Here is a 139,707-nt window from a genome sequence, read left to right as displayed (position 1 = left end):
AACCAGATGGTCCTGGAGCTTGCAGTAAAATAATGTGAAAGAGAAAAGTTGATCCTTAAAGTACATTCTGCTGATCACAACCAACCTGCTTTCAGATGACAGTTAGAGCAGCGTGTGGGCGGGCATCTGTATAGCTCTACATTCTTTAAACTTGCAACATTCTATTTCTGCTGCTGCAGCAGCAGCATGTAGCACCTTTGGGGAATGAAAAACTTAACAGCCATGGACAACTTCATGCATGCTAAGGAAAAAAAGAGAGAAAGCTTTGACCACTTCAGACTAATTGCAGCAGATTAGAGAAGGGAATTCCTCGTGGTCCTTTATGGCCCTCCACCATATTCCTGGAAGCACTTCAGTCTGGGGAGTGATACACTTAACAGCATTAATTGACAGTGAAGAAATTATCCAAACCAACACGAACATCTTTGCAGTGTAAGGAATTTAATTCAGTGTTTGCCTGTCCATATAATCAGCATGCTTTGATTTTTGGCTTCAGATCCTGATGATTTTCACAGACGACTGTGTGTGTTTCATTCACGGAAAACAAGAGAAGAAATGCAGAAATTACCTCTAATAGAAACAACTTTCCACTGAATATATTGTTATGTGTTTCTGGGTGCCAGACTCCACTGGGTTACAAGTTTCTGGGTGCCAGATACTGAACCCCTGGATTCAGCAAATGTTAACATATAAGCCAGGCCATTTTCCTGGTGAGGGCTATCAGGAGAACAGAAAGAGGGTGATGAGCCATTAAGGAAGCCAAGGAGAGGGGTGTCTGAGCCAGATGGCATATGGGTGGGGCCCCTTCTCTAGCTTGGAGAAAGTGAGAAGAACAAAAGCGAGAGTTGAGGGTTTGCTGTGATGTGACCTAGAGGAAGAAGCTGTAGGCTGGAAAGGAAAAGAAAAAGGCATGGCTAATTCCTACTTGAATCCAAGACTGTGACTATGGGAGAAACAAGATCCCCTGGGGGTGTTGATGCTAATAATAATAATTTATTATTTATACCCCGCCCATCTGGCTGGGCCTCCCCAGCCACTCTGGGCGGCTCCCAACAAAATATTAAAATACAATAGTCTGTTAAACATTAAAAGCTTCTCTAAACAGTGCTGCCTTCAGATGTCTTCTAAAACTCTGGTAGTTGTTTTTCTCTTTGAAATCTGGGGGAGGGTGTTCCACAGGGCAGGTGCCACTACTGAGAAGGCCCTCTGCCTGGTTCCCTGTAACTTGACTTCTCACAGCAAGGGAACCGCCAGAAGGCCCTCCACACTGGACCTCAGTTTCCGGGCAGAACGATGGGGGTGGAGATGCTCCTTCAGGTATACTGGACAGAGGCCATTTAGGGCTTTAAAGATCAGCACCAACATTTTGAATTGTGCTCTGAAACGTACTGGGAGCCAGTGTAGGTCTTTCAAGACCAGTGTTATATGGTCTCGGCGGCCGCTCCCAGTCACCAGTCTAGCTGCTGCATTCTGGATTAGTTGTAGTTTCCGGGTCACCTTCAAAGGTAGCCCCATATAGAGCGCATTGCAGTAGTCCAAGTGAGAGATAACTAGAGCATGCACCACTCTGACGAGACAGTCTGCAGGCAGATCGTAATAGGCTCAGTTTGTACATATGTGTAAATAAACCAGAAATCTTAAAGGTATCAGTCTCCACTGTTTCTCATTCCTAAAAGCTGAAGACAAGGGGGAAGGTGATGCCTCAGAGAAGGGTACACAGGTTGGAGTGGAAGCTGCTTCTCATTGAGTTCTCTACTCCCTGGGAGCCTGCTGTGAAAAGGGGGTACAGGAGGGAAGTACTGCAAAGAAGGGCCAGCTGCCTGGAGCTGAGGAGCTACTGCTGATTTGTTTCCTCCACCTGTCTTTGCTGTGTCTCCTTTCCAGAAAGAAACACGAACCCTAGGTGAGCACCTGGAACACCTGGAATCTCACACTGCTCTGAAACTGGGGTGGTGGTGGTTTTGAAAAACAACTTTTAGTGAACCTTCTCCATTTGTCAAACCATATAACAGCCTTTCTTTGTTGGTGGACTTACAACAAACAATTGTGCTGCTACCTACAGATGTATTGCAATGGGGGCATTTAAGTGGAAGGATTAGTATTTCCTCTACTCTGCTTTCAGATTAATATGCAATAAAATACGCAAAAAGAAAACACTTGCCTGTATACTATTATTGAATCTGCCAGTAACATGTTGACTGACAGCCAAAGGAAAAGCATTCTTAGTAAGAATTCTTCTTACTAAAGGATCCTATTCTTAAGGGTTGTGTTCATGTTAAATTACAAAACAAGAAGAGCATCTGGTTTGCAAATCATCCTTCAAACTTCCCTGGTTTGTTTTAGATTTTGAATTACTAATCAACAGCGGGCACTGTTCCTAGAACAATCACTTTTCAAACATACTGGTTATACTGAACAATGCACAAATCATGCTCGGAATGATTTTCAAGGTTCTAGTCTTTTCGTTTAATAGTCTTTAATTTTCTTTTATTGCAATTCATCTCCTCCTTTGTATTTCTCTTAACCCATTTTTTTTCTCCCTCTGTTAAGTACGTGTGTTGATGTGACCCATGGGAAATGCCCAATGGGGTAAATATCAGCTTTAGATGGGGCAATTTCAATTGGGCAAATGGTGGTGAGGAAAGTCTTAAATCCCCTTTCCCCTCATACCATGATCCTACTCTGAATCAGGTGCCTGCCTGCCCCTACAACTTATTGTAAATTGCTACTATTTTAAAACAAACCCACTAGAAATCCTACTCACAGGTCTCCCTTGTCATGTTCAGTTTGGCCCTCAGTGATCTATAAGGTAATTGTCTTCATGTGCTTTCATTCCTTGATGGCAGAGATGTAACCATGAAATCAAATTGCAGAAATTACAGCAGCAGAATTACATTTCCCCCTTTTAACAGGTAGAAACAAGAACTTAACTGACCAAAACCAAACTCATATATGATAGGAAAAAGCCGTGTTCAACAATAACATTCTTTTGCTTCTGCTAAATTTAAGAAACCAAGTATTGGCTGGCTGCAAAGTAACGGAAGCATTTAGAAGCAAACCCAAGGGATGGTTTTGGTGGCTCATTTAATGTAATTATGGTAAAAGCAAATGATTCTCTGGCAGCCTTAGAAAGCATGCCCTCCTGCACGTTCGCAAAGGCACCAAACTGACATTTGGAATACGGAAAGCCCCAGCAATTGCCTGTGGCTTGCTTTATTTTTAAAATGTCTAAACGTTACCATGTGGCCAGACATGTCTCTGAGAGGTCAGAACCCACGGTGCATGTAAGGAGAAGATGGATTGATTTGTCTTTTTATGTGCAACAAATATAGCTTAAACGGTTATCACAAATGTTAGCATTTATTGTTATTCCACACCGGCAAAACTTTAGCAACGTTGTTCATATCCTGTTTTGTACAAGGTCATAAATCTGCATTTTAAAACTGAGACATGATCTGATTCTCTCTTCTGCAGGAGAACCCCAAGCTGGGCTCCACAATTTTTGAAGGTATATATCAAATGGAATTTTCCCATTGTCTTCAAAGCGATGTAAATTACAGCTGCTGCTTAAAAATAGGCATGACTACATTTCTCAGTTTATAGTTACACGCTACTCTGTGTTGAAAAGAGATTTTGGAATATCTGAAGGTCATAGTCTATTCTTTGCTGCCAGCCATATAATATTTTAACAGTATTTCATAAACACGCCAGAAATACACACCTCATATTGTGCACGAGTGATGCCATTTTGGCCACATAAGGATGGCACTTGGAGACTGAGTTCACTGTTAGTTTGGGGGGGGGGCTGATCCCCCTAAATTCCTGGGTCTAATAAAAATTAGAATGAATCAAGGTTTGATTAAACTGTGCCAAACTCTGCTGGATTCAGTTCATGCTAACAATCCAGCCCAGCCTGGCATAGTTTGCTGAGTGTGGGTCATTGGAGGAACAAAGCTAATAATGGCTGAGCCATTAACCCATCAAGAAAGCCATTAGGAGAGCAAAGACTGTGCCAGACAAGGAGGGGTGGTACCCCTCCTCCAACTGTGTGTATTAGTGGTCAGAGACAAAAGGGTTTAAAGGGGGTAGGGTTTCAGTTTGGATGATGGAAACAAGTGTCAGTTTGAGAAGCTGGAGGGGGGCAGAGAGAAGGTGGGCTCAGTGGCAGAGCTTCATGCTTTGGCACAGAGGGGGGGTGGAGAGCAGGTGGGGCTGGGGCTGGTGCGCGTCCTGTGGGCCTGGCACACGTCCTAGAGGCGTGGCTCCCAGCGGGGGCGGGGGAGGCAGCTGCAATGACACCCCACCGGGATTGCGCTGCTGGGAGCAGTGCGCTCCCCCCACACTCCTCTTCCTCTGCCAGTGGGTGGGCTGTCTGTTTTATTCTGCAGAGAGGGTCAGACATGATTGGGGGGGGGGTGGAATCGGAGGCTGCAGCAATGGAAGGAACAGGGCCCTATTAGCATGTGAATGCTCTGTACTTTCTCCATCTAGACGCAGATTGTATATATGTGCAAATAAACCGTATGTCATAAAGACACCACAGAGTCCACTGTGCCTCATTGTCCAAAAGGAAACACAGACTCTGCTAAGCGAGTCTAGTACCCTTGGAATCTCACACCGCTCAGAGATTGGGGGTGACATGTAACACTACTATTATAAATGGCTATATGTAGTCCATATAGTCAGAAGCGGTGACTTATCACTCCCCACCTTAAATTAGCTCAAAATCTGATACAACGGTGTAACATGGAGAACCGTACGGGATTTGGCTTTCCCTTCTCCTGACCACACAGTATTACTTATTTCCATGAGTCATGCTGAAATATTGTCATGCACTAAAGCTGTTCTCTGTGGAACACTGTAGTCTGGAGGTGTAGTTGATTCTGGGATGGGGGAGCAGTTGGTGGTTTTGGCTTTGGAAAGGGAGTTCAGTGGTCTAGTACAACTGTGATTCTGTTTTAAAAGCACTTTTCTCTCTCCACACACGAGCAGAATCCCATACGTGTGCTACCCAAAAATCACAAAAAAATGATACTGTACTTTCAATATCCTTGTCCTCAGATCTGTAACATTTTCAGTAGTTTGATTATAGAAAATAAATTATTGCTGAGAGGTTAAAGCAGTAGGTTTTCTTCATTGCCTTGTCAGTCATTAGCAGAGGAAGGGAATGAGGTAGATTTCTCGAGAAATGGTTAAGTGATGGAGTTTGAAGAGTTCTTGCTGAAGTGTTTTTTGATTTTAAGCAAACTTCCTGGAGTTAAACTATAACGCCTTATTCCTTGTTGGCAATTCCTTGGGCCCTGTTTGCACAGCAGAAGCAAATCGTTGGATGACTGAGCATGTAGACTCTTCAGAGGGCTGATTTATTAAATAAATTAGCCAGCACACTTCACAGGGGCTCTTAGAATAAGAGAAAGGGATTTTCCCCCTCTAGTGTTCATACATCAATACACGTACAGTTTCTGGATTATTATTTTAAAAGGGATTTATTGTTATGTTAATCATAGGACTTATGAGTAGAAATGCATACTTTGTAAAAAATAAATAAATCTGAGTTTGAATTCTTTCATAGTTATGTACAGTGGTACCTCGGACTATAGACGCTTCAGGTTGCAGACGCTTCAGGTTACAGACTCCACTAACCCAGAAATAGTACCTCGGGTTAAGAACTTTGCTTCAGGATGAGAGCACAGAAATCGTGCTCCGGTGGTGTGGCGGCGGCAGGAGGCCCCATTAGCTAAAGTTTTGCTTCAGGTTAAGAACAGTTTCAGGTTAAGAACGGACCTCCTGAATGAATTAAGTTCTTAACCCGAGGTACCACTGTACTTAAGAGTACATTCTAGAAAATTAGTTTATAACTTTCCAGACCAATTTAAAAACTTTTAAAAATGGAATAATTCCTTCGTCTTCCTTGGGACTGTACACACACCATACATTTAAAGCATACTTGGAGCACATACTGCCCCCCAAGAATTCTGGACACTGTAGTTTGTTAAGGGTTGCTGGGAGTTGCATCTCTGTGAGGGGTAAACTACAGTGCCCAGAATTCTTGGGGGGAAAGCACGTGCTTTGAATGTGTTTTAAAGGTATAGTGCAGGGGTCTGCAACCTGTGGCTCTTTTACACCTTTGCTGCGGCTCCGGGACGGATACTAGCGAGGGGAGGAGGCGCATTGTGCGCCCTGACACTCCTCACTGTGGCGAGCGCTGTACTGGCTGTGATGCCGCATGGGGGCGGTGCGTGCGTTAGTCACCTTCCCGCCTGCCCGCCCGCTACATTGTAAGGGGCATGTACGCTGGTCACTGCATTGAAAGGGGGCATGTACGCTGGTCACTGTTTTGAAGGGGAGTGAAGAACACACACACAATGAGGAGGAGTAATTCTGAGGGGTCAAACAAAGAAATAATAAATAATAAAATAATAAAAAAGTGACAAAAAAGTTATTTTTATAATGATGAGTTTTGCGGCTCCCAGTTTTTTTTTTCCTTCGGAAACGGGTCCAAGTGGCTCTTTTTGTCTTAAAGGTTGCAGACCCCTGGTATAGTGCATACACAACCAGGGACTGAAGGTTTCTTTCCCCCAAAAACAATTATCCTCAGCCCCTTTGGGGTTCCTTTTAAGAGAGTCTGTGTACTGGTCCAGTAAACGCTTCCACTGCGCAACCAGCAACAGTTCTCTTTGCAGAGCATTAATTAAGTCCAGTGCAGAGATTCTTGTTGCAGTACAAGCTTCAGAGTCTCAGCAGCAAAGAAATAACGACACAGGGAAGCCTGTCTTTCCAAAGACAGGTTTATTGCAGAAAGATAACAGAAACACCTCCGGAGCTTTCAGACATTTTTGCTTCACGCCCCACAGGCAGAGGAAACAAACACTCTTTATATACTGAGCAACTTAAAAACTTAACGAGCTTGACTACTTAAAGTCACATGACATTGCTAACTTGCCAGCGTCTTAGGTTTCACACCCTAACACCTTTTCCCTGTACTACACTACAGTCACACATGCAGGGGTAATACAGATTTTCTTTACCACAGAAGCAAGCTCATCCTGCCTGTACCATAGATGTCAGCTCCTGAGGGTCGAGGCACTTTCACACCCACACACCCCGTGTTTGTTTTTTTAGGGGGCCAGGCCCTTCAGTGGTTCAGAGGACATTTGGCTCTGCCCCTGGCTTCACGCACTAACACTAGCATGACTTCAAGAATCACATTAGGTCCCCTCAATCATCTTGCTTTCAGAATGTACCAAAAGTGGCCTGTGTGTAGGGGTGGAGCTCTGTGGAGCCACTTTCCTGACACCAAGATTGTTGCACAGCTACACCCATGGTAGAGCTGGATTGGCTCCCTCAAAGCACCCACACAATCCCATCTACGCACCACCCTGTCCTACCTCAACCTCCATCCAGGTGAGCTGCAGCAGTGCTGGTGTCAGAAGAGTGGCTCTTTCCCCCCCCCCCCCCCATGGGCCACCATATGTACGCGGCTAAATATATAACATGGGAATACAACACACGTGTCTTTGCAAACACCAGCGTTATGCAAATGCACTAGACAGAGGAGTAGGATAGGATATGGCTTCCTGTCAAGGGTCCATGTGGTGGCAAACCCAGGCATGCCCTCAGTGTCATGTGAGAGACAAGCCCATGGTGAAATGAAGCCACTGGGATGATGCTTATTGCACGATGCCATTTTAGCCAAACATTCATACAAAACTAAAGGTTCTACAACGCAATCACAGTACAAAATTAGAGTGGAAAATGATAATAAGTTTTTCACTGAATGTGCATGCTGTTGCCATACAGCAAGAGGCTCTCAATCTCGTGGTCATGGGTTCAAGCCCCGTGCTGGGTGAAAGAGCCCTGCATTGCAGAGAATTGGACAAGGTAACCCTCGTGGTCCCTTCCAACTCCACAGTTTATGATTCTGTGATTCTATGAAATGTAGTTAGTAAATAAATAAATATTCCTGAACTAAAACAAAGTAGGACAGCTCGGCATCCCTGTGGGTATCACTCTATCATGGGCATAGCCAGGGTTTTTTTTAATTAGGTGGGGGGCAGGACTTTTGTTGGGGGGGGCAGAACCGAAGTGATTGGTCAGTTAGTTAAGTATTCTACAGTGGTACCTCTGGTTACGTACTTAATTCGTTCCGGAGGTCTGTTCTTAACCTGAAACTGTTCTTAACCTGAAGCACCACTTTAGCTAATGGGGCCTCCTGCTGCTGCTGCTGCTGTACCACCGCTGCACGATTTCTGTTCTCATCCTGAAGCAAAGTTCTTAACCTGAGGTACTATTTCTGGGTTAGCAGAGTCTGTAACCTGAAGCGCCTGTAACCTGAAGCGTATGTAACCCGAGGTATCATTGTATTGTTTTACTTGATCTGGGGGGCACAATTGCTCCCCTGCCCCCCTTGGCTACACCCAGGCACTCTATGCTATTTATGTATTGCCTATATACAAACAAAACAAGTTCTCATACTTTTAGAAACTCCCATCTGATCATGATACTTGACTGAACCTCAGCTTGAAACTGACTGCTGCTCTAAACCGGTGGTTAGCTGGCCCAAAGCATCTTCCCAAGGAATGAACTATGTGTAAATATAGCATGATTTTTCCACAAGGGGGCACCAAAACATATGGCACTATACTGTACAGTGGTACCTCAGGTTAAGTACTTAATTCATTCCAGAGGTCTGTTCTTAACCGGAAACTGTTCTTAACCTGAAGCACCACTTCAGCTAATGGGGCCTCCTGCTGCTGCCGCGCCGCTGCAGCCACGCAATTTCTGTTCTCATCCTGAAGCAAAGTTCTTAACCCGAGGTACTATTTCTGGGTTAGCGGAGTTTGTAACCTGAAGCATATGTAACCTGAAGCATCTGTAACCTGAGGTACCACTGATATAGCTAAAATAGGGAAACAACTAAATATGAACTCTTTCTTGCTTGGGAAATAGTTGCTATTCTCTCTTCAGATTATAGGCAAAATACATTCATTCTATTCAGTATTTTGTTTAAGAATAGGACCAGAATACAGAACACTGCTGCAGTTTCCTGGGCTCTGATTTATATTTTCTATGTCACTACAGGACTTTGATGGATGTGTATTCTTTCCTTGCAGACCTTGATGATGGGGAGAGCATCCATCCGGGGGGGGGGGGGGGGACAAGGGAAAGGGTGTAGATTCTGACAGTGAGTTTTCCAATCCAGTGCTCTGAGTAACAATATTGCAAGGTACTGAACAAACAGAAACGATGGATGGCAGTCACAAATTACAATCACATGCTCAGTTTAAAAAACAGGTGATTTCAGTGTCATATGTTGTGAATAACAATGGTTGCGCATTCCACAAGTGGAATTTAAAATATTATCATAGTAAGGTTTTATGTATCAGAGCAGCATAGCACAACATGCAGCTGAGTAATCAAGAATATATAGGAATGTTCTGGCAATATTGGGCTACATGAAGGACACAGAATAAGAATGAGTCAGAGGAGGCCAGGAAGAGAACAAAAACCAGCAGAGATAGGTAGGTATCTGTATCCTTATCTGAAACAGCTGAATTAAAACCCCATCTTTAGCTTCATGCTGTCTGGGTAGCCTTGGAAAAAAGTTGTTCTCTGTCCAATTTTCTTTCCCCATCTATAAAAGAGGAATAAAGTTAACTTAATTCAAGTCATAGGCAGTAGTGGCTGGGACTTGTGGGGCTGAAGGCAGGGAATCTGACAGTGGGTGGAACCAGTTTTAGTTTTGTCCCCATCTTTCTCCGTACTGTGTTCTACAAGGGCAAAACTGAGCCTAAGGAGGAAGATGCCAGCAGTCAGGTCCACCAGCCCCTACCGTGGATGTAAGTAAGAAGGCAGGGAGGTAGAGGCTGACTGAGGGCCAATGGAGGTTGGTGGGTGAGAGCCCTGTTTACCTTAGTGGATGGGTGATAAATGTGACCCCTGCTGGTCATGGGGATGTAAGTAGAATGAACAAACTACCGGATCTTAACAGTGCCATACTATGCCTAAGGCTGCAATTGTACAATTGTTCTGCTGAACTCCGCGGCGTGTACCTCTGAGCAGGTAGGCAAAGGATCACACCAGAAACCAGTCAAGCATTTTAATTATTATATGTATTAATAATGTAAAGGTAAAGGTAAAGGTACCCCTGCCCGTACGGGCCAGTCTTGACAGACTCTGGGGTTGTGCGCCCATCTCACTTAAGAGGCCAGGGGCCAGCGCTGTCCGGAGACACTTCCGGGTCACGTGGCCAGCGTGACATCGCTGCTCTGGCCAGAGCCGCACACGGAAACGCCGTTTACCTTCCCGCTGGTAAGCGGTCCCTATTTATCTACTTGCACCCGGTGCTTTCGAACTGTTAGGTTGGCAGGCGCTGGGACCGAGCAGCGGGAGCGCACCCCGCCGCAGGGATTCGAACCGCCGACCTTTCGATCGGCAAGCCCTAGGCGCTGAGGCTTTAACCCACAGCGCCACCTGCGTCCCTGTATTAATCATGACTGATAGTCAAATAATGACTCGTCATTCTACTGCAACAAGTTTGACATGTGACTTTAAAATGCTAGGTTCTCTTGCATTCCAATATTAAGCCACATAGGACTTGCTTATTTTTTATATTAAAAAACAACAGCCAGTGTTTCTGTTGCATCTTCTACAATGTACACAAGGAGATGTTAACAGTATGACCATGAGGGGGAGCCTTGGCATTACTGATTCTCATCTGCAAACATTTCACTATGAAATGGTAAAGGAACAAAGAGCTAAGAGCAAGGCTTTACTAAAAATGCCTACCAACAATAATACTAAAATATTACTTCGGGTAACCCCCTCAAGGCTCTTTAATGTGCTCTCAGTTTTGTCCAGTGAATGCAGCTGGAGACATGGGACACATGCCTGGGAAATGCAGGTACTTTTTCCTCTCTGAGAGTTCTACCTTCCAAACAGGAAGATGGGCAGACACTGTTTAGATCTGCAGCAGTTCCTGGCAATAGTGAGATCTGCAGTTTCTGTCCTGAGCTCCTTTGGGAGGAAGGGCGGGATATAAATTCAGTGAATACAAACAAACACTGTGGACCAAAAGGGGAGCAATGTAGGCAGCACTGCCCTTTTGGCATCACTGTAGCATGCCAGTTGCTGGGGAGCACAAGAGAGGAGACTATTGTTGTATGTGGGTCCTGATTTTGATCGTCCCAAAGACATCTGGTTGGCCACGATGGTGCTTTGGCAGGCTCTTACTAATGTTGCTACTGCAGTGTGTGTATATTATTATTATTATTATTATTATTATTATTATTATTATTTGAATTTATATACCACCCTATACCCAAAGGTCTCAGGGTGGCTCACATAAAAAGATCACAGTATATAAAATTAAAATAAAACAATAACTCAATAATACCGTCCCCCCAAAAAGAGCCACATTTTAAAAGGGTATGGGTATGGGATGTTGAAACAGTGCAGCAGCTCCCTGCACCTGGGATTTGTGTTTGCATTTCTGATACAGAGTGAGGAGGGCACTAGGGAAAGCATATAGCTGATTCCCACCAACACAATCCATCTACACAGTTTTGCATTTTGCTCCTGTTGCAGAACAGCTATGCAAGGGAATATAGGAAGCTGCCATGTACCAGATTATTTGTTCATCAAGCCCGGTATTGCCAACTGTGAGTTCTGAATTTCGGAAAAACATCTTCCTACCCTGGGAGAGGCCAGAGACTCTTCTGCATGCGGAGTGTGTGTTCTACCAGAAAGCTATGCTCTCCACAGAATGGGTTCTTGTGTAGTATTAGAGGAGATGGGCCTGCACCCATCAACTGTCCTGCCAGCAAGGCAGGGAAGCCAAAACATTTCCAAGTATAACTGCCCTGAACATAAATGACCAGATATTGGGTTATTCTGGCAGGTAGCAGAGCCAGGTGTCCCTGCCCAGCATGTCAGGTTTAGGATGCTGCTTTAGCAGTACAAAGCCTGCCTAATATGTGCTTGTTTGGACCTCCCAGTTTCTAAAATGTCAAGAATTACAATAAAAATATGAGAACAAAACAAAGAATGCCAATACATTATCCAGGAGCTATCTCTCCCAATCTCTTAGGAACCAACACAGACTTGTATTCTGTGCGCAAAGGGGCTGAATGGGGTTGACACCCAGCTGAAGAACTGTTGGTTAGTAGTGCGTATATCAACACGTTAATCAATTCATCCGTCTGCAGATGTATATATGAATATCAATAGCTGTAAAGAAAAACTGCATTTTGTTCTTCCACATGTAAAGCAGGAGGCGCCATCTTCGGAAGCATTCTCTCCTGGGAAAGCCACAAATGGCTATCTACATATTAGCACGTGGGTGAATGGTAGTCATTTGCAGCACTTTTAAAAAGATGTGTGTCTCTTTCAATGAAACCTTGCGGGTGGAATTCAATGATGCATGCTTCCGCTTGTTCCATCTGCACAAGCATCCCAGTTTGCAGGGTCTGCTGCCCTACCCCTGTACAGTCCTGGAGTTGTTCACACCCTTCTGAAACAATTTTGGGGTATGTTGGTGCAGGGTCCATGGGGGGGGGGAGAGAAAGATGGGGGAAAGCCCCACTGGGCAAGCAGAAGTCCTTGCGCAGGGATTCCACTGACAGGGCTTGTCGGGTGAATCCTGCCCAGTGGCTTTTCCAGAATATTGAGAACTTAACTCATTTCATAAAGAATTCCAAGGCATCATGTGGATTTACCACCACTGGTATGAATGAAGCTTAAAGATTTACAGCCACTGCATTTAAACTGGTTCTCTCATATGCCATAGAGAATTACACCAATGCAGACACATAAGCTGTTCTGACATACTCCCCTGATGCTGATCAGTGCCTTTGATGCACTCTCATAAGTGCACTCTCATAAAACCTCTCTTTGTGGAACTAAGCCAGGGAGTTGTGGCATGAGTACACAAACAAAGCCAGGTCATTGAGATGTGGCTGACAGCTCATTTATAAACCTTGGCATTGCGTCTTACTTGTTATTTGCATGCCACCGTCAGGTTTGTTTATGAAATATTTCCTGAGATTCAAGTCATGGGACTCTCTTTGAAAGTTGTGGGAGTCCTGAAACAAACACCACACCCAGCTTTTTGAAAATGGCTACATTCCATCCTACCTCACAAACATTAAGCTTTTGTCTCTTAATGTTTACTATTGGATAAATCCTATGGGCCTCAATCAATATTTTCTTCACCTTGGAAACAACACTTAACTCTATCAAAATGGCTGCCAAGCCCAACTATCAGTGCCTCCTTGAAGGCCAGCTGCGTGTCGAGACCCAGAGACCACCCCCTTGTTGATGAATAAGACACAAGGACACAGATATTAGGTTAATGTTATTGAGCAAATTTAGGTGACAACTTTATTGGTTACAGAATGTGAGCGGTATTGGCTTAGGCACTGGAATTGACCCAACTATATCTGACTCCTGCCCGTCATGCAGGGAGTCCAGTAAGGGTCAACCACCGGTAGGGGGAGCCCCATCAATGCAAACCAACTCGGGTTCCCGTGGCATGGCCCTAGCCCAGCCCTAGACTTCGGACAAGATCCACACCCCTGGATTCCTTTAATGGAATACCCTTAAGCTTGGAGGGGCAGGTGATGGCCACACTTCCCCTCCCCCATCATAAGATCAACCAATGCCTAACCACCAAACCTGACAAAGCTGTGACGATTGCTACAAGGTAGGCGAAAACCAAATGGCCCATCCCAATTTGCCAAGTGGAAAAATTCCTACCAGATAATATCCAGGGGCAGAGAACATCCCAACTGAAAATACTAAGGTGGAAGCCAGTACAGTGCAACCTGAACAGCAGGAAAAGCTGGATGGAGGGAAATACATATTGAAAGCAAATCCCCTATTAGAATTGTTAAAAACTAGCTGCACACACAGTGCTGGACCCCTTCAGGTAGCTATGACTTTAGGCATGATAGTAGAGGTCCAAGAGCATTTTGCCATGCATGGCTTTCTGAATGTTCCCCTTGGTTAGCCTTCGCTGTTGTTTTGAAAGCACCTGTATGCTGTTATTGCATTTTATTTTCCCACAAGGGGTACAGGGTACATTTAATACCAAAGTCTGTACAAAGTACAAAGAGCACTCACAAAGTAGATGGCATAAGGTTTCACATGAAGATGCTTTTATCTTCCTTTCTATCACGAACAGGAAAAAGGTGTCATTTGGCTTAATAAATCAAATGCAAGAGCTATCGAGGAAAATAAACAGAAGCTGTATTCTAGATAATATCAACCATTGTGTATTGTGGATGACTTGACTTTGTTCTCTCTTGGAAAACCAGTACAACAGGTAACAGGATAGACCTTTTGAGTTATTGTTGAGGAATGGGATAGAATATTCAAAAAACATTTTGAAAACAGGCAGGAAATACTAAGCACACATCTGCAAGAAGGCACAGAATGAGTTAATAAATTTGTGTGGCCAAATTTTGAGGGAGACTCTCAGTTTTAGCAAATGAAGCAGCATACATTTCTAGCATAGGACTGTCTCTTGGTATGAGGTCTGTGGTTGACAGTGATGGGAATGCATATGTACATGCTGAATTCCTTGGGTTCATTTCAATCTCAGAACAAACTATGGTAGGCATATAGGCAATGCAATTTGATATACTTTCTGATTTTGGACTAGTGGAGGCGGGGTGGTCCCTTGTAAGGGACCGTAAATACAATAAACACCAATACATCCATCTTAATTCACACATACGGATTGATTGTATGCCACCCAGAGGTGCCTTTTATGCCTTTTTTCCAACTCTGCAACAACCTTAGTGAGAAGCAGTGAACAGAAACTTGTTGGTGTTGAAATACCTTTTTGTATGGAGGAGCATATAATTGTGTGAGCCCCCAGCACAAATAGAACAGCCCAGACATATTTTTACTATTTTGGTGCCCAGCTCTAATTGTTGACACAAGGCTCCAGGGTGCAAGCCAAACTAACAGTTAAAGGATTTGTTTGTTTTTTGCTCCGTTGCCTCCTGCTGTACACTGTAAATTATTCAAAAAAGGCTCCCTGCCAGCTTTTTTTTTAAAAAAAGTCTCTTCATTTAAGCATTATTTATTATCAAGGTTTATAAGCACAGCTGGGCCTACTGGTATCTCCAGTGGCACCCACAAAAGGTTTCAGTAACTGTTTCCTCAGAAATCCGCAGCACACAAGAGACTGTTTGCTTTTCCTGCTCAGTTCTTGTCTGTACTGCCTCAGTTGCTCTTACGTTGAACGCGTCTGATTAACATGCCTATGTTTCATTGGATGCCAGGATTGAATGCTCACCCTCCCATCTGTTCTGAACAAAGAGCTTATCTCTGTGGGCCTGCACAGTGGTGGTTGATGCAGGTACCTCCCCACCCCCACCCCACCGCCGACATTGATGGGGTGGCTGATGTGGGGTTAAGGGTTGGTGAGGTATCCTTTTCTGCTCTTGTAGACCCATTATCCCATGGCAACCATTTTCTCTCATGCCACATGCTCCACATCAGCCATTTTGTGCTATGCAGTTCCCCCATGGCAGCCATTTTGTGATCTATCTGGCCTGGTGCCCATGGCAGTCATTTGTAACTAAAACTAGAACTTTTTCAATATTCCTCTGGCTCAAAAAGGTTGGCAACTCCTGGCACATATGATGCCCTTACCATCACTTTTATGTATTGGGTTTAACACTTTTTATGTTACAAGGTGCGTTCTAACCAATCGTATAAGTATTGGTAGACGAACCTTCTAATGGCAAGTAAGCGCATGCACTTTCAACTGTCAACTGTCAACAGTCAGTTCATGTTGGGGCTTTTATTGTGTAGTCCTGTGAGTTCGGGTTTTGTTTTCCTATGAATGAGCCATTGTCACTGGCAATGTTGAATAAACGTAGTTGAGGAACTTATACTGCCTTGGGCTTCTGACTTTTCCAAACATTTAACATTGGCAATGAGGATGGGATGTATGAGCTCCCACCGACTGCCAGAGGCCCAACACTGCACCGCAGCACCGCTGCCTGCCACCTCGCAGTAAGCGCGACTTCACCGCCCCGCTGGACTCACCAAATAGTCCCGGAAACAAGACTGCACCTGCCGCGTCTTCGAAACCACCCACAATCGCACAAGTGACTGTTCCAGGTCTGAGGATGGCCACCAGTCATAGTCGGCCACCACCGGACTTCGATATGAGCCATCCTGCAGAATGGCCACAGTGGCTCCACTGAATAAGGAGCTATATCCGACTACAAGGCTTCACTAGGGTGGCAGACAAGGTGGAAGTGCTACTGACAGTGCTGGGAAGTTCCACCATCACTCTACTGGAAGGTCTGATGGCACCTAGGGACATAGAGGCATGCACTTTCAATGAGCTGACACAGGCTATGACAAGACACCTCGCACCCCAGCCAACTAAGAACCACCGCCACTATGACTTTGCTCACAGAGAACAACAAGCGCAAGAGTCAGTGAGTGAATACATCACAGCGCTCCAGGCGATTGTGATGTATTCAAGAGAGCAAATTCAGAAGGATCCCTCCCTGCCAAAATCCTGTTGTTGTTTTTTATTTGATGGGGGAATCTTCAACAGCAGCAACCCTATTGTAAATAAACCATTGACTCTGTGCTATGTGTATATCAGATATCACTTGTGCAGGAAAATTGAAGGGCTGGATGTATAGTAATTAAATATATTCTTAAAAGTGGCATTTTTTTATTTTAAAAAATCAGCCGTGCCAAGGAATTCCACATTTTCTAATGTCATTGCAAGCTAAAATGACACAATGCTCTTAAGTGTGCCTGTGTTTATCAGGTTCCTGTTCCAAGTTTCCAACTTTATTTTCTGGGAAAGGGCACTATTTCATAGAAGACACACCAGAGAAAGACAAAATAAAAGTGAAGGCAGCATAGTGTACGTTGTCTTGCTTATAAACAGAGGGGTAACTGTAAATATGCAGACTGCAGGTCAAACGTCTGCCAGAAGTTGATGAGAGCAGCAATTTATATGGAAAAGGTCAGAGTGAATTAAGAGACTAGCAAGTGAATGAAAGTGGTAATTAGTCATTCATATTTAGCTTCTTAGTTACTTTGTTTTCCAAGACCAGAGCTCACTATGTGGCCGGCTCAAGATGTCAGCCTTCTTCACTGTAACCCTTTGATATTTTTGGTGTTCCCACAGCAACAGACCTTGGGCCATTATTGTTTTTTTCCATCTGCTCACACAGTTTCCACTAAGCTTTGGAATGGAAACCTATGTCACCATGTCTGTGAGAGAAGAAGTATGCCTGCATACAGGATCTGAAATGCTTGCACAAAGAAAGGAGCTCAGGAGGAAGCTGAGTCAGACCCTCACCAGGTATAAACTGCTGGAACTCATTTGAATACTCAGATGCTAAATTTGATTTCTAGCACCATGGTTTGGTTCCTATTCAATGTGACGGCAATGAAATATGGAAGCTAAAGACAATACTAAATGGAACAAGTTTTTCCAGAGCTTGCTTAGGTATTGGCCAGATCATGAAGGGATGCAGATCAGTGCATGCAAAGGTCTGGGAGACACTTATCCAGAATCATGGATAGCCGCTGCAAGTCAGCATGGACCAGCTTCACCCATATGTTGTTAAACCCCAGATCCAGATCATGAGGAATGATGGGAGCTGTAATCCAAGAACATTTGGAGGATACCAGAGTGCTGTAGACAACACTGAGCTTGTGGTCCTTCAGTACCATTTCCCCTGATTGTGGGATTGGCATCTTTAGAGCTTGTTTTGTTCCGGAGTCATATACTTGCTTACATCTTGACAACTTACATCTTGATCAGTCAGTAGAGCATGAGATTCTTAATCTTAGGGCATATTGGGCAAAAGATTCCTGCATTGAAGGTAGTTGGGCTTGATAACCCTCACGATTTCTTCAGATTCTACAGTTCTGTGATTTTATTATTCCCTCTCTTCACTGCAACATGCAAGAAATAAAGACCAGGAAGCTGATGCCCAGAAGTCCATGGCTGAAACAATAGCTCCAAGGTAGTTGCTCATTTCTTCAGGATTCTGAAGGGGAAAAGTACACCCAGTGCAGGCCAGCTAATTGGGTATGCCCACATTATGAATAGCTTAGAAGTAGACAACTTGCCAACTGAGAAGAGTTAGAACCAATCAGCAACTCTCCCCTCTTCTACTTCCCCACTGAGCTCAGACTGCTCCAGAGACAGCTAATGTGTGCTTCACACAGTCCCAGGAAGATAGTTTCCTAACACCAGAGGCATTTTCAGGGAATAATGTTGAAATATGAGATGAGCCAAAGGCAATTTATTGTGGTCCGAGGCCGTTGCAATCCTTTCGTTGAGCATGCTTATTCTACACAAAGGCGGTTAATATGGAAACTGGCCCATGGCCAAAAAGGAACAAGAATCAGAAATAGACTTTCTGGTCCAACAACATGTTTATGTTTGGGGATTTGGGGAGTTTTTTGGCAGGGTGGTTTCAGATGCTGTGAATCCCTTGACACTACATATCATTGTCTGCTGAGTTAAAGCTGAAGTCATTCTAAGGTAAGAGGATGTCAAAGACTGTTGTGAAGATGACTATTAGAGTTAGGAGCTAACAGTCATTCACAATGCATTCAGTGATTTTTCAATTAGGGCATTTGTTATGGGGGGGAGGCAGAAGGTGAGAAGGCAGAAGAGTTGGGTTTATTTGAGGGCAAGGGGGTTGGAAGGAAGGCTATTGACAGCGTTTATTTGTTTTTACACTACCCTTTCTACACAATTGTAGCATAGAATTCTCAGGCCGAATTGTCTCCTGAAAACTAATGACACCATGCCAAATAGTTCAGAGCAGCTGAAACCATATTTTGTGTGATCAACCTTCTGCAGGAACAGACTGCCAAAACAGCTAGCAGCAGGCATGCAAGCAATGCTGTGGTTGTTTCACACAATAATCAGATCTGATCCACTCAAACATGCTTTAATTTCAGAGAGCAACTGTTGTAGCACTGTGGCAAGTCAGATGGTTCACATCAGCACAAAATCAGCATTGCCATTGCTAACTTCATTCCCATGGTTTAGATTTGGACCTGGTCCTGCCATCGCTGCCAATATCTTTAATACCTGCCAGAACCACCACTGATGCATTGACATCCAGGCTGGTGGAACCTCTGTGATGTGGTTACAGAAAGTGCTATATGCTGCTGAGTCCTTTAATTGGGATGGGAATGAGATTCTAGAGAAAGTCACTCAAATATATGCAATATCTTTTGAAAGAGACACATATGCACCAGGAGAGTATATGGACAAAGTGATGGGGGAAGTGCATATGTCTACTGGAACACAGAAAACTGCCTTATACGGAATCAAAACACTGGTCCATCTCACTTAGCATTATAAACAGTGGCTCTACAGAATCTGAGACAGGAATATTTTACATCCCTCTACTGAAGATACTAATGAGTAGGAAGGTACATACAGGCAGCAATACAAGTATCTTGGTCCAGAGCCATAAAGGGTTTTGCATTGGGCTCAGAAATGAACTCAAAACCAGTGCAACTGGTATAATATGATAGCACCCGGGCAGTAATCTAGCTATCATGTTCTGAACTACAATTTATTGTACCAGCTTCAAAGACGGCCACACATAGAGTGAATTATAGCAATCTGTCATGGACTGGTTGGGTGCAGAGTAATGGTGGGAGGAACCATCTGGGGAACCCCCAAGGGAAGAAGGCTCAGAGCCAGGGCATGGTGGTGGGACAACGATGAGTGGTCAGAAGGAGAAGAGGGAGCAGACTATCAGAGGCAGAAGCTGAAGCAGAAGAGGAGGGAGGCCAATAGGCAGAGATGAGTCCAGCTGTTGAAGAGGCACAGGTGTCGCCTCTTCCTGCTGTGACAAGCTCCCCTCCCTGCTGGTCTCCCAGAACCAGAAGAGACATGAAGCTGGAGGAGCAAAGACTGACAGGCAGGTGTAGTCTCAGATTGCTTGGGGGCAAACCCTGAAGAGGAGGGGACAGCTGTGAGGAGGTGAGGTCAGTCTCCACAACTGCTTCACAGGGGCAAGACCTACTGAAGAAGAGTTGCTGTGTTTGTTAGGCATGACACTCCTGTGCAGATCATGTTTTCTTTTTTTTTTTTTTCCCCTAATGAAGAGTTAACTCCACTTACTTTGTGTGATTCACTGCTGGCTGGCTCGCTCCTGGCACAATCTAACCTGGAGGTTATTAGAGCATGGATCACTGAGGGATGGAAGTCTCTGCCCAGGGAGTATTGCAGATGGTACACCAGCATAGACTGTTAAAGGGTATTCCATATCACAAAAGCAAAATGTGCCTCCGGTGTCAAAGATGGATCATGGAGCACCCTCAAGGGCCAACCTGTTGCTTTAGGGAAACTGTGGCACCTTCTGACAGAGGATGAACACACTCCTTGGGGAAAACGAACCAATATCCTGTAGTACCGCCTTCTTTCTTTTTTAAAAATTGAGGTTCAGTTTATTTGCCTCCAGCCCACCAGTTACTGCAGTTAGGCACTGATTTAGTACTTTCAATATTTCATCAGAATATGATTTTTGGGGTTGTGTTTCTAGGTCTTTTTTCCCTTTTATTGCATTTTGATATTTTCATTGTAATTCACCATGCTGCTAATTTATGAAAGGTGGTATAAAATAAAGGATGCCCATATAAACATACACACAAGTAAATGTGGGCTTTTCCTAAAGTTGGGCCTCAGTTTCCTGCTGTGAGAAGGCTAAATTAGTATCTGTCCCTGCTTTTTCTGCTTTTGTATATGTAACATGAGGTCCTGGAAGTCTTTACGTTGTCTCTGTTTTCCAATTGGAACATTCCTGTCATTTTGCATCATTCCTGGATCATGTTTTCCATTAATATAAATTAACATAGCAACACACTGGCTTCAAAACTGGCTTTCCCCGGCTGAACATCTGTTTCCTTATGCACAAATCATTTTTGTCTTCAGGAACCTGGTAAGAGAAATGCCACAAGATTTCTAATCTTAAACAAATCCAGGCAACAGATTTTTATGCCCACTAAAAGCTTGCCTCTCAACCCTCTCAGTATGCAGAAATGGATTCAAGTGTTTATTTGAGAATGTATGCCTATATTGTCTCAGGGCTATCTAAATGTGTGAAGTTGGAAAGACTTCTCCTTCCCAACAAGCCTGAAGTTCTTGTAGTTTAGAAAGCAGCTTTGCTTGGAAGAGATGCACATTTTTTATTTTCTCTGCTCAGAGGCGGTTTTATGGGAGTGTGACCGATTATAATAAATAATAATAATTTAGTATTTATACCCTGCCTATCTGGCTGGGTTTCCCCAGCCACTCTGGGCAGCTTCCAACAGAATATTAAAACTTGATAAAACACTGAACATTAAAAACTTCCCTAAACAGGGCTGCCTTCAGATGTCTTCTAAAGGTCATATGATGGGAGGGTGTTCCACAGGGCGAGTGCCACTACTGAGACGGCCCTCTGCATGGTTCTGCTTCTCACAGTGAGGGAACCACCAGAAGGCCCTTGGTACTGGACCTCAGTGGCTGAATGATGGCATTGGACACACTCCTTCAAGTGTACTGGGCTGAGGCCGTTTAAGGCTTTAAAGGTCAGCACAACACTTTGAATTGTGCTCGGAAACGTACTGGGAGTCAATCAGGACCAGTGTTATATGGTCTCGGCGGCCACTCCCAGTCACCAGTCTAGCTGCCGCATTCTGGATTAATTGTAGTTTCCAGGTCACCTTCAAAGGTAGCCCCACGCACAGTGCATTGCAGTAGTGCAATTCCCTCACACTAGGCACTGAGTCGGTGTCCGGTAAGCGCTTTCCTGGCTACGGGAAGGAGGCGTGAGGGCTCTGACAGGGTCCTAGAGTCCCTCTTCCCCCTTCCCAAAGCTTCCTCAACCTCGCCCTTCCAGATGTTTTTGGCCTACAACTCCCATGATCCCTAGCTAGCAGGACGAGTGGTCAGGGATGATGTGAATTGTAGTCTCAAAACATCTGGAGGGCCAAGGTTGAGGAAGTCTGGCCTAGTTAATGCTTGTCCAACTTTGGGAAGGAGATGGGAAGGCTCTAGGACCCTGCCAGAGCTGTCAGACCTCCTTCCCAACGCCTGACATGGTGTAAGGGGCTGGGCAGGTTGGGAAGCAAATATTGGCCTAGCTCAAGGAGCCATAGTATCAAAGTCCACCCCTGCTCTGCTATTGTTCAGTATCTGTCCAGTTGCATGCCTTCCTGGCTACTACTCATGATGGCTGTACCCTACTAACCCAATACGTGTGAGCCAAGACCTTGAGATAATCGGATCACTGGATCATCACACTTTTCCACACAACTTGTTACAAATTGAAAGGCAGTGTCCTAAAGTGGGGAGCTTTATCTACTTCTGAAGGCTCCCTGCATTATTTCTTTAAAAAGTTAGAAGAGGAATCCATTGGATTTGAACTAATGTGCTGGGTAGGGTTTTATAATCCACTCCCTGCTGTTATTTTTGCAGTAAAAAAAACCCCCATCAGAAGCTATTTTCTCCATAAGGGAAAGGTTCCAAATAGTATAGGAGTAGAAAAAACCTTTGCTTTGAACAACACTATATGGATTCCTTAACAAAAAAACCCAGTATAGGTAAATAAGCACCTTTTAAAGGTGATTTCGTTTGGGGAAATAGCATAGGCTGAAGAGGCTGGGAAACCAAAGGAAAGTGTGGCTATATGGAGGTTAAGTTGTAATTAAGCAATCACAATATGACGTGAGAAGAAGTATCCTACTTATACTGCAGGAAGGAAATTAAATCCGGCATTTTAACTTGCTATTTCTATGTTTTTGGGTGCAGGAGTGAATTTGCAAGCACCTTAATTGTTAGAGAATTTTAGAATTGTATTACATCTGTTTCTTTAGCTGTAAGGTAAAGGGACCCCTGACCATTAGGTCCAGTCACGGACAACTCTGGGATTGCAGCACTCATCTCACTTTATTGGCCAAGGGAGCCGGTGTACAGCTTCCGGGTCATGTGGCCAGCATGACTAAGCCACTTCTGGCGAACCAGAGCAGCACACAAAAACGCCATTTACCTTCCCGCCGGAGCAGTACCTGTTTATCTACTTGCACTTTGACGTGCTTTCGAACTGCTAGGTTGGCAGGAGCAGGGACCGAGCAACGGGAGCTCACCCCATCCCAGGGATTCGAACTGCTGACCTTCTGATCAGCAAGCCCTAGGCTCAGTGGCTTAACCCACAGCGTCACCCGCGTCTTTAGCTGTAGAGTTACCTATAATTGCTAGGCCCAGGTGCTAATATCTGTAACTTGGCACTTAGCAATGGAATAGCATGGAAAGCCCCAGTTTAAGCTGGGGAGGGAAACCAACGGACTCTAGCCTTTGTTTCGGGTCCAGATACTTGTGTTTAGTTTCCTGTTTAGTTGCTTGGTTATAGATATGTGGTACAAAGGCAGCACTTCTCCTTATAATTAAAAAGAGAGCTCATATAAATAATACGTTGGGAGAGAAGCCTAAGAAGGTGTTACAAGTGATTTACTATGGAAGAGAGTTGTAATGATCCATCCCAAGCTAAATCCTTGTCCTCTGAGTGCACGTAACTCCCATTAGCATTCCTGGGAACTTTGCCAATGCACCAGGAAAAAATGGAATAAACAGTGCTGTTTGCACTTGAAAATAGTGTTGCTTAGAGAGTGCGGCATAATCCTTTAAAACAGCTGGAGCACGTGTGCAATCGATCTCCCTACCACCCTACTCTTTGTTTATGCTGAACATCAGGCTTTCCTTGTCAGCCCGCCAGGGTTGGACCAGACCTCTTTGAGCAGATACTCAGAGCTAAAGTAGTCAAATATGCATGTGAAGCACAGCAGATCTCAACTTATTGTTAGCTATACAGATATTTGACTGCTGCCATTTGCCACAATTGTGCTTCAAGGAATGTCAGAACTCAAATTCTGCATGACTTTCATTTGTTTCATGGAACAAAGTCCAATGGCCTTTCCATCGAGAAATCGCCAGCCTTGGCAGCTTGAATTAGGGCGCACAATCCAAACGATATAAGAAACACTGGTTGGGCAGATCTATCTTTACCAGATAGGCAAAGAGGTAAAGCAGTGCCTTCCAGATGTTGTGAATTACAACCCCAGCCAGCAGGGTCCACAACATCTGGAGGGCAGCAAATTGCAGGCTCTGGTATAGAATCATCTCAAGGCACATTCATGAGTATTTAACCAATAAGGTTTATTAAATCAGAGCATTATGCAACCACCTTTCTATATCTCGCAGGTTTTTATTTCAGGGACAAATTTGCAGAGAATATCTTCTAAGAAAGAGCTGTCAGCCTGACACTAGACTCACTTCTGCTCCTAGATGCTTCTTGCAGAAGCAATATGCTTTCGTATTGACAGCACAACATTTTTCATGCAAATATTCCTCTCTGCTGGGAGAAACAAAATTTACATCAGAATCAACATATTTTAATTTTCTTTAAAAGGGGGTTTCCCCTGAGGTAATTCAAAACGACGGTGCACTATGTTATCCAGAAGTCCGTAAGATTCTTCTGCCTGATTTATGTTGGGAGGGCCAAATTCCTCTTAATGCCACGGGATGTTTCTGTGCTTTGCACCTCCAGAATTGACATGGGAAGCTTTTCACCTTATTACAACACTGATACGGCAAAGATAGCGCAGCTGCCTGTGATGGGAGAGGCAAAGCAGGCGAGGCGGTACCTTTTCCTGGAGCAAGAATGTGGAAGTTTCAAGGAGGTCATCTTCAAACAGAAAAAGAAGTTGGGTGCAGGGAGAGTAAGCAGGTTTAGACTGCAACGAGGAGTAAGCTTTGTTGAACACAATGGGCCTCACTTTGGAATATGCATGCCTAGGACTGAGTGGTCAGGAAGCAATGAAGTGTTCGAACAAATGGCTGAAATTCTGGACCACCATTGCAGTCCCAAAGAAGTCATAGGCTGTGCACACATGATAATGGCATCTTTCCTCCAGAGAGGTCAAGGTGGCATACATGGTTCTCTCCCCACCCCCATTTTATCATCACAACAACCCTGTGAGGTAGGTTGGGCTGGTCACCCAGTGAACCTCATGACTGCGTGGGGACTCAGTGCACTCATTCAACGCTTCCAGCAACTCATCCAAGCTAAATTCACACACTCCACATGGTGTGCTGACTTACACCAGATGAGACTTTATGCCACAGAAAAAGACCACTTGACAGTTTATAGTCAATGAGGCAGAAACTGATTTAGGGGATAGCTTCCAAATGCCTTAAGAAAAACCTATTAAAAATGCTGTGTCTCCTAATCCATGTCTACTCATTTTTTGGGAAAGAGTTGAGAAGATCCAAAGCCAAACCTCCCAGCTGCAGTCATTGTAAAAAGACAGGCCGGAGCTCATGGTCTTCCATCTGAGAGAAGTATGGACATGTTTTCTTTAATTCTAGGGTGCAGCATCAGCAGGCCTGAAAAAAAGAACAGCTGGAAAGACACATCATGCTAGCAGCTGAAAATAAAATGCCATTTCAGATGTCTGAATGTAGCCCAATAGCAGTGGAGTTGTGTTATAACTGTCTTCATCAGCTAACCCCATTCGTAACCCACACCATCCCTACCTGGGCAAACGGGCGCAGTATTCTGCTCCAACAGCAAGCACTGACTCATAAAAAGTTGCTGTCCAAGATCTGAAATGGGTTTTTCTACCAAGTGGGCAAAGGCAATGGTTAGGAAACTGCAGGCTACATCTGGATAATTTGGCTTCTTTTCTTTCAAGAAACAGAACCCCGGAAGCCATTTGCTATGGCAGCACTACAGTTTTTCTGTTGGTATCTTGTAAATAATATTTGGCAAAACAAGTGGAACCATTCTTTACTGCTACATGCATGTTATTATTTCCTCCCTCCGGGATGGAAAAATTATGGCATAACATGCGATCAACTTCTTGCTTTCCTTAATTGCACAAGTAGATATAGTATGAACTTGGAGACCAGAATTATTGATCAGTGTCACCTCAACTGGAAACTTCATAGCATTCTGATTGCATACTTCACAAATTCCTTATTGTTTTACACACACCTACAATGGTCATTCAGCACACCTACAATGGTCATTCAGCACACCACTCAGCAAAGGCAGAGGACAGCCATCTTCTGTCTAGCAGAATCTAGCAAGCAGCATCTAATTAGTCATTTCTTTGGGAACACACAATGCTAGTTATGATGAAAGTATCACAAAACATGGTCTTAAACTATTTTATGTAATTGTTTTTTTTGTTTTTTGTTTAGATTTTGCTTGCAGTCTCAACCAAAATTTCTTTGCCCCCCCCCCCCCCAGCCTGAAATGGCACCTCAGATTAGAGCATGAAATCTGATGAAGTCTAGCCAAGACGGCAAGCTCTGTAGGGGGAGAACTACAAAACAGACCCCAAGAAGCTGATGACACAGCCATGAAGTGGTAATGACAGAGAGACATGATACTCTGTTATAATTGCTGCAAAATATTTAGGAAGCCTGAGCAGCATTTACACGGAGTTGAAAGGTCAAAGGTCAACACGCGTGAGAGTGCACATAGATCCCACTGGACTAACACATTGCTGTAGCATAAACCATTCCAGATGTCCAGAAGAACCTCCGGCGGATATTCATTTGTGTCTGGGATCTGTACAGCTGAATTCCTTGATAACATCTGCCCATTGGTGGTCCAGGAAGACTATTTCCTATAAAAACAAAGAAATAAGAGGCAAGACCTAGACTTTTACAGGTCATTTCATGGCTATCTTTGACAGTCTGCGCAACTAGAAAAACAAAGGCATGACTCGGCATGCTTAAAAGCACAAAGGGGGCGGAAGATTATGATCTAATTATGATCTAAAACACCACTATGTTTGTTTACTTTCTTTCCAGTAAAGAAGTTCATGAAGCAAACCATGCACAGTCTAATATGAAACTGAGAAAAATCTGAAATGATTATAGATAATAGCTGTGTTCAGGATTACCTTTCAGTGTTCAGCAGACAAGTGAGGGGCAAGAAGTGGGAATGGATGTGCTCCCTCCCTCCCACTCATCATCATTTCTTCATCCTCCCTCTCAGCAAAGGCAACTTTCTGAAGCCAGGAGCCTCCTAGACCTTGGGAAAACAGGGTTCAACTAAAAGGTGTGGGGTACCTTCATTAGTTAAGAGTGCTTCCATTTCTGCAATGGTTTCCCTCCATTAGTTGGAGAGAAACAGAAAGCATAATTGAAGGGGTCGAAGGAGACTGGGAATGGAGGATGAGAGGGCAAGGGGTCAAGGCCTGACATTTCTTATTCAACATTCAGCTCTCAGCGGGAATGAAGAGCTGAGACAGTACTGCCTCCAAACCCCCAGCTTTCTTAATGCACTGTGCCAAGCTAATCTAAGTGAGGATAGCTTTTGCATATCCGATAAGTTGAAGGTGATTTCATGCAGTGATATTTATTACAAGGGCATGCAAAATGGGTGTTCTAGCTATGGATATCCTTTTTCAAGCAAAGGGTTGGATTTAGATGAGCTACAAGGCCTTCTCCAACTCTGTGAGACGATAAAAGATTCATGGTTGTGTCCAAAAGCTTCACCCCACACCTCCTGTCCTTCTCTTTCATTGCAAAGATGTGGTAGAACAAAATACGTCAGATCTGATGTCATATTACATCCTTTGTTTGAATGCATATTATGAGGAGATAAGAAGAGGAGACACAAGAATGTGACTTTTGGTGGCAGCCACACAGTTCCAGCAAAACCAGGTCTTTGCACCCAGAAATCATCACTAATCTTCAGTTAGAAAGTGATTTGATTGCATCACTCTGTTCAATGAGTAGGATAGCATATGAGGCAGATTCTTGTTCATTTAACTTTTTTTTTTTTTAAAAAAAAGTTTTTTTTAGCAGCTAATAGTGGAGAAGTTAGAGGTTAGCCCTTTTGAAATAACAGTGTATAAGGATAGAAGGTCAAGCAGTACAAAATATAGCTTCAGTGAATCTAACAAAGTCATTGCTGAGAATCTGATATTTTTAAGTAGTCTCCCAGCTGGAAAACTGCATATAAACCTAGCACTTAAGGAGTTATTTGGGGGGTACAAAATGAGACTCCTAACTTGACTGGATTATCATAAAAAATTTCTCTCATCTCTAACAGCCACAAAGTAATGCAATATCCATGCTGAAGTAAACGAACTCCATAAATGGAAATATTAGCAAGAGTTCAAATTCAGACCAAAATCAGCTCTGTGGTTTTGCATAGGCTTTGTGCCCTGAATATTTCATACCGTGATTAAGTAGCAGAGAGCTGCTCTCCTGCTCCAGAAAGTTCTAACCCTCAGAATTCTTGCTGAGATACTATGTTCTGTGTCTTTCATACACATTTATAGAAAATAATTAACAGAGTAGCAGCATAAACAAAAAGGAAATAGCTTATGACAGACAGGCAAATAGGCAGTCACCAAGTAAAAGAAATATCACTTTGATCCATCTTGGTATATCTTAGAAAGTAATGTTTCCTAGTAGGAAATTCCTACCTTTATTTCAACTACTTGCAGCTAATACATAAGTGTATGTCGTTTCAAGATATCTGTGAAGCCTGAAACAGTGCACTTATGGAAGCATTGAATTAGGCTAATGTATGGAGTGGAGGGACGCGGGTGGCACTGTGGGTTAAACCACAGAGCCTAGGACTTGCTGATCAGAAGGTTGGCAGTTCGAATCCCTGTGACGGGGTGAGCTCCCGTTGCTCAGTCCCTGTTCCTGCCAACCTAGCAGTTTGAAAGCACGTCAAAGTGCAAGTAGATAAATAGGTACCACTCCAGTGGGAAGGTAAATGGCATTTCCGTGTGCTGCTCTGGTTTGCCAGAAGCGGCTTAGTCATGCTGGCCACATGACCCGGAAGCTGTACGCTGGCTCCCTCGACCAATAAAGCAAGATGAGCACCGCAACCCCAGAATCGGTCACGGGGTCCCTTTACCTTCACCTTTTATGGAACAGTGGCCAGTGCAGGAGTGGACAAATTTCAGGCTTGCAGGATCTGCTTTGTTTTTCACTAGAACCTGTAGATCCACCAGCTGGAGCCCAATGCAAAAGACATAGACTTAGAATTAAAGAATTCTGAGCCAAAGATTTTATTATTATTATTCAAGTGCCAGAACTAAACAAGAGTCAACAGGCCTTCCACACAATAATCTACTTATTGTTACCATCTTCCAGCTTTCTTTATTTCAGGAAGGTATATAATTTAGGGGAAGAAAATCATTCTGCTGCTACCATTGTTAAACACTGGTAATGATAAATCCTTAATGATTTCAAATCACCCAGAGATCTGATTTACTTCCTGCCCAGCCTTGCTTTAGGACGCAGGGCTTTGCATCCCCAAGAAAACTCATTTAAAAAATTGACTCGCAGCATCCAGTGAACTTTTACAAGTGCCAACTATCCAAAATATCCAGCACAGAGGATGATTTTAACCCAAGCCAGAACCAAACCTATATTTAAGACTGGACATGGACTGCACCAAAGCAAAAGTTTGGTTGAAGTACTGAGCCACAGAGACATCTGTCTATCCCATAAGGCCAGAGGGCATTTTATTCAAACTGACGAAAGCAAGGAGTCCTTTTTCTGGTTCCCATACAAGAGAAAAGTGCAGGCAATGAAGAAACAACAGAGGACTAAATGAGTTGTAGAACATGAGGGAAGAGGGCGATAAAGAACAGGACCAGAGAAATAAGGAGCTTTTGAAGAAGTTCAGAGGATGAGGTATTTCCTAAATTTAGAGTAGTCAGATCCCAGAAACAGTTGGACCTAGAAGGGTAAGTATTGACTAGAAACTTTCACACCAGGTAATATTTAAAGAGTGCTGAGTGTGTTTGGTGTTTCCTCTATGTGCCTAATAAAAAGTTACATCTTATTTGCAAAACTGGCCAAAATCAAATATTGTCATTGGAAGTACACATGATTATCACCTGGCCTGTTCCTGCATTTTGCCATTTGATTTAACCCAACCAACAAGTCCCACTTAACAGGAGGAGCTAAACATTGCCACCCACTAATTGTTGTTCTTAATGAAGCTGTGAAACGTTGTGTTAAATCTGCACTTGTTTAAGCATGTATGACGGCCGTCTCAAATGTTCACTCTGTTCCAAAGTATGAAGCGAATGTGGCTTCAGTTTTCTAGCTGGACTGAGGCTGGTTTGAGAGGGGTGCAACAAATAGCAGTATTTGCCAAGAAGCTACAGGATCACTATGGATTGTGGCCAACATTGTGTGAACGTGGCTTCAAAAACTAGCAATTGGAACACAATGGATGCAGAGTAAGCAGTAATTTATTTGTTTTTAAAGGCCTATATAAAGGCCCTAACCCTAATTTAAAGGCCCTAACCCTAACCCTAACCCTAACCCTATATATATATATATATATATATATGGAACAATAAGCTGGAAAACATCCTCCTACATATGTCTGAAAGGCTTACTCTTTTTCCTGAGATGTTCAGAGCATGCATACTTTCATAACAAAAGCAAATGACAACATTATCTGCCCATCTCTCCCTCTCTCTCTCTCTCGCTCTCTCTCTCTGTCAATGTGTAGCAAAATTGATACCTATCAAAGTAGTTGTGAAATGAAGCCTCATTGAAAAATTTGGGGTGTCTCTTTAGAATTCCAGATAGAATACCAGGCCACTGGTAAAATGGGAAATTGCCAAGTTCTTTGATGTTGCAGCATTCATAGCACATGCAATGACAAAATATGGTAGTTTACAAGCATTTTACTCTCAAGAAACATTCAAGCCAGTGGTACACTGACATAAACCTTCTGGAAAGTGGGGGGGAGGGAGGTAACCTGATCGTTAAAAGAACATTAAAGCCATGCTGAAACTTTAATCTTCAAAGCTTCCGAGATGAATTAAATACCTAACTTATTCGAGCTTGCCATTTTATGAGACACAAAATTACTAGCTTTTGCTTGATCTTTGTAACACCCCCCTCGCCTTACCATTCATAAGCACCATAAAAAGCAATATTCCTTAGCAATCTTCTCCTATGTTCCATATCTTAATGATATAATACAATATTTATTTTGATGAATTAAGATCCCTTCAAGTACTGCAAATTAGTGGCTTTCTGTGTAGGTCATGTCAGGAAAAAAATACTTGGCATATAACCTTTGATGTGCATTACACTCTGCTTCAACGAAAGATGAAAGCTAATAGAGATGTGTTCCTTAGCCTTAGACGTTATAAAGAAAGCTTTTACTTGGTTTTGTACAACACTGGAGTTCTTTTAAAGACCTTTAAAGTGAGTTTGGATTAATTCATTTTGTGGGGCATGTTTTGATTAATTCCCAGAGAAGTGAAACACTGTGGAGGTAACTGTCTGGCCCTTGACCATATCTGGTCCCAGTTCTCTTCTCTGCTGCAGATATTCCTCCTGGAACTTACACAGGGTGACCAGGGGAAGAACTAGCGCACTCACCCACACTCCTCCCCTCATATGTTCATTTAAGCCCCTATATCACGTGCACAAAACCTCAGGACTGAGGCAAAACATGACCCTCCAAGGCCTTTCTGTCTGGCCATTGGAACTTCCTTCATGACACACCTTTCCTTCTCATGCCACACTCCTCAGAGCCCTACACCCCTTTTAAGTGCTTCTGCCCAGCAAAAACATGGCTTTGCCTCTTGCTTGCCTGGATGGAAGAAGGAGAAGTGTGTGTGTGTGTGTGTGAGTGAGAGAGAGAGAGAGAGAGAGAGAGAGAACATGTCTACTCTTTCCCTGTTTGGAATCCACCCTACTATACAAGGGTAAGAATCATAGAATTGTAGGATGGGAACAGATTATGACAGTCATCTAGTCCAACCCCCTGCCCAACATGGGGCTTGAACCCACAACCTTGAGATTAAGAGTCTTGTACTCCTGTCTGTAACAGGTTATAGCGAGTAATTGGAAAAATGCAGAAGAGCTAGGGATGAACCAATGGAGAAAAAACTGAATAATATTATAATTTTAGAATACCTAACTGTGAAGATACATAAAATGAAAGGGTTTAAGGTCAGTGAGAAAGAGGAGGATTGGTTTGAGATGATAGTGAATTATTTGAGTAGGTTTGAACAATTTGGGGTAATTAAAATGTTAAAAGTTAAATAAACCTTGTGGAAGGAGGTGTAAAGGTATAAAGTGTAAATATGGTTGATTTGAATATGTTATTATTGAATATGTATGTTATTGAATATTGTATACCTAATGTATCAGCCACCTGAGGGTTTCACTGTTTGTGTTTTGGTGGTTGGTAAAAAATAAAATATTAAATATTAAAAAAAGGAAAGAAAGAAAGAAAGAAAGAAAGAAAGAAAGAAAGAAAGAAAAAGAGTCTTGTACTCTACTGACTGAGTCTCCTCTGTTGCTGCTTTACTTACTTTTTGCTTCAGGCCACTGACATGGGGTATTAATTACCAGGCTCCGTAGTCAGCACGGCCCATATTCACAATTTAAAAACAAGGTACATCTCTATCCCTTCTACAAAAACAGTTAAGAAACAAAATGTGCAGGTACAATGGAAAAGGGCTTCCATGAAGTGCTCGCTTTTTATGTATAGGATTGTAGAGGAGGAAGAGCAGCAGCAGCAGCATTCAGTTATGGAAACCAGGGGTGGGGCACCTGCAACCTTTCAGAGGTCAACGGACTCCAGCACTGGAGCCCCAGCCAGCATGGCCAAGAGACAAGGAGGATGGGGTTTGTAGTCCAGCAACATCTAAAGGTCCCCCAGCCTGATGTAATTTCTGAAGACTGAAGTGGTACTTGTGGGACTCAGGATTGCCAACTTAGTGTGCTACGTGAGACCTATGCCCGAGTATAAGTTATTTTATGTAAACTCTTTAAAAATACTGCTTATATTCTACAGTCCCTGGATATACAGTGCAATGTTAAAACATTTCATTTTCACAGTTCAATTTTTAGAAAATCTATATACACAAAAGCCAAATATAAAATGCTTAAAATATTAGGATTTATATGAGGCATGAGGGACTGGAGTTACAGCTGGATAAACCTAAGTCTTTCCTCTGTTGCCTCGAGTGAGAAATAATATAAACATTTAGACAATTCTCCAAAGCATAAGTTGCTCATTTAATAAGCGACAGAATTCTTTATGTTCTAACATCTCTCCTAATTTATTAACAATTCTCACCTTTAATGCATTAAACATGTCATTTTCAGGATCAGCATGTGCCTCAAAAGCCCTTAATCCAACTTTAAACTAGAAACAAGGAAGAGTAACATGGAATACGTGCAAGGAAATTAAAATATTACGAACTAGATTTCTTTGAATCCCTGCCAAAATGGAAAGCAGCACTTAATTACAAATTTTCCTCAATTTCATGGCTATGAAAAGCAGTCATATTGAAAACTGATTTGTGACTATTTGATTCCAAGCATGTTCAACACAAAGTTAACTCAGAATTGCTTATCTTTAGACTGGACGCATCTGTGGTTTTTTTTCCCCCCTCCAAGAATGACTCACTGTTGATTTAGATTTCTCTTTTATCTCCAATTTGATGGAAGAGTCTAAATCAACTAATAAAAGCTGTGAAACTAAAGATCTAGAGCAGCCTTTGCCAACCTGCTTCCCTCAGTCTAGCTGTTTTTGGATGAACACTCCCATCAGCCCAAGCCAGGTTGGAAAAGGTTTGCCTAGCGAGAGGTATGGGAGTGGTAAGGTGGTGATTTCCATGGGATGGCCAGCTAAGGTTGCAAAATGTTTCTGAAAACCGATCAAAGAAAAAACAGTCTGGAAGTATTTGGAGCAGGGAAGAAAATAACATGGGAAAGAGTAAAAGCTCCTACTCGCTCACTCCCAATCACAGCCTCTGGAAGCAGAATTTCCTCTTCTAAAGAGCTGTCAAGGTATCAAACAATTTGAGGTAACAATTAAAGGGTAAAGGTAAAGGGACCCCTGACCATTAGGTCCAATCTTGGCCGACTCTGGGGTTGCGGCGCTTATCTCACTTTATTGGCCGAGGGAGCCAGCGTACAGCTTCCAGGTCATGTGGCCAGCATGACTAAACCGCTTCTGACGAACCAGAGCAGCACACGGAAACACCGTTTACCTTCCCGCCGGAGCGGTATCTATTTATCTAAAGGTAAAGGTAAAGGTACCCCTGCCCGTACGGGCCAGTCTTGACAGACTCTGGGGTTGGTGCGCCCATCTCACTCAAGAGGCCGGGGGCCAGCGTTGTCCGGAGACACTTCCGGGTCACGTGGCCAGCATGACAAAGCTGCATCTGACGAGCCAGCGCAGCACACGGAAACGCCGTTTACCTTCCCGACAGTAAGCGATCCCTATTTATCTACTTGCACCCAGGGGTGCTTTCGAACTGCTAGGTTGGCAGGCGCTGGGACCGAGCAGCGGGAGCACACCCCGCCGTGGGGATTCGAACCGCCGACCTTCCGATCGGCAAGCCCTAGGCGCTGAGGCTTTTACCCACAGCGCCACCCGCGTCCCTATCTATTTATCTACTTGTACTTTAACATGCTTTTGAACTGCTAGGTTGGCAGGAGCAGGGACCGAGCAACGGGAGCTCACCCCGTTGAGGGGATTCAAACCGCCGACCTTCTGATCAGCAAGCCCTAGGCTCTGTGGTTTAACCCACAGTGCCACCCACATGGGTTTAGCCTTATTTAGGTTAGTCCTAAACCAGAAGACACACAAGACTGATTACAGAAGGACTATTTGACCTGGTAGCTCTAGATTTGTACTTAGGTCACTCTATATCTGTGTGACCATGCACATGCATGCCCACACATGTCCAAACACACTTGTGTTTATCTTTATTTCTCCAGTCCTGGAGCAATCAAATCCCCAAGGCTGGGATCTTCAGACAACAAAATGCTTCCTGAAGTTTAGAAAATTTCTCGCTTACAAAATACAACAGTAATGCATGTGTCTGAAACAGAAATAGAACAAAACAGGACAGAGAACCATTGTTCAGCACAGTACTATCCTGCAATTTATATCACATCAGAAGTTTTGACTTTCCTCACTCAACTACTGTTTCTTACAGGAAATGGATCTGTTTAATCCCATAATAAGAGTAATTAATGTTTCCAGAAAAACCCGCCACTGGCATAATTATATTGTCAACTTTGAAAATAACAATAGACTTTTCTTGGCCTGTTTTGCATGTGTGCAGTCATTTGGTTAGCTGCATAATTTATGGAAGCTGTGCCCTTATTTGTCAAACTGACCTTCCTATGGTAACTCATGACCTGGTGACCCCAAAGCCGAGTTCCCTGTAAATACCTCCTGTGTCTGTTTCTCGGACTTGTTCAGAATGTGCCAGCATTGTTACTACTTTTCCAGGCATCCACGACTAAATTTTAAATTATTCCCATCCTGGATGTCAACAAGCAAAGTCAATAGGAGCTTAGACCAGAGTGGGGAGTCTGTGGCCCTCCGAACCTTATTGGACTCCAACTCCCCAAAGACCTAACCAGCATTCCCAATAGTCAGATATGTTGGAAGTTGTAGAGCTATAGATTCCCCATTCTGGGCTCAGGATAAGAACACAGATCATCTGATTTGTAATGTGCTGCAAAACTAGAAAATAATAAATGGGTAGAAGTGAGAATTTTGTCAGGTGGCGACACTAATGGACCTTTCCTTAATATCTGACCACAGACAGTAGATAATAGATATAATTAAACAGCACCAATGTTTTAAATGATCATTTACCCTCTCATTTCAATATCTCAGGAAGGTGAGAAGAGGCAGGACAAGGTGGAAACCTGTAAACAGTAACTCCCTATCCACATCTTTATTCAGTTCAGTGACCTTTTAGCCAAAAAAGAGCAAAAACTGACCAGACAATTCATTCTACATCCTAAATAGGTAGTAGCGCCGTATCAGCTAGGAACCTTGGGCATCATTGTCTGGGAAATTAGGATGGAAATTACAATTATGTACAGTAAAATAAACCTACTACACTGTAAATGGAGTTTCTCCTTTGAGAGACTCAAGAGAGCTATACACACCATTGACCCAAGTGAGGTGGTGTGAGTAAACATGCATAAGATTGTTCTGTATGCCTTCTTTTACCAGCCTTGTTGACTTATCACACCTTGCCTGGTACTGCTGGTGTGGACATACACACACAATGAAATCTGCAACCATTTTTGACCCCTGCATACACTCTGGTAGCCCAGTTTTGGGTTACAATCAATGATTAAGGAAGCATTTTGTGAAGGATTTGCCTTTTTCTAATGACATTCAGAGGAATTTGTAAAAAATAAAAAAGTAAAAGCCCTTCAGCTTTAGTTCTAAGTACTACACAATGCAAAACATTGACTGACAGGTAGAAAAAAATGCTTGAGCAACTATACAAAGAATATCTTCAAAGTAACTGTCAAGTTAAGCATGTTTAATAACATACCTCTTTTTTCCATTTTGCGTAAACACATAAATTTTACTAACAAATGCCTGCTTCTCATTGCTTTGACTTGTTTTTGAAAATATGGTTCTGTAGGCAGATAGGTACATGAAAATGTATTTGGTCACCTGTTTTAGATTTGTGTTCATTATATTTGTGTTCATTTTCATTTGACTTATATGTGTACTGTTTAAAATGCCTCAGGGGCCAGAGCACTTTAGAAACTCAATAATATGAAACATTGCTATTCATCAAATTGAGGCTAGATAGGACCACATGTCCCTTTCCACCCCCACCGCCAGCCAGAAGCTAATTCATTTCCCAACCATTTATTTTCTCAAGTTCTTCAGCTGGGTCTGATGGCAATTTGGAAGAACCACAGTTGTTCATTTTGTACACCGCCAGATGTGTGGCCAATAAGTTTCTTGTCTGAAGGTTTGAAAGGCTTAAAGAGCACCACTGGGGCTGATACTGATCCTTTTGGTGATTACCTGGATATAAGAGCAGTTGTGTTTAGAACTAATGGGGGAGGGGTGGAGATTGTTGAATATAATTGTACATTGAAATGGAGAATAACTCTGTATGTGTATTGCTAAAGGGAACATGGAAAATTCCAGTGGAGCTAAGTGCCTAATGGGTTGATAATTAACGGAGAATGTATTTCTGCTGCTCCCTCACATTGTGTTTAACTTAGATCACATGGGAGAGGTATTCAGTAGCAAATCTCCATTTTGTGTCAGCTCGTTGTCTTTGTTCTCAAGCCACCAAAGACAAAGGGTGTGCTAATGATGTCTCTCCTGGAGAGAACACAGCCTCAGGCTGTAATGGAGTCTGTGTGGAGAGAAAGAAATTTGATTCCAGCTCTGTTTGAAACAATTTTATATTTCTACGATGTTCAGACTGTGCTTGGACTATCTGGATGTATCAATACTGTTGAAAGTCTGTTTTGGAATAAGTTCTGTTCATAAAGCTTTGGTACCATATTTTTGGTCTGGATAATTTTTATCTCAAGAGGAGTCTGTTTTTATTCATCCTGTTGCTTCCATATGTACAATATGAATAACCACATGGACAAATATCTAGACCTACATGCTCAGCCCCAAATCTATTGCTGGGCCTGCCCTGGGTATATCTCATTTCTGTTAACTATAGCTCAAATGTAGGCCACATAATTAGAAGCATATCCTATTCTGGGACAGGGCATGACGAACCAACAAGCAAAGTTCCGGTGTCCTGACAAGGCCTAGACATTCCCCAAGGATGTTTTCCTCCAACGTTTTGATCAAGTCCCTCAAAACCTACAGCTTGTCACATGGCAATCATGAATTCCCTACACGTTCCAGCTCCACTGGCGGGAAGTAAGCCTGGTTACAGCCGCTCCATATTTTCATGGGTTACAAGAATGCTTGACTCCTCTGCTGATTGATGGCATGCCTCCAACATGGTTGCACTGACACCCGTTCCCTGTTGCCCTGCAAGTAAGAAAATGTCCAAGTAACATGTACCTGCCTAATTGCCTGTTTTCATCCTTGGGCACCATTCCAAAAACACACTAAAGCATTTAAAGGCTAGTGAAACAGCACATCAGCATGGATTTGTCAATATAACAAGCCTGAGCCCTTCAAAACTGAACTTCAGCAGATGCATGGGCAGGAGCCTCTGTATATAACTGGGCCTGTAAGACCCTAGGTCAAAGGGCACATTTGACCCAACAAGTATTCAACTATGTTTTATTTAGGGTAGATGTATTGACTTTAATTAGCATGACTAAGTTAGGTTCATAGATTTCAACATGTCTACTCTGAGTCAAACTTGCCATATTTTTCGCTCTATAAGACACACCAGACCATAAGACACACCTAGTTTTTGGAGGAGGAAAACAAGGGAAAAAATATTCTGAATCTCAGAAGCCAGAACAACAAGAGGGATCGCTGTGCAGCGAAAGCAGCGATCCCTCTTGCTGTTCTGGCTTCTGGGATAGCTGAGCAGCCTGCATTTGCTCCATAAGACGCACACACATTTCCCCTTACATTTTAGGAGAGAAAAAGTGAGTCTTATAGAGCTAAAAATACGGTACCTGAATACCACTGAATCAACAGCATAATTCACTGAAGCCCATCAAGGATGTGACAAGATATATTCCAACCTGTATTCCCAAGGGACTTTCCTTGGCTCCACCCCAAATGGGGAGAGGCACAAATTTTGTATTTGTTGTTAGATATGCAGGCCTAAGACCCTCCCCCTCCTTGAGGTCCTTAGTAACCTGCTACGTTTCTTATTAATTGATTTAAGGAAATTATACCTTGCTTTTCACTCTAGCGTCACATCTTGCCTGTGGACCAGAAGTTCTCCACTCCTAGTTTATAGCGTAAGAAATTCTAATGTGGTATATAAGTGTTTAGAGTTATTTAATCTTTTACATTACCACTTGGCTTTTTTGATATAACAGTCTTATGTAAATTATTATAAACATTTTATAAATGTTTTAAACACACATGTGCAGCCACAGCTCTCGGCACATGAGGATGTTCCAAAAACCTTTCAAAAGGCAAAATAACTCTAAGCTGAAAGTTTCTGCAGAGCCAAGCCTATAAATTAAGTAATCCTTTTCAAATCTCAAGTAAATTCTGCCTTAGGGTTCAGGTTTGCTGGGACATAGTCCAAACAATGAGATTCAAAGATTTGTCTATAAACTCTCTTGCAAAGATGCCATAATTTGAAAGAGTTATTATCAGGCTGTTCATTTAGGTTGAATTATTGTCAAACAGCTGAGTTTGGGACTGGGTTACTGAGGTATAAGGGGATGAACTGAATTATACTAAGTAATAAAAGCATTATTGTTGGTCGGACACTGGACATAATCTAAAAAGAAAAGACCACCAACTAACAAAGAATTAAAAATACTATACAAAAGGAAGGATGGTTGAACCAGAAGCTGAAGTTGGTGTAAAATGTGATGGCTTGACTGCTCACTGGAACACAATATTGCCCACTTTACCCCACTGTTGAAAGAATTGCACTGGCTTCCAATTTTATTTTATTTTATTTTTATTTTTATTTTTAAATTGATTTTATATACCGCCCTATACCTGGAGGTCTCAGGGTGGTTCACAGAACAAAATCAAAATATAAAACTACAAAATATATAATCAAAATGAAAACAACAACCCAATAACCCCCCCCCAAAAAACCCCTCACATTTTAAAAGGGCATAGGATGTCAATCAAATCAATATTATGTATTGGCTAACAGCATAATTCACTGGCAGGGCTTTTTTTTTCTAGAAAAAGAGTGGCTAGAACCAAAGCCGTTGAGCTTACCTCCTCCACGTAGCCCCAAGTGCAATGCCGGGGAATGGCTATGCAACATTGCAGAGGTGCTGGAATACGTAAAAGAGATGCTGGAACTCAGTTCCGGTGAGTTCCAGCTGAAAAAAGCCCTGCAGCATGGGACCAGGATACCTGAAAGATTCTGTGACCCCTTATATACCAAATCTGTCGCTGCAGGAGGTGAGGGCTTTCTGCTGTTGTTGGTTGGCATCTATCTGTCTCGAGAGATAATGGAAAAGTATGCCTTCAGGGATGATGTCAAACCACTGACAAGTTATAGTGCCTGTTGTGGCTGTAGAGATCAGTGCGGGAGAGGCTGGTTGTGCTGTTGTTGTTGAGGATGATGATTTCATGCAGGTGTACCACGGCGTTACTTCTTTCTGAACTCCTCCCAGTGGTCATTCCTCCTGTGGTCACTGCTGTGGATACACGACCTGACTGTCTCCAGGCACTTTGGTCATCTGCAAGGGATTCCCACATGGCAGGCCTGATGTGTGACAGCCGTCACGTTTGCAGACATCTTTGTAATGCAGAGTTGGAGTGCCAATGGGCCTGATGTCGGAAGCCAGCTCCTCACAGTGCACGTCCCTGGGGATCCTGCCACCTTCCATTCTGTGGAAGTGACCAAGCCGGCGTAGACGTTGCTGAAACAGGAGTGTGAACAGGCTGGGAATGTGGACTTGGGACAGCGCATCTTTCGTGGGATGTGAAACACAAGAGGAGTCAAGTACAACACCCCTAGAGTGGACATAAAAGAGGGTGTCTGGACCAGCCAGTTGGAACTTCCTGTTTCTCCTAGGCTGGGACAGACTTCCTCCGCATGTGACTAGAGGTGAGCATGACCTCACCTGCCCAGGTAACAAAAGAGCAGGACTGGTCAGCCATCTCTCTCTCTGACCACATTTGTCAAAGAAGCAACATCTGCTTAGGACAAAGAGACTGTCTCCTTATGGGATAGTTTCCAGGTGTATATTACTTTTGTAACTTAAGTCTGCCTTCTGGGATCCATTTGTGAACAGAATGTGTGAGTACACTCATTTTATACTTTTATAGAAGACTGTGTCGCGTCTATCTTTTTATGAGGGACTAAAGGGGAAATTCTCCTGGTAACCTAGCAGTTTGAAAGCACGGCAAAGTGCAAGTAGATAAATAGGTACCGCTCCGGCGGGAAGGTAAACAGCATTTCCGTGCACTGCTCTGGTTCGCCAGAAGCGGCTTAGACATGCTGGCCACATGACCTGGAAGCTGTATGCCGGCACCCTCGGCCAATAAAGCGAGATGAGCGCTGCAACCCCAGAGTCAGTCACGACTGGACCTAATGGTCAGGGGTCCCTTTACCTTTAAAGGGGAAATTATAAACGAAATGTATTTTAGAGGCTTTAGCAAGCCTGAGCAAACGCATCAGCTGTGCAAGTTTTAAAAGGGGAATTTTACTCTGCTAAATTGTAGAACTTGTTAACACAAGTTGGAAAGGATATAATCAAACAACATATCCTCTCCTGCATCCCTGAATGTTCCCACATCTTTGAGACTCTGTCCTGCCATGTGATGCCCGAAATCTTCCTGACACAGCGCATATGGTGTCTCCCCTGGTGAGTGCAAGTTGCCCACATATCACTACCATAAAACAGAGTGCTCAATGTACAAGCCTAGTACATCTTCTTCTCCTCCTGCAAATGCAGGAGACCTGTTCTACACATTGGGCCTTTTATGTTGTGGCACCTTCTGTTGAATATCAGGCAGGCACCATCTCCATTTCTTTTCAGTGTCTCCCAAAGACTTTCCTCTTTCAACAAGGCTTTCAACAAAGGTCTTTCCTAGCCCCCATCTGTATTGGAATTGTTTTAAAGTGGTTTGTTGTTTTATTGCTTGTTATTTTGCCTTCCTGAGCTCCCTTGGAAGGGAAGGATATAATTTTTTTTTAATATATAATGAAGTCAGTTATAATAGTGAGCTAGTTAGTGTAGTGGTTGGCATGTTAGAATTTCCCTGAAGATACTTACCTTCACATCCCGCGTGTGGCAAAACTGAAATCCTGTGCATGGTTACCTGGGAATACATTCCATTGAACTCCGCGATTCCTACTTCTGACTACATAGGTTCAACTTGTATAAAACACATTGTGGTTTTCATGAGAGTTCTTCTGCCATCTGAAATGCAGCCATTAGCTTTTAATTAGAAATGCAAACTGCAAATAAATATTACCATTTAAACTGCTCCCATGAACCAGGAAAAAGTATCCAGCCTCTGCTTGATTCTTTTCCTCGTTCTCCCATATCCTCTACTAAGCTGTTACAAACAACAGTAAAAACATGAAAAGCTTTGTTATCACCTCATTCACTTATCAGAGCAAGGAGGGTCCATTAATTACCCTGGTGGACCAAGTGGCCATGTCATCACTCCTGCTCTGAAAATGTCCCAGAGCTGTGTGGCCTGCCCTCTAGGTCCCCACACCACTGGCTTTGAAAGGACCTGCAAACCTTGTCTTTATTTTCCAGTCCTAGTTCTGCCTGGGACGCGGGTGGCACTGTGGGTTAAACCACAGAGCCTAGGACTTGCCAATCAGAAGGTCAGCGGTTCGAATCCCCGCGACGGGGTGAGCTCCCATTGCTCGGTCCCTGCTCCTGCCCACCTAGCAGTTCAAAAGCACGTCAAAGTGCAAGTAGATAAATAGGTACTGCTCTGGCGGGAAGGTAAACGACGTTTCCATGCGCTGCTCTGGTTCACCAGAAGCGGCTTAGTCATGCTGGCCACATGACCCAGAGGCTGTACGCCGGCTCCCTTGGCCAGTAAAGTGAGATGAGCGCCGCAACCCGAGAGTCAGTCACGACTGGACCTAATAGTCAGGGGTCCCTTCCCCTTTACCTTTTTACCTACTTCTGCCTACTGAATGATCTGGAATGGCAGCTTGCTTCCCACTGATGGGAAATGTGTCAGTGATAAATGGAGCAAAGCAATATTAACACCACTAACAGCCTAAAAGTAGCTGATAAATGTGTGTGCTTAATTTTTTTGTGTAGTCAGCTGCTTCCTTCAAAGATATTTCCAACTTTCCAAATATGAAAATTGTGTTCTTGTTAAAATATGCTCCATCATCCTTAATGATGCTTACATAATAACCACAAGTATACAAAATAGTTATTGCGATGGAAGAAGAAAAATCACACTCTTGTACCCAAAGGTAAGGCATAATGCAGGGGGGCTGTAAAAATATCCCCCTCCTATTCTCCTTTCCCCTTTAGCTTACAAGCAGACTCTTTGAACTCTCAAGAGATAAAATTAAATATAGTTTGGTGTTTCATGTCTGCCACATTACATCTGAGTGCAATAAGAGCTCTTTCAGAAAACTCATTCAGCTGGAACCTTTGAGTGAAGTAACTATAACAAATGTTGCTGAACTTGATGGATGTCATTTTAAAAGTGACTTTTCAGAGCCTGTTATTTTTCTTATTAAATAGGAAAGCACAGTTCTCTGAAATTTTGGAGGTTGCTATCTACTTGCGAAAGAAAACATGAAAGGGATATATGACAGATCCAGTTGGAAAGCTGCAATCATTTCATCCATATGGAAGAAACAGGATTGTTTTACAGTGCTCAGAATCTTTTCTTTTTCAAGTTTATTATTTTTCCAGCTACTACAGTATAGGGACAATGATAGCCATGCACTGTTGGTTTCTGCTTCCTTCACTGTGCAGCGAAAGTGCTTGTCACGAGACAGGTGTTTACATTCCACAGTCAATTGCTGTTGGAGTTTCTCACGGGAAAGGAGACTGGATGTGACGTATACTGGTTTCCTGTGTTTCACTGTTTTTCACTGGTTGTTCTCTCCGTGCTTTAGAGGAGAGAGGATGCTTTCTCTGCTCCGGCAGAGGCAAGATGTTTTTCTGTAATCTACCAACTTTGAAGTGTAAATAAAGTAATATAGAGTATGTGGCACGTACTCCTCATCATTCCGCTGTGCACGGGACTCTGCAATTTCAACATGCACCTTCATAACAGCATGGCTGGGGCTAAAAAGAAACCCAGGACTGCAAGAATGAGGAACACCTTGTTGACAGGGTGGGGCAGAGTTCATGGCAGGAGCTGGTGATGATACGAGCAATGTTGCAGTCATGGAAATGGACCAAGAGCAATGCTGACCATTCTAGATCTTCTGCAAAAGGCTGAGGCGGCTCCAGACAGCCGAGTGCCTTGCCATGCTTTGGAAGTGGAAGTGCTACTGACAGTGCTGGGAAGTTCCGCCATCACTCTACTGGAAGGTCTGATGGCACCCAGGGACATAGAAGCATGCAGTTTCGATGAGCTGACACGGGCTATGACAAGAGTCCTTGCGCCTCAGCCAACTAAGAACCACCGCTGCTACGACTTTGCGCACAGAGAGCAACAAGCGCAAGAGTCAGCGAGTGAATACATCACAGTGCTCCGGGCGATTGCGATGTATTGCCAGTTCACTGACATAGAGGAATGACTCCTCGAAAGGTTCATCAGTGGCGTGCGAGACAGCCATCTCCACCGCAAGCTGCTGGCAAAAGACGACATCACGATGATGGAAGCAATGAATATTGCCATGGCCTTTGAGAAGGATAACGCCCATGAGGCAGCCCACAGCCCATGTACCAAAAGGAGAATTCACCGCATCCAGCGAGACCAGTCATCTTCCGTAGATTCCCACAATGAGGATGTCCACCGAGCTTCGGACCCATCCGACCAGCACCACCACTCCCATGCCACAAGTGCATCGTCAAACCAGTGATCATCTGATGCACCTCAAGGGAACTGCGCCAGCTGCGGAGAAAACCACAAGCACCGAACATGCAGGTTTTGGGACGCCACATGTCGCCGCTGTGGGAAGACTCGGCACATTGGTCGAGTCTGCTGCTCTAAGACCTCCAGAGCACAACCCAAGCAACGTGTCCATGAGGCCTACATAGAGGAGGAGTTACAGTCCATCTCTCCAGCCAGGGTACTTCAACTTCCGTCCCCGGGGCCCAATAAGCTCAAGATAGAGGGAACCCCGTGCACTATGGAGTTGGATACCAGCTCATCCTACTCCATAATATCTGCCCTAACAGAGGTCCTCCTCTCCGCCCGGCCCCCGTAGTGCTATGGGACTTCCAGAGAAAAAGAATCCAGCTAAAGGGGATGGGCACCTTCAAGGTCCAGTTTAAGAAGTACACCAAGACTTTGAACCTCATCATAACTGAAGGCCCATTCACTAGCCTTCTAGGCCTAGCATGGTTCGGGCTGTTAGGCTTAGGTATTTCAGGGCCTAATCAGATTTCCCCAGGGGCAGATTTCGAATCAAATTGCCAGGAGTTTCCATCAGTCTTTGATGGAACCCTGGGCCTGTACAACGGACCCCTGATTTCCCTATGGTTCAACCCCACAGTGCGACCCATTTGGGTAAAGGCCTGTAGAGTCCCGTTTGCGCTTAAACGCAAGATGAGGAACTTGATCGCTTAGTTGCCCAAGGGGTCTTAGAGCTTTGGGAACCTGGGAAACCCCAATCATCACACCGGTTAAGCCAGACGGCTCAGTCCGTATCTGTAGCGATTACAAATGCACCCTGAACCAAGCCTTACAGGACCACGCGTACCCAGTTCCGGTGGTGAGCCACGTGTTAGCAACCTGGGCTGGAGCCAAGATCTTCAGGAAGCTGGATTTAGCAATATCAGCAGCTAACCGTTGACAAGGCCACCTCAGACACCCAGACAATTGTGACTCATAGGGGTGCTTTCAGGGTCAAACGCCTACAGTTGGGAGTTTGAGTGGCCCCAGGGTTATTTCAGAGCCTAATGGACCATCTCCTTAAAGGCATCCCTGGAGTCATGCCGTTTTTCGATGATGTGCTGATTGCCGCATCGTCAAGAGAGGACTTTGCTGCCAGATTACGGATAGTGCTCCAAAGCTTCCAGGCGGCTGGACTTAAGGTAAAACAGACAAATTGCCTGTTGGGAGTGAGCAGTGTGGATTTCCTGGGGGAGGCCTGGGCAGGCCGGAAATACTGAGAATTATAATTATGTGAGAGGTAAACTAGTTTCTGATATTCTTTGCTGGAACCCATGGTTTTTATATGTGTATTTAAGTGTATGGTGTGTATGTAAGCAAACTTTAACTTTGCTTGCATTGAGAGAACCAACAATACCAACAATTCCCATAATGTAGGGGTGCCATATTCCAAACAGTGAAAATCTGGACAGAAAAGGTATTTTAATGGATAATCTGCAAAAACATCACTGCTGACATGGGCTGCCATACGTCTGGATTTTCCCTGACATTCCTCCATTTCCACCCAGACACTGCTGCTGACTGCAGTATTCCAGATATGTCCGGGAAATTCCGGACGTATGGCAACTCTACCAGAATGGTGTGCCAAATGGGAAAATAGGTTCCCGTACTTACCTCCAGCCCAGTATGATACAGTTGGTTTAAGGAGATGGAGTGGAATTGCAATATAAAGGCCAGCGACTTTATGATATAGCTGTGATTTTCATAACATTATGAAATCAGTTAATCTTGATTAATCTCAGAACTCAGCGTGTTGCCTCAGACTGCATAGCTGACTTCCAATCCTGATGAAGAAACGTTTTGAATATATGGAAGTGCCACCAATGGGGCAAGATATTCTTGTTGTCAGGATGATAGTTGTCAGTTTGAGCTTCCATACTGAATCAGCACCAACAGAGGAAATGGAGGGAAATGCTAGCTTAAGACTGGTCTTCAGCCATTCGCCTGAGAATAAGAAAACCTTTACTTCAACATGTGGGTGGCAAATGGAAATAGTTCGCCTTAAAAATAGTAGATGAAGTTGGACTTTGTATTAAACACATGCCTTTTGTGGACAGATGAAGGGAGATAATTTGCTTTAAAAGAAGACCAGAATGGAGCATTCAGATAAAGAGATGAAAGCCTTGCAGTAGAAAAGGGGAATGGAAAACAAGCGTTTATCAAAATTCTGGGGAGGCAAGAGGTGCGGGGGGGGGGGAACCCATCTGCTGTCAGAATTGTTAATAAATTCTATATTTTGTTTTAATGGCAAATATAAAAATGAATGAGCAAATGTGTAAGCTTTGCCTGCAGTTTCTACATCGAGGCAGCACACAATAGGGCTAAAATAGTAATAAAGGAGAATTATATTTCAGTAAAGTCTTTAACAGCTCATCATTTCACACTCTGTTGATGTTTCTCAAGTAAGACAGGTGTTACTTTTCAAAGGGGACTCAGACTTCAATTACTTATTTTAATGACTTGCACTCCCATACAAAGGGTGACATAGACAAGGAACTACTACCATAAAAGAAATCATTTGAGGAGGCTTCTCAGTGTATGCAGGATGTACAGTATGTTCAATCCCCAGCATCTCCTGGGAGGCTGAAGATCTTGGCTGCAGTTCTGGAAAGCTGCTACTAATCAGTGTAGATTAGGGGTAGCTAACTTGGTGCCTGTGGATGCACAGGCACTCATAGAGACCTTCCGAGGTGCCCAAAGAGTCCTATCTTGTCTCCAGCTGAAACTAGGATTGAATAAAGAATTTATTGAGGCCAATAATATAGGATGTGGTGTGTGCTTGTTTGCAGTGTGGGTGTGGTTGCCCATGAGTTTCTTCAGTTTGCAAATGTGCCCCTGGGCCCCCAGAGATTGGCAAACCCTGCTGCAGACAATACCAGGCTAGATGAACCAATGGTGTGATTCAGTATAAGGTTTCTTACTATTCTACTGCGAGGTAAATGGCTATGGGTCCCCCCCACCCATAGTCTTGTCCATTTTGCTTAGCATTCTCTTTTCAGGATACACAAAATGCTTGCCACATACGATAACTGCCAATGTATCTTCTGCCACATAATTACAATTCCTACAGATCCTGCCATCACAAATCCATGGGCACATTTCATGCTGGTTTCATACAATACACTGAGAAGCAGTGCATAGTATTGCATTTCTGCATGTGTCCTGGTATTGCTAAACCAGTGGTTATAGGAACTGTCATGCAAGTGGCAGTGATATATGGAATCAATAAATCCCCTTGGGCAATCTGCACGTAAAATGTTGAAATGTGCATCGACAATACTAGGTGTACTATTGTGATTGCATCAGCAATAATATCTTAGTAAATGAGGTTTGCCTAAGGTAGGCTAGAATAGTTAGTATACTGTTACCCAATATGGGCCTTTACAACAGGGTAGATTATAAATTCAGTCAATCAATCAGACTGCAATCTCACTTGGGAAAGGTTTATTACTAGGCAGCTGCCTTTAAATATCCATGGTGTTGATTTTATGTGAAAGGACTTTTTTAAAGTGTTGTGTTATTTTGTTTTATTCTAATAGTATGTTGTGCCCTATCTCACGTCAGTGACAGAGTTGCCTTTAAAACTTCAGTAATGAAAGGAAATGTGATTGCCAGTGGGGCACTGTGGCTCACAAAAGCTGCAGAGGCTGGGAATTTTATATGTTACTGCATTCCACTAGTCACAAAAGCACAGCCACTTCTTTACAAAACTTGCACCTCTCTCTAGATAGGGGGGAAAGTGATAGAATTGGAAAATGAAGCGGCATCAATTTGAAGCACTGTTTTACTTAAGTAGCACAACATATGAGGAAGTAGCTTTTTTAAAAAAATGATGTAAATGCACTAGTTGAAATTGGGTTGAATATCAAACCACTAAAATCAATGAAATCAAGTTTGGTCATAGCAGGTTAATTTCAGTGGAAACTTAGGTTTTACTGATTTCAATGGGCATTATCAGAGGGGTGAAAATGTGAGGGAGTTTAGGTGAAATTCCCAAATTATGTGAATTCCTAAACTACTTATGAGGTTCTTCAATGCATGACTATATAATATATGTTTGGAAATTGCATTAAAACATTTGATACAAGCAAGCTGAAAGTGTTCAGAATCTGATAAAAATCAAATGAGCAGATATGAAGAAAGTCCAGTTTTGACACCTGTGCCTGAACATGTTCTCAGTAGTAGATCTCTTGGTTTATCGGGTTCTCTGTGTGTGTCTGTGTCTCTCTCCAAGTACATTTTCATAGACTCATGTTTCAAACAAAGGCAATTTTGTTTAGACTTCCTTGCAAGAATGACTTTCCTGTTCCTGCCTTTACTGGAAAATGAGGGGTTTTCCACTTCACTGGCATGCTGATGTATTTCCTTTCCGTAATTTCCATGCAGGTTACTTCCATGATTCCTGCTAATTGTAGTTACAGGTGCCAGGAATTATTTAAATCACCAAGACAGTGTTCAAAAGAATGTATTCTATTTTATTTTTTCTCTCTCTCTTTCTCTCTGCCTTTGCTTTCTCTCTTGACTCATTGTATTGCAAAGGAGAAATTCATGGGAGCAAGTCCTTTCCTCCACACTCTGGGACTGCAAAAAGGATCAGATAAAAAAATGTTAGAGCACTTGGTTCCCTTGCCTCTCACAACTGCAACCCAGATAGACTCTTTATGCCATGCTACCTCTGAGAATGCACAGAGACCAGGTCAAGTAAAGGTCACAGAGTTGGGTTGCAGAAGCATTTGGCACCTTATCAATTATTTGCACAACAGCCACCAGTGAAGACAAGCCTACAAGTCTATGTGCTTGCAGGGAGCAGGTTTGCATGCAAATTCTCCTGTCCACACATGCAATGTCAGCATGTGGTTGAAACAAGAGGGCATCTAAGGAATCTCCTTTCATGTCTTTGGGTTTTGGTTCTGTGCCCTAGACATGGTGATTCCCAACCTGCCAAAAATGTGCATGGTGCACTGGCATAGACTTTTCATGACCTTCTTCAATTCTGCTACATCCCAAGAGGCAGGTGAAAAGGCATGTCACACAAAACTCCTTATTTTGCAGGTAGACAACTAATCAGAAATAGGTTTGTGCACGCGGGTGGGGGAGGTGACGCTATTGTTTTTAGAAGTCTATGATATGGCTAATTTGGGGGTGCTGGTTAGGGGATGGGGCTTGTGGATTTTATTACTTTATCCAAGTATCTCCTTTAGCAGAGGTGCTTTACGTATTCACAAAGCAGATGGGGACACCTGTGGGGTTTAGACCTTGGCTTTAGGACACAGCCCCTATTATAATCTCTCTCTCTTTTGGCAGCAGGTGAGCTACTGTTTGCCAAGTTATTTTAGAAGCCGTTTTCGTTAGAATTTTCCCTGGCTCTGTCCTTTTATGTTTTTAGTCGGACACTCCCTCACTGTAGGCTTTGGGGTGGCTTTATCCAGCATTTATCCTGCAGACAGTTTTAATCACACTTTTGTTGGCCCCTGGGGAATGTTTTCCATGAAAGGTGAAGGTAAGAAATGTTCTATATCCATAGCCCAGGCTGTTCGTTTCTGCTTCTGTGTAATTCGAGAACTGGTGAGCAACCCACTAGTCCTTGGTGAGAAAACAACAGGTAGGAAGGGCTTGTGTGTGTTGCTATCCAACTCCTATAGCTAAGAGAAGGGTCCTGACTAGAAAGCCTGAGAGAGAGAAGTTCTCCAGCTTCTCCAACAGGGCTCCTTGGAGCGGGAGGGTCATCCTGAGGACACCTGAGAGCGACCCGTCGGACTCCGAAGCCCCGACCGCCCTGCGCGCCAAGAGACCCGCCTCTCCCCGCCTCTCCTCTCCCGCCTCCTCCTCCTCCTCTTCTCCCCGAGGTGGAGAAACAGAGAGACGTCAGGCCGGACCGGAGATTAGCAGTCGCTTTAAGTGGATTAGAAAGCAGCCGAGTTTGGGAGAAGCGAGCGGAGAGTGAGCGGAGCAGGCGCCGCTTCCCCCTCCTCAGGCTTCAGCCTCTCTCTCTCGCTCGCTTTCTCTCTCGTACTGAGGCGCCCCGCCATGCCCCAGACAGTGGCTCTGAGCGGCCCTTCGCCGTGGGGCTTCCGGCTAGTCGGGGGCAAGGACTTCAGCACCCCGCTGACCATTTCCAGGGTAAGTCTCCCGAGGGAGAAGCCGCGTCCCTTTCGTTTCTTCGGGGGGGGGGGGCTGGCTGCTGGCTGCTGCCTTGAGAAGCGCCTCAGGCACCGGCCGGCGCGAGGCTGTCACCATGCCCTGACCCGCGTTGGGCTCGGCTGGGCTGCCTTCTGAGGGGACGACGACCTGCGCGCCGCGAGGCGAGGAACTCGGTCAGTTTGGGCAGCGCGTGAGGCGAGGGAAACCAGCAAGCCATTTGCGCCATTTCCAGCAGGGGCTCTCAACCGACGGCGGGTGGGGAGACGACGACGGTGCCCCCGTCTTCTTGCCTCCCGGGCACCGCAGCCTCTGAGGCAACTGGGTCGCGGCGGGGAGCAGCAACAGCAACAAAGGCGGCGGCATTCCAGGGACGCCAAGCGCTCCGTGGAGCATCGCTCCCCGCAGAGGCACTTGTTGCGCGCCTCGAGTTCCGCTCGTCGCTGCTGGATGCGGGAGGGTGGCATGGCTTGTGAAAACTTAAGACGACGGAGGAGGCAGGATCAAGACCCGCCTTCAGGGGTGCTGAGGCAGGAGGCTGGTTTTGCCCAGCTGCTTCGGTTTCAAAACTCAGGAGTTTCCTCTCCAGTGCTGTAAGTGGAGAAGAGGGATATTATTTGGGATCGGAGTGTGTGCAAAGCAAAGCTGCGTAGCGACTTAGATTTAAAGGAGAAGGAGAACCTGGAACCGTGGATCTTTAAAAAGAAGAGCGGGCTGCTGAGCGGACCAGAAAAAGATGTTCTCCTTTAACAGCGATGGGCTGCTGCTTCTAACTAGCGGGCTGTTCCAGGGAAGCAAGTGAAAGAGTTTGCACCAAGTGGTCTGACTGGGTGTTGTGTTTGGCCCGCCAATGAATGCAGAGCGTCAGCGCGGAGCAGGGAACCTCCAGCCTTTGAAGCGATTGGGTTTATCTGCTGTTTATCTCTTTTCTGCTTGGGTCTCAGCATTTTCGAGCGCTGTGTAGGCAAGGCAATCCTTGGACCAGTCATTTATCAGGAATGGCTCTCCTGAAATTATACCTGGGGTGCATGATTTCATATCTGGTTTAAACAAGCTGATCCCATTCATGTTGACTGGGAAGTAAGTTTTCCTGACAGTCGTGGGTCTTAGCTATGAAGGTAACTTGTTTTGGGTTGGGCTGTTCACCTCAGCTTACAGTCCTAAGCATACAACAGGGCAGCGTCATAAAATGTCTGAGAAACAAGCTTAGGATAATTCTGGACTCATATGTATAATAACCATTACTAACTATTAACCACCCAAAGAATATGATTGAAGGGTGGCTTGAAATGCCAATAAAGCGCCTACTGATCAGAATGTTTGATTTCTAGAAGTGTTTCAGAAAAATGCAGGTCTGACATTGTATAATGTAAAAACGGGAACGGATAGTTATTTCACCATTTAATTTTATTTATCCCAAGGCAGCATTACACTTCAGTCAGTTTGGCCACTGTGAAAACATCCACATCTGGGTACTGTAGATAGCATGGCCCTATTCCTACCATGTTCCATTCTGGCACAGCTACTCCTGAGCTATCAATGTAATACTTACCTTTAGGATTGTGGCGTTATATATTGGAGATCCTGTCCTGAAGTGATCTGGTTCTTTTGCTCCATAGAAGATCTCTGGATTTCCTTGTGAAATTGGCATTTATTTTATTTTTTTGCTTTGTTGTAATGAAAAAATGTCCTCTGTTTGGCCCACAGTTCGGTAAATCACAAATCCCTCCCCCAGATATGGATATATGTACACTTCTTGAGCTTCATTAAGCAAGTAAATGTACCACAGGGAAACAGTGGTTTTAAGAAATGGGGAAACTGTTTCCAACAGGAGCCCAGTAACTGGCAAGGTGTCCTACTCTCTTGGAATTTTTGAAGTGCCTACTTCAAAACATGCCTCTAACAGAAACCATATATTTAGATACTAGAGAGCATCTGATTCTTTCCCTCTCCCCCATCCAGCCACACAATGACTGCAATCCTATACACACTTTCTTAGAAGTAAACCCCTTTAAACAGAGTTAAATACATTTCTGAGTAAACAATGCATAGGCTTTGGATGCAAATGTCAACTCAAAATGCTGTAAATATTTTCAGTGGTTCAAATTTGAAAAAACAAATAGACCCATGCAAATTCGTGGATTTGGTTTTCTCTTTCGCTCTTACGTTTGTCCTGTTCACATATACACCACTCACAAACCAAATGGCCTGCTTGCATGTTTTCCTATAGCCATCTGGTTGGCCTCTGTGACACTAGGATGCTGGACTGGGTGGGCCTGATCCACCAGGCTGTACTTATGTTCCTACATAAAAATGCAAAGTGCATGGGAGGCATACCCCCCCTTCAACCAGCACTGTTCAGGCACTCCTCCCACCCACTCCAGCTAATTTCATCCCTGTTTGACTCTTTCTGCAAACCATTCCTAGTGCCTACCATAATGGTATTTTAAAAGCAGTGAATATGTATTTGTTGTCAGTTTTCAAGGGAAAAAATGTAACAGGGCTTGCTGGGAGAAGAAAGAAAAGGTACAGCCAAGCTAGGCAATACCTGTCAGACTGAGTTTTCCATAGATATTAAGGAAGCTAAAAAGTAAGATATGAATTGCTAGACCAGACCAGGGTTCATATAAATTTGTGATGTGGAAATTTGCAAGCTGATGTAGCGGTAATGGGGGATATCTATCATTTCTGCCCAGGATCCAACATTCCGTACTTCTAAATATGGAGTTTCTATTGAGCTACCGTAGTTGTCAGCCACTGACCAACTTTTGCCCCCTGGACTGAACTATTGCGATGTTACAGAAGTATGGGGTCATAGGTGCCAGAGATATGCCTTAGTTTTATTGTAGAGGCTACATGTGAGTTCCTAAGCATATTGGCCTGAAGATGAGATGAGAGAGGAACAGAATACGAATGAAATTTCTGAGAGCTGAAAATTTCAGGTAGGAGGAGACTGAAGCTGGCTCTCAGCCAGATCTAATGAGAAGAAAAGCTCAAGGGATGCCTTCAAAGCATGAAGCTTTTAGACACCTGAACTTATCTCAAAGGTGATTTCACTGTGCTGGAGGATAGAAATTCGTGTGATAAGACCAGCAGCAGGTGATGTCAACAGAGCTGGGGCTAATGAGAACAAAAGGGCAGCTTGGAGCACTTTGAAACAAAATGAGCTATAGAATAATAGAATTGTAGAGATGGAAGATATCATGAGGGTCATCTAGTCCAACCCCTTGCAATGCCAGAATCTTTTGTCCAACATGGAGCTCAAACCCATGACCCAGAGATTAAGAGTCTCCTGCTCTACTGACTGAGCTATCCATCATGAGCCATCTTGCCAGTCAGTGATCATCAGGACCTGCCAGTCCTGTTAATCAGATCAAAGCTTGTTCAACTTCTATTAAGCATGGAGGGATGCTCCCTTACTATTTAGGAGGGTGCCAAATGGTTGGGTAGTTGTAAAGATTTTTCTTGTAGGCCTACTGCAAGCTATGTGAGGAACCTGGGCAGACTTTACAATGTGGTGGCTATAGTCATGGCTGTAGTCATGCCATCTTTTTCAAATCCTAGCACTCTTTGTTGTTGTTGTTTTTCCTAAGGAGAAAAACAACAGTGCTTTGGAATACAAAACAAATCATCTATTTAAAATAACAGAGCTTTATATTTTAAGTCTCTTCCCCACCTCAGCTTGAGAAAGGGAATCAGTACAATAATCTCATGTGATAAGAAAACAATTGAGGTACTATTTCTTATTCACCTGGAAACACAAAGCACATGACATGTGACCACCTGGCCAGCAGCTTTCCAGTGTCGCACTAGATTCCGCCTGCAGCAACACTTTTGAAATCTTGTTTTCATAAACTGAGTTTCAGGGAGAGGAGACAGTGCAGAATTTGGCACGTTGTGTGCTACAGGCTTGTTAATACAAAGTTAACTTTGCTATGATTTAACCCAATGGTTAGTAATTAAAGAGTAGGGCTGCATTTTGCCTTTTAGAGAGGCCTTTTGAAGCAACTTCATCTGAGATTATGACCATTTTAGTAGTTAATAAAAATTAACTTTGAATCCTCCTCCCCCAACAACAAAATGTTTACACTGCTAAAGCTAAGCTATTCAACACATCCCAAGCTCTTTTCCTAATATAGAACATCAGCTACTGTCCCAGAGACAAAGAGAACATTTAATCTGAAATTGAAATATAAAGTAATCCTACAATAAGTTGTTACCCATTTCTTTCTTCAGGCTGCGTTGAAAAATGGATATGTAAAAGTCTTATGTATATTACAAAGCAGCGAGGATTTTTTTTTTTTTTAGTATTAAAACAGTATTTTATCACAAAAATACAGAACTTGGTAAATGACTTAGCAAACATGGTACTTAAACATACTATTTAGACCATTCTATTTTGAGTATTTGTTGTGTCAAAAATACTGACCTCCTTTGTCTTTTCATTGCAAAAGTTTGTGAACTTTGAATCTTGGGAGTGTCTTAAAGGACTGAACATTTCTCTTTGAAGTCAAATAGATAACTTGCCTTTTTCATATCACTTTTGTACCCATTTTGTGTTTAGGATAGGTATACATAATGGCTCATAAAGCTGTCACATACATTGCAAGGAGAAACAGCTGCTAAAAGGTGTTTCCCCCCATGCAGCCTGCAAAATTCATTCCCTTTAGCTGCATTCAGTCTGGAAGAAGTTGCTGCACTAAATGGGAATCACATCCAGCAATCCTAAAACAAAATGTCAAAGACAGGCAAATGAATAACTTTTCAAAACTATTCTATTTGTAATTGTTACAGTCAATTTGAATATATTTGGCTGCAAAACTCTATATATTCTTCTTAATTTAGATAGGTTTTCCCCAAATCCCATTATTTTAATGGGGGGATTTTAATAACACAGACCTTGAGTAGTAGCAGGCAAGGAACATGTGACAAGGTACTGATGAGGAGTGAGTAAAATAATACAGACATCTGTTAAACAAGCACATAATAGATATGCCCAGAGGGAAAGCAATTGGTCTCTAGGCATCAACACTTTTTGTTTATTTAAAAAATGTTTGCTAGCTCTCTGCCATTCTCCTTGCCACCCTTTGGTCTTAATGGAATTTATCATATCCAGAGAACCACCTATTCTTAATAACCTATTCTTAAGTGGTTTTAAGTGTGATCCTGTTCAGGTTCACTCAGAAATTAGTCTCACTGTGTTGTGAGGTTTATTCCCCAACAAATGTGCATTGGACCACAGCCTTACAGAGCAATCCTATAAATGTTTACTCAGAATTAAGCCCCACTAACCAGGCACTGTGAAAATTTTGGGCCAGTGGGCACATCTGGAATTTGGACAAAGGGCTAGTCACAAAGTTGCTGCCATCGGGGCATGGTGTCAGGGATGTAGAACGGGTAGCTGGAGCCTGGGATGGGGCAAGTGTTACATCCCCCTGTGTTAGGAACTGGCTGGATGAGGAAGAGTGGGGGAATCCACTCAACCAAGAGCCCCTCAGGGAAGGCACAGAGGAAGAGGATTTCAAGCCTGGGGACTGGTGGTGGGACTCTGGTCTTACCTCAGAGGATAGGACAGGCAGGGATCTGCTAGAAGCAGGGTGCTTGAGGGATAACAAAGAGACAGGACAGGGTGAGGAGGTTCCCAGTTTCGATGTAGGTACTGATAGTAATGACAGAGGGAAGATAGAACCTGCAGTTCTCCCTCAAGGCCACTCTGGCAGTTTCTCCACTGACAGCTTGCTGTGCCCCACTGAACAACTGCTTCGTTAAGACAGGATTGCCCTCTGTGTGCTCATTGCTCAAGCGTTTCTCTCTCTTTCTCTGATTTACAAACAACCTGATCTCCCTGTCGGCTCCCTGACACCCTGGTGGATTGGGCAGCAATCGGCCCATTCGATGGCCAGCATCTAAACAAGGGAGTCTCTCCTTACAAACTAGCCCCAACCTGGGAGCAGAAATAAGGCAGAGAAACGTGAAGCCAATAGGACTGCTGTGTCGCCTTGACCTCCTGTCCTTGCAGCTAGGCGCTCTGGGCAACACACGTGGCTCTGGCATTGCTTTCCCGCCTTCCTCTTCCTCCTTGTCTCTTCTGTGGGTGGTGGTGGCACAAGTGCAGCTGTCCCTCTGCCAGCCATGAGGAGCACTGCCACTGCCCAGCACCAAAGGCCTGGCCCAGGTGTGGCTTGCCTCCCTACAGCTCTGGCCTCAATGTGGGAATCTGTTGTGGAGGTGCCTGGTTGCGCCCCCTCATAAATTTGCTCCCGGGGCCATGGCCTCCCTGTCCCACCCCCACTACATGACATTGCACAAACATGGCTGTCATGGCGGCATAGTGTAATGGCTGCTTCATCAAAGAAAGCACAAAAAGAGACAGAACCATAAAATAATGCAGGTTTGTCCCTTTCCCATCAATGGGGGAAATGCGCGGACATCAGCCACTGCCAGAGGAGATGGTAGGATGAATGTCCAATCCTGGCATCCATGAAATGTGATCATGTTTAAGGGAGCTGAACTAATGCAAACAGTAGCTGAGCAGGAACTCCAAGCAGTCTCTCATGTGGATTTTTGATGGAATATTTATTGAAACCTTTCATGGGTATCATAGGATGTATTGGTGGGCACACTGATGACCTAGAGCACCACACTGGCAACCCCTGTACTAAAGGGAGATGTTTCCAGCTCATGAATATCACAGTCATTTGTGTTTAGGTTGGGAACATGTGCCAACAACTATCAATGTCATAAAACGTTGCAGATATATACACTAAGAGCAAATGTAGCTTTTGTCTTGGGAAACAATGGAAAAGTGCCCTTTCAGGAGTGAAGTCAAACTGTTGAAGAGTTACAGCGCCTGCTATGGTTGTAGAGACCACAAAAGAAGCCTTTGTGTCTTATGGCTGGAATATGCTTATAGATCTACTTGTGCACTATCATGTAATCCATGTGTATAATTTAATCATGCAATACAGCATGGGTGGTGTTTCTCAACAAAAATGATGTAGCTGCATTAATGGTTGTTATTTCCTCTATTTAACAGTGGTTGGCTCCTGATAAATTTCTAGTTTTTGGATTTACTGTAGAAAATTCAGTTCTATTTCTTAAGTAGCAATGTGCGGGTCTTTATGACTAAGTTTTAAAATTCCCTGCTTTTGAACATCATTATGAACTACCCATACCTTATGCACTTAATAGTGTTTTTCCCCCACAGAAAGCTAAGATAATCTTGACTTTGTGCATAAAATGAATTACTTTAATTAATCAGTCCCACTGATAATCTGGGATAGGAAATCAGACGGAAGGAATGATTCATGTTGTTCCATTCCTTCAAGGTCTGACCTTGGTGGAAGCTTAACAAAATAAACCTCACACACCCTAAACATTTTCAAGCTTTGCCAAGCTGGACAAAACAAAACACATTCAGCCTAATGGAGGGGATTTACAGAACTTTTACAATGTTAGTGTAATGACATCAGTATTTTAAAAACAAAGTTTAAACTATTGTTCTCCTGATGCAGGTGCTCCAAGTTTCTGTGGAAATAATATGCAAACATCAAGGTTCCCACTTAGAATCAAGGCCTGAAACCATTTCATCCATTTCTCAAGTAGACTGTCACGATTTTACATTTTCAACAGAAAAACAACCAAAAACATTTTAAAATAGAAAGTGTCACTGAGTCCAAACCTTGTACCTGAAATAAAATGGGAATAGGATCAGGTTCCCAGTTTATAACAGTGATGCTGCTAACACATAAGTATATTTACAATATGTAAATTTAATAGCTTGGTATAGTAATCAGGTCGGTCCAGCTACTGTGCTTATATTTATTCAAAAGAAGCAAAAACAACAACATCCAGTTTTAAAAGGATTGTTTTCATACTCAACCATTTGTTGTGCAAAAGCTCTAAAAGGGAATAAACAGAGGGCAGTGAATTGAAATACAGAAATGGCACTAAGAGATAAATATATATATATATTATTGCCAGTGATAAATTGATACACAAAAAATATAAATATATTTATATTGTTAGAGACATCTGAGTGAGTGCATCAAGAGGTCCTAATTTTATGATTCACAAATGAGGGAGATTTGTTTAATTTAATTAGATAAGCACAATGGCTTTATTGGGCTGGGTGCATGTGGTACCTCTTGGGCTCTCTTTAAAAATATTTTTTCAGCACTGGGTGGCTAAGTCATGCACCCACCTTGACACAGGGTAGACACTCCAATAGGAATAGAGATTCCTGTAAGTAAGGGTCTCCTGCTTTGGCTTTTGAGCTTGGCAGATGGGTTTGAAAAGTTCTTGTAACAAGTTCTCAGCTCCATTGAACTCCTCGTCCCCTTGGTTCATGATCTTTGTGCTGATTAGAACAGATTAAATCACTCCTGGTGCCGTTGTTGTCTGTTGTCACAGTCACTAGATATGCCCACTAGGGCTCATCCTTGAATAGGAGAAGGCCCACTGAGAAAGGAAAATGCTCTACGTTTGTGCATTCCCTAACTGTCAGGGGCGGCCAATGCTTGGAGCCAAGTGAGGCGATTGTCTCAGGTAGCAAGGTACCCAGGGCTAGTAGATCCCAATGTTGATCTTTCTCTCTTTCCCCCAATCTGTTCCTAATGTTGACCTTCACTCACTCCTTCTTCACTGGCAGGGAGAGGGGTAGCTCCCTTTTGGGGTTGCCTGAGGTGCTGAAATGTCTTGGGCCAGCCCTGGTTACAGCCCTCATGCTTGCCACTGGCCCTCAAAAACACCAGCCCTATGTCTCCACTTCTTATCTTTCCCATAACCTTTGGTACAAAATGTGTGACATGATGTCACTGAGCTGAGAGTCTCTTTATCCATTCTCCAATTGATTCCCTTGGCTTTCAAGGGTTGGGATTGGCACATTATATGCTTTGTACTGTTAAATGTTTGCGGGGGAGGAGGGAGAAAGAGCTGTAAGGCTGCTGCTTTTGGCAACAGCCATATGATTCCTGTAACCGAAACATATAATTCTACCATTAGAAGATGACATGGATAGGGGAAGCCAAGCACTGTGGTGCCCTGCTTCCTTTTTCCTCACTCGTGAGATAACTCAGCTCTTCTTGGCTGGCAACAAGATTCATAACTAAAACCATACATTTTAGCAGCAGGCTCTTGCAATCTCTGGAGAGGGATAGCTTTATACTGTGAATGTGAAGGAAATGTGTCAGTCTCCAGGGGACAGAGCTAAGCACTCCACACATCAGCAGATGGAAGCAGCCCTCACAAAGGCAGTCATTGATCCTGTTCTCCCACATTCATGGCTGAAAGAGAAGTTGTGGGTAGTAGCGTTCAGAAAGTTGGAGGGGTAATGGGATTACAAGACCTTATAAAAAAGCAAAAACACAACCCTAACTCTTGCCTTTCCTTTACCAAGCTCGCACAATTAACTGGAAATATTTAGTGTTCCTTTGCCACTCATTGGGTTGGATTCAAAGAAGAGCAAGCAGAACTCCACTCATGCAGTAAGGCTTTCCTGGCTCCTTCCACCATTGTACCCTCATGCACCCTGCAAAAAGACATTTTTGGGAGTTGAGGGACCCTTTGGAACAGCATAGGGTGTTTGCAAACAAACCAGTATAAAATACCAGCCGTGCATTGTACTGAAATATGATTTACTCATGACTCTTTTCTATATTTTGCAAGAAAAAAAAGCAGGGAGAAAAATTACAGCAATAATTAGCACAGAAAATCATATTATCATTGACAGCCAAACTAGATGCAGTACCATTCTCAGAACTAGCAATTGCTGAAGGGCTTTTTAACAGTAAATAGCATGTGTAGGAGAGTTTGATCTATGCTGGAACCCTAAAGAGATAGTAGGTGGCTCTAACCTTTTGCCCCTCATTGTGGTTACAATCCAGATTGGGTACCCTGTGTCTGCTAACCGCCACGCAGTAAACTCTTTCTGATTCATAGTTCAGTCTCTAACACTATGCTAAACCAGAGAAAATGCAAACAATATATCTTACCTTTGGAGGTCGTGACTTCATTTCCCTCATGTGTCAACCCAACCATAGTAATTACGCAAACAGATAAAAAGCAAGGAACTAGGCTGGAGGATGCCTGGCATCCCTTTCAGTCCTGCAATGAAAGCAGAAATGAAGGTACCATTGTCTGTTAAATAGCCCTGCTTTGCTTGGCTCTCTACAAAATACAATAGAGAACTTTCAAGTTCAGAAACTTTTCTAGTCTAGACAAAACAAATAACAAACTGAAACATCTAAAGGAAGGTGTCTGTTGTGCACTGACTCACTTCATTCAGAATTATGTAAGTTCATCTTAAGTCTTCCTTTGGCTTGCATACATTTTCCACCCCCATACCAAGGGAGTTAAACTTGCATGACTGTCAATTGCAACTCACCTGCTTCTTGCCAAAACTGCCTGTGATGTTAATAGGCAATTGTAATCAATAACAGTCAGTGATATTTGCAATCCACTAAAACAAACTCTTCTGTGTTGTTTTAATGGAACCCAGTTAATGAATCTTGTTAAAAGCATATGCTTATTTTAATACAGTGGTACCTCGGGTTAAGAGCTTAATTCGTTCCGGAGGTCTGTTCTTAACCTGAAACTGTTCTTAACCTGAAGCACCACTGTAGCTAATGGGGCCTCCCGCTGCCACCATGCTGCTGCCGCACGATTTCTGTTCTCATCCTGAAACAAAGTTCTTAACCCGAGGTACTATTTCTGGGTTAGTGGAGTCTATAACTTGAAGCGTCTGTAACCTGAAGCGTCTGTAACCCGAGGTACCACTGTACAGTTTTTGTCAGGTCTCCATCTTAAGGAACTGCTAGTTAGGGACAATTCTAAACTTAAACCATTTTATGGGACATTTTAGTGTTTGAGCTTTGGTTAATAAAAATATGTTGCTACACAGGTGTTCTTTTTTATGCTTTTTAAAAATCTAATCTAAAAGTCAGCAATAAGCTATTTCATCAACTTCCTTTCACCACCATCTCAGTTCTGAAAGAAATGGGCCTATAAGGGGTTTAATAAAAGGCAATGGCTAGAAGGGTCAGACTGAATGTTTAGGTTTCATGACACAGCATCTGTATAATATTGTTAAGTTATGTACCGTAATACAGCATCTGAATAGAAAAGTGACTCTGTCAGTACATACTTCCAGGGTTGCTGCATGGGAGTGTTTTAAGAAATAGAAAGCTTGAGAAGCTGAATAAAATGCTTCTTATACAGCTGCTGAGGTGTATATAAAGTAGGAATATAACAGACAACCCAAAACTATAGCAGATTAGATAGCAGCCGAAATAGCTAGGGGAGTTCCAAAGCCTGATTTATTTATTTTTTTAAAAAAAGCTTTAAGTGCCTTCCTAAATGTAAGGAGTGAGGGAGCTATTCAAGAGGGGAGAGTTCCAGAAGTGGTGGGCCATCACAGAAAAGGACCTGTAGAGTATTGTCACCTTAGGAGTACCTGAAGGTATGGTTAGAAAGGCTTTTTAATCTTGGGCAGGATTATAGTCCTAACCTGACACAGTTCCAATGGACAATTCTACAGTGCCAATCTTGCATACATTTGGGTGCTGATGTTAATGGGGGAGGGGAAGAAAGAGAGATGAGGGGAATTGCCTGAAAGACAAGGAAGCTTGCCTTCTGTGGATTGAGGGGTTTGCTAAATTCAAACAGAAAACGGTGGGTTTTTGTTTTGTGGCTCGGACCCTACCTCTCTTTTATACTTAATTTTGTTTTGTGATGGCACCCTCAATCATTTCTGTATAAAAAACACTCATCTAACCTAAAGAAAGCAGGTTTCCAATCTTCCATCATTCATGTGCTATGCAATTCATTTCTGAAAAGCCTGCTTCAGAGAATTCTGCTCTTTTATTGTTTGTTGTTTATTTGTTCTGTTACTTTAAATTATTACTGGCTTTCTGTGAACTAACAGAAAAGTTGTATATAGTTACAGTAAGCTATTAACTAAAAACGACTGTGGTGGAAGTTTTGTCATCTATGATCCATATTAAGCAGCAAGTGCTTATTTATTTGTAAGAAAATCATTCTCAGCTTATTTAAAAGAAGTTACACATCTCTTGAGGAAACAGAATTATGGTCATTGCAATAAGAATGATCTCTTAATGCAGCAAGATATAATTAACCAAAACTCCAGAGAAATGTTTCATTAGATAACACTGGGGAAACCCAGCCAGATGGGTGGGGTATAAATAATAAAGTTGTTGTTGTTGTTGTTGTTGTTGTTGTTACCACCATAGTAGTCTAGCTTTTCATGGCAATTGTGCTTGGAAGCAATAACAGATGCTGTGAATGACTGTGGAGAAAGCTAGAGGGTAAACATGGAGTTAAATTATTCACAAATTCATTGGCCACTGATCTACTTCCATCATAATAGATTAATCTTGTGCACGAAGACTATTTGTTCTGATACCCAATGGTTCAAGGAAAACTTTGTTTCATTTTGGAGTGTAGAATCCACTCCCCATTTTTCTTTCAAATTCAAACTACAAATTCAAACTACAGGATGTGTCATTAGCCTCACTCAAAGGGAGGTACAAGCGTTGCAAGATTTTGGCATTAATACAAAAACAGCAGGAGGGGAAGCGATAAAGATTTAATAAACAGCATGATATTTCATGCATGACTGGAAAGTGACAGGTAATCTGAACAGCAGTCAGGGAACGTTGTTGTGGAAGATAACACCCTGGCAGAAGGCTATTAGAATAGTTGCCACCATGTTGACTGTTTCTTTCAATTACAGAAACAATTTCTCATTTGTCCCTTGAACTGAATGAGCTGATCCAAAGCATGTGACAAAACAGTGAACCTTGGTAATAAAAACGGGGGTTTCCAAGGACCAAATGCATTTGCAGTCTGCTCACAGTATAAGATTCAGCTTGGATTTATCTAGCTTCTGAATGAGTCTCAATTGTAACATTCCCCCCCCCCCCCAGAATATCACTAATAAGTTAGCAAGGTGCACGTTATCCCTGTGGCTGTTGTCTGGTGCTGGAATGCCCAACTTGAACATCTACATACTCTGACTTCAGCTACATATTTGACAGAAAATATGCTTTATCACCTCTCTGCTAGTACACACCTCCCCCATAATGCAGCATTGACTTCCCACTACTCTATGGTCCTTATTCACCAGGCCATGGAACTGTGTGGGAGTACAAATGCTGCACTGGTGGACTCTTGCATGGCAACTGCCGGATGCGCTCGCAAACAAGGAGCATGAATACATGGTGCTGGAAGTCTCTACTGGATCAAAGAGCATGAGAAGAGTGTTGAGTGAAACCTAATTCAGTACAGTAAAATCTCAAAAATCCAGCAGATGCAGATTCCATAAGCATCCTTAACACTCTTTATTGACTCCAGTGATTCTCCAGTGATACTTGGCCATACAATCATGGCCTGGGTTTCAAGCTTCTAACCTGAAATATTGTTAATGGAGACTAAGTTCACCGAGCTGTTTAACTCGAAATAGGCATGATGCTGGCCACATAACATATGGCACTCTAAAAAGAAAGAAATAAGCCAATACATTTTAACCTTAGTTACAATCCTTATGAGCTGGAAATCGTTGCAGAGAGACTTTGGCCGTTTGTAATGGATCAGCAGTTTTCCTGTGGGTTTCTCTGTTCTTTTCTGCTGGCTCTCTCAGTTCAAAGCTACTTGCTCAGGGAAGCTCTAAAAACAGTGTTCTACCAGTTTCTACTCTGCTTTCTTCACTCTCACAACCCCAACAAGAATAAAAGTCAATAAATGTCCTGGATCTGCTTTTTCTCCACATGCAGTTTACTTTGAGGAACAAATCTGAGTCGCTCGCTATTAAACTTCATAGTAATTAAACTTTTCTTTCTCTCATGCAGATTAATCCTGGAAGTAAAGCCGCCCTTGCCAGCCTTTGCCCAGGTGATGTCATCTTGTCAATTAATGGTGAGAGCACAGAAAACATGACACATCTAGAAGCACAAAACAAGATCAAAGCTTGCCTGGATCAGCTGACCCTGTCTGTGAACAGGTAAACTATCTGTGCTTGCCTCTTCATGCTGACGCGCTACGCCTGTGCACATTCACCAAAATGTATGTACTGAACCTGTGGCTGGAAAGTGGAATTATGCATCTGTTTGCACCTCACTCACAAATGTGCCATGTGTAGCATCCTAAATGTTGGAGGGTACATTCCTATATCCATTGAATGGTATTCAAGCAGGTTTTACTCAAGAGTAGACCATTAAAATAAATGAACATGATAGGCCCATTAATTTTAATAGGTCCACTCTGAGTAAGACTTAGTTGAATACTGCCCATTCTCTCAAAATGTTCAAATTTTTACTTTCTAGGAGTAAAGATGACCCTTTTTAAAAAGTCAGCATGCATAGGGATGTGTGCATAGACATATCAGAATGTATGAAGCAACTGACAGAGCACAATCAGTCGGTCATTTCCTACCTAAGGTTCACAATACACACTTGTGGGTTGTAAAATGGATTTTTATCACACTACATTTTCAAGTGCAACCTGTCCTTTCACCCCGAGGAGTAGCCCTCAGGGCAAGTGAGCAACCTGCCCCAACAAGGGTTGGAAGTGAAGCTGAGACCTTTTGAGCCTCTGCCTCCTAGGCTCTTCCCACCTTTGGAGAACTAGAGCAGATCCACACCACACATTTGAAGCACATTCAATTCACATTTTAAAGCGCATGAATTCTAGCAAAGAATCATGGGAACTGTCAGGGCTTTTTTTTCCTAGAAAGAGGTGTTGGAACTTGCTGAGCACCCACACAAAGCTGTTGGGCTTTTTTTTTTTAGGGGGAACAGCCACTTTTGGCAACCCTGCTGCTGACTTCCACCTCCAGCACGCAGCCACAATTACAATCACTGTGCCAACACGATCACCGCAGCAACCCAATTGTCATACTGCACAGCCACAACCCTAAAGGGCTGCTGGAACACACCTAAGAGGTGCTGGAACTCAGTTCCGTTGAGTTCCAGCTGAAAAAAAGCCCTGGAAAATGTAGTCTTTTAAGGAAAATGTAGTCTTTTAAGGGACGCAGGTGGCGCTGTGGGTTAAAGCCTCAGTGCCTAGGGCTTGCCGATTGAAAGGTTGGCGGTTCGAATCCCTGCGGTGGGGTGTGCTCCCGCTGCTCGGTCCCAGCGCCTGCCAACCTAGCAGTTCGAAAGCACCTCCGGGTGCAAGTAGATAAATAGGGACCGCTTACCAGCGGGAAGGTAAACGGCGTTTCCGTGTGCGGCTCTGGCTCGCCAGAGCAGCGATGTCACGCTGGCCACGTGACCCGGAAGTGTCTCCGGACAGCGCTGGCCCCTGGCCTCTAGAGTGAGATGAGCGCACAACCCCAGAGTCTGTCAAGACTGGCCCGTACGGGCAGGGGTACCTTTACCTTTACCTTTAAGGATGATAGGAACTGTAGCTCTGTGAGGGGGGAACTACACTTGCCAGAATTCTTTGGGGGATGCCATGTGCTTTAAATGTATGTTGAATGTGCTTTAAATGTACAGTGTGGATCTGCTCCAAGTCTTTTAAAGCAACAACCCTCCTGAAGATAGGTACTTCTCCTGAGCTCCATGTCATCCTACCTGATATATTCCATGGTGGTGTGTATAGCACTCAATTCTTCAAGTTCAAGGGAAACCATCCTCCGCTGCACCCCAGAGGCAGTGGCTTAGTTTAATGGGTGCAGGACGGGTTGCATAGCATGTGTGTGTGCGCTGCCCTTAAATATTTGCCACCTGAGGCATCTACCTCACTCTGCCTCTTGGTAAGGCTGGCTCTGTAGAAATGTAGAAAAGATCAGAGCGGTAGTAGACAGAGGATATTATAGGGAAGCGTCTCAACTCTAATGATAGCTTAGCAATAGAACATACTCAACAGAGAAGCTTTAAAATGCAAACTTAATTATCATCAGTTTCAGTGAATTTGAGTATTGCAAGTCTACAGATACGCCAGATGATATCTGGGGCCCTGTTTCTTGCTATCATTCTCATATTGTAAGACAATGAGCTATGTGGGGGTGTTTATCTCTAGTGCAGCAGGTCTCCAATAACTGTGATTGAATGAGACCACATTGTTCAGAGACAACATGATGTAATGCTTTCAACACCACATGTGTTTTCACATAACTAACTAGCATATTTCTGCACCGAAATAAACTCTATTGTGGCTAAAGTAGATTTCTGCCATTTTGATAAAAGCTTAGCTGAACCAGGGAAATGAGTTTTGTAAACATTTGTGCACCCCTCAGAAACCGCCTCCCATTTTGGCTTCATCCCAACACCACCACCCTAGAAAGGATATCAAAGCATTTGCCCTGGGGGAGGAATAACCCCTGCAATATCTGAGAACTGGGAGGGCAGCTTCTAACATCTTTGCTCCATCTGCCTTCAGAACCAGTGAGAAAGTCTTGGCCTGTGAGGAACTAAAATCTAGCTGCTTATGCAGCCATGTTTTCTAGGAGACCTCCAGCCGATTGGTAACCAGAACATCTGACATTTTTGCTACCCAGTGCCTCCTGCATTTGCACTGACCAGATGCCACTGAGGTTGGCTCTATGGCCCCAAGAAGTCACAATAATTACATGGTCTCTGAAAATTTTATAAATTATTGAAGGAGAAATTCATGGAGGACAAGCCTATCAATGGCTACTAGCCAAGATGGCTATGTTCTGCCTCCACTCTTGGAGGCGGTATGCCTCTGAAAGCCAGTTGCTAGGAATCATGAGTGGGGAGAGTGCGGTTGTGCTCAGGTCCTTCTTTGGAGCTTTTCATAGGCATCTAGTTGGCCATGCTGTACTTCATGGGCCATTGGCCTGATCCAGCAGACTCTTATGTATTTAGGAAGACAAAGCCCAGTTAAAGTATTTTTTTTAAGTGCCAAAGCAACCAAAGAACAATGACTGCAAACATAATTAAAACTGGAAAGTAGAATTTGGGGGAATGCACACATTCTCAAAAATGTGTGAGAATGAAAATTCAATATAGTTCTAATTTTGATCACAAATCTTTTGCTCTGTAATGCTCCAATCTGTTGGAGAATAGAGCTGTTACTTTTCCGCAGTTCCTCACCATTGTACTCTGCTCTTTCTTGTAAGGATTTGATTACTGTCCAGGACCTACTAACATTGCTGGATGATACAGCAGTTGGGGTTTCTTTTGTTCCTTTCACTTCTCCATGTCAGGTCATTGTTGCATTTATGAATGCTTTATAAAGAATTTAAATCTAAAATATATTTGCCTCCAAAACTGAACAACTGCCTCTTTGTAAAAAGCAAGGTCTTTCCTAATCGGAAACTCAATTTGTTTATTTTGTGCTTCAGCTAAAGCACTACAGTAACATTTTTATTGATTCTGTTTTTAGACTGGACCAAATTAAACATAGGGGTAACGTGGGGTTTTTTATTTCTCCACTCAGCATTTAGCAATTTGTTGAATTCCTAACCATTCTGTCTGGCCAATAAAAGTTAGTCACTATTCAAGCCACATCCAGGTCTATTTTATCACTGAGAATAAGTCATCCTTGAATAGCAACGCTTCTCAAAAGAAATGGGAAGCTACCCTTCTGATAATGAATCTAGACCTCCCATATCCAAATACTTCTATAAAATCAGCATGTTTAACATCAATTCCTTACAAAAAAAAATACATTTTCCTACTTTCAGAAAAAATATTGCATTCTATTACATAAAACTGATTTAGCATTAACACTGAACTGACTTTCACTTGTTAGATGATTAGGAGAAATGTTCAGCTTATTGTTAGGAACTGGCGTAACCTACAAATACCTTGCATTTCCCTCCAAAGTAAGTCCTGTTGAGTTCAATTGGACTTCAGCCTTGGCTGCATCATTGTAAAAAAATAATTTAAGGCCCAGTCTTCAGAAACTCTATTCAGTTTGGACATCACTGGAAGGAATAAAACTTGCAAGTACTTAAGAGTTCAGCGATACACATTCCACAGCTTATAAACTGGGGGCTACTGTTTTAAGAGCATTAACAGTTAGCTGTCATTTATATTCTGTGATTCAAAAAATGATTTTTGAAGGATTCCTGTTTATGTTTTAATATAATAGCCTTCTGGAACCTAGTGGATGCCTCTTAATGAAGTACGTTGTTCTTCTTAGTACTTCACAAAACAGATATCATAGCTTCTCATTTTATATTTTTTAAATTCTGTTATTTCTTACCTTGACAGACTTCAGGGACTTCAATGATATTTGAGTTATTATGTTCCCGTGCCAATTGGAAGTATGATGCTTTGGTTTTCCTTCAGGTTGGAAGGATGATTATATTTTTATATTTTTTTAAAAGGCCAGTCCTGTAGGCCAAATTCTCAGCTGGCATGTATTAGGATAGCTTAGTTGGTACTAAGATTTTCACTGATTGCATATGTACCCTTTAGGTTTGGATTCAAGCTAAACTTCTAAGAAAACACAGACAGGGAGGCTGGCTGTTCTTAATAGTTTGGATAAGCAGTTCCTGTAGTTTTGAGACACTGTGTTTTCACACACATGCATTCCTATCAATGAATTATGTTTCTGCTTTCCTGTTTGTGTCCTTGACATGTTCTACTTTGTTTTCTTAATTTATTTTCTACCAGACAGAAGGGAGGGAGGAAGGGAGAAGAGAAGTGAAATAATAATTAAAAAAACCCACTTTAACTTATTTTCCATTTAGTGAGAGTTAAGAAAAAGCGCTGGGGGGACTTCTATAGACCAATTCAAATAGCCTAGTTGTTTATGATTTTGTTTCTCTTTATATATGCTGAGTGAATCCTCATGGAATTTGTTGCTGCTCACTCTTTGCCAAATAAGGTTCCATGGATACCCAGCTATGGCCATGTGATTAATGGTTGTGTTCAAGAGAAAGGACATGTCTCAATGAACATCTTTCATCCTCTGGCAATTGTTTTTCCATCCACTATCCTTCATTAAATGAATTATTCCCATTGTGATATGTAAGAATCGCCCCTCCCGCGGCCCCTCTTCATACTATGTTCAGCCAATGCCCTTTCACTCCCATTGGAAAGTTCAGTAGGAAAATAGCAAAGTGACAGAATATTTCCATGTTAGCAGTAAAATAAGGATTTTAGTTTTGAACAGTGGCCGAGTTAGACACCAGAATCATTGTTCTAATTTCAGAAGTGTTCCTTAGTTATCATTTTGATATATTTTCATATAATAAAATTCAATTGTATTTATTCATATATTCTGCTCTTCAAGGATTCTCAGAGAAGCTCTCTCTCTGTCTCTCTCTCCCCACCCAAACACACATTCATTTAAGTGTAAATGAAACTATAAACAATGAAACTATAAACATTAAAGTTAGGAATAATGAGAACAGCACTGCAGGGACAATGCAAGCATTAAACAGACGTCAGACTAACAAATCTCAGAGACCTGCTGTATTCATACATTATATTTAAAGGTGTACACTTAAAAGCATCCTTGGTGTACATCTGAATGTGTGAAGCGGCCACAGGTAGAACACCCACTGACTTCAAAGCATAAGGATTAAGCCATAGATATGTGAGACTACTGTGTTGACTGAATAAGGGTAAGACAGTAGCCCATTTGTTCAGATATGAGGCAGTGGAAAATTCTGACCAGTTCCAAACACATCCAGCTTATGGAAGTGATTCATTTGTGGTAACTGACATAGATGAGGAATTACCTAGACATCACCATGAAAGCTAGCAGATGGTAGGTCTAAAGTCCTTTTAGACGCAGGGGCAAAACATCAAGGCAATACAGTAGTAAGGTGAGCTAGGAGTAGCACACATCAACCATTTTATGTGGGAGAAAGTAAGTGATGGGGGTAGGTGAAGTTTTAGCAGAGCAATTTAGGCTATAAATCAACTTATTTGCTTCTGTGTCTTCTTTGAGCCAGCGTAGAACATGGTTTCATTTATTACTCTGATATGGCCAAAAGAGACTAAAATGTCAAGTTTATAGCAGATGTTTAAGGAAAGTTTTCTAACACAATTCTCTATGAATTCTGGTTCACAGAAATGTGATGTAAAGATATTTACTGTTTAGCTGTTAATGATGCATTCAGGGGACTTTAAGAAAACATTTTCTTTAATAATTCTTCTTGCATGTCAGCTTTATGGACAACTGAAGCTGTTTTCTTCAGTAAGTAAAGAAAAGCATTCCAAACCAGTAAAGAATGCATGATATAATGCAGAGAATTGAAACAATATGGGTTTAGGAATTGACCTTCCAAGTTTCCTTAGGCTGAAACTCTGAAGGGTACTACTGAGCACAGTGGTCACATAATGATGATGTGTAGTGCGCAGAAGGGGTGCAGTGAGGGCAGTGATTTGTCATTGGGATGAGTAGAGGGAATGCCGCACTCTGTGCTGTGTGCCCTTGCCAGCCCACTTCCTGGCAGAAGGAGCATAGGAGGCAGGAGCCAATTCCACTTCATGGCAGCTGAAAACCACAGGCCCAATCCATTAATTTAGGCAGTGTGTTTGCAGCACATTTGGGTATAAAGCAAGGCTCCTTTGACAGGGATGCCCTATATATGTTCGTTCTGTGCCGAGTATGGAAAGTGTTACTATGCATGACAGTCTCAAGTTTCCAAAGAAGGTGCCACTGAGAAAGTGAATCACACAATTTTCTTCTTGTAACTCCTCAAATAAATGTGTGTGTGTGTGTTAAAAGTATGCAACTAATGGTCCAAGGGTAATATAGGCAGCTATCAATCAACCATTTTAATTAAAACCTATTATTAGGAGAAAAAGAGATACTACCTTCTAAAAAGTTGGGCATTTCAAGTAGTAAGCAGATTTGGACAAGCAATTTCAGTAGTTCCGTGTATTGTTTTTAGCATGAAGGAACTTTTCCATATACGTGTGGTTCTTCTCTGATGAGGACTAAGTTATGATGTGACCAATTTGCATCCCATTTTATACTAGACCAAGACTTAGGGTTTGTGAGTTGGACACCCCATATGTGAAGGTACAGCACTGCAGATGTATGCCCCCCCCCATTTTTCCAGGGCTGCTAAAGTGGGCAGAAAGGACCTCCGTGTCCAGCCCCAATGATGTGCAGTTGCCAATAGCCAGACCTCATGATGGAATAGAATTAAGCTGAAGTAATGCATTTGTCTGGTGATTCAGAAGTGTCTGGTTGGAAGAACTTTCATGGTTGTTCTCCAGTGCTTTTTTCACAGTGTTGTAAATCAGTAATATTTTTACCAAGAACTTTACAATCAAACTGAGATGAAGAATTGTCTCACTGTAGTTTGTTTCAGACAGCTGTAATGAAACTCAGAAGCGTTGCCCTTGCTTTCTTTGAGCATTTTTGTATACCACTGAATCAGATTGTTTTCCAGTGCTTCTAAGTAGAAATTTTGATGGGGAGAAAATGTGTCAGCTTTGGCCCTGCCAGCAACATTCACAGCTGTACAGATTTTTTTCAAGCCTAAAAGCTAAATTTCTATAATACCCGTAATGTCTCTGCTGTTCTGGCTTTAAACCTAATTCTGAATACATTTACTGACTCCATTTATTTGAAGTTCTTCTTGATCAAAGTAGAACTTGCTCCCAAATACTGTATGTCTGTTTAGAACTCAGTTGTGGGCATCAATTCTTCATGCAGCTGTGGAAGAGTTTATTTGTGTGTTTCATTGTATCTTTCATTGTGTCGTATTTCCTGTTCTGCTTACTAGCAAGATTTATTTAAGGATTTTGATTATTTAAAAATGTCGTTTGATTGCAATCAGAACACAAACACTGATTCTTGCCCACAAGCAAATATCAAACTAATTGGGCTCATTCTGATGTAGCCTGAAACCATGGACTTAATTTGGGGGTAAACAAGCTTTGAGTTTCTGTGTTCCACATTCTAGACAAACTGGTTAGTTTTAGCTATGGTTTAGGGAAACAAGCCAACTTCAAATAATGGTTTATGATCCTGGTTTGCATTTCTAAACCATTTGTTGTTGTCATTTAGTCGTGTCCGACTCTTTGTGACCCCATGGACCAGAGCACACCATAGTTAAGGTTAATCATGTCTTCAGGTTCATGCCTAACTATAAATCACAAATAATTGAAAATGGAAGTGAAAGCTTCTTACATCCAACCAGAGAGGGAGGAGGGCACTAGACCAAGGGTTGTACATATGACACTGAAACATAGTTTAGCATTACATTTGAGCCAGATCAAGTGGATGGATGAAAATATATACATACTGCCAGTCTAAAAGGAGAAAGTTACACACACACACACACACACACACACACACACACACTTGCTTACCTACACCTACAAGGATACTTTCTTTTTGCAAATGCTGGCTGAAACCAAAACAGCAACTTGCAACTGATTATTTCATTTTTAAATGCCAACAATGATAAAGCACTTGGGCGGTTTCTGTTCAATAAGATACATAAATGAAAACTCAACTGTGTTAGGCTTCACTCAAGAGGAGCTTAAAGCATCAGAACCCTTCCCATGGGTTTCAGTGGCTCTTCTGTTAGACTCAGCATTTTTCAAAGTTCTGAAGCTAAAGCAAAAATCACATTAGTTTTGAAATAGAAGCCCCTCAGTAAAATTTCCTTGCTTAAGTTGCACATGTGTCCTACAACCTTTCTGCTTAATAAATGCCATCAATTCATGCTAAATACAACTGTAGTGTTGGGCAGATTGGGACTGAAATCTAAATAAAAGATTATGGGCTACAACAGTAAAGCTGTACCTACTAGGAACAAGAAGATCCATATTTTCCAAAGTGACATGCATAGGCCTCCTAAGGCTGAATGGAAAGTTACACGTTATACACAGAAAGATTCCAGTTTTTCCCTAGATTCACTTTCATGGCCAAAATGAGAAATACAAAGGCTTGGATCCAGACAAGTGCCAATGGAAGGCGGTGGATAGGAGCTACTCACAGGAGGTGCCTCAACCCAGTTTTCAATGTTCTCCATTTCCTACTCATCCCCCTTTCTCCTTAGCCTACCCTGAATTCAGGAAAGGCTTGGGGGGGGGGTATGTTGGCAGAAGTCTAAGATAAAGCTCTTTGATCCAGCGGTGACTTCCATCAGCAGAATGGGAAAGGAGGCAATTATTACAGTATTATTATTATTAATAATATTACATATATATATTTATACCCTGCTTTCCCACCTGACAGGACTCAAGATGGCTTACAGATAAAGACAGGAACCGCTAAAAATTAAACACTGATAGAATTAAAACCATATATATATATATATAAGCCCAGTAAAACCATACAAGTATTTACAATACAATACAGCATGGCACCAGCCCTTTCATTACAGGGAATTCCAAAGTCTGGGAGCTGCCACCAAGAAGGCCCTCTCCTGCGTCCCTACCAAGCTTGCCTGTGAAGATAGCAGGACCGAGAAGGGCCTCCCCCAAAGATCTCAAAATCCAGGCAATTTCTGTTAATCCCTCTCTCCACCTCCTGCCGCAGACCCCTTCCCATGTTCTTCTCAGGGGTTCACCAACCCTTTGTATCAGTTTCTCAGCAAAAGCTATAGTTCTGTGGGCAGCAGCCTGGATGGGGGAATAGGGCTGCTGCCCATGATCATACATCTATGTGATTGGTGTTTGTTGTATTATGGTTCTGTTCTGGGTATTTCATTTCCTGCTCACACTAGGGGGGAAATGAAGCAGGAGGTATCCTCACATTCACAGTAAACCATTCTATGGCTTACCACAGCATGTAAACTGGGCCAGTCTCCTCCAGGCTATTGATTTGACTCTTGAATGTGTATATATTTACATTAGAAGAACACCAATATCTTAACTCTGCTCAACTTCAAGTTTACTGCAAAGTAACAATCTATATTGTTATATAAATATATAAGTGATATAAATATATGACTTTGTATTTCTTATTGCAGAGCTGAAAGCAAGGCTTGGCCCCCTAATATTTTAGAAGATGGAAAAGCACAAGCTTATCGAGTCAATGTAGAACCAGAGCCACAGGTATGTGACCCTTTGACACTATACTATCTGTGCCATTTTATAAGATAAAGCAGGAGACAACTTCCTTTCACCAATTAGCTGATCAACAAATAAATAGACACATGAGATGAAATTTTAAAAGATAACATTTTTAATGTACAAAGTGCTTTCACTCGTATCCCATATATAGTGGTACCTCGGGTTAAGAACTTAATTCGTTCTGGAGGTCCGTTCTTAACCTGAAACTGTTCTTAACCTGAGGTACCACTTTAGCTAATGGGGCCTCTCACTGCCACTGCACAATTTCTGTTCTCATCCTGAAGCAACGTTCTTAACCCAAGGTACTATTTCTGGGTTAGCGGAGTCTGTAACCTGAAGCGTCTGTAATCTGAAGTGTCTGTAACCTGAGGTACCACTGTAGTGCCAAGTTACTGTTCATCAGCACAAGGGTTTGTGCTTATGCAACAGGACTCCCCCCCCCCCGCCCCCCGCTCTGGGTTCTGTTCTGGATTCCTCCAACCCTCTGGAGCAGATTTGGGGAGTGTGCAGTAGGAGGGGGGAGTCCTCTTGCACAAGCAGAAATCCTTGCCCTAACAGGGCAAGGGAGTTGAAAACATTTACTGTATTTCATTCATGTTCACTGCAAACCTTGGCTTAGCTACCATGCCACACTGAGCTAAAAATCTTGCTTTTCTCATGATGTGTGATTGGAATCAATTTGTGATTCTCTCAAGCACATGTCACAACACACAATCAGTTCAGTGACTAGTGGTACATTGTTCTATGAGGCTCTCCTCCAAGCCTCTGGCTGAAGTGAGGTGGGCAGCAAGGGGAGGCAGGGGCTTTTCCATTGTGGCACCTTGTCTTTGTAGTTCTGCCCAAGACAAACTTGCCTGGCATAGTATCAGTTCACTTTTTCAGCACCACTGGGGTGCACGCGCACACATACAAAGTCAAATCTTTTGTTCTTCATCAGGTTTGCTTCTCTGGTGATTTAACATGAGAAGCAAAGTGGCATTTAAAGATGTTGTGGTGGCTAGAGTGACAGCTGAAATTAATCCACCTACTACCTGCACAGGAAATGGTGGTGATAAGAAATGCTTTGTTCTTTAACAGTTTTCACTTTTTCACTGTAGTTCCTGGATTACTGGAGAATTTGACTGCTAGTGCCAAAATGGGGTTCTGAGTGCATCTTGTGCTAATTGCTATGAATGTCTGATAGCAAATTAGACTGAATAGGAAGTTCAGCTTCAGTGACACTTTAGCCAAAGCAGCTCAACACTTCTGCCTAAACAGAGCTGCAGTACAATACCAAAAGCCCAAGTGCACAAACAACCTTTTAACATAATATTTTGCCACTCAGTTAAATGAGCTCCTGCTGACCATATGCACAAGGGACTCAACAGAGAGAGAGAGGGTTAGTCACTAAATCAGATGGCCATTATGTACAAGGTGTTGAATGATGATGCGTACATGGGGGGGGGGGGAGTGCTTTAAGTCATTACATTCCTTGCTTTTCAGTTTACGTTTTCCTCTTGGTATTTTTGGTGATATGTACAATGACTTCGTATGTGGAGCCAGCACAATCTGAAATGAGGAAGGGGGAGGGGAACAGCAGAGATGGTGAGGACTGTAAATCTCTGGATTTATGGGAGTTAATCCATCAGACAGATTGGAGTAACACCCTGGGGTGGGGGGAACAAAGGCTGGTTATAAAGCAGGCAAAGGAAAGTCTGTCCACTTCTGGTCCTTATCACATTTTTACCCATAACTGCATTCAATTTCTGCATTATTTTTAACAATCTAAAAAAAAAGAAAAAAGTTCCCAGAATACAAGAGGTGCAGATCAGGTCTTTCCAGGTAGAAACTTGTAAGCATCAAATCCCTCAAGAATTCCTACTGAAGAATATTAGGTGATCTGACTGAACTCGGTGACACTTTGTTCTGAACAGACACAAATGGGATTGTGCCATAACAGACTGAGCTGTAAACCAGGGAGTGTGTTGCTTCTGCTATGGATTTAGGAAAGACACTATACTGTCAGCCACTATTCCCAACCTCCATATTCTGCAAGACCGAGATGATCATACTGACCTACCCTGCAGGGTTGTTGTAATCATGTGTCTAAAGTGCTTTCAGAATTCTAAAGCACTATATATAAATGCTCCTAGTGTGGTGTAGTGGCTAGAGTGTTGGGCTAGTTCCTGAGAGACCAGGATTCAAATCCCCATTTTGCTCTGCCCTGAAGCTTACTGGGTGACCCTGAGTCCGTCGCTGTCTCAGCCATTACCTACCTTCAAGGGTGGTTGTGTGGATAAATTAGGGAGGAAATGTGGAATACGAATGTAACAATAACAACTCTCCTGTAAAAACTACAACACCTATCTCTGTACCTGAACACAGCCATTTTTCTCCTCTAAAATAGAAAGAATGCCTGTGCCACTGAGGAAAGGAAATCATTAGTATAAACTCTTCTGTGCTTTGTCTTATAGATTTTTTAAAGTCAAAATACACCCACATGGTGCTAATAAAAGAATGGGTTGTTTGCTTTCTTGACCACTTGCATAGTGCCGGATTTGACAGCTTGCTGGCATAACAGAGATTGGAAACTCATGTTTCAAACTGTGAGGTCAGACTCTGTTCTTGTTAATTGACAGTAGTTGCTGATTCCTGGTCATTAGGGAGAGGGGGGGGGAGGATTGCTGAAAAATGGGCATTAGCTTTGTGGAAATTCACAAGGCTGAAACAGGAACAAGGAAACAAAGGGTTTGGCAATACATTGCAGAGCCTTTCACTGCACAGACACTGATTCGTTTCCAGTCCAAAATAAAAGTGATCAAAAGGTTTTGGTGAATTTAGTCTTGGGTGCCTGTGGTCAAAGATCCCTGATAGTAATAATAAAAAAGTTAGGCAGCCAATGGAACCTGGTATTTAACTATCCATTCCTCTTGATGACAGCTTTATCAGAAAAGCCTTGGGGTCTCAAAAGCTGTACACAGAGCCCAGATTTGTTTGCTTAAAGTACACATCACTCTTGGCTTCCGGTGAAATAAACAGCTACTTTTTGTTGGGCCAGTCATACCACCCACATAAGTGTCTTTTCATTTGTCCTTTTGAAGTCCTACAGGACAATAGTTATAGCATTAGTGTCATTCTACTAAAACACTTAGCTGTGTTTATTTCCTATGGAACAGAATTCTCTTAATGGAAGCACCATGAAACAATGAGTTAAATATTAAATATTTTTTAATAGATGTAGCTCCAGCTTCTCCTCTTGGACAGACAAAGAAGATAATGTTTCATTTAGAGATAATACTTAAAGCATGTTTTCAGTTGTTATTCTTAACATAGAGTAAAAAAGAGAGAGCTATAAATGAGCCATGACGTTTCTGAAATAAATGGCAGGTTGGGAGACGCCACTAAACCATTTTGAAAACAAATTCCTGCTTCACTCATGAAAATTGAGCAAGCCTAATTATCCCTGCATTTCATATGAAAACAAGCACTTACAATACTACATCTAATGTATGTTTCATTCTGCTGTGCTAACTGTAATTGGTTGCATATGTAGTAGATGTATTTTGAAAGCAAGGCTTTAAAACATAGCTGGTTTTAAAGAATTTATCATAGAACCTTAGGGATGATTTCCTTTACCACTTGAAGCTGCAATGCATATTTGGTTTATTTCAGTTCACACTAATGCCCCAGTTATTTGCAGGTGCCACACACGTGGGACCAGATTTTCTGCATGACATTGGAAAAACCACCCTAAATCCATATTTAGATAGGATGGAATTCAGGGTGGGGAGCCATGGTCCCCCCACTTATTTGGGGCCTGCCTTTGTCTTGAGTTAAAATTCCATCCTGGGGTACGAGTAGCTGTGTGCTAAAACTGGGTTCCTGTCCTTGATGGTTACTGCACAGAATCAGTGGGCACAGCAATTCCAAGTGGTCACCATGTGCCCATATGATTATGTGAATGGACTTTTACTTAGGATTGCTTCCTTGGTTGGTTGTTCTTTCTGTTCTCTTACTTCCCAGTGATAGCAGACTTTTCATAATTTTCATTGCAGTTAATTTGGAGTAAGGCATAGAGGTTAACTGTGATTGTCATCCACATGTCTTGACTAAGGAGCTTTGGAACAGATTTCCCTTATTAGCTGACAATTGGAATGAGAATGTCCCATCTGTATGGAGTGTTCTGTTCTGGCAACCTTCCAGTATTAGCTGATGTGGAAATGATCCCATGATATGGAAGTGGTGGTGGTCCCTTTGGGGATATACTTTATAGTGGTGGTATAGAGAAGATCCCACAGAGTCAAATTCAAGCAACATAGTGTTGCCGGCCACCCCAATCTCTGAGTGGTGTGAGATTCCAGGAGTTCCAGGGGTTTGTGTTTCCTTTGGAATGAGAAATAGTAGACACTGTGACATCTTTATGATATATGCTTTATTTACCGTATTTATACATATATACAACCTGACCCTACAATGGAGGAGTTCACAGCATTAACACTCCAAAGAGTCTTGTTTCTCCCATAGTCTTGGATTCAAACACAAATCAAACATTGTTCCTACACTTTCTCCAGCTTGCTTTCCCTCTAGTTCCTATCCAGACTCTGGTCTCAACTCTGCCTTTGTATTTCTACCTATTTGCAAGTTGGGAGAGGGGCTCCACTCAATTGCCATCTCACACAGAGCCCCTTTGTTCCTCTTAATAGCCCATCACCCAGGTGATTGCCTTACCAGGAAGCTAGCGTAGCATGTATTTTAACTCCTGCTGGATCCAGGGCTTAGAAGGGTCTTGGTATACAGCCTATTTTCCCCTGCCTAAACTCATAACACTACATCAGTGGCTCCCAATCAGCTAAGTACCCTTGTTTTTCAAGAGCTAAGCCTACCCCTACTTTTGAAAATGTTGATATCTCTATGTAGTTTTTGTTATGTGAATGGTGCCACAGACCCCCTGGGTGGGTTACGCCAACCTCGCAACTAGGAACCACTGCACTACATAATATGTGGGCCATCATAGGTACACTAGGAGCAGCTAACCTTTTTCAGCCCAAGAGCTATGTAGACCTCAGGTCAGCTCTCTAGGGCCCATATACAAGTATGCATGGCCATAGCCATTTTTTTTAAAAAAATGGACTTAATTTCAACCACTGACACATTCTTCTTATTCCTCACCTATTTTGCAACTATAATAGGAAAGAGGGGAGATTTAAAAAAATCATTGCCAGCTGACATTGACAATAAGAATATTCCACCAGTGGTAACTTAAATGTATAAACAGTCCATATGTCCAAAAAGATATCTAAACAGGATTGGTGACTATAAACATAGAAAGGACTATGAAATATTCAGTCCACTGAGTAGTAGATGGTGGTTGTTTATAATTCCAGCCCTGCACTATATAGGTTGTATTCAACTAAGTCTTACTCGGAGTAGACCCATTAAACTTAATTGGAGGAATTCAACAGCACACTAATTAAAATCACTTAGCAGTGTACTATTTACGCTGGAATGGCTTGCACCAGCAGAATGGCTTGTGGAAGAAAAGGCACAAGAAGTCAGCATGGTCCTTGTGTCTGATTGCACAACCAATACTTTCTGTTGAGCAAAATGTCACAAAACAAACCTCCACTAGCACAACCACTGCACTGCATTTCATATTGTGCAACCTTTATTTTTGTCCTTATGCTAGGCTAGCACAACAACTTTTGCACTAACAGTTGGAGAATGTTGACGTTAGGTCAATAAACCTACCGTAAGTCATTTGTGCCCACTAACTTCAATGGGTCTACTCTGACTAGGCGTGGCACTGAATACCATCCATAATTTATTTGCAACCATAAGGCTTCACAGGATACACTTTGTTCATTATTCATTACTAACATTAAATATTAAATTCAACAATTTATTAAGAAAGCACTAGCCACTAAACTAAGAGCGTCCCCAAACAAATAAAAAAAAATTCCTTCCAGTAGCACCTTAAAGACCAACTAAGTTAGTTCTTGGTATGAGCTTTCGTGTGCATGCACACTTCTTCAGATACGTGCATGCACACGAAAGCTCATACCAAGAACTAACTTAGTTGGTCTTTAAGGTGCTACTGGAAGGAATTTTTTTTGTTTTGACTATGGCAGACCAACACGGCTACCTATCTGTAACCCAAACAAATAATTATTTTAATTCCACTTCATAGCTGGAAGCTGCCTTCCCTCTTACTCACACAATTAATTTCATTTCAATTTACTTCTGAGCTATAAGCACCCTGTACCTCCCCCACCCACACAATTAAATTCATTTCACAAAGCACTGGCCTGTTTACTCATTTCACTTTACAAAGCAGTGACCTTAAATTACATTGAATTGTGCTATTTAAAAGTTGCTGTTCAGTGTCCCTTTGGGTGCCTCTGAATGCTTGTTCTCTCCTTTGGTTGGCATCAGCTGTCTCCAGTTGCTGATGGAGAGATATGATCTCTCCTGATTGTTCCTAAGGGGAGCCAATGCATGAAGCAGCAGGAAAAACAACATACTGAGGTTTCCAAGTGCTGCAGAAGCCCTTGTCAATAAGGAAGTGACAGGCAACTTACTGGATATGCTGCTGCTGCTGCTTCTAACAACTTTAGGGGATTTTAGGGTGCTTTGGGACCCTGTGAAAACTCACTGAACAACTAGATATGACAGTGGGAGACAGTAAGGAAAAGGAAATTATATTTAAAGAGATTTCAACAGAGCCACCTTGGAATGGCTTGGTGACATGGACTGGCTAAACACAGAAGAATGGTTTTTATTTGTTTTCATTATTTATGCTCTGTAAAATGTGTTCTTAATGTTGTACACCTCCCTGGGATATTTTGCCAAAGGGCGGTGTATAGCTCTAATAAATAATAATTTTTAGTTGGAGTTACCTCTCTGGAAATCAAAGGCAGGATCAGTGGATGTGCTGCGTGTTGTAAGTCTCCATTCATTTCTACTACATTCTACCTATATAATTGTAAATAAAATAATGAAGATAATGTAAGATAAGTGCTGTCCCATTCCAAGGAAACTGTGCCCTGAAGCACTGGCCCCAAGTCTCTTCAGCACTTCAGGAATTAGGAAACAATATTATTGCCAGCATGAATTGAGATACTAATTGTACCATCCTCCTGGGCAAATATAGTTTTCTTAGTTATAGTGACCTTTCTATAAGATACAAGCTGGGGTGGGGGGTGTAGTATTGTATATGAATCTTTTGGGGAATTATACAGTATCAAACAAAAACAGCATATACTGCATAAAATCTCCAAATGAATTCAGTTAAATGCATCACCAAAGAGAAAAAATAGTTTTCATACTTTTGAGAAAACAAAATATGAGATAATACCCTGGCACAGTCCTAGATTCCCAATCACACGGGAACTGCAGCCTTGACTGAGGGCTGATTTAATGGTAGAAACATGCAGAAACATTACAGCTACTGTTATTCAAATCAACAATGAATGGAAGGAATTTGTACAGAGTTCTCTCCCCACCCCCCACCCCAATACCACAACCATTCAATGGCATTACTATTTTGGAGACAACTAATTCCTTCAGGGGACACAGGTGGCGCTGTGGGTTAAAGCCTCAGCGCCTAGGACTTGTCGATCAAAAGGTCGGCGGTTTGAATCCCTGCGGCGGGGTGCGCTCCCGCTGCTCGGTCCCAGCGCCTGCCAACCTAGCAGTTCGAAAGCACCTCCGGGTGCAAGTAGATAAATAGGGACCGCTTACCAGCGGGAAGGTAAACGGCGTTTCCGTGTGCAGCTCTGGCTCGCCAGAGCAGCGATGTCACGCTGGCCACGTGACCAGGATGTGTCTCCGGACAGCGCTGGCCCTTGGCCTCTTAAGTGAGATGGGCGCACAACCCCAGAGTCTGGCAAGACTGGCCCGTACGGGCAGGGGTACCTTTACCTTTACCTTTAATTCCTTCAGATCAAATTGCTAGAGTGAAAAAATGGCAACAAAAAAGATTAACAGATTTTTGGCAAAGCATATTAAATATTGCATCAAAGCAGGATAAATAGTATAATATCATGATGTTCTTGCTAGTACTGGCAAGACCACTAAATTAATCTCAGTTATATAGTTTAGCCTGTCGACACTATTAGGAAAGTTTTATTTGTGTAATTTCAATAAAATCATAGAACTGTAGTGTTAGAAGAGACCCCGAGGATCATCTAGTCTAGCCCAACTCCCTACAATATAGGAATATGCAGGTGTCCCAAATGGGGATCAAATCTGCAATCGTGGCATTATCCCCACTACACTAGTCATCAGCATCAACCTTTTATTCGACCGTCAGTCAGAAAATACAAATACAAATACGTTTATCAATACACAGTTAAAACACCACTACACTAGTCTAACCAACTAGGCTATTCAGCTTTTGCATCACAACCCGCATCCCATTGTTTTGCTATATTTGAGCATCATATGAGCCATGAAGGATTAAATAGGGGTATGTATGCCCCCCAACAGGGGTATGTATGCCCCCCAACTTCCTCAAGCTGCAAGAGAGTTTTTAAGTGAGTTGAGCTGAATTCCTTGGTTTAGTCTTGTTTTGGTCTCTGGCAGGAGTCAAGGGGGAAGCTAGATATCCACATACTGTACAGGTGGATAGCCAACTCCAGAGGATTGAGGAAGCAGTCCAGTATCAGGGCAACCCAGAAACAGAGGGCCTTAAGAAGAAGCCAAAGCCAAGTAGAGTGAAACAGTTTAAAAGTGGGCACGATGTAACAGCAGGGTTGTGAGACAATGCCAAAGTCAAACACAGCACAGCAGCCCGAGGTGTAGTAACGATTCCAAGAGCAAGGTGCTAGCAGAGGTCAGTAGCACAGGATCAGTTAGGACAGGCATCAGAAGCAAGAAGCTGGGTTGCACAGAGCTAAGGTCCTGCACTGGTCCAGCAGCTAACAAGTCTGCAGCTGTGGTCACCCAGGCCCAGCTGCAACTGGTTATCTCAGACTTCCAGGTTCCTTGCTACCAATGAGTCCTTTGCTCCCAAGGATGACTCTTACTCCTGAGGACCCTGGTTCGTTGGGGCCTTTAAGGCATGCTCTCTGTTGAATGAGAAGTCAGTCCGGCTCCAGCAGGGCACCTCCTATAAGAGCACAGCTACTGCAGGGAGCGTTTCTAAGTGCATTCAAGTAAATGTGCTTGAAAGCTATCTTCAGACCTTTTTGCTAATCACTCAAAGATCCCAAGAGCCTGGTCTGCTGCCGGATGTGAGGAATGGGGTTTGTGTGCCCACCCCTGCCCTTCCTCTGATTTAATGCCTGCACATGGCTATTGTTACCAGCACATACCAAAAGTAGGGATGTTGCTAAAATCCAACAGCAGATTGTTGGGTTCAACTTGAAAATTTGGGGGAGTTCTTGGGTTTACATTTCTTGGGTTAAAATGCAGCTGCTGCCACCATGATCACAAATAAGAGGGGATGAGTGAGCACGTAACTACTCCATGGGTTACAGCAGTAGCATCAATAGCAATGGTTTGCTGGCCCTTGCAAACCGATGTTTGTCATTGTCATTATTAACATGGTTGGCACCTCAGGGTGTCTAGTCCTAGAATAATCCATATCTCCTAAAGGATTTCCAGAGTTTCAGCAGATATTCTCATGAGCGTAGCCAAGGGGGGACAGCTGCCCCCCTAAATCAGTAAAAAACAGTTAAAAAACATAGCTAACTGAGGTTCTGCCCTCCCTAACAAAAGGCCTGTCCCTCTTAACAAAAATCCTGGCTACACCCATGGATATTCTTCATAATGAGCAGCAACGCTATATTATTTTCAGACCCGATTCAGTGGGGTTGACCATCACAAGTTTTTCCATCTTATTTAACCATATCTATCCCCAGATAAGCAAAATCTGGAGTGGCTGAATCATGAACGTTAGATTGTCAGTTACATTACAGTGAATTTGTATAAGCTGTCACTTATCACTTGTGGCAGATTAAAAATGGGTTATCTATACAACAGTTTCTCTCAAATCAACCATCTTAATGCCAAATAATTACAGTATATGTAAAAAATGCAGTATTTAGATCAGGAAAGACTTGTTTCCAGCTGAAATGTCTTTGTAGTCAGTTCTTTTTCCTGGCTTCCATACCTCCTGCCCTGGCTGCAATAAGTAGGCAGGGCTGTGGATGTGGTCCTGGCTGTGCCACTTCATCAAGTATTACTGGCCTAGAATTGTAGGCAAATGTGTTGCTTGCAAATAGATTTGGGGAGAAGAGTTTTGTATGCTTTCTGCTGCTAAAATTGCCACAGTTGTGTAAAGTTCAGCTCCTGAGTTTTGCTGTGCTTTACCTATGTGGCCAAAGCCCATGGGAGACATAATGATGGCCTTGGTTAATAATGTTTCTCTGTTTTCCACATAGTCACTTCCTGTGAATTAAGCACTGTGTAGTCATTTGTTACCATTTTCATACAGCTCCATTTGTAACCAAGCAACCAATATTGTAGGTAAATAATTCTGATCACAGTGCAATACTTTGGTTGTTCTTCAGGGGAAAAATTTCTGCGATTATTTTTCCTTCCCCTTTTTAATGTGGTGCTGAATCATTTGGAAAATCCTGTTTTTCATAATAATATAAAAGGGTAATTTGTCCTGTGTCCCAGATAAGAAAAGTTGTTTCTCACAGTAGGCTCTACGTACAAATCATATGATTATTTACTATATATGTATTTTAAATTATTATTTCAAATATCCAATCATTAAGGTTACCATATGTTCATGGGCTACATTTTAATTAATGCATTTTAAGACTATAAAAAAACAACAACTACCACCACCTGGAGTCATAGAAATAAAAGTAGAGTCACTTGAAATAAAACATTAGTATAATGTATGTTATAGACCTAGGAAAATGCAAATAAATGTCTAGTAAAAACAGAGGTGGTTTATTTTTAAAACAGGATCATATACAAACTTGAAAGCTAACATTTAGGCCACTCTATTATCTTCTCTGGCTGTTTGACACAATCTAGTTTAGAACTTTAGGTACCTCACACCATAATTTTAAAACTTTATCAATAGGAATATAGAGACTTTTCATTATTCCAGATTCATAGTTGAATTCTGAATAAAAACTGCTTGTTGGCTATGGTATTCCATGCAATCTTGGTAAAGGAAGAAAAAATATAATTAAAACAACTTTTTCAGCAAAAGATGAACATGCAGATTTTAAGAAATTAATGCTATATTCAGTTTCATTTAATATGACTACAGAATTTATTATCTCTTAGGAACTGACCATCGGGCCCACAAGCAAACAGGGCCACAAATGATCTTTGTAACTCAGCCATTTCAGTCTAGCAGTTGTCAGAATTTTTTTATGTTAGTAAATTGGTAGATCCAGATGGACAATAGAAAGTGCTTGTGTTTAAATATATGCTCAGTGAAGTACAAGTAGAATGAAAACAGTTGAACAGAAACGGAATAGAAAAGTCCTTATAAAACTGAAAACTAAATATCTAGAACTAGGCACTGACGTTGGTGGTGTGATACCATATATAGGGACCAGTAACTAAAGGCTTAATGGCCAAATTTGGACCTCAGAGGAATCCCACCTGCAGGGGCACCCCTTCCTGCTTCACCACCTGAGATGCAATGGAAATATGTCCCCTTGTCCCCCACACTGCCTCACCCCACCACTTCTGCCCCCACTGTAATGCCGCCCCCTTTCACAGAACCCACAAGGCGTTGCTGCTCCTCTTCCCCACCCTGGGGAGGGGAAGACAAGAGGCAACACAGCATACCAGAACACCTTCCTCTCGCCAGTGAGAAGGGGCGCTCTGGCAGTGGTAGGAAAGGTGGTGCTGCCGGCTACTACCTCTTGCACTTCCTCTGTCTGATGTGGGTGCTTTACCCTGCCTCATTGGTGGCTCTGATCACCTGACAATACAGAGGCATTACATGTACGTGGAGAAGGCAATGACTGTAGATGGCAGCAGAATGTTCTGCAAGTCTTCATTGGGAGTGGAGGTAGCCCTGGATCACCACTGCCTTCATCTCCTCCTAAGACTCTTATAGAAGTAGCTCTTGCCATCTATGGGCTGATTGTTGTTAGAACCATTTCAATGCAGGAACAAACCTCTGAAGCATCCTGGTGACATGAAAGTTGCACCCAAGACTAAATGTTCTGTTAATAAATAAATGTTGAAAGTACAGCATTGGAAAAGTCATTGTTTTGTTTGATTGGTGTCTTCGGTGTGACTTGGCATGTCATGTCCCATCTTGCAGAGGATAACCAGACCACATCCAGAGTACTGCTTGCAAGGAATGCAGTACAGTGGTGCCTCGCAAGACGAAAAGAATCCGTTCCACGAGTCTCTTCGTCTAGCGGTTTTTTCGTCTTGCGAAGCAAGCCCATTGACGGCTTAGCGGATTAGCGCTATTAGCGCCTTAGCGGCTTTTAGTGGCTTTTAGCGGCTTAGCAGCTTAGCGGCTTAGAAAAAAGGGGGGAAAGGGAAAAAAACCCGCAGGAACTCGCAAGACATTTTCGTCTTGCGAAGCAAGCCCATAGGGAAATTCATTTTGCGAAGCACCTCCAAAACGGAAAACCCTTTCGTCTAGCGGGTTTTCCATCTTGCGAGGCGTTCGTCTTGCGGGGCACCACTGTATTTGGCACAACTCTATGCATTTGGAAACTTACATATGAGTGCAGGCCTTCTTGCTTGGATTCTGTAACATTGATCCAAATGGCAGTATTTTCCTTTAGAAGTTATATATGCTAGATTTAAGAGCCAAATGAAGTGAGACCCTTATGCTTATGCATGGTGTTTTGTATTCCTGATATCACTGAGTACCTGGAGTTGAGTAGGAGGGACAGTTTAGGAGATATTCTCTTATTCAAGATGGTTGCAGAACCTAAGCCATCTTGAATTACTATCATGAGTCTTACCATTTTTGGATTCCAGTCAGTGATTAAAGGGATGGGAAGGCCTTCATTCTCTTCCATAGAACATGTTCTGCAAAACTATTTAGAGCAAACTTTTACATTATTTGCGGTATTTATTAATTCAAAGATAAGTAATAGTTATCTTTGGACATAAGATGTATTGTTCTGTAAAGATTGTAGATTTGGGGTGAATAATACCATAATTTTATCCATAGAAAGGTACCCGTTACAATTACCATCTAGGTTTATTCTAAAATCATTCTAAACTTATTTTCCAACTGTTTTATACCTTGAAAATGAAATATTGCATATCAAAACTATTTTTAACCACTGGGATGTACAAAAATAGAAAAATATAATATGAATGTTACTACAACTTGTTTGTGAAATATTTTAATGCAGTTTATTTTAATAAATAATTTTTAATAAAAAGGATATCAGTTTAAATCTTCCAATCATCCACCATCCCACTTCAAAGCTTGTGAAACCTATTTTGCCTTTTTAAATCACAGTTCATTAAGCATTACAACCACACAAGCCCTATTGAAGTTAATGATGGTTAGGCAGGTTAGGCAGCATTTGGTAGATTTGTATCCTATGTTACGATAGTACTGGAGTTTTCTCAGCAGGAATTTGAGTACTGAAGATATATGAGGCACAGTAACAGAGCATGATTGTTTAAGCACAGAAGAATGACTTTTCTTTCTAGACCGTTCTTTCACTAGAGATGTGTTGCAGATTTGTCTAAAAAAATAAAGTACTAGGCAAATAACAGAATAAAAAAGACTTTTGTTATTAGCGATGCAAGGCAAAGGTTGGCTTCCTGTCAGAAACAAAAGGAGAGCACAGCAAATAGGAGAAATTATTGGTTGCCTTTCAGCTTTATGGGGGGTGGGGAATGAACTGTATATACTAGTATCTTCAAACATGTTTTAGGAAGAAAAGGTTTAGGTTGAAAAGCCTATGACCTGACTTTGGTTGTTCCATTCCATACATCTATTTGAATGGAAGGGAATGGAAAATTCTTTGTAAATTATGCTTTTCAAGGGTGTAGAGAGACACCACTAAAATTTTATCTTGTGCTGGATCAAATACTTGTTTGAAAGCATTGCAAGCATACAGGGCAAAAAAGTTAGCCTAAATATAACACTGTGTACTGTGTTAGTTATTTGAAAACATGCCAGGCATATTCTTCTAGCACAGCCTAACATGTCAGAATTTGGTCCATTTTATTTTACTGTGAATGCTTGCATCTGAATAAGCGCTTATTCAGTTCAAAAACTTTGAATGCTTCCAGAAATGAGTTGGTGCAATGAAGTTGTTTGAGAAAAGGTGTTACTGTAATTCCTTTTCTCTTTGCTGTATAAGAGCCCAGTTCATATATACATTAAAGAATCCAAATGGACAACCATTTACATTATGTCAGTATAGAGGTAGCCCTGCCAAGTGAGTTCTGGAATGGTCTTCCAAATAGTTCAGCTGAGATTATTTCCAGTACTACACACAGTGGTTAACAGTGGGAAACTTCGTAACAATGGAAAATAATGACCAATGTATTCTACTGTTAGCATCTTATAATTTTCCAGCCACAGAATTTTCCTGTAGACAACATGAAGAAGTTGTAAGGGCCTTTTCGGTAGTGGTGCCTGCCCTGTGGAACTCCCATCAGATGTCAAACAGATAAATAACTATATGACTTTTAGAAGACATCTGAAGCCCTGTACAGGGAAGTTTTTATTGGTTGCTGTTTTATTGTGTATTTACTATTTTCTTGGGAGCCGCCCAGAGTGGCTCGGGCAACTCGGTCAGATGGGCAGCATTTAAATAATAAAATTATTGTTGTTGTTGTTGTTATTTCAATTTACAACAACATTAATATAAGTATTTTCAGCTTTTGTTAAAGATGAAAGATTATTCCAGGGATTCAGACTGTAAACATCACTATTTGGTTCTTTGTTTCCAAAGTATTAGTTTCCTTGGTTGTATTAGTTCCTATCAAGTATGGCAGCCAAAAATGTTTACAAAAGTTGCATGAAAGGTGCAGGCAACTCTTGTGAATAATTATTTTTCTACCAGAAAGTGCATTCAAAATAAGACTGATTTATCACACACAATTCCCACCCAGATGTTTCATACATTGTAGCAGCTTCAAAGTTATTGAAAATATATGGGCATACTGTGTTGCCACGACCATTTCAGCATATGGAAATGATGGGGAGGGGGAGCTCAGCACCAGTGGAATTCCAGTTTCACCTACCCATGACAAGACAATTGCATACATGTGTTTGCAAGATGCTGAATTCAATCCAGACCAGCTTTTGTCATGCCACCACACACATTTCATTACGCTTGTGCTGGCAGGCCGAGGGCCAACTCATGCTCCGTTCCATGCAGGGCAGCAGAGTGCATGTGGCTGCCATGCCATAAGCTGAACAAGGATGAAATCAGCATGGCTTGAACTGTTCCCTGACCATCACATAGTGAATGTAATTATCAGAACAGGCAGTATCTAGACTTAAGGAAAAGTGAAGACAGTCCTTATTTATGTAAAGCACAGCATCTTTTTTTGGGGGGGGGATTGAGATTAGCTAGTTTCATTATGCTTCCACTTTCATGATGTATATGAAGACTGATCTCCTGACACAGCTTCCTCTCAAACTTTTACTTGACCTGCTAATATTCTGCTAACATGCAAGTATGCAGAAACCACTTTTGTTATAATCAAGCTGCTGAACAACTGACATAAGGATTGCATTGCAGATTTCAGTTTCATGGGTGAAACCACAGATCATTGAAATATGTATTTCATAACTTTCACACCAGCCTAAACAGGGAAATCCCAGCATCCCAGATCAAATTCTTCAGCCAGGACTTAACTCACTCTGTTTATATATTCTTATTACAAAATGTAAGCCTGATGCATCTGGTTTTGCTGTTCAAGGTCCTATAAATGTATTTTGAAGCTCTTTCAGCTATGAATGTTTTGATGTGGATATATCTGGAGCAGTTCAGTTTTCCATGTCCCCCCACCCCCAATAGCCCAATACATTTTGCTGCCTGAGGCAGATCGGTAAATTGCTTCCTACCCCCACAAAACTCAAGGTGCAGAGTTGCCAAGGCAAATCAGGTTATTTTAACACCGGAGGCTAAACATCCTAGGAGTGTTTTTTTTTCCTTTCCCTGGCAGCAGAAGCACAATAATAATAAATAAAATAAGTAGCCCTTTCATGAAAAATTGGTTGCCTCCCTCTGCCTAATGGCAGGGCTGGTATAACAGCATTCTTCCTAACCCCATCAGCTTATTTTAGCAGTAATATTTTCAGATGGTCTGTGAACATTTTTTTCCTCCTATACCCTGTCAAACGGAACCTTTTCTGATGTTCAGGCCATCAATTTTCTTTTTCTTTTCAGAATTCATTAGGCTGGGAACAGCTAAACAATTCTGATGGAGTAATGTTCACTGATGGCCAGGCCATTAAATTTTTGTTTCTCTCCCGACCTGTGTTTGCTACCAGCTGGTATTCAGAAGCACACTGCTTCTACTACTGGTGACAGTGCACCGCCACCATGACTAATAACCATAGATAGCCTCATCATAGTGTAGCACCCTGCTTGTGGTTAACGCTTAGCTGGAATGAAATATTCAACGCAGCAATAGAGAAATTAAAATAATAATTTATTTGTCAGACAAATAAATGATAGGCACCGTGGTATATGGTTACCAAAGCTCTGCCCCTTCCAGCCCTGATGGCCAGCACTTATATTTCCTCAGCCCAGCCCCCTTGTTCCTCCTTTGGCTGCCTCTGTCCAATCAGCCTGGTTGAAATTCCTATTGGCTGTTTGCTAGAACCAATCATAAAAGATACACCCATTTCCTATTACCTTTTATGGGAGGCAAAGAGCTATATTTCCTTCTATCCATAAATGGCAGACAAGTAGCCATATATCTTACATTTGCCTCGACGAGGCACCTTAATTACCAGATCACCTTTTGCCCCTTTTGCCCCTGCATTCCAAAACAAATGGATAAAACAAATGGCTCGTGGTATTAAATTCTATCTAAACAGAGATCTTGGGTTCACATTCTCACACACCATCAATGAAACAAGAATCTAACATAAGAATCTAACATTTCTTACTTTCTAAATCCTTTGCATAATTACATTAAGCCAACAAATCTCATACATAACATAGATAGCTTTTTAGAAGAAAAGGCCTTTGCAAAGTAAAAAGGAACTCAGTAAAAAACAGCTTCAAAAGAAGCCTCTTCAGTTTATACCCCCCCTTTCCCAGCCAGCTGCTTTTCCCATTAGCTCTTCCCAAAAATTATTGCCCTTTAACTCTCTCAGTATACCTTAAACCTTTTCTGTTAAACAATAAATCTTACTATTTACCAACTCTTAATTAGTGTTTTTGCAGCTTGATTGTATTCTGTAATATGTAGGGTCAGTATAACCTTTGCTCCCAGCCTGTAATTCCCTTTTACAACTTTGAGAAACTTGTCTCCTGCTACTGCTATAAATCAGGGGGGCCCTTGTTCAGGAGAGCAGGAAGACAAACAACTGCCAAAGTACTTAGCCAGCTGGTTTCTGCCTGGCATGAAACCTACAAACATTTGCAAATATATCTTTAAGCTCATTTTAATATACAGGCCTTGATCAGATGCCTCAATAGCTGTCAACTTTTCCCTTTTCTTGCGAGGAATCCTATTCAGAATAAGGGAATTTCCCTTTAAAAAAGGGAAACGTTGACAGCTATGAGCCTCATCCTCCATGAATTGATTTAATCCTCTTTTAAAGTTTATGGCTATCATTACCTTTAGAATAGAATATTGAAGTCTGATAGGAAGTATAGGTGGGAAAAGGAAGCCAAGCTTCATTTTGTATCACTGCATTTGTTACATTGCACTTGAATATGCACAGTAGCATATAGTAAAGAAGTATGATAGGGTAAAGGAAAATGATATTACACTGATCCTGCTTGAACATAAACAATAAGAATCTGAATGTTGGATTCTAACTCCCAACAGCCCTAGCTGCTATGGGCAAAGGTCAGGGTGATTGTAGTCCAGCAGCATTTGGAGGGCCACAGGTTCCCTACCCCTGATGTAGAGAGAAATCCAAGACTTCAGAACAGTCTCCTTATTAGAAGATTAAGTTTTAGAACAACTCAGTTTAAGCTTTGCCTTCTGGGTACAGTTGCTTTTTACCTATTTACATTTCAGCTGTTTTGGATTTATTTCCTTTTGAAAAATCCTACAGCTGAAGCACATTTATTTCAAAAGGCAAGAAGAAAAAGTTCTCTAAACCGTATAGAAATGGCTTTTCTCTTGGTTACTTTTTCTTTTCTGTTTTAGGAATCAAACATTGCTACAATTTGGGGGCATTTTGCGTTTTGTGTGTGCCTGAGGGAAAGCTTGTAAGGTTTCAATTCATCAGTGCAGAAGCATGGGGGAGTGTATATCATTTCAGTCCCTGCTCACATCATCCTAGTTTCCTTTCCCAAGTTTTGTCTCTTATAAGGATTTATTTTTCCTGAACAGAATATACACAGTTAATTCCCTGCAGGAGAATTAAATTGCACTAAGTCTTTATGAGCTAGGGTTTTGGAGCTGATTTCAAGTACCGCTATTCAAAATTGCTCAAAACCAGAGGTTGAAGGAGCAACCCTGGGAGGGAGAAGCAGTTTCCAAGCACTGCCCATTGGCTGATGGGTGGTGGGAACATGTCTTGCTACAGCAAAGAAACAACTGTGTGCTCAATTTATGATCAGGAGGTCCTGCATGTTCCTTTGAAGCCTGTATGGTGAACACGCATGGTTTGCCAAACATGGCCTTGCTGGCAAAATGGGTCGGCCAAGCAGACTAAGTTTGGAGGTTCTCCAGCCTTGGTATAATGTCTGCTTAAGACACACGTTAGCAACATGGCCGCAGGATGAGTTATATCTGACAGGGAACTCAAGGGAAGGTAAAATGGAGGCCGATGCTTAAAGCAAGAATGCAGGTGGGTCAGTGGGCAAAAAGAATGGAATGTGCACACCATTTGTGCAAGGTCTACAATGGTATAGTCACACCACCAAGTAGCTAAGTTTGGATCCTCATCAGATCTCATCTCCACCCAAGCAAGCGACTGCCAAAGGTCCTCCCACCAGTGGCAGATAGCAGAAAGCCCAGAATGGGACTTTGGAGGGCACTGGAAGCTTTGGACATGCAGGATCCTGAGGGACGTGACACATGAGCTGGTGCAGCAAAAATGGATGGAAAACAACCACCCCCAACCCCAAACCACATCTTCTGCCCTGACAGGCAGGAACCAGCTGGGCCCCAGGTTAAGTTCTTCCAATCCAATGACCCCTAGTCCCATTGAGGATGGCTTGACCTGCCAAACAAGGGGGCGGGTGGGGGGCGGGTAGCAGGGAAGTGTAAGCTCTATGAAAGAAGTAACAGACAAGACCTTCAAAAGACTATCCCATCTGCTAGCTATATGTGTACTGATAGAGATTTAGGAGGGCAAAAAAGCAAAGTGCTACTTATTCCAAATATTTTAGAAAAAGTTATCTGATTAAAAAGCCTTCCAAGCAAGGAGAACACATGCCAAATAGCACCGAAATAGTTCATGAACATGGTGAGATACAATGCTGGCACCCTCCACATCTCATTGTTAATTTAACTAGGAAGACAGAGTAGCTCTGATTGCCAAGAAAAGGATTTCAAATGCAAATCCCAGACTTAAGATCTTTTGAAATTTTGAATCCAGCAGGATTCCCCCTAGGCAGACAGTCTTTCAGTCTCAGGCTCTCGATGTCAGATATTTTTAAACCTTAATATGTTTTATATTTGTGTTGATTCCACATAAATAAGTCTATAAAACATGACAAATACTCCATTCCCAAAATGTGTATGAGAGAATACTTTTCTACTCCTTTTCCAAATTCCTTGCTGATGACGCCCCCCCCCCCAATTATGGGACCCAAATATTAATATTAAAACTGCTCCGCTTGGTACAAATGCTTTGCTTAAAGATTGGATTTCATATGTTAATTAGGAATCATAGGGATTATTAAATATATATTTGCTTCATTCATTCAACTAGGTCAGAGGTCATTGTAAAACCTTAAATATTCTAATAAAAAGCCAAACACACATTCCTCTTGGATATGTGTTTCAGAATGTAATAAGAGCCAGATTATATTCTCTCATTGGACATTTTAACCCTCTCCTGTCCCATTTAATTATTTTGGTATATTTCTCTATTACTTGGCCTATTCCTTCTGCTGAAATGGATGAATATGAAGATGCTATGAGGGAGCAGCACTAGGCACCTAAGCAGAGTGCTGACATTGAATACTTACAAAATAGTACAATAGAATTGGAAAGTTAAACTGTGTCTGCGGCTAATTTTAAAATTCAGAACATAAAAATACGGCATCACTCTGAAAAATAAAATAAGACCTTTCTGAGCACTTGTACAGCAACACTATTTGTCTCTTCATTTGAGACTTTCCATTTGCTTCAGAAATGAGGTATTTTTATTTTTATTTTTTTTGAGCCACCATTTGAGAAAGCTTTATGTTAACAAATAAAATTCTTGAGACTAAATGCTGCTACTAGAGCCAAAGTTCCTTTCTGGTTATTTGATTTTTCCATTGATCATCTGCAAAAACACATTTTGAATACACATTATTCAAGCTTTAGATTCTAAAAATTATGAGAGACACAGCTGCCCTTATAGTTGTTCTTTTTGTGAATGTCTGCACACGAGATACCACACAGAATGAGAGACTGACTCTCCAGAATTGCCATCTGGGCTGGATCTGTGTGCTTTTCAGAGGGTGTGTTTCTTCTTGTTGGGGTGGGGAGTTGAGAGAGGAGGGAGATTCCATGACTATAAACACTGAACAGAGCAGAATTCCGAGCCACCTCCTGTATAATCTGATTTGCCTTTTATATGTGGTTAACTCATCTCATATGTGCTAGATTACTGAAGGAAGCTTCCAAAGCCTTTGTTTGCTCTTACATTTACTAGCTAAACTGGTTTGATTCAGCTGACCTTTTAACGAGTAATCAACACAATGAATGGCATTTCAGTTGACGTTATATACACCTGCAGAAACTGCTGCTGAAAGACTACTAAGAAGTAGTCTTGATCTATTTATTTGTTTATATGCAATATAAATACACATATATATTTAATATATTCTCTTTCACTCGCAAATTACTTCTGCAGAATTAAAGGTTTTACTGGTGTAGCTCAATCCTATGCATGTCAACACAGAATGAATAGCCTTTTCAAATAATTGAACATTAATTCTGACTCGTTTACACAAAACTTTGTGTACAGTTTATACAGCATTACTGTTTGTTGAACATTCATTCTAATTTGTTTGCAGGGAGGTTACTGGACATTGCTTGACATTGTTGCTATCCCATACATTCCAGTACAGCTTCCTGTCCCTTTTCGGTTTGTTTGTTTTTAATTCGTTCGTTGTGCAAAAGCACCAAATTCACTTTAGTGGTGCATCCTAAATTTGCTGGTATGCAATTGAATCGTACCCACAAATAGTGACTGTCTGGAAATGGCCTAAGTCCAACTAAATGTAAGTGAGCATAGAATTGCTGCTCAAAGCCACAAAGAAGAGGCTTCTTGCATTCACCCATATTTTTGAATCTTTTGAAACATCCCCTGCATTAAAGTTGATTGAGTGAAAACAATTGATTCATTGTTTTCTTTCTTTCCTGAAGGTTTTTGTAATATGATGTCGGATGACCTCACTAACTCGAGTAGGAAAGGAAATTGCATGTATACACCCAAAGCCTTTTTCAGTTCAAACAGAAATGAGGCCAAGTAATCATGAGCCTCCCCCCCCCCTTTTTGGAAGCCTACCACAGTTTCAAGTAAGATGCTGCTGAACATGTGTAAAATGTGCAGAACATAGACCTTAATGAATGGATTTATTGGAAGGAAATCCAGTAGCTTTGAATGCACCAGGCAATACAGTACCACTCCAGAGACAGCACTTAGGTCAGCCTGTGATACAAGTACAGTACCTGCTTGCTGCTAGTGTTGCTATTACTATAAAATGCATATACAGTGGTACCTCTGGTTACGTACTTAATTCGTTCCAGAGGTCGGTTCTTAACCTGAAGCACCACTTTAGCTAATGGGGCCTCCCGCTGCTGCTGTGCCGCTGCCGCGCGACTTCTGTTCTCATCCTGAAGCAAAGTTCTTAACCCGAGGTACTATTTCTGGGTTAGCGGAGTCTGTAACCTGAAGCGTATGTAACCTGAAGCGTATGTAACCCAAGGTACCATTGTACTTCGTGCACAGCCAAAAACAGTAGATGCACATTTTTGGTAGTCTCTGCTTTCTATAACTTTTAACAAAACTTTTTTTAAAAAACGAAACACCTCCAGGATACACAGGATTTATCACCCGAATGCAAACTTATATGGTGAGTGAGTAATAAATCACAGCATGCATCTTAAAAAAGAAAACTGTGAACAAGTTTAAATGTTGCTTAAGGAGAAAACAATGACTATACAATATGTGGGACTTGAGCTGTAAACAGCAGTGGTAAAATTGATTTCTTTAAAAAAAAAATGTTTTGGTTGCTCTGGAACAGTTAGTTTGGGAAACTGGCACAATCTACCCATAAGCTGATGTGGAGGAATCTATTTTCCTATAAACATTCTCAGTGTCTTTGTCTTCCTACACAGAATAGTTTATACCTTCGGAGGTAAAGAAGTATGTGACTGTTTTTCAAACAATGGGGAGACAAAAATGATATGTAAAGGGTTAGCCTAGAGCTGTCTAGTGATGAATCATGAGAGCTAGTGGTGTTCATTTAATTCATTTGAAACACTATGAAATAACAATTGCTTGTTGCATTCATACGGGAAACTTCACTACTTCAGGAACATTGCATTTGAAACCACAACTTCTAAGTCTTGATTCTGCAGTAAGTTTACCTTTTAGTACGGATAACTACCATTTTATTTTCATTCATTCATAGAGAGATAAAACTGCCAGTATCTCACACATTTGTCCCAGTGCAGACTTTCCACTTCATATGTCTGACGGGAGAGGAAGATTTTCAGATGACACTGACAGGTGGAGAAATTGGGTGCCAGCCTTTCCCCAACTGGGTGGGACCCAATTGCAGAGAAGAACTTCTGGCAGGTCACAGGTCCTCTGGTGTCATTTAAAGATGGTATTAACCAGAGGCACAGAACCTCTGACCCATATCCAAGGCAAACGTGCCTCCTAGAAAAGGTGATCAAATGCTTATGGACAGCCACAACTCTTTCCCTGCCCCAGCCCTCTGGGCCATGCTGATGCTGTAATGAATACCCCAAGGGCAACAGTGGAGGTCAGATTAACTTCCCCATTAGCCCAGGTCTTTGTGTGGAACACCAAGTCCACCTCTTTATCATTAAAATTTTTTGAATGAATTTTGATTTATTGCAGACAGGCTTGGCATTCAGCAACAGCTCCACCAGGTCAGAGGCATGGCAACTTGGATCCAATACCGTGACATATTAATAGTTTTAAGAGGAACAGTTCCCATGTGTGAACGAAGCATTCAGTAGCTTCATTAAATAAGTGTGTGTTATAAGATGTCCATCCCTTTTGAGGTTAAATGTGAACAAGGCCTTAGTAGATCTCCTGACTATAGCTTGCTTTTACCACAGCAGTAATACATATGTAAGGTACTGCTCAAGTACAGTGGTACCTCGGGTTCCATATGCTTCAGGTTAGATACGCTTCAGGTTACAGACTCCTCTAACCCAGAAATAGTACCTTGGGTTAAGAACTTTGCTTCAGGATGAGAACAGAGGTCACGCGGCAGCGGCGCAGCAGCAGCGGGAGGCCCCATTAGCTAAAGTGGTGCTTCAGGTTAAGAAGGGACCTCCGGAACGAATTAAGTACTTAACCCAAGGTACCACTGTATTATTGTTCCTGGAAAGTGTATTGCCTGAGCTCCTCAGCACTCCTGTGTGTGACAAACACACACATTTCTCTAGCTGGGTGTGGTGGGTTGACCTTTCTGTGTGCAAAAAGATTAATTTTAATTTGAAGAATGGCATTGCTAAGTTTCTTCTCAAAAGCATAAAAACAAAATAAATCAAGGCACAAACTCCTTTTTTAAAAAAGTTTTTTTTTCTTTTTTAAAGGAAAGGGAAAAGGAAAATGCACCAGAAATTTTTATGCAGGTCAGATCAGTTAGTCTCCAGACTGAGGAAATGTCTGTAATTTTAAACTTTGAAAGCAAGAGAAAAATACATCTCAATATGTTGCAGCTACTTCATAGGAAGGGGGCAAAGGGACCACAATCCAAGAAGGAAGTCAGGAAGGAGAATAGGCAAAAGGCATGGATAAGAAAACCTGCAGGGCATCCCATTTCTGAAACATGGTTCCCTGGATATTTTGAAAGCCATTGTTTTCTTATTATCAGGTGCCTGCTATTTATTTATTGCCCACCCTTCACCGTTAAGGTCCCAGGGTGGGTGACAGCATTGAAAACAATTAAAAACAACTTACTAATACTAATACAATTAAATAAATTTATTTTAAAGTTAAATTAATCCCAAACCTTGGATTATCAGGGACTCTCACCAAAAGGGTTTTTGCTTATGATGATGGCAAAGAAAAACTTGAAACAAAGATGCTGAATTTTGGCTGTGTAGTCAAGAAATGTTAACTTTCACTTGAGAAGCCAAGTATCTGGCAAAGCTATTACAGTTATAAAAGTGCTGCGTACTAGTTGACATGACTCAGCAGGAAATACGATAAAACATAAGAAAGGTTTTCTTCTGGGGGAATAAATCTAGTTTATAATGGTCAGTGAAGACAAAATGAATCATAAAAGAGACTCATGAAGTCTACTTTGGTAACCAATATAATGAGGGGTAAGGGCTAACCAGTCTAGACTCCTAGGCAAATTGCCATGTACCAAACGTGATATCCCAAACATTTTAAAAACATAGATTTTTTAGTTGGTCTTTCTTGTACAAAGCTTTGTATTTAGGCATGACCAAAAGCCATATTTTCTGCCTCTTTCCATTTGCCTTCCCTGTTCCTCTGCTATATTACAGGGGCAAAGAACAGGAAATATATGCAGACAAAGTTAAGTTGAAAGAGAGCCACAGGGAGTGGGAAAATCTCAATGGGTTTGGAAGCTGGAACACATGGGGGAGAAAATATGAAGAAACTGGACACTTCCAATGGAAGGGACAAAAGTTGACATTGAAACCAATAGCTCCAAGTCTGGCAGATAAATATGAAATCATATCACTTCTCATAAACCAGTTCTCATAGTTGCTTTTCCCACCACCTTTCTACAAAGTTAGTACTGTTGAGCAAACAGTAGTAGTAAAACTAAGATCTTTTATGTGATTGCTTATGATGGCTATTTGGTAGTGGGAACAAAATTAATTTATTAATCTGAAAATAATAAATCCTGCTCTTCAGCCAACAAGGCTCCCAGAGAGGCTCACATAAGATCAATAAACATAATAACAAATCATTAAACCATACAAACTTATGTATCCAGTGGTTTGTGACTTCACAAACTGCACATTGTCTTTAAATAACTTATTTAAAGAGGTGGCAATGATAATAATTCCCTTTGCTTGCTGCTGTTGGTCCTGAAGGTCTCTGTGGCAGACAAAGCTCTTTCAGCTGAGCCCCAAACCAATGGACAAGAAAGGTGTTTCTAATCTCTTTTACGGTATGCTTCCTTTTTCATAGTTTCGCAAAGAGCAGGGTACACTTCAAGAAACAGAGGAATTGTGTGATACCACACTGTGCTACTTTTACAAGAGAGAATAGATATTTTGAGGCATCAAATAGGGCAGGGGAACCAGTGGCCTTCCAGATGTTGAATGATCACTCCCATCATCCATGACCACTGGGTGGAGCTGATAGAATTTCGAGTCCCACAACATCTGTAAGGCCACAGGTGCCTCAGTCCTGAAATAAGGAATTATGTGAAATTGCTAACCATACCTGCTGAGATGAAATGCTCCATTGCTATTTATAGTAGGACTCTGGGATTGGAAGTGACACAAAGTTTAAAAGGTTGTTTTTCATGTTCAAATGATCCTGATTTGCTGTTGTCTGGCCACAAAAAAAGCCTACAACTGGTGAAGTCATCCCTTGTGAAGGTGTATAAAAAGACCTGGTATTTCTTTACAGATAAATGTTTTTTTAATTTGCACAGTATAGCATATTTGAGCAAAACTCCAAAATAATCTTAGCCAGTGCTTTTTTTCTAAAAAAAATGTTTAGGGGTATGTTCATTTTGACTCAAGAAAATCACCATTTTATAGTTCAAATCAGGGAAAATAAATACAGTAAATGGACAAAAGTACAAAGATTCAGAAATGTTTAGGGGTATGTGTACCCCCTGCGTCCCCCAGGAAAAAAAGCACTGATCTTAGCATCCTTATGCATATCAGTGAAGTTTTATGCCATCTGGAAAAAAATAGAGGCAATAATTATAGTTTTGTAGTTGTTCAGTGTGGATTCAGAACTCATTTTGTTTAATACTAGGTGGTTTACAAAATGCCTAGAATTAAAGTTAACCACAGAGAATGTGACTCTCTGGATTATTTACAACACAATTTATTTTAGTTTAATGTCATTGCAAGGTTTTTAAAAAAGTAATATCTCATTGAAAGAAAAAGCTGTGTGGTTGGGAGGCAAATGAAAATGTAAAAATGGATGAGGATCAATTGTGGGGTTTCTTTATTCCACCTGAAGGTATGGAGGTTTGTCAGATTAGTTTTAATGTGAGGAAATGCTGTATGTACATCAGATGTAAAAATAATAATAATTCAGCAGTTTTCTGTAACCATGTCTGTTCTATTATTGTGCAGTGTTGGGCTCCTTTGGGCATGATGCTATCAGTGACCACCACCACCCCTAACATGAGTAAAGCCACCTCTTTGCCTTTGTCACCACCATTGCCCAACATTCCCTCTCCCTCTGACCCCAGTCAGCAGCACTGCTCTGGTGAAAAGGGGAAGCCTAAGGCTGGCTCCTCCTCCTGCTTTTCACCGCTTACACTGGGAGAGATCAGGTCAACAAGTAGCAACAGCAAGGAAGAGAAGGAGAGTCAGGAGGCTCTGGGAGTCTGCAGTGGGTTCCTGTTGGGGTGTGGGCTTTGACAAAGTGCCTCAATATCTCAGCTCCTCGCACTGGTCCTGATTGTGTACTTTTCAAGAATGGCTGAAAACACAGCCACTCTGTTTAATGAGCTATAGTTAACAAAGTACTTTTTAAGTTTGTGTTCTAAGTTCTGATTGCAACCATAACACCCATAAGCGATGCCCACTCTGTTATCCCTTTTGCTGTTTATCTTTTGCTTGTAGTATTTTTCCTTTGATGCATTAACAGGCCTTAGAAGTTGGTGCAGAGGGATGGGTGTGGAGAGCTGGCCTCTGAAACTGAGTGGAGTAGAAGGAAGAGAGGGAATTGGGACATTCAAGGGGGAGGTATGTTAGGATGGGAGTGATGAATTGAAGAATTTCTCTACACTCCACCCATAAAATCTGACAGGCACTAGCAAGCACTGTTCAAGAACACAATGTTTCCTCAAAATATAGTAAGATAAAATTGTCTCTCATATACATACTTAATGTCCCACATCAACAATGGCTTGTGTTGGCTTCCCAGTGTTTATGAAGCTCAGCTAATCCCACATGGGTCTGCTCACATTAATCAAGGACCAAGACACTTCTTCAGATACAAACTTGCTGTTAAAACTTGAGTATTGCGGCCAAAGCCTAACTAAATGCAATACCTCAACAAAAACAGCAGCAGTCATTCCACAAGAGCTACTAAATGCAACAAACATTTATTTCCCCCTCTTTTCTCACTGTATATTCTTTATCTACCAATAGCAGGCTGCATAATCCTAAAGCAGTATTGTTAGCAGTTGAGAGGCTCTACGCACAAACTACTGTTGCAGACAGGCGTGGCATTTAGCAGAAGAGGTTGCTTAATATTGGCAATGACAACTAGTGTTACAAAACCTCTGCTTCTTTCACTGTTTAGGATAATGGACCTGTTCCAAATAGAAGACCAGCGACATTTTCGCCTGGAGGAAGTCCAACAGACAGCAAACAGATATCGAATGTGCAGTACAATAACCCCACACGGCTATATACAAACAACAATGCAGATTCCAGTTTACCATCACAGATGAGTAGTCTGCATATCACATCTCCCCACAGGTTTGAGAGTCAAACAAGACATTGTGATGAAGATTATTTTTATGAATAGCTGCTGTGGGTGGAGAGAGGGCTACACTGTGGCAGGAGCAGTGGCGTAGCGTGGGGGGTGCAGGGGGGCTGGCCGCACCGGGCGCAACATCTGGGGGTTAGGGTTAGGGGGCACAAATCCACGGGTTAGGGGGCGCAAATTACTTGCCTTGCCCCGGGTGCTGACAACCCACGCTACGCCACTGGGCAGGAGGGAGGTTAATCCCTTCTCTCCAACTATTATTTCAGTGAAAGTTGCATGCAGCCACCCCAAAGCTGCTATTTGCTTCAACTGAAAAACATGTGGAGCAACAAAGAGGCTGACATGCTTATACAGTATAAATATATCAGATTATTAGGACCAAAACACTGCCACAGAAGGGACCCATTCATGCAAAAACATACTCATTTCATTGGAAGAAAACAGCTTGTTTAATTTTCTAGAACATACTGTTAAAATGGAATTTAAAAACATTTTTTAAAAAGGCTGCATAGGTACAAATAGATGAAATTCACACTGGAAAGACAAATGCATTAACTAAAGAATCAACATAAAGTAGGATTGCCAATAAAAGTGCTAAATCTCATGTTTAGGGGCCTTCAAAGCAAATTTGCCCTAAGGCTGCTTTGTACATTTTAAGAATAAGCACAGGAAGCTGTTCAGAGATGGCAGAACACATACATTGGAATGACCCCCCTCTCCTCCCCTGCACACAGTTCTGGGAGTTCTCCCGACCCACACAAGCCAATTTCAGGGGGCCTGGAGGGGAAGGAGAGGTTACGTGAATCCCACCCCTGGTATTTTAGCATTGTTTAAATCTTGAGGCTTTTTAATAAATATATATTATGGGTACTTTAGAAAATGTGGACTAATCCAAGAGGAAATGTGCTACAAGGAAGTATTCTAAGATTTTTTAAAAAGTACCCTTGAGACCACGTTTGGCAAAAAAAACACATAATGCCCTAACTGCCAGATATTTTTCAATGGTTGGGTGGCTTCCAGGTTCTTCAGTAATTTAATTTAATGCATTAAAAAAAAAAGATCCATGTGTGGCATAGTAATTCACAATGAATAGCAGCAGCTGGCCTGTCTGTGGTGCGTATGTTCACAGGTCACTCAAACTGCACTGCACAGGGGCAAGTAGAGTATGGCTACAAAGTTTGTCCTTCATAGTCTCTACAATGATCTCTACATTAATAAAAAGCTAGTTCAGGAAAAGGAAGCATTGTTAACTAAATCCCCATTAAAATAAGCATAGGGTTTGCTTATGGGTGACCTGTTTTCCTTGTGCTGTTACCTTGTGATGCAAGAAGCACTAGAAAATTTTGTTTAAATAACCCCTCACAGTTCACAAGGGATTAACTTTTTTTTCCTAAAGAACTGATTTTATTTCTCTAGTGTACAACAATCCTTTGACCTTCATTTTGTATTTAAATAGTGCTGACCCTTTGAGGTCCCTACCAAGAAGCAGAAATGGAATTGACATGGACTCAGATGTGTACAAAATGCTGCAGGATTATGAAAGACCTGTTTCAGAACCCAAGCAGTCAGGATCTTTCCGATATCTGCAAGGCATGTTGGAAGCAGGGGAAAATGGTAAGGAACACAACATCTTCATTTCAAAAAAATTGTTTAATATTCCCCCCCCCCGTACTTTTTTTTAAATTTCAAAGGTGCTTACAAGGAGTAACTGTGCCAATGAAGGACCAGGTACACAGCCTGGCACATGGGCAGCTGTCCAGGGCAGCTGTCTACCAGCTCCATCTTGTACGCAAGCTGAGACCCTACCTGCCCGCGGACTGTCTTGCCAGAGTGGTGCATGCTCTAGTTATCTCTCACGGACTACTGCAATGCGCTCTATGTGGGGCTACCTTTGAAGGTGACGTCAAAGTACAAACTACAACTGATCCAGAATGTGGTAGCTAGACTGCTGACTGGGATTGGCTGCCGGGACCATATAACACTGGTTCTAAATGATCTTCACTGGCTCCCAGTACGTTTCCGAGCACAATTCAAAGTGTTGGTGCTGACCTTTAAAGCCCTAAATGGCCTCAGCCCAGTATATCTGAAGGAGTGTCTGCACCTCCATCATTCAGCCTGGACACTGAGGTCCAGGTCTGAGGGCCTTCTGGCAGTTCCCTCCCTGCGAGAAGTGAGGTTACAGGGAACTAAGCAGAGGACCTTCTTGGTGGTGGCACCCTCTCTGTGGAACACCCGCACATCACATGTCTAGGAAATAAACAACTATCTGACTTCTAGAAGACATATGAAGGCAACCCTGTATCAGGAAATTTTTAATGGCTAATATTTTACATTTTTTATGTGCTGTAAGCCACCCAGAGTGGCTGGGGAAACCCTGCCAGATGGGTGGCTACAAATAATATTTTACTACTACTACTACTACTACTACTACTACTACTACTATTAAGTGGCTAAGATTCCATGGCTGCTCTTTGTTTGGGGCACAGCTAAAAGCAAATGGGATGGAGGAGAGAGATAAGGAAAGAAAAGGTGAATGTGATCAGACATATATTTAGACTTTGCTCTTCTGTTGCCCTTTCTATACTGCCAGTGTACTTCTTAATATGTCTTACAAGTCCTACAAGCAGTTTCAAATTGTGCTGAAATGATTAAAAAGAAGATTTTTAAATTTTTATGAGAGAGGGAGAGAGAGAGAGAGAGAGAGAAGAATTCTCACAAAAAACCCCAGGGCAACTAACAGTATCAATAATTCAACAAATGCAACACTGTTAAAGTCACTCTCCGATTGCATGGAGCCCAGACAGCCCCGTGGTTTTCCCCGGAGCAGAGGGTGATGAAACAATCGTTGAGACGGCTAGAGTGCCGGTGGCGGAAAACTCATTCTGAATCAGACCGGACACGGGCTAGAGCTCAACGTCGAGCCTACCAAGTGGCAATGGCGACGCCGAAGAGGGCCTTCTTCACCACCTCCATTGCATCTGCAGAAAACAGCAGCAGGAGACTTTTTCAGGTGGTTCGCAATCTATCGGAACCACCTGCACCACCGGGGCCTGGTAAGGACCCCAAGATCTCCTGTAATGCTTTTGCAAAGTTTTTTGCAGATAAAGTCGCTCAGATTCAGAAGGAGGTAGACTCCACCATGGGAGCAGGGCCAGGGCGGGAGAGTGCTAGAGTTCTGTCTAGTCCTGTTACATGGGATCAATTCCAATCTGTTACCTCCGAGGATGTGGACAGGCTGCTTGGACAAGTGAAACCAACCACCTGTCTCCTTGATCCTTGCCCATCCTGGCTGATAAAAGTGAGCCGGGAAGGGCTGGGCGATGGGCTCTGCGGGGTGGTGAATGCTTCCCTCTGTGAGGGAGCCTTCCCAGACCCGCTGAAAGAGGCGGTCATTAAACCGCTTCTTTAAAAAAAATCTTTAGACCCAGCCAATTTGGCCAACTATCGCCCAGTCTCAAATTTACCATTCTTGGGCAAGGTGATTGAGTGGGTGGTTGCCAAACAACTCCAAGCACGCCTGGAGGATGCGGACCATTTGGATCCCTTCCAATCAGGATTCAGGCCTCACCATGGGACTGAAACTGCCTTGGTCGCGCTGGTTGATGATCTCCGGCGGGCTAGGGACAAAGGTGAGAGCTGTTTCCTAGTTCTGCTGGATCTCTCAGTGGCCTTTGACACCATCGACCATAAGATCCTTCTGGACCGTCTAGAGGGGCTGGGAGCTGGGGGCACTGTTATACGGTGGTTCCGCTCCTTTCTCCTGGGCCGTGTCCAGAAAGTGGTGGTGGGGGATGAGTGTTCAGACCCCTGGGCTCTCACTTGTGGGGTGCCTCAGGGTTCTGTCCTCTCCCCCATGCTTTTTAATATCTATATGAAGCCTCTGGGAGAGATCATCAGGGGGTTTGGGCTGGGTGTTCATCAGTATGCAGATGACACCCAGCTCTACCTCTCCTTTAAATCAGAACCAGTGAAGGCGGTGAAGGTCCTGTGTGAGTGCCTGGAGGCTGTTGGAGGATGGATGGCGGCTAACAGATTGAGGTTGAATCCTGACAAGACAGAAGTACTGTTTTTGGGGGACAGGGGGCGGGTGGGTGTGGGGGATTCCCTGGTCCTCAATGGGGTAACTGTGCCCCTGAAGGACCAGGTGCGCAGCCTGAGAGTCATTTTGGACTCACAGCTGTCCATGGAGGCACAGGTTAATTCTGTGTCCAGGGCAGCTGTCTACCAGCTCCACCTGGTACGCAGGCTAAGACCCTACCTGCCCGCGGACTGTCTTGCCAGAGTGGTGCATGCTCTGGTTATCTCCCGCTTGGACTACTGCAATGTGCTCTACATGGGGCTACCTTTGAAGGTGACCCGGAAACTGCAATTAATCCAGAATGCGGCAGCTAGTGACTGGGAGTGGCCGCCTGGACCACATAACACCGGTTCTGAGAGATCTGCATTGGCTCCCAGTACGTTTCCGAGCACAATTCAAAGTGTTGGTGCTGACCTTTAAAGCCCTAAACGGCCTCGGTCCTGTATACCTGAAGGAGCGTCTCCACCCCCATCGTTCAGCCCGGACACTGAGATCCAGCGCCGAGGGCCTTCTGGCGGTTCCCTCATTGCGAGAGGTAAGGTTACAGGGAACCAGGCAGAGGGCCTTCTCGGTAGTGGCGCCTGCCCTGTGGAACGCCCTCCCAGCAGATGTCAAAGTAATAAACAACTATTTTACTTTTAAAAGACAACTGAAGGCAGCCCTCTTTAGGGAAGTTTTTAATGTCTGATGCTGTACTGTTATTAATATTCAGTTGGAAGCCGCCTAGAGTGGCTGGGGAAACCCTGCCAGATGGGCGGGGTATAAATAATAAATTATTATTATTATTATTATTATTATTATTATTATTATTATAAATACACATTAAAATGCAATGCAACAGTCATTGATAAAATAGGCAAATAGAGCCACTATGTTCTGAAGGTCTGCATAAATAAATGAGTTTTTAGCTGACACCTGAATGAGACCAATGTGCAGGACAGCCAAGTCTCCCTTGGGAGAGGGTTCCATCTGCTTTATAAATATGATGGAAGGGACGCTTTCTGGAATGATGGCACCCCATGCATTGTTTGTACTTAAATGATTCAGTTTTAATTTATCAATTTTCTTACATGGATTTCCATTTCTGTTGCTTTAAAACTAAATCTTCCATTCGTCTAACCTCTCTGATACAAAGACACTTATGAAGTACCTATGCGCAATCCCAAAGAAGTTAAGAAACTCCTTAGAATGTTATTTTTCTCTCCCAGGAGCTCTAGGGTCTTTTCTTTTCTTTTTTTTTTTAATGAGCAGCAACACACTGTGTCTCTAATAAGAAATGTTTCCTGCAGGGAATCAGACAGGATTTGTAAGGCAACATAACAGTTACCTCGGTAGGTGCCCCTCAGCCGTGAAAGATGAGCCCTCAAACCACAAAGCAGAGAAAAGAATGTTTGGGGTTGTTCGATCACTTTTTACAGAGTTTTGTAGCTGCCTAGTTGAGAAGTTGAGGGACATAAATTTGGGGGTGAGAAGCGTGGGCATGCAGAAACAAAGGAGAAAAACAGCCATGAACGCAGCAAAGTTCAGCATTACTTTTAAACTCCTTCCTCACTCCCTAAGCTGGTGAGAGAATTTTCACTAAGTGCTCTGTAAATTGCCTGCCATTTTGAAGCCTTTATCATTGACTAGAGCTTCTGGGAACCTTTGCAGTAAATGTATCAAGAAGCTATAGTCACCTAAAGCAAATTAGTTGAGTGAATTTACTTCAAAAAAGGAGGCAGCAGGGATCGTGTGGCAGATGCTGGAGTCCCATCAGTCCTAGCCTGCACGGCTAGTAGTCATGAAGGGAGTTGTGGTTCAACAACAGCTGGAGGGCTACATTTCTTTAAACCATATTTAATGTTACAATGCAGCTATCATAGTGCTGCTTCCTTATTTCATTTTTAAATGAAAGTTTAATGTAAGTGTCCTATTTTGAGTTTATTCCCTACCAGTGAAAATTCATTTTTTTAAAAAAGCACTGCGGTGAATTTCCAAATATACGCACTTGTGTGAATATATACATGAGCATTACAGGATGCATTAATAGCTTGCCAACATACCCCTTTCTACATAAAGATTTCATTGCTTCCCTTTTTCTGGTTGTTTTTGAACACATATGAAGCAAAACCGAAGGCCAAGAAAAGAGCCAGCGTCTAACATGCTGCCTTACTTTTGTTACAGACTCTTAAAGGTCTTCCTGAGTCATGACATTCAATAAAACAAATAAATCTCTCAAGTAGTAAAAGTGCACTTTAGCAGTGTTATTGCTGGGCTTTCCCCCCCCTTGCACAGCAAAAGGTTTTAAGCTTTTTTCCATGGGGTTGAGCATATATCAAAATCTTACTAAGTTAGACAATGTCTTTTGTTCTTCTATGGTTTCATGTATGTGCCTCTTTGGTACCAGCTCTCATTCTTTTTCCTTGGCATACTTCCCATTAAAAGGTCAATCTCTGGTTTATCCATTTAAATCAGAGCTCATATGTTTGCATGCCTTTTTATTATTCTTATGGTCATTCCATCATTTCATTTTTTCAAGTATTGTTGTTAGCATATGGAGCCTGCTTATCTAACACTACTAGGATCAGAGCACTTACAGCCCCAGCCTAACCATGCTCACTCAGAAATAAATCTCACTGATTCCAAGAAAATTTACTTCCAGGTAATGATACTGTGGAGTGCATCCTTTGTCAGAGTTTAAGAATAAATCACCCCTTCAGTTGAGAAGCTTGTGTGTTAGCAACATTCCACATCCCTTAAACAGATAACTCCAAAAACGCCGTCTTAAATTCTTGGCAGGTGAAAAACATGACAGGCTGACGAGTCCAAGACATGTTAAATCTCCAGTATCCAAATTGGGTGGAGCCATGCCTGGCTTACAGATGCTCCCTGAGTGCACCAGATGTGGCAATGGAATTGTGTAAGTACATGAATCTCCCCAAGAGCCTTGACGTTTAAGATACTGTACTTTTCCATGTATAAGACAAGGGGGGGTTTTTTACGTTGAATTAATGTGTAAAAATTGGGGTTGTCTTATACATGGGTAGTTCCGTGTTGGGACAGGGGAATGGTTGCTGCCATGAGCAGGAGATTGTTAGCGGTGGCTGTGTGAGTGATTGATGGCTGCGACATGGGCTTGGATTGATTGGCTGCTGCTGGAGGCGAGCAGCTGAACATTTGGTGTTTTTTTGCGTCGCGTGCGATAGGAAGCGTTGTTCAGGCGGGTGAGTGATTTTCAGCAATTCCCCACCCCCATAAGAAGCTCAACAACTCTGGGCAATCCTCCCCCCCAAAAAAGCTCAAGAACTCTGGACAATCTCCCCCCATTTTCTATATTTTGAGTCCCCCAAAATAGGGGCGTCTTATACATGGAAAAGTACGGTACTTTTTGGTAAAGCTAAATAAGGAACACACCACCTGCTTAACTGTAAAATCTTGTTATAATGTAATTCCGTAAGGCAATGTTACTTGAAGGGGGTGGGGGAGAGACATACACATGTAACATGGCATTTGTGCTGCATGTTACAAAGAGTTTTTAAGATCAATAAATGTTATCCTCTTGATCCAAAGCCACTTGGTTGCTCCAAAGTGCACATGGAAGCTCCATACAAGAAAGAACTGTCCTGCTCGCTTACATGTCTGGCAGTGCTTCACACACAGCATTTTCCGTAAAAGGCAAGCCACTAATAAAAACCTGAAATGAATAGTAATCGTTTGAAATGTTTGCATTCTAATCTTATCTTCTTTCCTGCGACAGTGGCACAATAGTGAAAGCCCGTGACAAGCTCTACCATCCAGAATGTTTCATGTGTGATGACTGCGGCCTCAACTTGAAGCAAAGGGGCTACTTCTTCATTGAGGAACAGCTGTACTGTGAAATGCATGCCAAGGAAAGGGTTAAGCCGCCAGAAGGATATGATGTGGTTGCTGTTTATCCCAATGCTAAAGTTGAACTTGTCTAAATAGATACTCTTATTTCCTGGAGAGGTCAAGAGGTGGCACACCCACCCACAGGCACAGGCACTGTTTTAAAGCATGGCTGTAATCAACTCTGATTATTCAAGTCTCAGTAAAATGTCTTTTCAGAGATAAAATGGTTTGCACTTGGGATCTCAAGGGAATAGTGCTGAAAGGCCTCTCAAAAGGATTTCTCTCTCCTTTTGACACTTGCTTTTGGGTTGCTGTGTTGCTGTTTGGTTGGGTCTGTTTTGTTTCATTTTTTACTGCACATAGTTTCCATCATACCCCAGTCCAAAACCTGTGTAAATATGGGTGCTTTTTAAAACACTGTTTCATATAAAACCAGTATTTCTTTTATTCTGGACTCAGCTCAACTGGTAAAGAAAAAGCGATTTATATGTGTTGTATGTGCGATATAACATTGTGTCACCAGGTGGCGAGGTGGAGTCCAGTTTTTCTCTATCTGTTTTCCCTGTTTAAATTTACGTTTTTAAACTGAAACGCTTCTTTGATGTGTCTAAATCCAGCCTCTGTCTCATTATAAAATATAAAGAAGACTGCATGAAAGCTCCATGAAAAGAAGGCACTTTAAGAATTGACATTTTACATTTTAAAGCGTTGCATCACATTTACTTTTGTCAGTAATAGAGATATGCCACAAAGATAGCTTTGTGGCTTTCAGAGTGATAGAAAACTGAGGCTACGTGTAATGAGAATTTTAAATATGAAGCTGGCTGCATGAGTTTCACCAGGAATTGTGGGAATGAACAGGTAAAGGACTCGTAAGAACACAGATATATATATATAAAAGTAATGTCCTGGTTGCCATTTCCAAACAATACTATTTATTACATGTAAGACTAATCATTAACATTTATCATTCTGGTGATATCTGTCAGCAGCAGCTAGAGCTATCCACTGGGGCTTGTGCTCCAATACTGCCTTTCTTGTTATACCAGAGAAAATATCCTGGGAATCCCAATGGATGGTCCCCCGTTGACTGGTAGTAATGAACAGGCTGGAGACCCTGTTAAGTTTCCTCAGGTCTTTCCAGATCAAGGGGACCCTAATATAATTTCCATTGTGGCACCAAACTATAACTGTGTAAACCACTGTTGTGCCCTGCATAAAAATGCTTAAGAAAGATTTCACATATATATTGTACATGTGGTTTTCTCTCTCTCATCTTTGAGAAAGCATGGCTTCTTTTGCAGATATTCTTGGTTACTGAATCATCTAGGCACCTGCATTTATTCTTTCTTTTCCTTTTTTTAAATAAAACTTTGAACAAAGGGCTTTACACGCCAGCCATAAACACTTTACTTAAAACTGCTTTCAGATACAATGAAGTTGACCTGGTCAACACTATGTGCAGAACATCTAAATCCAGCCTAGGATGAAAAGAAAAATAATTCATTCCAGATTCTGTTCTTAGGGCAAGGCATCAGACCTAAATATCATAGACATTTAGGAGCTTTCAAGACAATCATTGTGTAGCACAACAATTGCACATTTGTTATTCATTTGTTACATTTGAAATTGTCATGATAGACACAAATTGTTCATTTCTTGAGAGGAATTATGTCATCACCAATCCTGATTACAGAGCTATTGGGGGAGGGAACCCCTGCAGTTTTTGAATAGAAGGATATGACTGAGACCTTACAGAAGTCAACTCCTGAACTCAAGTATAAACAATCCAGATGTGAAAATGAGGGTGGAGTGCTCAGTGGCCCTTGTGCTCTCCGAAACAGTGATTGCCCTGGGCAGCCAAACAGCTAATCCTAAGTGTAAAGGGGGGTGGGGAATAAACTTTCTATGTCTAAATGTTTAAGCCTCAACTGCGTTTTGGCAACAGCTTATACACCATTTTTTAAAAAGACAGAATGCATTACATCTTAGGCAATACGGTCACCTTATGGAAGCAGATCCAGTATGATGTTGTGGTTCAGAGTTGGGAGGCCAGGATTAAAATCCCCACTCAGCCATGCAGCTTGCTCTGTGACCATGAGACAGTCGCAGTCTCTCAGCCTAACCGACCTTGCAGGGTTGTCATGAAGATAAAGTGGGAATGGAGTAAACCGTGCAGAACACCTTGAGCTCCTTGAAGGAAAGGTGGCATAGAAATGTAAATCTCTAATGAAACCATTGGCATATTCTGTTCAGTGGAAGGCTCTGCACAAGTAATGCTATGAGCCCAATTCCTAGTTAAGTGCTAGGCACATGCAATACCCAAAAATATAAAGAATGATCCATCAAGCTTTGTATCAGCAATATTGTTTGGCTCTTTGAGGGGGCATAGGCTTTTCTCAAAACACAGACATATAAGAAATTCAACTAGGACTGCTTAAATCCCGCCCCCCCACCCCGCCCCAGGATGGGAATGATGGAAGAGTTCACTGTTTGCCATACTAGATTTATGACAGTGGAACATCAACAGAACTCAGGGTAGAGAAAGGCAACACTCACAGCATTATTATCCAAGGGTTCCACTATGTGGCCTGCAGGTATAAATTTAAAATAATAATAATAAGCAATTAAGGTTTTGTGCAGAACGGTTCCATTTGTTTTAGGAACTATAAACGCCTACACCAAAGGGAAAGATGTGTACTTTGCTTAGAAACAGTATTGCTTATCCATTTCACAAACACCATTGCTAGTAGAACAAGTGTGAATCCACGTTGCTCTGTGTGAACAGGTATAATATAACTTAATTAAGAGGAAAAAATGTGGCAACAAGCTAAAAAATAATTGCGTGCTGTCAGTTAATCCAGATTGCTCTTTACAGTGAATACAGTTCTGTGTTTTCTACCCAGTTACCTTAGCTAATTAAACAGATGAGGTTCAGTTCATTAATTGATTGATTAAATATGCACAAAGTTGTACAGTATATGCAAAATATTAGATCTAAAAAAGCATACCGTCATTGCCTTTGGATGATGTATACATCTGCCACAACAGGGATAATTTTCAAAGAAGTCATTCTTTCTTCCAAAAAGGACTCCTCGTATGGTGAAACTTGTCATCTGCAGTTGTTATACAGTGCTTCTATTAAAAATATTTTCAGTTTTTAGAATTCTTTTGACCCATTAATTGGTGATTCCTTTTTAGTCGGTCAGCATTTTTGTCGATTAATCTAATTGACTTACTAAGCATTGGAACCATTAATATTTTCACATTATGTTTGAGCAAATCTAACGTCAGGTTGAAATTCTACCTTGAAATTCTTGTAACCACATTGAAGGTAGCTTTGCCACCAATGAAGTTTAAGTTTGCTGGTCTAGGGGTTTTTGTTGTTGTTGATGATGATGGATCCGTATCAGTACAAATGAACTGAAAAATTATAAATGTTTATCATTTATTAATAGCATAAAAATATTGTTGCTGTTTTATTTACTGGTTGCTAATGGAAACATGTTTCTTTCAGATAGTCATGAACATTCATTGTAATTTTGTTTATTAACATTGTTGGTCCTCAAGGACCAAAGCTATTTTTTTGTGGGTTTCTATATTAACTAGCACTGGAAAATGCATCTTATGAACCTCTGATTTTTCATACTGGTTATGTACATTTCTTTTCAATAACAAATACACAGTATATTCCCTTTGCGAGGTAACTGATCATTCATATGGCTAAGCAAACCTGTCCTTAAAGTTTATCTTCCATCTTTCACTCATTGCCATTAGAAAGTAAGCTCATTAATCTTGTATTGTAGGAGCTAGAATATATTGGGGAAAATTCATTGAAATTAATGTTACAAAGGTTGCTTGCCACCCCCCAATCTCTGCTGAGTGGTAGCAAGATTCCAGGTGGTTCTAGGCCAGGGGTCAGCAAACCTTCAGCAGGGGGCCGCTCCACTGTCCCTCAGACCTTGAGGGGGGCCAGACCATATTTTGAAGGGGGGGGGGGAGAAACAATTCCTATGCCCCACAAATAACCCAGAGATGCATTTTAAATAAAAGGGCACATTCTACTCATGTAAAAACACGCTGATTCCCGTACTGTCTGCAGGCCAGATTTAGAAGGTGATTGGGCCGGATCCAGCCCCCGGGCCTTAGGTTGCCTACCCATGTTCTAGGCACTCACCCAGGGTTGTGTTTCAAATGGGAAATCAAGGCACAGCGGAGACTTTATTGTACCCATATTTACCCGTGGGTCTGCTTTAGAGAGAGTTCAGAGCATTACATCTCAAGAGGAGCTTGCTCTCCCAGCAATGCAACAGTGGATTCCCAAGGCATCCATGGCTCTGTCCCAGCCTGCCAAGATGGCTCTGCCTTCACAGCAGCTCATGGAGTCCTCCCCCTTCTTCCCCAACCTCTACATTTCAAAAGGATGCATTTTTACTGTGTAACCTCTCCCTCCCATCTTTGCTATTTAACCAGAGCTCAGGCAGAGGGTCAACTGTCCATTGATAGCCCTTGTCCCCAGGTGATTTCCTTGTTTAGCATGCATTTTAAATCTAAGGTCTGGCACCCAGGAACTTTAGGTGATCCTTGCCCCCTGCAAACCCATGACAATAATATCAAAGCTCTCATTCGTACAGCTAGGACTTTGCCTTCAGTTGTAATTCTGGAATCCTATTGACTGCCTCTGGCAAACTTTTTGCAACATCGATTTGTGGCCTTCTCCCTATGATGGCAATAACATGATTTTACAGGAGTTGATGGGAGGCCCTGCCACCCATATGCCTTGCTATAATCTTTTACAGAAATGCAAAGTTTTCTTTTTAATCAAATCTGCTTCTCTTTCACCAGACCTCGAGTCCCTTCCTCTCACTTGAAACAATTCTTTCTTTCAGGAATTCACAGCATGGTCCCATACAATAAAAAGACACAACCATATGTTTCACCATGTTTGCTCGGACTATGAAGACCCTGTTTCTCCTTCTCCTTCTTACATATGTTTATTATCTGTTTAAAAGCTACAAACGCCAATCGTATATCTCATTTTCATCGGACTTATTTTCTCATTACTCAGCTATTTGCAGCAAGAGAACATGAGCGTTAAAAGGCCCCCATCTAATGCATGTGTAATAATAATCATATGGTTGCTTGACAGAAAATAGGAAATAGTAGAAGATTGTAAACAAATGAATCCACCTACACCTCGGTCACAGAGTGTGTCACAAGCCTCATGCAACCAGCTTTTTCCTCATATAATGTGAGACCTACATTTTTGACATGTCAGACCAGTGCCTTTTGTTTCCTATTCAACTCCATTTCTAAGGCCATTTTTCACCCAGTAGGTTCCACCGTCTACCTCACATGTGTTACAATAGTACTAAAATATGTACCCATCTTAGAAATTCATAAGTGGTTCCATTACTCCTGAATCCAGAGATTATAAATCACAAAAACCTGTTCGTGTAGGTATTCTTTGGCAATCTTTTTCAGACTTCTTACAAATAACAACACTGGAAAAGAAACAAAACATTCCTGGGCTCCCATGTGAACACACATTCTTTTAGGAATCAGAATTTCCACACATTTTTCTCCTGGCTACGTGTTTTTTTTTTATAAGTTGACAACTCACCAGATTTTCCCAAGGCACATCAAGAGAGCCGCCTTGCCCAGTAACATCCTGTAGCTAACTGGCTTCATTCTAGGTGCATTTTCTTGTGCTGTGTTGAACTTGTCGCAAATTACAAAAATGAGAATGCAGCTTTACAAACCTCTGCCAGCACAACTGAATAAGAATCTTTTTTTAATATTGTTAAGTGGCTGCTTAGTAATGCAGCAAATCATTTTTAGGGAGGCAGTTCATAATAGGCTTTAAATGTATTACTAGTCCTTTGGGCTATCAAATTAATTGTGAATGGGCAATTAACTTTATCACAACTGCAGAGGTCATAACAATCTTTCAACAGTATATCATATAATTTTATATTTGTACACTGAGGAATGCTGCATGTGGTACATACATACTTAACTTCTATAACAGGAATTCCTCTTGAATAATAGAAAATCAAATAAAAACATGTAAACAAACCTAAAATATTCTGAATATATAGTGCAGCTTACTATCTAATGTATATATACCTTTTTAACACAATTAACTGATTCTTAATAACTGTTAGGGTTTTGCAGCAGGAAGCTGTTCTTCATCCAGATGTTAACAGGCAAGTGCCCATATTACATTCAATCATATGTATGGGGAAAGATCAGGAAGGAAATGGGCATAAAGGCCATGTCCATAGCACAGTACAGTAGTACCTTGGTTCTCAAATTTAATCTGTTCCAGAAGTCTGTTCCAAAACCAAAGTGTTCCAAAACCAAGCCACACTTTCCCACAGAAAGTAATGCAAAATGAATTAATCCATTCCAGACTTTTAAAAACGATGCCTAAAACATCAATTTAACATGCATTTTACTATCTAACGAGACCATTGATCCATAAAATGAAAGCAATAATCAATGTACTGTACTATAAAATAAATAAGACAGTATTGTAGATGATAAAAGTGAAAATTAATTTTTTTCTTCTTCCCTGCACTGATGATCGTCATCGTTTGGATTGGGGAGGTATCCATTTCTGCAGTCACACAATCAATCAATCAATCAATAGCTGAACTGGGTTCCACACAGTCACAAAAACATATTAACTGAAAAAGCCTCAAAAACAAAAACGGCAAATGTAATCCATTCTGGAAGTCCGTTTGACTTCCGAAATGTTTGAAAGCCAAGCTGCAGCTTCTGATTGGTGCAGGCGCTCCAGAAACAATAGCCAACAACCACATCGGACGTTCGGCTTCCAAAAATCGTTCAAAAACTGTAACACTTGCTTCTGGGTTTTCAGAGTTTGAGAACCAACGCCTTTGAGAACCAAGGTAGCACTGTACAAACTTGCTGCTGCAGCATGTCTATGAGTGGAAGAAACAGGAACAACTAGACTTGGCATCATGAAACGAAGACAATGGTTTATATATGCTCCTGAAAGCAGCAGACTTAGCAAAATAAAAACCATGAGGTTGGAATCCCCTGTTGTGTTAGGGTAGCAGGAAAACAGGCAAGGGCAAGGCTTAAGTAGGTCTTTGAAATGCAACTCTCTCTTATTGCTACATTTTATGTCTGGGCTATACTCCACCTATGAACATGCAGACTACAGGATTTCAGAAGCTCCAATGAACACTAATACTGAATCACAGTGTCACCATATATTCAACAAGACCAACCAAAGTGCAGCTAACCTAACATACTCAAGATGTGTAGAACAATCCCGTGCATATTTACTTAAAAGTAAGTTGCAGTGTGGGATGCGGGTGGCGCTGTGGGTTAAACCACAGAGCCTAGGACTTGCCGATCAGAAGGTCGGCGGTTTGAATCCCCGTGACGGGGTGAGCTCCCGTTGCTCGGTCCCTGCTCCTGCCCACCTAGCAGTTCGAAAGCACGTCATGTGCAAGTAGATAAATAGGTTCCGCTCTGGCGGGAAGGTAAACGGTGTTTCCGTGTGCTGCTCTGGTTCGCCAGAAGCAGCTTAGTCATGCTGGCCACATGACCCGGAAGCTGTCTGCGGACAAACGCCGGCTCCCTCGGCCTATAGAGCGAGATAAGCACGCAACTGTTTGTGGACCCATGGAATTTACTGCCAGGTAAGTGTGGACAGGAAGAAGCTGATTTAGGCTGCAATATCCTGGGAATGTGTACACAGCTTGTGTGTGTAACCAGCAGTATATTGAGATGCCCCCATCCACCAATAGCAGGAGGAAAGAAACCTGATGTGTTAGGGGAACCACAAAATTCACCAAATCATTATTTCAGACAGCAAAAGGCATTCTAGTTTGGGAGAAATTGTCAGTTTCTGAGCTCCTTCTGGGCTGAAAGAAACACTGTAACTGTGGCAGAGCCGCTATCTTGAGGGAAGATTTCGGGATCTTTGGATTGATAGTTGTAGATTTATTGTACTATAAACCGATGGTCTGGAAAAACTCCTAAAATGGGTTATGGGTTGAGCTTTTGAAACTGCACAGATTACAGGAGCGTGGTAGCTACAGCAGAGTTCAACATAAGGCTTCCAGGTGAACATACATAATGATCACCATTGCAGCCCCTTCCACAAACCTCTTTATACTATGTATCTCGTTCACTTCTCATACAAATGTCCACACTGTGACAAAATATATTTTGAAAGTCAGGGGTGACCATCTTCCAACATATTTGCATGTTGCAGAGGAGCAGAAATTACAGGGTGAAGAGGATTTGCCACCAAATGCAGCTTTTATACTTGAAATCAAAATAACCTCCCACCAAGACAGTCCTCCAAATGGGCTTGAGGCAGATAGCATTGGTGCTGCATTGCTACCTTGGTCTCAGCAGCACATGTACAGATATCTTCCTGCACAATACATCCCCATTCAAGAGGGCGGCTTGTCGTTGTCCAAAAAGTCGCTTCATATTGGATGTGGCGATAAATGTTCAGCCATACACGGAATTTGCTACGTAGCCCTTGCCTAATTTTGGCCCATTGTGGAGAAAATTTCAGAATAGTACATCTCACCAAAATCTGAGCTCTCAAAATTAAAAATAGTAGAGCCTATCCCCTCCTCTCTCTCTTTGTGAATATTGTCAAAAGAAGATTATCCTCGGAGTTTTCAAGGAGAGGCTGCAGGGCATATCAGTGATGCTAGAACAGTGGATTTCATTCATCAGCAGGTGACTGAACTACACGGACTTCCAACTCTATGATTACAGGTGTAGGAACCCCAAATGTGGTTCAGACAAGTCCTCTATGCTCTAATCTGGGCCAATTTATCTGCCAACTGAGAAATAGCATAGGAGAAGTGTGATGTGTCCAATCGATTTAACAAATGCAATGAGGCAAGAGCTGTACATAATGTTCCGAGTGTGGGTGTACCTGCCACACGACGTCTCATATGCCCTATGCAAGAAGGATTTGTGTGCTAATTAAGCAGGGCTATCACTCAAGTAAAGAGATGTTAATGAGTTTTAATAAATGATTCACTTAAATGTCTTTTTTTCCTATTAAAGGGAAGATTTATTTGTTTGTTTCTAGATAATGCACACATGTAGCATAGCAACCAAACAGAAATCATTAGGTCCACAGCTAAATAAATATTAAAATGGAAAAAGTAAATTGCTAAGCATGTTGAGGGACTTTAAAGAAGATTGGGGGCCATTTTCGCCTGTGTGAACTGGAGCTTTTCACATGGTATCTGTGCCATGTGCAACGGTAGCGAAGGCAGAAGATAGCATGGTTGTACACTCCCACCGATATAGGTTTTTCCAATTCCATTACAGAAGGCGGCTGCCTCAAAAGCACATCAGCCACTCATGTGAAAATGCCCTTTGATTTAATGAGCTGTCTCCCTAATATAATAAGCCCCTGTTACAGACACTGGAACAAGTTCATAAACTCCAGATAGCAACTGGCAGCTGGGAGAAGCGACACAAGACTGGCTCTTTGCCACTTTTTACCATGCCAGGACTGACTGCCAAGGCCTGGTACAGACTGGTGAGTTTAGCCCACAGAAACAGTCCTGACTTGCTCCCCCCCCCCCCCCCCGATTTTGCTGGGAAAGGACAAGCTATTGTTTCCCTCAAAGCAATTCCCTGATGCAACTAATAAGCTTTCAAAGGGGATCAGTCACACTTGGCACTTCATGGCTACTTGCTGGGCCACGACAGTTGCATTTTCCACTCAAGATCAAGATTGTTTGCAGTATCTTTTTCCCAGGGCCTCAAGGTAAGGCATACCAGATATGCTTCTGTGCTTTCTCTTCCACCCTAACCCCACTCTCATTCTGCGCACACCGAGTAAATGATCACAGCAGCTCCTTGATGACCAGGCTTGCCTTACATAAAACTGGCTGGGTTTCTCAGAGGCCCTTCCACCGCTTCATGTTTGACTACACTGTGCTGCCTCGGTCTCTATTCCTGCCAGTTTACTTCTTTCTTTAATTGTTTCTGACTAAGAGGAATGTGGGACAACATCCGAGGCCAGCCAGGACAGGATGCCAAGAAAGGGAGGGCGGTATTAAAAGGTTAGACTATGCACTGCTTCTCTTGGGAGAAAATTCAAGCCTAAGGGATAAGGGGGTTTCCATTCGGCCTCACAGCCAGATTGCTCCAGCAAAAGAGTTTGAGTTCACTGAACTGACCGGGCCTGATATGGATTTGAGCAACCAGTGCAGAGTTTGGCCACATTCCAGGACCTCAGAACTGGGTGGCCTGGTCTGCATATCATGCAAAACATTTGCCGCTGATGCAAAACTTTTATTCCGATATTGTATGGGAAATGCACTTTATGAGTTTTTAACAATAAAAAATGAAATGCGTCTGCGTGCCATTCAATCGAGCGTGAGGCTTCTGCCTTCAGTTAAATGCTGGATTTGGGCCTGGGGAAATTAAACTTTTCTGTGACCTTGGGTGAATTGGGGGTGGCAGTATTTGGGACCATGTAGAGCAAGTAAACAGAAGGGGCGCGATGCAGGTGATCAAAGAGAAAAAAACCAGTAACAAATATTCTGAGAAGAAGTGATCCTGCAGAGACTGTGTAGAGAATATTCACCCAAGGGATTTCCATTTCACCCAGTTTTTTTCTCAACTGTATCATCCCTTACACAGCACAAACTGATGGTAACAGCTAATATGATATTAGTAAAATATGTACCAGATTCTGTATTTAATGCTAGTAACCGCGATTCAGTTTGAATCATGCTTAGAAAGGTATTTCCATGACTAGTTGCATTAGACTGTACATGGGGCTGTGCATTCCAGATGGTAGTAATGTAAATGGGATAGTGCAGGCATATCCAAAGTCCGTTTCGGGGGCTTAATCTGGCCCGCCGGTCGGTTTAATCCGGCCCCTGTGGCAGTTTATTTCCTGGCCCTCTTTGAAAAAAGTTTGGACACCACTGGGATAGTGGATAGATGGCACTTGGACTCAGATGTACAGTGTGATGCATATTTGAGCACACATCAGATTTACAGCATCCAGTGGCGTAGCGTGGGGGGTGCAGGGGGGGCCGGCCACACCGGGCGCAACATCTGGGGGTTAGGGTTAGGGGCGCAAATCCACGGGTTAGGGGGCGCAAATCCACGGGTTAGGGGGTGCAAATTACTTGCCTTGCCCCGGGTGCTGACAATCACACTACGCCACTGACAGCATCTGATGCACAGCAGATGATAACCCCGCAGAGGCCTGCTTACATGAGCCAATAGCCTGATGCTGGATGAGGGCATTTGTTTTAGCTGGAATTAGATAAGCATTATTTGTGCATGCCTTCAAAATATGTGTTTCCATTTTTCGTGGCAATAAAGAACAAAAGAAGGCCAGATGCGACCTGCTAGCTTCTGTTTCTTCCGCATGTTGCCATAACCGAAATAAGCATTCTGAAAACCACAAACACGGTCTGCAAAGAGCAGAGGACGGGACATTGTGCAGAGGAGCTATTAACAAGATAGGTGGTCCAAAGAGCATAAACAAGTACAAATCATGCTAGGTCATGCATAGCGAAGAGCATCTGGAACTTGGAAATGTTAGCTCTTTCTCTTTCCTAACATTTTTAGACAAGTTTCTCCAAAGAGTCTCACGCACCTGCCAGTCATTTGGCCGGACTTTGATTACTGCTAACAGTAAGTAGGAACAGAATAGCCTGTGTTTCATCTCTCACCAGAAAACCACTAGGCTCTAGGGGGAGAGAGAAACATGTGGGGAAGGATCCAGCAAGAGTATGTTATAGGTACACAGCTAAAGGGCTTTCATAGATTTCTGTTTTGGCAGCAGCCCTTCCTCTCCTACCCTTCAATTTACAAAGAGAGAGAGGAGTCAAAATTAATTTGGAGGTTGGGAAGAATGGCTGTGGAATAGATGATGGGCCACATCCAACTAAGTCACTGCAGGAGCAGAAGAGAACTTATGCAATGAAGCTGCCCCTCCATGCCCCCACGCCCCCAAATCTGCTCTGTGTTTCTTCCCCACATCCCACTGGAGTTTTGTATAAAGGAGGGATGTGCAGGGAGAGGAGATGGAGAGGAAGTTCTGTTGCACCATAACTTTGTTGGATTCAACCCTTTATATATTTACTTACCTATATACTACCTTCTACATAACAACCTGAGGCATAGCACAACAAAAATAAAACAAGAAGTTGTTGTTGCTGTTTAGTCGTGTCCGACTCTTCGTGACCCCATGGACCAGAGCATGCCAGGCACTTCTGTCTTCCACTGCCTTCCACAGTTTGGTCAAACTCATGCTGGTAGCTTCGAGAACACCGCCCAACCATCTCGTCCTCTGTCGTCCCCTTCTCCTTGTGCCCTCCATCTTTCCCAACATCAGGGTATTTTCCAGGGAGTCTTCTCTGCTCATGAGGTGGCCAAAGTATTGGAGCCTCAGCTTCACAATCTGTCCTTCCAGTGAGCACTCAGGGCTGATTTCCTTAAGAATGGATAGGTTTGATCTTCTTGCAGCCCATGGGACTCTCAAGAGTCTCCTCCAGCACCATAATTCAAAAGCATCAATTCTTCGGTGATCAGCCTTCTATATGGTCCAGCTCTCACTTCCATGTTTTGACTGAATTCACGGAGTACAGAGAGTATATCAAACCAAACATACATAGGCACTATGCAGCATCAAACACATGTTGGACAGATAGAAACAAACATTCTAGATAAAGCGCAGTCATGGGGGAAAACCACAACTGTACACATAGCATGGGCAAGCACAGCAGAACACATAGAACAGATGCACACACTATCAGCACAAACAGTTGCATATACGACCACACCAATATCAGAACATTAGATAAAGAACAAGATGCTGTGCCATTCCCACACAAGCATTCAGTCCTGTGACTTGACTGGCAGGGCTCATGCCTTGCAGCACGGGCACAGTGCATTTCGTTTACGTCTTGGTGATTTCATTCTAACCTACTGATCTGGGAGTAGGTGGCAAGGCTTCCAGCCTTATCACTTGTGTTTAAAAAAAGTAATTGCTGCCTGTTCATGACATTTACAAGGTTACTCCTCCCCCTAATCTGAGTGACACATCTAATATAAGTCCACTTCACACAGTTGGCGCATTTTGTTGTTGTTGTTTAGTCGTTTAGTTGTGTCCGACTCTTCATGACCCCATGGACCAGAGCACGCCAGGCCCTCCTGTCTTCCACTGCCTCCTGCAGTTTAGTCAAACTCATGCTGGTAGCTTCGAGAACACTATTCAACCATCTCATCCTCTGTCGTCCCCTTCTCCTTGTGCCCTCCATCTTTCCCAACATCAGGGTCTTTTCCAGGGAGCCTTCTCTTCTCATGAGGTGGCCAAAGTATTGGAGCCTCAGCTTCACAATCTGTCCTTCCAGTGAGCACTCGGGGCTGATTTCCTTAAGAATGATCTTCTTGCAGTCCATGGGACTCTCAAGTCTCCTCCAGCACCATAATTCAAAAGCATGAATTCTTCGGCAATCAGCCTTCTTCATGGTCCAGCTCTCACTTCCATACATTACTATTGGTAATGTACAAGAAGTTAACACAGTTTAAAACATCTAAACAGCAGTAACAACACAAGGAATAGTGACAATGCAAATCTTGAGGTGTCCATAGCAGTTCCACCCATGTGTGGCATATATTTAATATGGGTCTTCCATCTGAAATTTGATATAAACTGGTATCTATATGCCACAGACAACAAATACTGCAACTACTGGACGCTATGTCTATTCTCCTCCTACCCTTGATTTTTTAAAACTGTTCATCCAGTGTGAACGAGTAATGGCTGAAATGTAAAATACATGGTTTAATGTTCAAGTGGACTCATGTGCAGTCAGTGAAATACACACACACACACACAGAGAGAGAGAGAGAGAGAGAGAGAGAGAGAGAGAGAGAGAGAGAGACTAAGGTTTACTCAACTATTTGAGAGATTTGGAATTGTGGGGTTTTGTTTTTGTTTTGTTTCTTAAAAAATCAGTTTGTGGTTTTTTAAAATTACGATTCTTTTCTGTTACAAATTATCAAAGAACGGTAAAACAAACAAAGCTATCCTTCCCTTGCCCTCCCCAGGAAATGAAATTACTAGATTACCGTGAAGCCAGCAACCATTAGAAAAACACAATTCCAGTTACTTATCCAAATGAATAAACAAATTATAGAATTACACTAGCCAGAAAATTTTGTAGCATGAGGAAAGTTCCACTGCATCTTCTTTAGCTTTATACAAAATAAAGGTGTAGCAATCCATTGTAAATGTGTCCTTTTGTATCAAACCCATTGCAAGATTTAATTGGTTAGTAATTTTTCTACCCAAGTTAACTGCCATGCTTTCTTTCACCATGTGGCAATGGATGCTGCTACCAGAAATTTCCAATATCTTGCTCCCAATAGTAACTGACCAATAAGATGTCTGAAATACAGGTTTGTGTTATCTCCCAAGAAGAGGTTGAGTAAAGCCAGTTCTGAGGTTTTAATGGTGTTTTGTCTTGTTGTGGCACTTGTTGTTGTTGTTGTTTAGTCATTTAGTCGTGTCCGACTCTTCATGACCCCATGGACCAGAGCACGCCAGGCACTCCTGTCTTCCACTGCCTCCCGCAGTTTGGTCAAACTCATGCTGCTAGCTTTGAGAACACTATCCAACCATCTCATCCTCTGTCGTCCCCTTCTCCTTGTGCCCTCCATCTTTCCCAACATCAGGGTCTTTTCCAGGGAGTCTTCTCTTCTCATGAGGTGGCCAAAGTATTGGAGCCTCAGCTTCACAATCTGTCCTTCCAGTGAGCACTCAGGGCTGATTTCCTTAAGAATGGATAGGTTTGATCTTCTTGCAGTTGTGGCACACATTTCCCCAAATACTGACTCCTAGAATGTGGCCACTTTTTGCAGTTCCCTCAAAGGTGTTGGTGTGACCCTAAGGATGCACCCCCCCCAACAAGTTTGGAACTGATACCGGCTACTCTGGCTGGTGTTAAGTGCCACTATTGCAGAATTTTAAAAGCAATTTCCTTGGTACAGTATATTATTAAATCAACTCATTAAAACTATGTAACTTCTCTAAACATTATTTACAAATTCAACCTGGCTGTGGGTTTTTTGCACCCACAAGCAGACTTTGAAGAAACTGACAAACACTTTTTCCGTGGGAACCAGGAACTACTATGATTTTTTGCTAGCACACAAATGATAACAAAAAATATTGTAGGTGCGCAAAAGGATTATTTCCTCCAAGTTCTTCATTCTCCAAATATCTAAAAGAGGCTCTACTGTGCCTCAAGATTAGCTGTTAGATATGCCCTCTGAAACTTAGAAAATTGAACATTGAGTTTCACATAGTCCTGCAGAGTTCAAATGAGCTACTGTATGGCAGGGGTGGCCCCAGGACCACATTCCTTCTGGACAACCTTCTGAGGGACACATGACAGTGAAGCAAAAGTGGGTGGAACAATTCATGTAAATGTCACCTTTGTATAGTACACTACTTTCTAGACACACACACAGAGGACACAGGTGGCGCTGTGGTCTATTACACACACACACACTTTTCTTTATTCTCTACTCAAGTCATTAACAGGGTTCAAGGACACATTCCATCCTGGCAAAAACACTCAGGGTAAGGTAAAGGACCCCTGGACAGTTAAGTCTAGTCAAAGGCGACTATGGGGTGCAGCACTCATCTCACTTTCAGGCTGAGGGAGCTGGCGTTTGTCTGCACACAGCTTTCCTGCTCATGTAGCCAGCATGACTAAACTGCTTCTAGTGCAATGGAACACTGGGACGGAAACCAGAGTGCACAGAAATGCTGTTTAGCTTCCCACCGCAGTGGTACCTATTTATCTACTCGCACTGGCATGCTTTCCAGCTGCTAGGCTAGCAGAAGCTGGGACAGAGCAACGGGAGCTCACCCAATCACACGGATTCAAACTGCCGACCTTCTGATCGGCAAGCCCAAGAGGCTCCGTGGTTTAGACCACAGCGCCATCCACATCCCTCTACTCAGGGTACGATGTAGTGTCAGTGAAAGGTGTGGCCTGGGAAGAGTTCAAAGGACCAGGCAGAGAGGCCTGGAGGGCTTCATTCGGTGCTGGGCCTGAGGCTCCCTTCCCTTGCCCTAGAAAAACGGGTCCCTCCCAAAGAGATAGCAGACCTCTAGCCTTCTGTTCTTCTGATGCACACCACAGAATAAGTTGAAAATAGGCACCAGAAAAGTGAGAACATGCATGTACTTTCTTTGCCTGCCCCATCAGCTCCTGCATTTGCTTTGTGTAGGACAGAGACTCTCGCTCAGATTATAGAGCAGCAGCAGTGACATAATCAGCATGCTATCTGCAGATGTTGCTGGCTTTTCTGAAGAATATTTTCCTTTGATCACATCTGTAAAAATCTTTCTCAAAAAGCATGAAGTCACCCTCCTCGTTCAGTCACTGGAGCACATCATATATCCCAAACCAATCTTCTATGATAACATGCTCTAAATTTAAACCTGAAGCTCAGGAATTAAATGGAGAGGCTTTTATTATTGGTCTCCATACTGTGTAATCTGGGTTCCACTGAGTACAAAGAAATATGAGCAGATAGCAGAGGCAGATGCACTAGAGGAAAGGGGCTTTTTAAAACTAAGCAGCTTTGTGTTGAAGCAGGGCCCTTTTGCTTTCAACTTTAATAAAGGACTTGGGCCTGTAATGATTTCCATCTGGGGACACTTCTGCTTTGGAAAAGGCAATCAAGGATCTCCATCTCCAACTTAGTGAGCTGTAGGATCAGCAGAGTCCCTCTCATCAACGAAATGCTAGACCAGCTATATAAAGGTTTATCGATGTTCTGTCCACTAAAGGGTGTCACCCAGAAGAACCAAAAAGAGCTTGGCTGTTGGATCAGGTCAAAGACCCACCTAGTCTAGCATCCTGCTCTCACATGGCCAACCAGATGTCCATGGGATGCCCACAAGCAGCACCTGACTGCCACAGTGCTCTGCTCTCCCCAGTCACAATTTCCAACAACTGGTTTTCAAAGGCATACTGCCTCCGAGGGAGAACACAGCCCTCATAGCTGGTAGCCATCAACAGCCTAGTCCAGGCATAGACAAACTTGGCCTTCCAGGTGTTTTGGGACCTCAACTCCCATCAGCCCTAGCTAACAGGACCAGTGGTCAGGGATGATGGGAGTTGTAATCCCAAAACATCTGGAGGGCCGAGTTCGCCTGTGTCTGGCCTAGTCCTCTAATGATTTGTCAATTCGTAGCCAGTACTATGAGAGGGTGTTTGTACTCACAGCTGCAGCTCCTGTCAAGTGTCAGAAGTTAACATGGGTGCTCTAACAGCCCTATTCAGGCATTCAATCTGGTCATGGGAGTGATAAAGGTGTGCAGGGGGGCAACTCTGAGCATGATGGCCCTGCCCTCGATGCCTTCTGCATGCTGGACATGTCCTCTCTCTCTCTCTCTCTCTCACACACACACACACACACACACCGATCTTTGGGTGTGTAGCACTAAGATCTGAAGATGGCTTTTGGACATGTTCAGCTGTTTCTAGATCAAACGGAGCCTTCTAACCACAACCAGCTGGACGTGGTTAACTGCCCTCTTCAGACCTTTGTGCTAAATTCTCAAATTTTGTTGGAGGAGATGGAGCCAGCCCTCCCTAGGCACACTTAGCCCATCAGTCCATCTCATCACCAGGCTAAGTGCCTGAAGAGTTTATTTATTATTTGCATATATTTTCTAAATTATTCTGGGTAGGTTACTGTAAAAGTCATCAGAAGATGCACCATCCATTGGTCTTAATTACAGCTGGCATCCTTTAGCCCAAAGGGAGAGTTTTCCACATGTAATGCCACATGCTATGAACTTGGCTCCAAGCAGATTCAGAATAATTTCAGCTATGTGGACTTCCACGTGACATATTCCTTCCTCTGCCAACAATGCCTTAACAAAAGTGACAAGGGATGGAAAGAATTAAGAAAGCAAGAGAAGCCATTCATGTGTGCTGATTGTCTGCTTGCCCATCTCTACCCCTTTCATTCTTTTAAGGGTGTTTCATTTTCTGCTCTCCTTATAATTCTCACTTATCATGTTTATTTTCATAAGATATATAAGGCCAGGGCTGTCATTTTTCTAAAAGGACCATTTGCAAATATTTTACATTATTTTAAAATGTTGCTTCCCTTATGCAGGAAGCTAGGGTCATCTTCTCTTTAACTAAGATAATGTAGTATACAGTATATCCTTTTCTTACCCCTTTCTGTAACTGGAAAGGAAGGCAAACGATATCTAGAGAACCCTGCTGGATCACCCCAGAGGTCCTTCTCATTCACGGCTCTCACGGTTACCTATAAGAAGCCCATAAGCAGGACATAAGAGCAAAAGCCTTCTCCTTGGGATTAGTTCCTTCATTTATAGTTAGCTGTAATATGAAAGGGAAATTTTATAAGGTCGTCTAGCAATGATACCAGCCAGCAAGCAAAAGTCACAAGCACCAACACACTTACATTCATGCAACATCCTTAGGACTACAACATTTGCATTCATAATGGTGAGAAATGTTTTCTTCTTCATTTTATTTGTTTATTTATTTATTTATTGAATTTATATACCACCCTATACCCCCAGGTCTCAGGGCAGTTCACAGAATAAAATCAAAATCTAAAACCACAAAATACATAATCAAAAGAAAAGCAGCAACAAGCCAATAACCCCTTTTCAGTGAAATGTTTCTTGGTGCAGTCTCCTGTGTTATGCAGTCATGTTTTCTGAAAACCCACCTTTTCCGTAAAACCTTTGGCACAACGCCCTTGTTCCCATGCCCTGATGCAACTCAGCCTGACAGGCTGAGGCAGGGTGAGGCAAATGCCAGGGACCAACACCAGCTTTTTATTTTGAGGGGAGGTGATGTTCTTATGACCTGACACGGTGAAGATCTGCAGTGGGCTAGGTAGCTGTGCAGCTTCTGCCACCATTATCCCCAGTGGTAATTATCTCCCCTTCCCAAGTACACTAAAACAAATTTGTATTGCTCCCTGTGGAGCAGCATGGGCGGTGCTGCATTGCTCAGCTGGTTTCAGAACACTGCAGTTCACAGCTTCTTACTATGAAGTCAGCAGGGAGGTCATCACAGTGCAGGTGCAGCAGCAGGGACATCAGATTTGATTGGCTCTGCTGCTGCACCCACACTGGCTGCTCTCTCCAATGCCTCCTCTTGTGGTAAGCAGCAGTGGTGCAGGGTGTTCAGAAGCAGGAGAGCAACAGTCTCTGCCCTCACCCCCAAGCCAGCCATTCCTCCCTTCCAGGGGCATCTGACCCATAGAGGCTAGTGGCACGGGGTGCCAGGGTGCCAAGTTCTGGAGGGCGTCAGGGAAGAGGCAGAGGCTGGACGCAGTACCTCCCGGCATCAGCTCGCTGCCCTCGCCCACCTCCGCCATGCTGTGCTGAAGCAGCACTGCGCCACGCCCAGAGCCTCCGTCTGCTGTGGCCACCGCTGCATGAAGCGGCCAGCTGAGCCGGGAGGTGCTGCGTCCAGCCTCCTCCTCTTCCCTGCCAGAGGAGCCGCCCTCCAGCCAGTGACCACCTTTTCCAGTCACGCCGGCAGCGTCGTCCTCCCTAAAAAAAGGTTGACAACTGTGGTAAATGGGGTGGTGGTGCACCGGAGGGAGCTTTCCACCACGGTGCCAGATATGCTTAAGACAGCCCTGCTCCCTTCCTCTCTCGTTTCCCAGATGCCAAATTTTAGTTTGCAAAGTTTTCAGAGCAGGGCCCTGACCTCTTTGTACTTGTAAGTGCATTGAAACCTGCATCTGCTGTTGGATTCAGGAAATATTTTAAAAGCCTGTGGGGTATATTCACCTAACCAGCCCCAACAGTGGAAGCCCTGTGCAAGGACCTCCACTTGTGCAACAAGGCTTTCCCCCATCCCTCCTCCCAACACACCCCAAAATTGGGTCGGGAGGGGAGGGGTCAGGAGAACCTCCAGAACAGCATGCAAGGAGAGGAGAGTGGGGGGACAAACTGAAATAATTGTACAAATGGAATGACTGGAAGAGCACATCATTTAATTCCTCCCGGTATATGTTGCAATTTTTTTGCAAAGGTTAGTTGGATCTGTGCTGTCAGTTCCACTGAGCATGCAGTGAGAAATATGTTGTGCTATTTTTCTAGAAAAAGATGCCAAAACTCACCATAGAGACCTCTCTCGTTTTCTTAGAATGGCAATGGCGCCTGTCTGAGAGGTGCCAGAACTGAGTTCTGGTGAGTTCTGGCTGAACAAAGTCCTGATGTTGAGGCATTATGAACTAACCAATGTGGACACACACCAGTCACATAATGTATCAACCAGGATGCAATCTTAAAACTGCAATCTTACATGCGCTTATTTTGGCCATACTAAGCTCAGTAGGACTTCCAAGCAAACCTGCATAGGATTAAGCTGCCTAGTAAAGTTTCAGTGAAGTGAATAGGACTCTCCCCTGCGTCCAATTATATACTCAAGGCATTTGCAGCAGTAAGTCTTTATGAGACTACTACAATATTTCAAGTCATTAAAATGAAATGTTTCCAAGGGTATCAGGGCAACTGAAAGGCACATTTTGTTTTGAAACACTAATGTTGCAAAACGTTAGGCCCATCCCAAGTTGTTCCTAGTTATAAATGAGGGTATTCTTTAGAAAGGCAGGGCTGGGGACCTGGGGAAACCTGGTTGTGATAAAGAAACATTTTCTTACACTGATAAATTACTATTTTTGCATTAGCTAATACTTGGAAAGTAGTTTTAGAGTTCAGCCATCAGTGTAGTTTAATGTTACTGCAATAGATTTAAGAATCAATTACCTGTCACGAGGTCAGAAAAACTTGTAGCCCTGCAGCTGGGATGTTTAGGACAGTGAATACAGCTTGTGAGCCAGCTTTGTTTAGATGTCCACCTAAGGTTTTTTGGGTGCAGGTAAAAATGTAAAATGTGAATGTGATCAAACAAACAGGGACATTATACAGTATCAAACAGTAACGCTTATCAGAAAATCATGCTGGGCAGCTCCCAGCTGAGTGTACTTTGAAATCATAGCAATTCCTGTACTTCAAAAATAAATGGATTATATCTAATGGTACCTTTGAAGCAGCAGAAAACACTGATTCTCATAAAAAAGGATACTCCCTTGCCTACTGTAGCCCTTTGTGCCTTGTCCCATACAGTTCTGGAGGAGCCAACCCATAGAAGCAACTTTGAAGAGGGTGGCGTGGTGGGTAAGGGGGAAATCAAGGACAGTAGAAAGCTACTGCAAAGCCAGTGTGTGTATCTCATGAGTAATGCAACTTGCCACCTTTAATGGACAAATACTTTGAACCAAAAGCAAGTATATTGGGCTAGTCTTGTAACAGAAGCGTTGTGTAGCCATCTTAGTTGGACTATAGATTGAGGGTGATTCCGCCCCCCCCCCAATGTGGATATCTCTCACATCAGTATATTATGATGGGGAAAGTGCTGGATTTCATATGGAACATACATTAAAACACATGTGGCCAGCTCAGAGCCGATAGCTGGGTGCTGTGAGAAATAGCCTTCTGCTCATGTGCTCCTCATTTCTCTTCTTCTTCCCCTTGTATACTCAGTTTGTTACTTCCTCTGCTGCTGTTATGTCTGAAGCTATGCCAGTCCTACCAGGATGGCTAACTAGCTTTGCATGGCTTGCAATCGTACTTTGGAGGAAAATTACAAGCCTAGGTTGCTGCTATGGAGGGAATGGAAAAATTGTGCTTTGTACTGAATCAGAAGTAGCTAGAAGTATGCCAAAGGAGGGGGCTGAGAGAACGTGTGAGCACAACATTTGCTCCCATACTGCAGCCTTTGCCTGCCAGGTGCCTTCCAGATGTTTTGTACTCCGACTGCCATCAGCCAGCATGGGAGTTGTGGTTCAAAATATCTGTAAGGTGCTGGGTTGGTGAAGGCTGCCATAGTGCTAAAGCCTGGCTTGGCAATGCAGCTGAACTGAGCCACAGCCACTTTGAGGTGGCCAATCCCAGTTTTCACCTACCAGCTGTAAAACTGGATTAAATGAGAAGACACGCCGGTATTTTGATTGCAATAACATCATGCAGAGACTGCGGGGGGGGGGGGGGCTGTGTGCATGAGAATAAACACCCATCTGGAAGCATCCTCAATATTGTAAGGTTCAACACTGATTGAAGCTCCTTACCCAAAGTAGTAAAATATCAACAAGCAAGTCTTATTATATTGTTGGAATCCACTGCCCATCTCTGAGCAGTGAGAGAATCCAGGGGTTCCCGTGTTCTTGGAATGAGGTCAACGGAGACTGCGATGTCCTTAGGATATATGGCTTTATTTACATTTATACAGTGGTACCTCGGGTTACATACGCTTCAGGTTACATACGCATCAGCTTACAGACTCCACTAACCCAGAAATAGTACCTCGGGTTAAGAACTTTGCTTCAGGATGAGAACAGAAATCATGCAGCGGTGGCGCAGCAGCAGCGGGAGGTCCCATTAGCTAAAGTGGTGCTTCAGGTTAAGAACAGTTTCAGGTTAAGAACGGACCTCCAGAACGAATTAAGTTCTTAACCCGAGGTACCACTGTATACAAACCGTGCTTAGGATGGAGGGGCTCATACCCTTAACACCTGACCAGATCTTGCTTCCTCGCTCTCTTGCCAGCAGGCCCCAAATTCCAGCACAAAGCAGCACAGAGCTAACCATATCTCTCCATCCTCAGCTTCACAGTGTCTCCTCCTCTCCTCCATTTACACAGCAATACTTTCCAGCCCTGCTTGTTGCTTCTTTGTCACCTAGATGCTACAAACTGAAACCCAACCTACCCCCTTTTGAGTGAAGCAGAGCACTAAAAGTGACCATCTGGTCTTCATCTACAAAGGAACCTGCTTAGCCAATTCCTTCACCTCCCCCAAACTCATAATACGATCAAAGAACTTCAAGACATTTTCCACATATGTATGTATCACCAAAAAAATATAATTAGCTTTGTGGAAAGTTCTTTACTTTCTGATGACATGGAACATCAGGAAGGGTGTGTCCACCATCCCAAAATACACCGTCCAGCCAGTTTTGGTAGAGGCTATTGGAGTGTGGTTTTAATTTAGCTGGCCCAGTGCTGAGCCCAGCTCACCTGGAGTCAATTGTCACCATTTCAAAACACAACAAAATGGAATAAATGTGTACTAAAACACCCTTCCCCTGTAAAGGCTGTAACCATGGTATGGAATAGCCCAAGTTAAAACTCCAGCTGTGTAAACTGTTTTAATTCTGGACGAAACTTAATTATAGCAAGAGCCGAAATCTGATCCTCTGCCCTTCATCATATATATTCCTCCTTTTTAAAGGTTTAGATTCCCTGATTCCAATTTCTTGAACTGGGCAGGTCTGCAATATAAATAGATTAAAGGCTTTCTAAAAAGAGGGGGTGAGTTGCATTTTGCTCTCGTGCAAAGACGCACAGAGGCGCACACAGTACATTTTATGTTTTCTATCCTGACTCTGTGCTTTCTCTCTCCAGGGCTTTTCTAATGCTGAATCTATAAACCCTGAAATATCCCTTTCCAAATCTCTTTCCCAGGAGTAAACATTTGTATATCAGCCCAAGACCAAGATGACATAATGTGACTGGACGGATTTCATGGACTTCCACTTTTAAATTACGTATTGCATGGATCTGCCTGATCTGTGTGCTTGAAGCATAGTTGCAGAAAGACAGCAATCCATTTCCCCACTTGGAATATGAACAGGCCTTATAACTTTGTAGTACAAGTGCTTTGTATTTCAGAGCTATATTGCGTATTGGAAGCCTTTCAAAACCAATATGTTGATGTATTGTACTAATTGAGCTGCCAGGGGAGTGGGGATCGACGGAGTAAACACTAATTAATTGTTTACATTTTTCCATTAATCATTAAAAGTTTCCTACATAACAAACAATGTCCATCCCTTTCTGATTCCTTTTCTTAAAAATTGTTTTAACTTTTTCTCCTGTTGGATGCCTGCCACATCGAGGCACTAACAAGACTGAGACTGTTTCATTCCTATTCAAATAAACTGCTGGTGCCATCCTTAGTGGACAGATGATAACGAAAGATAAGTGGGAGAATGGCTCTGTGCTAAAATAATGCAAAATGATCCCTCTTGCTGTTTTATTTTAAAAGAATATCAGGGCTAAAAATAAAAAAGGGACACAATTGTTATGGAATACTGACAAAGCCTTCCTGCATATCTTTTCAGTAGACATAACAAAGATTGTCTTTGCTCATAACCATTTAGAGAACTGTTATGTACTGAAGTTCTCACACTGGGCCAGCAGGGGGATACTGTAGATAGTTTTCACTCAGGTCCACATATGCAAATAAGGGATTGAAAGTGATGTTCAGTGATTGCATAGTTACAGAAAGTGGTTACTGTTGCGTTCTAGTGGAGCTCTATATAAGCAGGCTGACTGAACCCTTCAGTTCAGTTCAGATCTGAACTTGAAGTGGGATTCTCAGCTGAGAGAAGGAACTGTGTGTTCTCAGGATTTGCAGTTGTGCAGAATAATCCATGACTTGGGGAGGGGGGTGTCATGAAAACTCCCAGAAAAAGAACAAGGGGAGGAGGATCAATGCATCTGACAAGCCAAAATGTTGTGCACACTGAACATGCAACATAGTGTGACATTGAATTCCACTCTGTGTGCCCAGAGAGTATGATGATAGGGGGTTTCTGGCTGATAGGTCTTTTATAAGCCAACATATCTCAGCTGTAAGGTTTTCTTTTTTAAAATAATAATAATAAACCCTGACTCAAGATATTTATCAGAGAAGACTGAGGTAAGAACTGCAGGCAGGTAAGGCTCTCAGAACCTACCTATCATCCTATGCCATGATTGAATCAACAAGGCAAGTAGTATTCCAGAGTGTCTGAGATGCAGCATAAGACCCCATTTTGTTACTGCTGAGCTGTGCCTTGAAATCAGATTCAAAAAGCCATGAAAATACGTTCACTGTGATGAAATTCATGGTGCTGCAATTTCAGTGAGACAGACAATGTTTCTCCAAATGGGTGCAAACCTTTCCAGGGCCTCATTAGTTTAGTCTGCAAATCTATGACTGTAACAGAAGTTCAGGGACACAAAAAAATTAGATATGACCTGAGCATTTCCTGATTCTCAAAGTATTCTTCCTCTTGTTAGATAAATGAATAAATATAAATAATTTATTATTTATACCCCACCCATCTGGCTGAGTTCCCGTACTCTATAAGCAGAGACAGGTGCAATATCTTTTCTTGGAAAGAAAAGGACTGTTTGGGGAATATTCAGGTAGTGCAGACATCACCAAAGCTTCAGAATGCAAGCAGCAAGGAGGGATGAGATCTTTCTTGGGATTACTCTGAGTTTGTTTTGTTGGAACCCCCCTTCCCCTTTCAAAAGCTAAGGGCGGCAGCGATTTGTTCCTAGACACTCTCCCATCTGAGCAACTTACAAGGTGAGCATGAGACCCACTTAGCTTCAGTGGTAGTAATACATGACTTGCCTTTTAGACTATTCTCCAAGTTCAATACCAAATAATAGATTTCAAAAGCTATCTTAAATCAGGCTTTGCTGTACCAAGTCCAATCTTACATCTCATAATAAGCTGTACACCAAGCATGGTTTTCCTACTATATTAGCAATGACGCAGTATAACTCCACGGGAGTCAAGGGCAGGTTTTCCTGGATCTGCCATTGAAGCAGGATTTGGCTAACTTACATAAACTTCAGCTCTGGAGGCTCAGCACCTCTGGACGTCAGCCCAGTATGCTTTTGTCATGTTTTCATAGGCACACAATAATTCAGACATCCCAAAGAGCTCAAAGTCAGCGGGCAGGATTAAAAGCGGGATTCTAACCTCTTCTGAAAATGTAAGTCCTCCGTTACAAAAGCTGAGATCTTTTGAAAATAATTGCAAGGTCACTTGGCACTGAGATCAGATCACACACTGTGCCTCTATCCTGATAGGAACTGAGATGAAAGACATTCTGATAAGGATGGAATGAAAATGCTTAACAGCCTTTGTGATTTTATTGAACTAGACTAGTTCATCCCATTCCATTTATATTACATCATAATCATTCTTTGGGGTGGGCTATGCAGACAATGTACCAAGGTAACATGGCTTTGACTTCTATTCAATTAGAAATAATTGCCTCCTCAATGCAGCTGCCCAACAAACATTAATCACTCTCTCTCTCTTTTGCAACAACATATTGTTAAATTTACCAAGAAGTGTGATCACACGCATAGGCTGGAATTCTGCATGTACTACCTCGGGAGTAAGCCCTGATGAACCTAGCTGGACTTACTTCTCAGTAAACATGGCTAGGACTACAGTAGCAGCAATCCTATCATGTTTACTCAGAAGTAAACCCTGCTGTATTCACTGGCTTACTCCCAAATAATTAGTCATAGGACTGTAACCTTGGTGTCTCTTCTGCAGCTAAAGACTTGGGTTTGGGTGGTTTTATGATTTGTAGGTCCCAAACTGCGGGAGGCAGTGGAAGACAGGAGTGCCTGGTGTGCTCTGGTCCATGGGGTCTCGAAGAGTCAGACACGACTAAACAACAACAAACAACAAACTCAAAAAAATAATAATGGGCCCACCATCCCCTTACTCAGTGGCGTAGCGTGGGGGGTGCAGGGGAGCCGGCCGCACCGGGCGCAACATCTGGGGGGGCACGCTCGCCGCCTCCGGAGTCGCCGAAGAGCCTCGGGCGCAGGCTGTAGCAGAGCCCCATGGCAGCAGCCCAGGCAGCAGCAAGAAGAAGCTGGCAGCGGCGGCAGGTTAGGGGTTAGGGGCGCAAATTACTTGCCTTGCCCCTGGTTAGGGGGCGCAAATTACTTGCCTTGCCCCGGGTGCTGACAACCCACGCTACGCCTCTGCCCTTACTAGTCAGGGCATGATTACTAGTTCCTGCTCCAGCGGCATCACATGTCACAATTTTGAAGTTACACCCTTCATTGAAAACTGGATGCTTAGCAGGAGATAGGGTTGATAAACAACAAAGGCTTTTGCTTCCTTACTCTGTTTGGCCTGGATACAAATCAGTTCCATCTCCCCTATGCAGATCCCCTCCCTGCAGGCTCAGCCTTGGTGTTAGGGTGACAACACAGGGCAAGCATTGGGCGATGGGAGTACCGTGGCTTCAGCAATATCAGGGGGTCATGCCTTTTGCGCAACTATACTCCAGTGAGCACTCCAAACGGCTTGCTGAGCAAAGGATTCTATTTTCACAGCAGAAATATATAGCTGTTTGCTGGGGAAATGAGATATTCCTAGAACAAAAATTCTGCCACGAATGGAAGATGTTTTGATCCTGTGCAATAAATGGACTTTTGTTGCTGGGCCAAGTGGTGGAAGCATCCTGTGTTTCACTTTCAGTCTCACATGAAATAGGTTTCCTGAAATCAGATGTTTGCGGTTTTCAAATTACTCCAACAGTGAAAGCCTATGCATACGTGCTCCGAAGTAAGTCCCACAATAGAGCTTACTTCCAGGATCATGGGTTTGTGATTGCAGCCTCAAGTGAACATTTCAATTAAGAGAGTCTTAGCCTGGGGCAAATAAAGTTATGGAGGTATATTTTTTAGTCATGATCCAAGGAACAAACTATGTCCTGTGTTCTATAGTCCTGTGTGTGTGATTTTCTACTGACTTTTTCAAGAAGAGGCTATGATTGAGAGGTGGCATGAAGAGATAGTTGCATACCAAATGGGTTTCATGGCTGTGCAGGAATTTGAACCTGGGTTTCCTCAGGTCTACAGGTCAAACTAGATGTTACACAAGAGATAAGCTGAACAGGCTCCTGATTTTTTGTTTTAAATGTGAAGCAGTCATGGGAGTATATCCGTTTGACTGGAGGAAGGGCTGGAAACTTGCAACCCTCCAGGTTAGAGCAGCCCAAATTTCACACACACACACCAGCCCTCACATTGCCTTCCGAAATCCAGCTAAGTGAGGTGCTGGGCTTTGGGAATGAGGCACAAGGCTCTGGCAGGGTCCTAAAGCCCTCCCACCACCTTCCTAAAGCTGGGAATGTGCTCACTGGGAGGATGGAGGACTCCAGGTCCCTGTCAAAGCCTTCACGCTTCCTCCCAAAGCCCAGCACCTCACTTATCCAGCTTGGAAAGGCAGCGCCAACAGCCACCAAAAAGGTCCTTGAGGGCTACATGTGGCCCTCAGGCCACGTATTGGACTACCCTGCTCCAGATGTTGCTGGACTACAGTTCCCATCATCCCTCACCACTGACTTATGGGAGTTGTAGCCCAGGGCTAGCCCAGGACATTTTGCAGCTTGTGGCAAAATGCCTCCCCTCCGCAGAACCAGGCCATGGAGGAAGAAGAGGTGGAGGAGGAGAGTGGTGGTGGATTTGTTATGCTGGCCAGGGCTGATGGGAGTTTTAGTCCAACAAAATCTGGAGGGCACCGCATTGGCAAAACCTGCTATAGGTTTCTGTAGAAATTGCTTCCTGCAGTAGTTGGCGTATTCACACATTCAACAATAGGAACAGTTACAGTAATTGCTTCAAATAAGCTGGACCAGCTCAGTTAGCACAAAGCAGGAACAGGCGAGACCCAGGAAAGGATTGGGATTCCCAAGATTGCAATACATCAGTACCAAGCAGAAAAAAGATATGAGCCCCAACCGTCTATGAGGCAGTGAGGTCCAGGGCAGGGTGAGGAGCCTGTGGCCCTCCAGGTGTTGCTGAATTCCACCTCCCATCAGCCCCAAGCAGCCCAGCAGGTGTTCAGGGAAGTTGTGGTCTAATAACATATATGGAGGCCACAGGTTCCCCATCCTTGTTCTCTAGAGCAGGGGTGGTTGTTGAGCTTTTTTTAGGGAGGAGGAAAGCACTGTTTTGGGGGGTGCAGGGCTAAAATGTTGAGCTTTTTTAGGGGACCCAAACTTGTTGAGCTTCTTTGGGGGGAGCCAGTGATTTACCAGTG

The 139,707-nt window shown here is 42.6% G+C and overlaps 1 protein-coding gene across 1 annotated transcript; it reads left to right on the top strand.

The window, feature by feature from the left end:
• The first annotated feature begins 50,351 nt into the window (after positions 1–50,351).
• On the top strand, positions 50,352–114,408 carry PDLIM4 (PDZ and LIM domain 4). The gene is made up of 7 exons (XM_079966568.1): positions 50,352–50,645; positions 64,529–64,680; positions 74,545–74,629; positions 102,594–102,772; positions 104,239–104,396; positions 109,639–109,759; positions 110,597–114,408. The coding sequence occupies exons 1-7, from the start codon at positions 50,553–50,555 to the stop codon at positions 110,799–110,801; spliced, it is 993 nt and encodes a 330-aa protein (XP_079822694.1). The 5' UTR covers positions 50,352–50,552; the 3' UTR covers positions 110,802–114,408.
• Positions 114,409–139,707: the final 25,299 nt, after the last annotated feature.

Source organism: Podarcis cretensis (genome assembly GCF_951804945.1).
Source record: "Podarcis cretensis genome assembly, chromosome: 2".
NCBI classification, from domain to species: domain Eukaryota; kingdom Metazoa; phylum Chordata; class Lepidosauria; order Squamata; family Lacertidae; genus Podarcis; species Podarcis cretensis.
Note: the sequence above shows the minus strand (reverse complement) of the source record. Positions and strands in the feature narration are given on the sequence as shown.

Coding starts and splice junctions, on each gene's coding strand:
- PDLIM4 (XM_079966568.1), top strand. CDS start 50,553: ATGCCCCAGACAGTGGCTCTGAGCGGCCCTTCGCCGTGGGGCTTCCGG. Junction 50,646..64,528: donor CCCCGCTGACCATTTCCAGG/GTAAGTCTCCCG, acceptor TCTCTCATGCAG/ATTAATCCTGGAAGTAAAGC. Junction 109,760..110,596: donor AGATGTGGCAATGGAATTGT/GTAAGTACATGA, acceptor TTCCTGCGACAG/TGGCACAATAGTGAAAGCCC.